The 144,179-nt window shown below is 41.3% G+C and overlaps 2 protein-coding genes across 3 annotated transcripts; one reads left to right on the top strand and one right to left on the bottom strand.

Moving 5' to 3' along the window:
* Positions 1–38,483: 38,483 nt before the first annotated feature.
* On the bottom strand, positions 38,484–70,028 carry LOC139452751 (DNA replication complex GINS protein SLD5-like). Its single transcript, XM_071234344.1, has 7 exons — positions 69,873–70,028; positions 65,335–65,481; positions 63,051–63,104; positions 62,087–62,184; positions 60,973–61,061; positions 58,837–58,927; positions 38,484–39,808 (listed from the first exon to the last, which is right to left on the bottom strand). The coding sequence occupies exons 1-7, from the start codon at positions 69,957–69,959 to the stop codon at positions 39,712–39,714; spliced, it is 663 nt and encodes a 220-aa protein (XP_071090445.1). The 5' UTR covers positions 69,960–70,028; the 3' UTR covers positions 38,484–39,711.
* Positions 70,029–70,283: 255 nt separating this feature from the next.
* On the top strand, positions 70,284–119,010 carry LOC139452141 (poly [ADP-ribose] polymerase tankyrase-1-like). 2 transcript variants are annotated; one of them, XM_071233479.1, is made up of 27 exons: positions 70,284–70,478; positions 83,056–83,280; positions 83,634–83,729; positions 84,488–84,600; positions 85,321–85,415; positions 85,901–85,967; positions 87,175–87,361; positions 87,657–87,778; positions 88,343–88,434; positions 88,979–89,057; positions 96,190–96,361; positions 97,004–97,083; positions 99,175–99,390; positions 100,595–100,693; positions 101,316–101,409; positions 102,338–102,463; positions 103,298–103,407; positions 104,021–104,143; positions 104,836–104,901; positions 105,148–105,281; positions 105,736–106,040; positions 107,440–107,531; positions 108,217–108,285; positions 109,257–109,440; positions 110,520–110,628; positions 112,113–112,269; positions 113,547–119,010. In XM_071233479.1, the coding sequence occupies exons 1-27, from the start codon at positions 70,289–70,291 to the stop codon at positions 113,610–113,612; spliced, it is 3,468 nt and encodes a 1,155-aa protein (XP_071089580.1). In that variant the 5' UTR covers positions 70,284–70,288; the 3' UTR covers positions 113,613–119,010. The 2 variants fall into 2 exon arrangements, with proteins under 2 accessions (XP_071089580.1, XP_071089579.1); XM_071233478.1 differs by having other exon boundaries at positions 99,172–99,390.
* Positions 119,011–144,179: the final 25,169 nt, after the last annotated feature.

The following is a 144,179-nucleotide window of genomic DNA, read 5'->3' as shown; positions in this document are numbered from 1 at the left end:
ATCTCACCATATTTCGCAATCCGTAGTACTTTTTAAAATACTATGTCCTCCAGTGGTCAGAATGTGCTCGGATCTGAGCAGAGATTGTGGAGTTTCAAGTTACAAAATGACATTCCATTAACAGGCTCAGTGCTGGTCCTTATGCAGAGCTCGAGAGGGCTGGGGATGACTTATCTTGAAGACATTTAATGGAGATAATATTACCAAGCAAAAGCCACTGTGTTACAAAGTAAACATATGAGTTACACGACATTAAAGCTTAAATGATTGGGGTGATGATGGTTATAACTTTGATATTGAGCGAACCGTGAAGAACCGGGATAGAATAGGTCTTCAGCAAACCATGCTTGCCGTAAAAGGCGACTGTGCTTGTCGTAAAAGGCGGGAATCGGGTGGTCAGGCTAGCTGACTTGGTTGATGCAAGTCATCGATCCCAATTGCAAGGATTGATGCTCGTGATATCAATCACTGGATTGTCTGGTCCAGACTCAATTGTTTACAGACCGCGGTCATATAGCTGGAATATTGCTGACTGCGGCGTTAAACAACAAACAAACAAACAAACAAATGATATTGCGCACACTCATTCAGGAGGGACATATATATATATATCCGTAGTTCCGAGTTTCGAGTAGGTTATTCTATGTATTACTCCCTGACATGTTAAGACCAAACGAGGAAAACAACGTATGAAATGCTAACCCTTCATTGAGACGTTCAGATGACGCAGTTTAAATTAAATCAATTTGTGACGTCATAAACAATGGATGACGTATTATAATTTTCTCAACAATGAAGCAATGTTACATCTTACGTCAGTGGCTCGTCAAACGGTATACAAACTGACAATTGTCAGAATTAAAACCAGGTCTTCACCGCTGCCTGACCCTTATGGGTGGGTGTAGAAGGATCAAGATTTTGCCAACTCGGCGTTGAATGACAAACGATAGCGGGTCAGGTGTATGAATCTGCATACTGACAGGATGGTAATACTGACCACGATGTCGGGACATGACGTAACACCGAGCTGACGTGCGCTACTCCTCAGTGTGAAGTACGTTGTAGAGCGATGTGGTGTGGTATTGTACGTTACGTTGTAGAGCGATGTGGTGTGGTATTGTACGTTACGTTGTAGAGCGATGTGGTGTGGTATTGTACGTTACGTTGTAGGTCGATGTGGTGGGTGGTATTGCACGTTACGTTGTAGGTCAATGTGGTGGGGTATTGTACGTTACGGTGTAGGTCGATGTGGTGAGTTAACGTGAGTTAAGTATTATATTTAAGCATAGATGATTTCTCCTGATCATCGTTTCAATATTCGTTACATACGATACGACTCGTATTTGTTCGCTTGATTCTTTTGCACTGGACTGATTACCTAGAAGTGAGTGGGTGAGTGAATATGGTTTCCTGCCGCTCTTAGCAATATTACAGCCAGGAACACCGCATATTCCATCTCCCAACTTGTAATAAGTCAGCGTTAGAGTACCGTAAAACTTGATTAATGCGTCTCCAAATCAATGCGACTGCTGGCCCGTGGCCAAAAATGCGACTCAATGTTATTGCGAATTCCCTCAAAACCCTAGATGAATTGTAGAGAGCACTCGCATTTTTTGCATTAATTTCACCCTCGTGTTAATTTTATGATTTACGGTATACCAGTTTCTCATAGAAGGCCTAGTGGGTAGTGATGTCTGATTACCTTCACGAACGTGATCCTACTCGTTAATAAACACCCTAGAAACACAAACTGGTCGCGAGCATTTCAAGAGACGTCGTTATTTTGCCTTTGCCTGTCTTGGGGACACGAACGCTGATTTCTCCAATGCTTCGGTATACAGTGTTGATGGCTAGTGTGATACGATTGCCCCAGGTAATATCATCTCATAAACATGGTATGTTTACCATGTTTACCTTTGAAAGCTCTCTGAAACGAACCAATGAAAAAATGTTCAATTTTAGAACTATGTGAACTCAAAATAGGACGTCATTTGAGCACCTAGGTCTTAGGGGTAGGTTGTTCATATATTTCATTATTTGCATATGATAAACATCTACATGTGCAACTATGTAGCAGTTTTATCATAGCCTCAGGTTCACGAATTATATATTTCACTTAGTCTAAACTACTGGAACATTGTGAGAGAGCAAGAATATCCTCTTTTTAGCGTTTTTTTTTCATTTCTTGTATTTAAAGACCAAACATTCAAAGGTTGTTCAGATTCATTCCATATCATCGAGATCAGTTCCTAAAACAAATAATATGAAATTATTTATGTCCAAACTTTCCAAAAAATACAGTCAATCAATAATCCATTTCGTATATTCAGTTTAAATATACGATCTCAATGGATATATATAATATATAGCACATGGATAAAAAACCCTAACAATCAGCTGTTGTGGCTTCAAGTATTTGCATGAATACTTACTTAGTAACCATTCACAAACCAACACATGGTGAATGCATATTTTGTTCACTGGGTTCTTTAGAGAGACGGGACGCCTCAAACATTATACAAGTCCGGACTGGAGTCCATGAAGATGCCATGTCGCAGTTTAACATGAATACCTCACTCAGACACCGTATACTGAACTCGAGCCGACCAGTCATTGTTTTAGCCCCTTAATTCCGAGAGCCAGACAGAGTAACAACAATTACCATCTTTTAAATTATTCTGGTATGACGCGGCCGGGGATCGAACAACCGACCTTCAGCTCTCTCGGGCAGACGCTCTACCACTAGACCACGGAGGCGGTCTTTTGTGTGTGTGTGTGTGTGTGTGTGTGTGTGTGTGTCCTCAAGAACAAGGTCTTTGTGAGAAACACAGACGGCCAATGAGACGGCTATTATATAAGCTACTCAAAAGGCATTATGCTATCATAGGTGATATCAAGTGTGGTCAAACATCGAGTTCAAGATTATTGCACTGTATGCACGTGTGTGCATGTGTGTGTGGCTGCTTGTACTCCGGTTAACGCCGGTTTGATAGTGCTAGTCCACCGATGTACTTTATCGCAGTGTATCATGAATACCCTCCTCAGACACAGTACATGTGTACTGATTCCGAGCCGACCAGGTTTTTCCCTCCCCAACTACCGAGCGCCAGGTAGGGTAACGACAAGGTCACTGACCTTCTGCTTTCTGTCAGACGCTCCACCCACTAGACCACGGGGGTCCTTATGCTTTCATACATTAACATAACCTGTTTGTGTCTGTTATAGTTAGATCTCGCGGACGGAAGCAGTGCTATACATATTTTGACTGTGCATAAACAAATTCACTCGCTCAGTTTAAACTAATATATCTCTGGTACAATTACTCAGAACGGAAATGGCGTATACACAAGTGATGTATTAGCGTTAACGACAAATGCTGTTGACATCAATGTGTGAAGAGATGCTTCCATTATTTATTTCAAGCCACGGTTGAGATATCAATCACAATCACCATCGCCATCAAGCTGGTGTCTTTTTTCAACATGGTCGATACCAGTTCATTATCCGAGACCACAATATGCCGCATATTCAGGTCATGAAAACAACACGTGCCCTATGCGCAGCATCCTTAATGGAACACACTAATGCAAGTACCACACCGATGACCTGGCGTTGACCGACATGGTCTGGGATATTTACATGTAGATAACAGTACATCATTAACTCAGGCCTCTTAACGTAGGAACAAAGGAGGAACATCTAACGGTCAAGACGTACGTGCAGTCCATCCCAGTGGACAGTTATAGGCTATTTGTATAACCACATGCATTCCATGTTGATGAGCCAAGGTGACTGACCATTTTCAGCAAGAACTTGAGAATGGTGTCGAGTGTTTTTTGTTATGAACAAAATATAAAATACATTATGCTTTTCAGGTTGGTTAGGTTGTGGCATTTCTTTGTACTGTACACGATTTTATTTCAATATCATGACATTTTCATTTATTTCAACGGGATTAAAATAAACAACACACAGCTGATTCCAGGACATTAGCAAGTCGTACTTTTTAATCTTGCATTTCCTCTTTTTGATTAGGGGCACGGTTGGCCCAGTCGTCTAAGGCGCCGCGATTTGCTGTACAGAGTTGCGTCCCTTGGGAACGCCAGAAACCTATGATTGTGGCTTCGAATCCCGGTTCGCCCCAATTATGTTTCTAGGTTTGTCAGCACCATACCCGTGCTCATGGGTTTCACCGAAGTGGTAAACGTCTTAGACCTGCATCACTTCGGGCTTTCCTCCCACATTAAGCTGACACGCCGTGATATAACTGGAAAAATTTTAAAAGCGGTGTTAAACCCAACTCACTCACTCACTCTTTTTGATTATAATCGGTCTCGCTTATCTGTCCGACACAGATGCCATTGGGCGTGAAAGTTAAAATAGTGATGGAAATATGTGAAAGGATCACTGGTGGCCCCGGCTGTTGGCGAGAGAGGTAGCCCTGCAAGTCCTGCAATGCCGGTGGCTTTTCATGGAGCTTGTAAAACATGTTACGTTCAGGATATGCTATGCAGGGGACACCGTAAATGTGTTGACGTGTGGACCGTATCATAACCAGTAAATACACAAACGATCATAAGTGGACAGACCATGTGATATTTTAGGGTGTGGTGGTTGGGATTTTATCTATTTTTTAGAAAATGCTTGTAAACTATTAAGGCTGGGACGGGTAACTCGGGTACCCGGGTCGGGTGGGTATTGACTAGGACCCGGGTACCCACAGGACTACCCGGACCCGTGGTTAGTCACGTGATATATTGTTTAATGACAAAATTATCTAGAACTCTATGGTTACACTACAAGTCACTAATGTTCACATTTTTTTCTGACTATGCACCCATTCCTTCTGATTTTTCATATGGTTGAATAAAGATATAACTTAATTCAACTTCAGTGTATGAATGACCAGATTGTTTGAATACGTATATAAATACGTTTTGCCAGGGCTATGCTAAACATGGTCCCAATCGGACATTTTGAGACATCTGTGGGTACAGTGGGTACACGGGTAGGGTCGGGTAATAGGGGGTGGGGGGTGGTATCCGGGTAGTAAATTTGGACTCGTCCCCTACCCATCACTCCGACACCACAACCACCACCACCCTACCCACCACTGCAACACCATAAGCCCCACCATACTCACTCACTTCTAACCCAATGGGGGGTCACGTAGGCTGGGGTGTCACGTAGACTGACGGTGGTGGCGGTTTTGTAACTATTGAAGTCGTGGTTCAAGATCCAACCGAAACATCCTTGTCTACAACATGCATGTCGAAGACCACAAGGTCAGAACATGGTGGTCACCCTTACAACACGTGATTGTCCATCTGTGGGTCAATTGGTCAGTTTTCCCAGCATATGTTGACCCTAGGGTCAATCCTCCCTTCAGGCTGACATGAAGGTAAGTACTTGTATGTGTTACATCCTGGCATGGTGCTTCATCTCGCAGCGTTATCAGATTAATGGCTGCTTGTCGTCACGTCATGTCCAACGGCTGTTATAACTAATAGTCCAATTGCTTACTTATATACTTGTAACAACCCGTCCAACTACCCGACCAACGACCCGTCCAACTACCCGATCAACCATCCGGACAATTACGTAAAAATATACTTGTAACACTGTCCGGGACTTAACCATCGCCACAGGCAGCCTTGGTGTTACTGTGTCATATTGTGGGGGACACAGTTACGTATTTGGTAAGGGGTTTAAACAGAGACCTGTGTCTCCTCCCAAGCGGGGGCAGTCTCAGATGACATTGATACACGCCTGGGGCGGTGGGGTAGCCTAGTGGTTGAAGCGTCGGCTCGTCACGCCGAAGACTCGGGTTCGATACCCACATGGGTACTATGTGTGAAGCCCATTTCTGGTGTCCTCCGCCGTGATATTGCTGGAATAAGCGAGCCTGACTACCCGATCCCGTTAGTCGCCTCAAACGACAAGCATGGACGCCTTTTACGGATATCATGGGTTGCTGAACACCTATTCTACCCCGGGATCATCACGGGTAGCAATGGTATTGTATCCCAATTATGTACATTGATGCTCATGATGTCATTCACTTGATTGTCGGATCCATACTCGATTATTTACAGGCCGGACTGTTGTTGACTGCGGCGTTAAACAACAAATAAACAAATCAAACATTGTGTTTGGTGGTTGGGCATTCATGTATGTAAGGACATGTTTAGTCCGTTGGAACATGAACGGTCCCGGGGATAGGTAATGAAGGGAGGGGTGGTGATGGACTAACGTCCTTGTTGTAATTGTTTTACATGTGTAATGGACCCGTGAAGATTCCGGGGTAGAATAGGTCTTCAGCAACCCATGCTTGCCGTAAAAGGCGACTAACGGGATCGGGTGGTCAGGCTCGCTGACTTGGTTGATGCATGTCATCGATCCCAATTGCGTGGATCGATGCTCATGATATTAATCACTGGATTGTCTGGTCCAGACTCGATTATTTACAGACCGCCGTGATATAGCTGGAATATTGCTGAGTGCGGCGTTAAAAAAACAACCAACCAACCAACATGTGTTATGACACGCAGAGTTAATTATGGGCACGTGACGAGACATGTTACTGAAGCAATGTCGGTATTTATAAGGTCTTACATTTTGTGATGGTTTAATCAATATTTCGGAATGATAAAAAATCACTCTGGCTACTGAAGTCATCCTCATCAATCTGGGAGCCAGGAGAACCATGGATGACCTTGGTGAGAGTAGGGCATTGTGCCAGAGTCGATGCCTCAGGCGAAATAGTCGCAAAGAAATTTATGAGATATACGCATGACAACTAGACGAAATGTCTACAAAACCACTGTAGTCTGCGTTTCATTATACCAATAAAGACGTCATGATAAAAGTTGACATGGCTGCCAAAAACAAGTTTCTGAAAAGTACCTGGGAATATTAAAATGTTGGTAGGGAAGATATGTTGATGGTGTCATAGTGTCCGCAGATATCTGCGGATATATAAAAACGGACCCGCCGTGATATTGCTGGAATATTGCTTAAAGCGGCGTAAAACCAAACTCTCTCACTCACTATTTGGACGGAGTGGCGATGGGGTAGCGTTAGCTCGTCGCAACGAATACCTGGGTTCGATTTCCGACATGGTTTATAATGTGGGAGGGCCAATCTTATTTTCCCCCTCCGTTATACAGCTGGAATGGTGCGATAAGCAGCGTAAACCATACTCGCTCACTTCAGTATCACCGGGCGGTAGCCTAGTGGTGAAGCGCTCGCTCGTCACACCGACAATCTGGGTTCGATTCTCTACAAGGATACAATGTGGGAAGTCCATTCTTGTTGTCATTCACTCACTCACTCACTCTCCCACCCTTCTTCTTTTCGTACTTCCAAATTAACATTACAGTTTCGCGATAATATATTCCAAGACTTCGTTAGAGTTTACCGCAACTTGAATGGCATTTCAGTACCATCTGGCTTGGCAAGCCGTGTCCGGATTGTAGGGATTCCGGACCAACGAGGATTCACTGTTTAAACCCTCACCTATGTTGACACTCAAGGCGGACGTGGTGTTTATGAATGGATACAGTTGTATACGTGTTTCAATGCACGTTGTCAGCATTTTGTGAGGTGGTGTTACGACCTAGTTTGCTGTCTGCAAATGTCGTTCATGCGATCGCCACCAGAGCGTTGATATTTATGCTATCGGCGACGTGACTCTCCAACCACGGGTCCTTCGTAAACTATGCTAAGTGCCTTTTAATCGCCTTGTTGACTACCGTGTCAAAAGCACCTGGGATGTCTGGTAGCATAAAGACATTACTCCTCGTTGTAATACCCAGTGGGCTGTATGTTTTTCGTATCTACATGTATCAACATTTTAGATTCTTTATTTCTACCCAAATCACTTTAATCTTCGTTAGCTGCGGAGATAGAGTATGTCGTAAGAGGCGACTAGCGGGATCGGGTGGTCAGGCTCGCTGACTTGGTTGATGCATGTCATCGTATACCAGCTGCATGGATTGATGCTTATTATATCAATCACTGGATTGTCTGGTCCAGACTCGAATATTAACTGACCGTCATATAGCTGGAATATTGCTGAATGCGGCTTTCAACAAACAAACAACATGTATGCCTGACTACCTTCAAGTAGCAATGACTGGAACAACAAACAAACAAACAAACAAACAAGAGAGAGTATATACACGTGTCCAGTTTGTTCTTCACCATCTGGTTGCGGGGCGGTGGGGTAGCCAGGTGGTTAAAGCGTTCGCTCGTCACGCCGAAGCCCCGGGTTCGATTCCCAACATTGGTACAATGTGTGAAGCCTATTGCTGGTGTCCCCCGCTGTGATATTGCTGGAACATTGCTAAAGGCCGCTTAAAACCATACTCACACACTCGCGCAGGCGATAAGCCAATAAGCCACGCCCACACACACCACCCCACCCACACCCAATGCCCTTACTGGGCAAACTATAAATTCAAATGAATGCTCTGCTCCTAAAAATGGCCCTTACGAATGTGTCATTATATATTTACTTCTACTGGGCGTTACATAATTAACTAAAGGTAAAGACGTTAAAAGATGGTACTTGTTGTTGCCCTGCCTGGAGCTGGACGTAAACAGGATGAAACAAAGACTGGTTGACTCGGAGTCAGAAAACTGTCTAAGTGGGGTTTTAATGTTGAACAGAGGTATGGTATCTCTGTGGCAAGCGTTATAAAACTGAAGTGAACTAGTACAAGCAGCCACACTCGTGCATGCACGTCGAAAAAAGAAAGATAATATTGAATTGGACATAAAACTTATTTAACTTCACCTCCATATCGCCATATTCGGGGTTGAATGTACGGCAAACTTATAACACATCTGTGGGACCTTTACTATCAAAGTGGGACATGTGGTTAACCCTGGCCGTGTGCCCAGACATGGCCGCTTTGTGAGGTATTTGAGCCTTTGAGACTAGAGGACATTGAAAGGACATCGTTCCTCGGTGTCCTGTGTAGGTAGAAAGGCGTGACGTCGCATGATACGACCGTTATGTTTACAGAGTAAGCCCATACTTCCCCCACAACAACAACCATCGTACCACTCCAACACCACAACCACCCCCACCAACCCACCCACCACTCCAACACCACCACAACCACTACCCACCACTCCATCACCACAACCACCCCCACCAACCCACCCGCAACTCCAACACCACACCCCCACCCACCACTCCAACACCACAACCACCACACCCCTACCCATCTCTCCAACACCACAACCAACCCCACCAACCCATCCACCACTCGAACACCACAACCACCCCCACCAACCCACCCACCACTCCAACATCACAACCACCACACCCCTACCCATCTCTCCAACACCACAACCACCCCCATCAACCCACCACTCCAACACCACAAACACTACACCCCTACCCACCAGTCCATTACCACTACAACCACTACCCACCACAACCACCCCCACCAACCCACCACTCCAACACCACAAACACTACACCCCTACCCATCACTCCAACACCACTACCACCCCCACCCCCCTACCCATCACTCCCAACACCACAACCACCACCCCCTACCCACAACTCCAACACCACAAACACTACACCCCTACCCATCACTCCAACACCACTACCACCCCCACCCCCCTACCCATCACCTCAACACCACAACCACCTTCCCCTACCCATCACTCCAAAATCACAACCACCCCCCCTACCCACCACTCCAACACCACAAACAGTACACCCCTACCCATCACTCCAACACCACTACCACCTCCCCCCCCCCCCCCCTACCCATAACTCCAAAATCACAACCACCACCCCCCTACCCACCACTCCAACACCACAACCACCACCCCCAACCCATCACTCCAAAATCACAACCACCAACGCTTTATCAATTTGTTTCGAGCTTTTCCTTAAATCCTGCATGACATTAGTAATTGAATTTGGAAGCCTTATAACCTCACAGGAATCAATAACAACCATATATCTTAATTAACTCTGCCCTAACAAACTTTACAATAATCTCCATCAATAGTGTTCACATTCAACGGAGGGTTAAGGTAACAGGTAGTTTCTGTGAGAGATTGAGCCATTCAGGCTACTGAATCCGACTGACGTCACACATTGATTTGACAGGTTCAAGGTGAACTCCATGCCATATATCACAGCGAATTTCCGATCCCCTGGGTTAGACACTGACATGAGACAGAAACACTGGTCCATTGTTTCCCATAACGCTCAGGTGTGCAGACGCACCCAGATCTCACCCACCAGGTAAACCATTCCAGCCTGTCTAACTTTTCTTCTAACCCGCCCTCCTTGACCTTGTGTACTTGATACTGTATGGACCTGAATGACACTGAGGCTTATATACGCAGTTACATTTAGCTCCTGATAACATTTGGATAGGCGAATCCTTGCGGTTTGAAGGACGTATGGAGTTGGCATTATTCCATATAAAAATGCTGACAAAGTAGACACAATTTATGGACGACATCTTTCGGTATAGGGCCTTATACCGTTGTCAAGCAAGCCTGAAAGATGAACATAGGCGACGTTTCGGTATAGGTCCTTATACCTTTGTCAAGCAAGGCTGATTAATGAACATAGGCGACGTTTCGGTATAGATCCTTATACCGTTGTCAAGCAAGGCTGAATAATGAACATAGGCGACGTTTCGGTATAGGTCCTTATACCGTTGTCAAGCAAGGCTGATTAATGAACATAGGCGACGTTTCGGTATAGGTCCTTATACCGTTGTCAAGCAAGCCTGAATAATGAACATAGACGACGTTTCGGTATAGATCCAATAGATCAAATGTGATGCGTTCATGAGCGTTGGTTCACACAACGTACCAGTATGTTCGTTTGTGCATCGAACCAATCTGATATCTCTTGAATAATTCCTTTTACATTAACATTTATGGTATTCGCGTTTCTTTTGTTGGTGCGTATAGTATAACAAGAACACAGACCCGTGAAGATCCGGGGTAGAATAGGTCTTCAGCAGCCAATGCTTGTCTCCCCGTGAAGATCCGGGGTAGAATAGGTCTTCAGCAGCCAATGCTTGTCTCCCCGTAAAGATCCGGGTTAGAATAGGTCTTCAGCAGCCAATGCTTGTCTCCCCGTAAAGATCCGGGGTAGAATAGGTCTTCAGCAACCCATGCTTGTCTCCCCGTGAAGATTCGGGGTAGAATAGGTCTTCAGCAACCCATGCTTGTCTCCCCGTGAAGATCCGGGGTAGAATAGGTCTTCAGCAGCCAATGCTTGTCTCCCCGTAAAGATCCGGGGTAGAATAGGTCTTCAGCAGCCAATGCTTGTCTCCCCGTAAAGATCCGGGGTAGAATAGGTCTTCAGCAACCCATGCTTGTCTCCCCGTGAAGATCCGGGTTAGAATAGGTCTTCAGCAGCCAATGCTTGTCTCCCAGTAAAGATCCGGGTTGGAATAGGTCTTCAGCAACCCATGCTTGTCTCCCCGTGAAGATCCGGGGTAGAATAGGTCTTCAGCAGCCAATGCTTGTCTCCCCGTAAAGATCCGGGGTAGAATAGGTCTTCAGCAGCCAATGCTTGTCTCCCCGTAAAGATCCGGGTTAGAATAGGTCTTCAGCAACCCATGCTTGTCTCCCCGTAAAGATCCGGGGTAGAATAGGTCTTCAGCAACCCATGCTTGTCTCCCCGTGAAGATCCGGGGTAGAATAGGTCTACAGCAACCCATGCTTGTCTCCCCGTAAAGATCCGGGGTAGAATAGGTCTTCAGCAACCCATGCTTGTCTCCCCGTGAAGATCCGGGGTAGAATAGGTCTTCAGCAACCCATGCTTGTCTCCCCGTAAAGATCCGGGGTAGAATTGGTCTTCAGCAACCCATGCTTGCCCTAAAAAGGCGACTAACGGGATCGGATGGTCAGGCTCGCTGACTTGGTTGATGCATGTCATCGTGTCCCAATTGCGTGGATCGATGCGCATGATGTCAATCACTGGATTGTCTTTTCCAGACTCGATTATTTACAGACCGCTACTATATAGCTTGAATATTGCTGAGTGCGGCGTTAAATAACAAACAAACAATAACAAGACCAGTGTGTAATCACACGGTCAAAAAAGCATAGGAATCATCAAGAGGTAGTCCAAGGGACAGCTACACGACTTGTCATAAGGAAATCAGCTTTCAATAAATTTATTTCACTTTGTAAACACTGGTGAAGATCCGGGTTACAATTGATCTCCAGCAACCCATGCTTCTAGTAGGTGACCAACGGGATCGGGTGGTGAGGCTCGCTGAGTTGGTTGATGAATGTCGTATCCCTATTGCGCAGATCGATGCTCATTATGCTTATCTGGTCCAGATACGATTATTTTACAGGCCGCTGTCATATACTAGCTCCGAACCGACCAGTTCTTGTTTTAGCCCCTTAATGCCGAGCGCCAGGCAGTATAACAATAAGTACCATCTTTTAACGTCTTTTGGTATGACGCGGCCAGGGATCGAACCACCGACCTTCCGCTCTCCGGTCGGACTCTACCAACTAGACCACGCAGAGTATTATGTATGATTAGTCTATTTGTTAAAAGCAACAAAAACCTTTCCATAAGCATAATAATAGCCGAGTCCGTTCTACAACCTAATGGATTGGTTTTTTTTTGTCATTATAGTTATGCATAGATCTAAATATGAAACAAGTGAGGCGGTTTCGCTGGTATTTTATTTCAAGGTGTGTAATCCCGTGCAAGGGGATGGCAGAATACAAGCACTGTAGAAGTGCCAGACATCTATTCTACGCGCGCCAGCCTTCCTGAATCGGGTATATGTGTATTCTTCATTTTGCTGACGTACATCCGGGTTCTTCCCGTCATGGTCTAAGAGCAAGTAAAACACAATGAAACTGCTTGAAAAAAATAAGACATAAATATACAGCCACTGACGGCTGACACAATAGATGAGGAGCACGGGTAACTCTATCTGGGTAAAGGATAGGCGCTTCGATAGGACACCCTCAAGGTCACTGACAGTACACAGTGGGATCTGAAAACAAGCTGTTGACTTAACAACGCAAAACATAATAATAAAACATTTTCTTTCAACAGGCAGTGTATATCTAGAACATCAAGTGAACGTATGAATCTTTATCTATATTTGGGTCAACTTGAAATATATCTTATACAGAAATCCTCGACAATTAGTGTTCTATTATTCTGGCGTTCTATGGTCTTAGAACATTAAATACCAGTTGTAGGAAAGTCGTACTGTGATATGGTGAGGGTGTTCTCCTCTAGGCCACCTCATTTTGCTGATATTGTGAGCGGTTCACAGTGTTCACATCAACGGTTCATTGTAGTGGCAAGGTGCCCTCATTGCTCTGGTATTGAGAACAGTTCGCAGTGTTCACATCAACGGTTCATTGTAGTGGCAGAATGCCCTAATTTTGCTTGTATTGAGCATTTTGTATTTGCATGGTATGTCGCTCGTATCAATCATTGGTTTGTCCGGTCGAGACTAATTATTTACAGGTCGTAGGGTTTTCGCCGTTTGTTTGTTTGTTGTTTAACGACACACTCAGCAATATTTCAGCTATATGACGGCGGTCTGTAAATAATCGGGTTTGGATCAGACAATCCAGTGATTGACATCATGAGCATTGGTCCACTCAAATGAGATACGATGACATGCATTAACCAAGTCAGCGAGCCTGACCACCCGATCCCGTTATTCTCCTCTTACGACAATAGTGGCTTTTTACGGCAAGCATGGGTTGCTGAAGACCTATTCTTCCCCGGATCTTCACGGGTAAGGGTGCAGCGGGGGACTCCAGAAATGGGCTCCACGCGTTGTTCACATGTAGGAAATCAAACCCTGTCATTAGGCGTAATGAGCGAACACTTTAACCACAAGGCTACCCCACCGCCCTAACCAAATCTTCAGTTCAGCGAACGTTAATAGATAAGGTAAGTATGTAAATTTATGATACACCCCACTGCACGATTATAAATAGAATCCTATGTGCATTAAATTCAGATATTTTTCACCGATTTATACAAAATTACTCATTTCAAACTTATACCACACGAGAACTGTTTGAACTGTTTGACGTTTGACATTCAAATTTAGCACACCCCCATATAAATAACAGCCCCAAACCCAGTCAATGAACCCCATTCAAGACAGCAAATACCCACGTAGTGCAACGTGATATCGAACGACCTTGACAGTGTCTACATGAAGGCCCTATATATACCATCGGGAAAATACCATCCAGCTTACCGCTTCAAGGCCGGAATAAAATACTCATGCGTAATAAAAGCTCCGTACTTGCTTGCACGAAGATGGGGGTGGGGGTGGGATGGTGGTGGGTGAGGATCAAGAGATATGGCCATCTCTCCCAACCAGAATAGACTGGAACGCTTAAATTTAATAACTATCAGACGTGTTAAATGTTTCGGATTTTTCGTTATCAGAAAGAGCCTGATATATATTCCAGAATTCGGCATACAGTTGATATACAAGTTATATACACACACACACACACACACACACACACACATACACACACACACACACACACACACACACACACACACACACACACACACACACACACACACACACACACACACACACACACATATATATATTACTCAAAAGAAGTTAAGGAACGCAGATTTTTCATAAGACTACAGCACAGGACCAGGTGACTAATTATAACAATGAAAATATATATAAAAAGTCGCCAAAAAATCATAGACCTTTGGCCTCGTCGATGATTTTTTTTGCGATTTTTTTATTTTTTTTGGTCTTAATTAGTTACATGGTCCTGTGACTATAGTCATGATAGTTAATCTGCCATGGCTGGTGGTTATTACAACACAGCCTTTGTGGGGGTTCCTTAACTTGTTTTGAGTAGTACATGTCACAGTGTCACCTTAATGTTTAGAAGGCGACTAGGTCTAAACGTTTAATAATTTTGAGTAAAGCCGTGTTTGGGGGTACTATAGATAAGATAATGTGTAGTTAATTCACGTGTCACAAAGTGTATATTAAAAATAAACCAATATATAAAATACAATATAAAAAAACACTTTCCAGCCATTACTGGGTTATGAGGCACGACAAAAATGGTTAAAATACATGTTTTATAGAATAAACATTTAAACTAAATCTTACTTTTATGAAACGCGGATTATAGTTTCCAGTTCAGTTTAGTTCCTTTTTTATAATTAAAGTACATAGCATCCCTTTTATAATATAAGACCGCCTCCATGGTCTAGTGGTAGAGCGTCCGCCCGGAGAGCGTCATACCGAAAGACGTTAAAAGATGGTACTTGTTGTTACCCTGTCTGGCGCTCGGCATTAAGGGGCTAAAACAAGGACTGGTCGGCTCGGAGTCAGTATACTGTGTGTGAGTGGGGTATTCATGTTAAACTGCGGCATGGTATCTCAGTGTGCTAGCACTATAAATCGGCATCAGTCCGGACTAGTACAAGCAGCCACACACACACATACACGTGCATGCACGTCGCTATATAAGTGCAATAATCTTGGACGCGACGTTAAACCCCATTTCACCTCACCTTTTATGATATAAGTCTCTCATAACTCGGAGGTTTGTTATCCTAAATTTGGTTGCGACGGAGGAAGTGTATACATGGTGTTTATGTATTGGACGTGAATAAATTAAATATGACCTAACACGTCATGCTCCATATGCATGTTCACAAGGCGCTGCGTCACAAAGAGGGTTGTTCCAGAATCAAGTTTGTTTCTGATTTAAGGCAACATATCCATCTGTCAACGTCTGTGGCCGAGGATAAGTGTATAAGTGCATGGCTAACAGCTCTTGGTGACTAACACACAAAGCTGGATCTGTGTGTTTAAGACCAGCCCGAGGTATGGGGGTCGAGAGACGCGACTGTGGTTCCGATGGCCTCACGCCGTATATAAGCTGACACCTTACACAGGTAATTTCAGAGGATTAATTACACAGAGGATTTCACCAGCGGCAGTTTCCTTAATGTGCCATAATAGACTGACATTGAATAAAAACTTAAAAAATATATATATATATACAGTAAACTACGGTTATAACGAACACGCTTATAACGAACTGACAGATATAACGAACTTACATTTTTGGTCCCGACTATTTGCTGTAGTTATGCTGTATATATGTTTATAACGAACTACGGTTATATCGAACTAAAATTAGTAGTCCCTTTGGGTTCGTTATAACCGTACTTTACTGTATATAAAATAGTTTCCAACCATCAGAATAAAATCAAACCACACTGGAATGATTTACTAATTGTGGACGTATTTTTAAATTTATTTTATTCTAACTTAATCGAAATATTGCCGCCTGGAGAAACATCAGCAAAATGCTTTGGTCAAAGATCTAGGAAACGTGACACTGATATACCATTAGAGTCAACATGTCGCGACAACGGTGTCTGTCATGTCAAGATGTACCTTCATTGACAATAATGCGATTGTTTATCTGACCCTTATTAATTCTCTGATTGGCCAGTTGTGCGATATGACTGACAGGTTACTACAGGATAATTGTTGGTATCTATGAGATTGCAACATCAGACATTGCTTGTTTAGATAACTTTTATGTCGGCGTCCTCCCAAAACGCAGACATCCCATAATGCAGATCTCCCATAATGCACACCGCGTAAACACCACACAAATTGTATAAACGACAAACACATTTTATTCATAAATTTAATGAGTTTTGATCATTCAAATTTTGTCAAACTTTTAGTATGTGTTTTATCAAATATATTTAATATACGTATAGACGTAGATGAATATTTGATTAATATATTATAATTTATGCTGCTGTCCGTTTTGAGTGTTTCATATGACCATATATGGCTGGATGCCAGTTTCTAAAGAAGTCTTAATGCAACTTACATAGTGTATGATATATTGTTACTGACATGGGACACTTAAATAAACTATTTCTGTCCGTCCGTCTGTCTTTCTGTAATCACAATGATAATGTCTGGTGCACAACTGATCTCTTGCCTATTACCTTTGACAATTGTAATGATATCCAGTCACAGACAAACAAACGTTTTGACAAAATAGATTACTGTACTATTAAACCCAATTTTAGTGAATGTCACCCAGTGGTTCTGGGTGTTCATTGAAAGACGAACGTCATCATCTATTCACACTGATGCAAAAAAATAGTTCAATATTCTAGACAAGATAACTTTGGTCCAGAACATCTACACGGAGTAAAGACATTTTGCAGCATAGCTATCTGACGAACGTCATCATCTATTCACGCTGATGCTAAAAATAGTTCAATATTCTAGACAAGATAACTTTGGTCCAGAAGATCTACACGGAGTAAAGACATTTTGCAGCATAGCTATCTGACGAACGTCATCATCTATTCACGCTGATGCAAAAAAATAGTTTAATATTCTAGACAAGATAACTTTGGTCCAGAAGATCTACACGGAGTAAAGACATTTTGCAACCTAGCTATCTGACGAACGTCATCATCTATTCACGCAGATGCAAAAAATAGTTTAATATTCTAGTAGACAAGATAACTTTGGCCCTGAGGATCTACACGGAGTAAAGACATTTTGCAGCAAAATAGCGCACATGTGTTATCCGGGAGGTAAAACAAATCGTAATGTCCCTTAGGTACCTTCAGAATTTAGGAATGAGAATATGGTACTTTCAGTTTAAATATTTATGTAATACAAAAGTAGAAAACAAACATGTTGTGAAAACAAAACTGGTGATACGTTTTCATAATGACTTGCTGAAGGATTTGGAACAAGGGGTACATTGACACAATCATAGCGGTAGACATGATACTGTTGACATTGATATATCGACAGTGGTAAAGTTATTAATATGTTTTCATAATTAATCTTTTCAAAGTATTAGCTTCATTGTTCTAAGGAGGTTGGTGACAGGCCTATAGCCAATCGCTATGTTGGAAACGTTGACCTAGTTTCCGTGTAACGAGATATTAGCATTTTTAGACAGCGTGAATAATTAAGGATTAAACATATTACCATTTGCAGGCCCCGTAACTCTCATAGATAACATACGAACTCAAAACCAGGGCATCGCACCCCAGGGGTTCAATATGTATTGGGAAATTAAGTCATCCCATTCCTGATGTCTTGATATTGATGGAATATTGTTTTAAAACTGTGTAAAACTATATTCACGCACACCCATGCTTCGACTGATAGGGAAAGTGTGGAATCCATTGTCGCGTTGTCGCCCTTGCAAAAACAAGCAAATTAGGTCAACTGAAGTATGACCTAAATAACATGAGGCTGACACTGGTCAACCAAAGTTATACCTTGGTCAACGCGAGTTCACCTGGGTCCTGCAGAGCTTTCAAGTCAAAAGCATCACAGGTACGATGCATCGTACGACGCATTGCATCCCAGAGTTTGCTGTCAGCGAGTAGTTTATTGACCCTGTCGCGATCGCATAGCAAGACGGCGTAAACATAATGCTGTAAATTTGCGACCAGCTTAAGTATGTAGTTGGAAGAATTTTTTTCATACGTTTAAACATGCACCTATCGCTTGTTACATGCAGCACACTATTTGTAAACACTTCTATACACGCCACAGCCAATACTTTATAACAAGTTCGATGCTATTTCTGAACAGAATTCAATTATTATCTTCGTACCAAAAATAAAAAGAATCGCAATGTTAATGGAAAATACATGCAGGCAAATCTGTAAAATGGCCAATGCGTAGTGGAGTGAGTGAGTTTGGTTTTACGCCGCTTTTGGCAATATTCCAGCAATATCACGGCGGGGGACACCAGAAATGGGCTTCACACATTGTACCCATGTCGGGAATCGAACCCGGGTCTACGGCGTGACGAGCGAAGCCTTTAACCACTAGGCTACCCGACCGCCCTTCCAGTGAGTAGTGGGTTGAGGGGCGTAAAAATAGGTCACAATATAAACAGACTGAACATTCATGACACTATCATCAACTAAGTGTGATTGATAAATGTTGTATTTTGAATAACTTCGCAGTATCGCAGTACACTAATGCATTGGGAGTACATTATTCTTTGACAAGAACAATGCTCGATGAACGCAGATAATTTCGGAAACAATTTCCGTTTTTTTAATAGCGTCCGAACAGTAACCATGACAACAATGAACACTTGCGTAATCATTCTCGTCAACAAAGTAGAAACAAGTACAAGAACAATAAGTGTAACATCAATAAACTAATCAGGTTCAACAAAACACAACTAGGTCAACAGCAACAAAGTAGGTCACAAAGGCATAATCAGCTTTCGTACATGGCCACGACCAATATCCTGTAAAAACAAAAACAGAACACGGAAAGTCTTTAAAAATAATCAACATAACCACGTGACATCTCTGGACGCACTCTTGCCGTGTTCATTCACAACTCCGGAGATCCATGCGACCTCCACGTGATCACACCGTGCAGGGACCTCGAGCTTGCACATGCTGAGGCCATCACGAGTGTGCGCATGTTTCCAAACTCCAAACAACGCCTTGGGATCAGGAGTGTTATTGTCTTCGCTCTATATTTTGTTTTCATTTACTGTTAGCTGTTCCTCACAATGGCCATGTAGTTTTAATGTATTTTTATTTAAAGTCATGTTTCTCTGATATCTCTAAGAATTTGTAATAACTGCAATTCAGCAAAAATATCAATACATTGAAAAAGACGTTTATTAAATGTAGGTTTTTACCTTGAAGACGTGGAAGGAAACTGGTGGATCGCCTGTCCATGGGTTCGAATCTCAGACCGCCCTGATTAGGGTTTTTGGTCAGTCAGCACCATACCCGTGCTCGTGGGTTATACAAAAGAGGTAAATGTAAAACTTAGTTACGTACGGTACACGCCCTAGCGGTATCACCAGGTTATGTCCCGTGACCCCTGGTCCTAAATAAAGGTGACTCGGAGACCAGCATGGGTTACTAGGGGCGTATTCTGCCCCGGAATCCCAACCAGGACAATCAGTGTATACTTGGGGCGTATTCTGCCTCAGAATCCCCACCGGAACAATCAGTGTATACTTGGGGCGTATTCTGCCCCGGAATCCCAACCAGGACAATCCGTGTATACGTGGGGCGTATTCTGCCCCGGAATCCCCACCGGAACAATCAGTGTATACTTGGGGCGTATTCTGCCCTGGGCTCCCCACCCAGAGCAATCAGTGTATACTTGGGGTGTATTCTGCTCCGGAATCCCCAACCAGGACAATCCGTGTATACGTGGGGCGTATTCTGCCCCGGAATCCCCACCGGAACAATCAGTGTATACGTGGGGCGTATTCTGCCCCGGGCTCCCCACCGACACAATCAGTGTATACTTGGAGCGTATTTTGCCCCAGAATCACCACCGCCACAATCAGTGTATACTTTGGGCGTATTCTGCCCCAGAATCACCACCGACACAATCAGTATATACTTGGGGCGTATTCTGCCCCAGAATCACCACCGACGCAATCAGTGTATACTTGGGGCGTATTCTGCCCCGGAATCACCACCGACACAATCAGTATATACTTGGGGCGTATTCTGCCCTAGAATCACCACCGATACAATCAGTGTATACTTGGGGCGTATTCTGCCCCAGAATCACCACCGACACAATCAGTATATACTTGGGGCGTTTTCTGCCCCAGAATCACAACCGACAGAATCAGTGTATACTTGGGGCGTATTCTGCCCCAGAATCACCACCGCCACAATCAGTGTATACTTGGGGCGTATTCTGCCCCAGAATCACCACCGACACAATCAGTATATACTTGGGGCGTATTCTGCTCCGGAATCACCACCGACACAATCAGTGTTTACCTGGGGCGTATTCTGCCCCAGAATCACCACTGACACAATCAGTGTATACTTGGGGCGTATTCAGCCTCAGAATCACCACCGACACAATCAGTGTAAACTTGGGGCGTACTCTGCTCCGGAATCACCATGGATACAATCAGTGTATACTTGGGGCGTATTCTGTCCCAGAATCACCACCGACACAATCAGTGTATACTTCGGGCGTATTCTGCCCCAGAATCACCACCGACACAATCAGTATATACTTGGGGTGTATTCTGCCCCAGAATCACCACCGCCACAATCAGTGTATACTTAGGGCGTATTCTGCCCCAGAATCACCACCGACACAATCAGTGTATACTTGGGGCGTATTCTGCCCCGGAATCACCACCGACACAATCAGTATATACTTGGGGCGTATTCTGCCCCAGAATCACAACCGACACGATCAGTGTATACTTGGGGCGTATTCTGCCCCAGAATGCCCACCGGAACAATCAGTGTATACTTGGGGCGTTCTCCCCGTAAACACCATCGAGAGACAATGAAACATGGGGTTCTAGAGATCTATTCTTCCCCGTTACCTTCGCGATAACTAGAGTCCATGTTGAATAGACTCTAATATATAGAACAGGGACTACATATCTGATTGTCATGTGTTTCTAGACAAACCCCAGACAGTGAGTCAACAAAAGTGGGCGATATATTCCAATATCACCCGACCTGACAAACAGCTGGGTGATATTGATCTCTGCAGCATATATATAACTGGTTACTAGCATACGTCATTCATGTGGATAACTAATGGCAACTAGCGGACACATCCTCGATTACCTACGTGTCGAAGCAGCAAATAATAATATACTCCCGGGGGAGCTGAGAATTGAAATCGGGTGCACGCTGATCCATTGACCGGGTAATATTGTCAGCGCTTTGAACTTGCAAAATATAAGTGCACGCATTATTATTTATCATTGTGTGTCAAGGTTGGAAATGATAAGAATACCTGTTGTCACTTTTGAAAATCTATTTGTCCTTTTGTTTACTCTTTGACTTTGGGGGGCGGTCGGGTAGCCTCGTGGTTAAAGTGTTCGCTCGTCACGCCGAAGAGCCGGGTTCGATTCCCGACATGGGTACAATGTGTGAAGCCCATTTCTGGAGTCCCCCGTCGTGATATTGCTGGAATATTGCTAAAAGCGGCGTAAAACCATACTCACTCACTCACCCATTGACTTTTGATGGCTAATTTTAACACTCAAGCAATATCAAGGCGGTATCGTACGCTACAAACATTTTACCTACGATGGCAACGAATCTGGGTCATCGACGTGACGGATGACGCTTTTTAATAGGCTATCCAGAGCTAATGTTTTGGAATTATAGATGAGTGAGTGAATATCGATTGATCAGCACAGACCAGCGCTTGGCCATCACAGTCGGGCGGTCCGGGCCAGACAAACCACTGACGAAAATGATTAGCACCGTCGGGGTGCGACAACACAGATTAGCTCAGTAACACATTGTACCCAACTGATCCCTATCAACTGTTAGACTGTTGACAAGCTGTAGACAGGGAGCCTCTTCCACCCCTTGGACCATGCGTATGTAAGTGGGATTTGAACCCAATCCTGAAATTAAGCGGAAAACGCTAGACTTGCCCCTTCAATGACATCTTATCGAACTTCTAACGTTGTAATCATATTGGGAATCGAACCCATGACTAATACGTCACGCCCGATCGCATTACAACCCAAATTTAGACGACAAATTCACAGCGGCGGGAAATCACAGACCGTCTATTAGCCTATTCGAATAAAATTGGAGATTGTAACGAAATAAAATAAACTTTACTCATTGCTGACATTTCAGATAACATATCAAATAAGAGTTAAAGACTTGCGATAGATTATCATACGTTAATCGAGAGTACATTGTACATCAATAATGTGTAAATCTAATATTAATATTAGATCGAATATCCATGGCAGAATGTTGGAAACACTGTCGTGTTGTGATAATATATTCCAATTTCTGAAGAGATTAGTAATGTGGTTTTGATGATATATGCATACACGATTGGTTATCAATTATCTTGTACAATCACAGCATGTACCATGTACATTAGACTCACGGAAAATACTATTTCAGCAAACCAATCACAGAGCCATTATCACAGTTTCAATGAAAGGAAAAACAAATGGCAATCGAACTTTACAGCACATCGTATCCATAAGCGGTTAACCCAAATACAAAAAGGTATTGATGTCATCATTGTAGAAGTTATGTTGATGTTTTCAGTAGTTGTATTATGTTTGTATCGCGTGTACCATCGACAGAAACGGGGGCTGCGCTTCCGCATGTGGAACCGACCTTGACACAATATTTGTTTATAATATGGCGTCCACTCACGTAAGATGTCGTGGCCACACTTTTGAAATCTCCTTTTGCGACAAAATGAAAAACAGTTAGGGCAAGTCACTCACACGGGCAGGTAGTTTGAGCAATCCACATGACTCTTAGCTATTTCATTTGAAAAAGGTAGCTGTTATTTGTCTAAACAGGCGAACATGTAGGACAACCGGAAGACAAGAAATCGCGGGACAGTTAAGACGCGAACCATTCGTGACAATTTCGTGTTATTCCGGGACAAGCCGAATAGCGGGTTACGGAAAGGGGCGAGTGGTGACGAATGGATGCGAACGTGCCCTGTCGATCACTTCGGGATTGGCTGTTCAATGTTCAGGTTTTGATCATGAACTTCCTACCCATAAACATACACTATACCACCTTAATATTAACGATCATAGCTAGCTTTCCATATCTTTGATTTGAATATTTTCTGTAAATCAGCATCATAAACAAAAACACAATCTGCACTGTCGTTTCGTCTTAAGAGCCGTGCTAAATCGCCATGACGCACAGTTGATAAACATATGCAATACTTCGTTTTCTAATGTGTACCGACCATTCCGCCATTACCGATAGTCGATAAAAATAAACAAAACGTGTGAATAAACTTGTTCGTAAAGGAGTGAACAGAAATTTATTTACGTGAATAAGTATACAGTTGTGAGAAACATGTATTCTGACCACTCTGGTCATATTATTTCTTATGAACAAGGATTTTGTCTGAAAATATTTACGTGTATGTGACATGGGTGCACGGTGTTTGATATCAAAATTCACAGTTTACAAAGGGAATTGTCTCGGGACCATATGTGGTCCCTAATTGGCACCCTTCGGGTGTGAAAAGTGAGGGACCATATATGGCCCCGTTGCACCAAGAAGGTTAAAGTGATTTGCACTGCAGAAAGTAAGGGCTCTGGTATAGCTACGCAATAATACACAATGTCGTTCAAGTTAGTATGTGTGTTTACTACAGAGAAATGTAAAACAACAAAGGGTAAAAAATAACACGAATGATTAGACTATATCTTTACGAACCAATGACTGAATTAAGTTTTTATTACGGTCTTATCGTGCCGGTAATGTCATGGTTAGTAATGCATTGTATTGGCACGCGACGCGCAGCTGAGCAATGTCAGCAAACATGAACATGCACGTGGAAAGTCTTTAAAAATGGTCAACAGCATCACGTGACAACACAGTGCTGTACTCCGGCCGCATTCTTTCACGCCGAGCCCCACGCGACTTTCACGTGACCTCGCCGTGCAGATTTCCAAACTGACACCAGGGTTCACAAATATTATGACTACGCTGTATATTGTGTGTTTGTCTACGGCTGGCTATCCCTCATATAGCTCATGTATTGTTTATTTATTGAATGTCATGGTTTTTTTTCAAATATCAGCAAGAATTATTTAGAACTGCCAACTCAAAACGTATCAATACCTTGGAAAAGACGTTTCCTAAATGTAGCTTATTACCTTGGAAGGAAACTGGTGGATCGCCTGTGCATGGGTTCGAATCTCAGAGCGCTCTGGTTAGGGTCTTTGGTCAGTCAGAAGTTCAGAACCATACCGGTGCTCTTGGGTTTCATCAAAGAGGTAAACGGCTACGATCTGTGCATTTATGGGCTTTCCGACCCGTGAAGATCCGGGAGGTCTTCAGAAACCCATTCTTGCCGTAAAATGCGACTATGCTTTTCGCAAGAGGCGACTAACCGGATCGGGTGGTCAGGCTCGCTGACTTGGTTGATGCATGTCATTGCATCCCAATTTCGTGGATCGATGCTAATGATGTCAATCACTGGATTGTCTGGACCAGATTCGATTATTTACAGACCGCCGTCATATTCCTTGAATGTTGCTGGGTGCGGCGTTAAACAACAAAGAAACAAAACAAACTACGCGCTTTCCTTACAAGAAGTGGTATAACTGAAATTATGTTCAAGCGGCGATAACTCACCCATTTAACCGTTCAAGTAGGTCTCAGCCAGAGGAGTGAATGGGTGAGTTGGGTTTTACGTCTCTTTTAACAGCATTCCAGTTATATCACGTGTTAGCTTAATGTGGGAGAAAAGCCTGAATTGAGTGATGCAGGTCTTCGCCGTTAACCTCTTTTGTGAAGCCCACGAGCATGGGTATTGTACTGACAAACCTAGAAACATAATCAAGTCGAACCGGGATACGAACCCGGAGTCATAGAGTTCTGACATGACCAAGGGACGCTACGCTGCATAGCGAATTGCGGCGCCTTAGACGACTGATATAACTGGAATACTGTTCATAGCGGCGTTAAACTCAACACACTCACTATTTTTAAAAAAAATCCTCCTTCCTGTGTGTTGGTGTTGTTTGACGCCATAGTCAGCTATAGTTCACATGCTCAGGCTATCAGTCACTGGATTGTCTTGTTCAGACTTGATTATTACAGACCGCCGTCATATAGCTGGAATATTGCTGAGTGCGGCGTTAAACAACAAACAAACAAAACAGTACTGTGGTATATAAGTTATCGAGTATGGACAGGGAAAAACCAGGTGTTGATTGCATCATAAACGGTACACGCCATAGCTACACAATAACGCCAAAAAATGTGAAACAAAAAAGTAATAAATATATAAAACGATTAAGTTTTTAACATGGACGTATCTATTAATCGTGCCAGCTCCTGGTAACCAATGCATTGTGTTACAATCTCATCTTAGTTCTCACTACCGCTAGACAAAGATCTGGGGACATCCCATTAAAGCTCTCAAGCTCGAGAGAGCTGCTTTCTCATTGGCTAATGTACACTTCTTGCTTGTCATTTCATTGGACGGTCAAAGTTTGCGAAAGGTCGTTCTGACATGACCTGCAATGGGATATCCTCAGATCTTTGTTTAGCGGTATCAATAACTAAGATCAGATTTCAATGAGATTGATTGTATTGCATCGTGATCATGATCACGTATCATCTTAAAACGTAGCCCCGTCTGAAACGGCATTTATTCAATCTTGCAACAGGGGGTTTTACTTCAAGACACTCCGGCAGCCTGGGTCGTCGGTCAAGGATGACATCAGAGGGTACCCGGATGTACCTCAATTGAGCCATCCACGAATATTTCATCGCGTAAATTGATCACAATGTTAATATAAGGCAGACGCGGCATACCTACATTGCCCATTCACGTATTTAGACCAAATAGAAAAATAAAAGGTGAGGTGAGCTTTCACGATTATTTGGGGTATGTACGTGTTTGGCTGTTTTCAATAGCCCAAATCTGTGGCAGATTATAAATCATTTCGAAAGAGCATCGACTGGTCAGGCTCAGTGACTTGGTTGGTTGTGGGTCATCGTACCCCGACACTCCGGACGTTGCTCATGATATCAACCACTAATTTGTCTGGGAAGAAATAGATTATTTACATTCGGCCATGAAATAATAATGACTGCGACGTGATCGTCACGTAAAAAACACGGGTCGATTCCCTTCATGAGTGTAGTCAGTTAACCACCTTCTGGTGTTCTACAGTAATATGGATGGAATATTATAAATGGCACCCACAAGCATATACTACTAATGAAAGAGTTATGAATCATCCGACAGATTAACTGTAGTAATATGAACTTATCCGGTGATTCTTAACTTTTAAGCAGTGTATATAAATGCACGATTGGTATGTGATAAAATTGATTAAAACGTCACGACTAGCTTGGACACTACATCTGTTAGTGGGACCTATATCGTCACAGAGGACGTGCAGTTTATTTGTTTTCACTCCAACATATTACTTCTGCATTTCTGGTGTCCCTACCGATCCAGTGTAAAAGTTATGAGATGACGCAACGTCTTGAATGAATGTTCTACAAGCGTTTGTTGCTCTGAGTAGTAATCAGGAGATAAACCTACTGTGTTTTAAATTTTGAGGTTGTCTCACTGTGAATTGATACCTCATATTTTCAGTTTGGAACCGAGCTCTTTAACCATTTTTGATGTATTCACGCGCACGGTTTTTGTGTGAAAAGGCTTAATTTTAAAGTATCACTCCAACATATAACTTCTGTCCAACAAGGAAATATAGTTGAACATTCTTTAAAACCTAATGAAAGCAGTTTCCGTCATCCTCGACCATCCAAATGATTACATATACATTTCTAGGAATATAATGAATAATACACTGGACCCTGGACCCTGGACCCTGGACCCTTGCTCCCATAAGTTCGTTTTGAGCCCGATTCGATAAGACACTTAATAAGCCGTCCAATCAAATTACACAAATGGAACACAATACATGGTTCTGTTTGAGGGTAGTTAACACGAGTTGACACGCGAGGTCGTGTGCAAGATGGTCTCATGCAGTACGTGTAGTTTGAATGTTGGCTTTTTAGAAACAGCAAAAAACTTTCGAGTGCCACTTATCTTCTGTAACAAGGCCGTACATCCTTCAATAAACGTCAGAATGTTTTTTGTAATTTTGATTCAATCATTGTGCCTTGTGCCTAACTTCTGACCAGGCATTTATTCAAGGCATGCGTTTATTCAAGGCGGGTGTTTTTTTCAAGGAGGGAGTTTGTTCAATGCAGTCGATTATTCAAGGTACGTGTTGAAATCGAGGCATACGTTTATTCAAAGCATGCTTTTATTCAAGGCAGGTGTTTAGTAAAATAAGGCGTTTATTAAAAACAGGTGTTTATTCAAGACACGTATTTACTCAAGGCATGTGTGTATTCAAGACGTGTGTTTGTTCAAGGCATGCCTTTATTCAAGGCAGACATTTACTCAAGGAACGTGGTTATTCAAGGCAGGCGTGCACTCAAGGCACGTGTATATTCAAGATAGGTATTTACTTAGGGATATACGGTATGCGATAATCTGCATTGCTGTAACCTTTGCGCTTTTTCCAAAGTCACCTTAACAATGAGCGTCCCACGTTTTATCTTGGCTGGGATTTTCATTCATGATAAAGTATTTTATCTTTTTTTTTCACTCATACAAGTGAGGAAGGTATTAAAGGATGTCATGTAAATAAGTGAGTGAGTCGTATTTAACCTCGCTTTTTGACCAGGAATTATTACAAGGTGCGCCCGCTTAATATGAAGGAGGAAAACTCGAAGTGGTTTCAGACCGTACAATCTGCACATTGGTGAAACCTACCAGCAAAGGTTTGATGCCAAGACCAACAGACCAAGGTTCATAATCGGGTTGAATCTGGGATTCGAACCCACGATCAACGATAAGCTGATCCTGGCAACTTACTGAGTATTAAGGCGGCCATAACATACCCGATCAACTGAATGTGTGTGTCGGACACTATAATAACCTTATAAAGTGACAGTGTATCACTATAACTAAAGGGGCCACGGGTGACCCAGTCGTCTAAGGCTCCGCGATTCGCTGTGCAGAGTTGCGTCCCTTGGACACGCCAGAATCCTATGATTGTGGGTTCGAATTCCGGTTCGCCCCGATTATGTTTCTATGATTGACAGCACCATACCCAACATCCCTTACACACAAGTCAAAATGAATTATTACACTTGTCTATCTCAAAATAATAAGTTCATACCACTTATGTCAAAGGAAAAACCAAGCCTTCGCCCCACCCTGCCCTCAACCACCACTCCCATCCTTGCCCCGCCGCCACACCCTACCCTCAACCACCATTCCCATCCTTGCTCCACCGCCCCACCCTACCCTCACCCACCACTCCCATCCTTGCCCCACCGCCACACCCTACCCTCAACCACCACTCCCATCCTTGCCCCACCGCCACACCCTACCCTCAACCACCACTCCCATCCTTGCCCCACCGCCCCACCCTACCCTCACCCACCACTCCCATCCTTGCCCCACCGCCACACCCTACCCTCATCCACCACTCCTATCCTTGCCCCACCGCCACACCCTACCCTCAACCACCACACCCTACCCTCAACCACCACTCCCATCAAAATTGACCGAAGCAATACCGATGTAGTATCGGCGTTCCCGTTGTGATACGGTTGTGATACCGTTGTCCTGCCGATGTAAGAGCCGATGTGCTACCGAATACCACTTTTCTGTAACCTTAGTGTTACCGATGCGCCGCCGATGTTATACCGATGTACATCGTTAACCGGAGCTATAGCGGAGTAATACCGTTGCGCTGCCGATGCACTACCGATACTATCGGCGCAAATGGGTACTACTTCGGTGGTATTCGGTAGTACTACAGTACCACATCGGTACCAGTACGGTACACATTGAGGCCACCGGGGAGCCGCCGATCCATTACTGGGCGCTACCGATGTTAACGAAGCCATACCGGAGTACTGCCGCTGTACCGCCGTTGTACTGCCGTTGTACTGCCGTTGTAGTCCCGTCCCTCCGGCAGACAAACGGCGGAATTTTTTTAGCATGTTAAAAATTTTTTACCGTCGCCTGCCGCTGCTAAATTTTTCGCCGATGTTCTGACGATGTCCTGACGATGTACTACCGTTCTCAGCGATGTGATACCGTTGCGCTGCCGTACCAGTACCGATCCCCGAAACTCCCCAAATTTGTGCTCAGGAAAAGCTCCGGCGACCAAAATCGGCTCGGTGTGACAGGCCCTTTACACTCAGCCACTACCCCCATCCACGCTTCACCGCCCCAATGTACCCTCACCCACCACTCCCGTCCTGACCCGTGACGATCGGGGGTAGAATAGGTCTTCAGCAACCCATGCTTGCCGTAAAAGGCACTATGCTTGTCGTAAGAGGCGACTAACGGGATCGGGTGGTCAGGCTCGCTGACTTGGTTGATGCATGTAATCGCATCCCAATTGCGTGGATCGATGCTAATGATGTCAATCACTGGGTTGTCTGGTCCGGACTCGATTATTTACAGACCGCCGTCATGTAGCTGGAATATTGTTTAGCGCGGCGTTAAACAACAAACACTCCGATCCATGCTCCACCGCCCCAACCCCTATCCTCACCCCCACTCCCTATTAAAATATCATTTTCCGTCGTTGTGTTAATAATTATTCATGCCACGTCTATCCAATGGTATTAAAAACCGTCTCCGATGTCGTCACCGTCGAACACCGTGCTGTTGTTGAAGCGCAGAAGCGGCATTGTTTCACACCTACAACAAATGTTATGTTTTCTGATGACATGTCTCCCTCACCCCCAGCGTACTACAAGGTCAAGGTCGACTACCTGCATGGGTGTCGTTACCTGTCTGTTGTTGGCGTGAGGCGGTGTGTGTTGCTGGCGTGATCATCCCCGGTGATATATCTATAGTGTATTTATATCACATATGAGTGCAGTTCTGTCAAACGTATTAAGTGTAACTCACAAACAAACAAACACATTAGCATCAATCACAGACGATATAAGTACAAATATGTGTCACCTGCAACATGGCAAACGCAAAGTTAGATCTCAGGTGCATTCCCTCTCATCGTGAATGTAGAATCTTGGTACACCATAATACATGGTCAAGAGCAATAAGCAGAAACATCCTCGGCAGTCCAGGGAATGCATGATCAAAACCTGCCTTGCAGGACTTTCAACTACGAAACGACATTCTTACTGGGATGGACAGAGCACACAATAACAGTGTTGCATTAAATGATCTGAGAAATAAGCACTGATTCACACACATTTTCTTCTTTTATACCTTGTTTTATATTTGATACATACCCCAAAACAAACCGTTAATGCTATTTTTTATCTAATCCCTAGTTGGTTGATAAACGCGAGAAAGTACAGCGAGGCCGATCTTCTGTTGGGGCACTTTCCAAACAAGTTAACTAAGAGTCGACCATGCAATACCTGCCATGAGTATCTGCTACCTTCACCTACTCTTCTAACACCACGCTACAATCCACGTAGGTCTACCATGGGTATTTGGCGAAGAGTGTTTGTTCATATGTGAAATCCAGACAACTTTGTGGAGATAAAACATTTATTCAATTCGCATAATCCTGGGTTCTGATGGTATAATGTGTTGTTTAACGCCTCCGTCCGCGTAATTCCATCTACAGTAAACTACGTTTATAACGAACACGCTTATAACAAACTAATGGATAAGACGAACTTTTTTTCTTTTTTGGTCTCGTCCATTTACTGTATATATGCTCATAACGAACTTCGGTTATATCTAAACTTAGTGGTCCCTTGAGTTCGTTATAACCGTAGTTTACGGCATATGGCGACTTGTAACCAAACAAAACCAGTGATTGATAGTATGAGCAACGTCTAACGCCGTCGGATTGGGATTATACAGCAGTGGTCATTATAATGGACCCAAGTCCATCATACGGTTAAGGCTGCCCTTTATGCGATGAAGGCTAGGGGATGAATGTAAATTGTTACTTGTGTGAGCTAATTTTGATGCTATTGAAAATATATTTACCAAAGACCTGTATCATGGATGTAAATTGGAATACATTTGGAAATATAATTGCCACAAATGGTGCTGAGCAAAAAAAATCATTATGCTTGTTTATTTATTCTTGTGAAAGAACATATTTGTTAAACAATTTTTAATATTATGAACTGTTTGATTGTCTTTTTTAGAAGTTGGAAAATATCAGTAAAGACGAGTTATTTTAAGGATGACAACTAGAATAGAATAAAGAAGTTACATCCATAACGTACCTTGTCTTTACTGTTTCAAAATTATGTATACTGCAACTATCATATTTTTATTTGTGTATGGGCCTGTGGCCTTCATACTGAATAAAGTATTGATTGACACCAGGCACTTGTCATAAGACTTCCTATCCGTCGGGATGGGAAATAAAGCATTTTTAAGCCCATAGAACGCTTTCCTTCCAAAGCATGGACATTCCCGGCAGAGTGAGTGAGTGAGTTGGGTTTAACGCCGCTATTAACAGTATTCCAGATATATCCCGGTGTGTCAGCTTAATGTGGGAGAAAGGCCCGAAGTGATGCAGGTCTCAGACGTTTACCACTTCGGTGAAACCCACGAGCACGGGTATGGTGCTGACAAACCTAGAAACATAATCCGGGAGAACCGGGATTCGATCCCACAATCATAGGTTTTTGGCGTGCCCAAGGGACGCAGCTCTGCACAGCGAATCGCAGCGCCTTAGACGACTGGGCCACCCGTGCCCCCATTCCCGGCAGAATTGGTTCCCAGTATCCTAGTCTTGCTGTGTGAACCAATACATGAGGATAGGGGTTAATATGTGACCTGGTTTATTCTCAAGATACACGGACAACACGGATCGTCGTGAGCTCTCACACTCTCAGCCACTGTTTGGCCAGAGACAGACTCGATTACTGCTCGATGACTTGGTTGATAGCATGTCGTCCTATCCTAGTCGCGTAGATCGATGTTCGTGATGTCAATCACTGGATTTTCTGGTTCAGACTCGATTATTTACAGACCACCGTCATATGGCTTGAATATTGCTGAGTGCGGCGTTAAACCACAAACAAACAAAATGTACATGCCGCTGTACCTTATAGCGGGAAAGTCAGTGAGAGCGTCGGTCCCCCAGGAAACTCCCGCTCTCGTTGTTCGTGTAACGCTGTGCATAGAGACGCAGGTAGGTGCATTCCTCCTATCATTCAGGGAGTGCAGCTGCATGGACATAGGTCAGTGCAGATGTTTTGACGCCAATAAAAGTGTTTGTGCAGTGGACGCGACCGTGGCGTGACTTTGACACAAGACAACACATTGTTAATGACCCCCATTGATATGCTGAGTGATAAAACATTTGATATGAAAAACCCATTTCTTTTAAAAAATCTGAATTTGTTTTTCAGAATTGGCCCCCAGTAGCCTATGTTTGTTGTCAGAGGCGACTAAATGGATAGGCTGGTCAGGCTCAGCGTCATCGAACCCCGAAGGCGTGGACCGTTGTTCGTAATATCCATCACCGGTTTGTCAGAGTCAAAGTCCCTAATATACAGACCGCCGCCATATAGTTGTCCAAATGAAGGTTTAAATAGTGAATTAGTGTTTTCGAAAAATATAAACGAATACCATTCTTTTTGATAGCAATATCTTAATCTAGACACAAACTCAGCAAGAAACGCTGGGACATTATCAATAGACGTATTCCCACACATTATCAAATTCAGTAGAACAAATTGAATGTTTAACCTGTGATACCCATTTCACTTTCCCAGACTGTGGCAGTTTTAGAAGCATATCGTAAGACTCTTTTACATATCTTGGCTCTTGTTAGGATATTATTGTTGCCTAAAACTTTACAATTCTAATAGATGACTACTAGATAACGATCACATTTACCATAAATAACATGATTTGCTGAGGATGGTCTGACATGTAGAAAACGGTCACGCGCTTCCAGATGCATAGATTCAGTTGCATTAATATCAAAATCCCAAATGTCAGATCCATAAACAACAGTATTGGACTTATCTTCGATTCAACTATTTTATCGAAAATATCACAAGGTATTGGCTTTCAACGATTTAAATACTCCGTATAAAACCTCGTTAGTTTGTCATGTAGCATTGTGTATGTATTTATTCCAAGATAACGTTTTGGAGGTTAGGTGAAATGAGTTTAACGTCGCGTCCAAGATTATTGCACTTATATAGGAATGCTTGTACTTGTCCGGACTGATGCCGATTGTATAGTTCTATAGCCAACTGAGATACCATGCCGCAGTTTAACATGGATACCCCACTCAAACACAGTATACTGACTTCGAGCCGACTAGTCCTTGTTTTAGCCCCGTAATGCCGAGCCCCAGACAGGGTAACAACAAGTACCATCTTTTAACGTCTTTTGGTATGACGCGGCCGGGGATCGAACCCCTGAGCTTCCGCTCTCCGGGTGGACGCTCTACCATTAGTCTACGGAGGTGGTCAAAGTTTTAGAAAATACTACTCCAAGATAGATATATAGATAGATAGATAGATAGATATATAGATAGATAGATAGATAGATAGCCTGGTACAATCTAACCAATTATCGCTCAAATACCCTTTTTCAAGTTCCACTCTTTTAAAATAGCAACCTTATCTTATCAAGATTACTAAACAAACGATACCGTCTCAAATCGAAATGCCTTGAGTTTTAAGTCTAAAAAACACCAAGGTTTACTAGTTTACTCCCTCGGCCGCTGTTTCTACTTTTAGACACAGCCGCCGAGACAGAAAACTCGACCCCTTCGTACTTACTGGTTCATAACTTTTGATATATGTTGTCAATCGAATTTGGTGTACTTAAAAAAAGGTAAATGGTTCAGGAACACACGAGAATAAAATGTCCATGACCTTCCTTAACTTGATGTTGCATGTGGCGTTTGTTGTGTGGCGTGTAACAGAAAATAGCTATACGTGTCCATGACATACTAAGAGAGTAGGACCCAGATTCCAGGACAAGGCAGCATAATCAGACAGCAAATAGCATACATGCAGCTAGACTTCAGTACGTCGTGCAATGTGAAGGTCGCGAGAGGAGTACGGTAAGGTGAAATGAGTTTAACGTCGCGTCCAAGAATATTGCACTTGTATAGCGACGTGCATGCACGTGTGTGTGGCTGCTTGTACTAGTCCGGACTGATGCCGATTTATAGTGCTTGCACACTGAGATACCATGCCGCAGTTTAACATGAATATCCCACTCAGACACAGTATACTGACTCCGAGCCGACCAGTCCTTGTTTTAGCCCCTTAATGCCGAGCGCCAGAAAGGGTAACAACAAGTACCATCTTTTAACGTCTTGGTATGACGCGGCCGGGGATCGAACCCCGGACCTTCCGCTCTCCGGGCGGACGCTCTACCACAAGTACCTGGATATGCACACAATCATGACAAAATATCAATTTGCATTGTACGTGTATATAATACTGCAAATATTTCGTTATTTTGACAGTCAGCATTTAAAATAGGCGGATGGCAAATCTGACAGCATGAACGTGTATTTCTCTAGATACAAATGTAGCATAAAGATCTGAACCGCTTCCATGTTATGATACAGGATCTAAGTTTCCAGAGGCAAGGCTGGGTCGAAGGGCGAATTCTATTGGCATAAATGTATTATTCTCTTCTTAACAAACAAACGTATACGATGTATCTGTTTATTATAGGGTGAGGATAATATCTGTTTTCATGTTATGGTCAAGGTTCTAACTCCTTTGGGAGTGCCAGACAGATGAACAGAAGGGCCAGTCCTGGTAGCGTATGTGCATACCTCTCATTATACTCAGCAATTGTACATATGGTTATACGTGGGGATCATAACTGTGTCCACATAGGGATGCTTCCAACCAAATATGGTTGATATCTATCTCTTAGTTCCAGAGAAGAAGTCGTTCAAAGCAATATAGCCAAATTACACCTATTTGGCCACGCCCCTCAGCCCCTTCGGGGGTCAGCCCCTCCATTTGTACAATTTTGAATCCCCACCACCTAGGGATGCTTCCAGTCAAATTTCGTTAATTTCCAATTAGTGGTTCAGAAGAAGTCATTTGAATAAATTGTTGACGTAAGGACGACGGACGGGAGGACGGACGCCACGGTATGGCATAAGCTCACCTTGGTCCTTCGGACCCGGGTGAGCTAATAATCGAGTCTGGACCAGACAATCCGATGATTGACATCATGAGCATCGATCTACGCAATTGGTATACGATGACATGTATCAACCAAGTCAGCAAGCCTGACAAGCATAGTCGCCTTTTATGGTTGCTGAAGACCTATTCTAGCCCGGATCTTCACGGGTCCTTATTACCTCTGCAGGTGGAATCGGGTTTAACGTGGTTCGGGACTGTTGCATGCGTAATAGCGACGTGCATGTGCATGTGCGTGTGCGTGCGTATGTTGTCTTTATTGTACTAGCCCACTGATATACCAAGCCGCCTTTTAACATAGATTCCCACTCAGACACAGTATACTGACTCCGTGCTGACCATTTTCAAGCACTATCTTTAACGCCTTTGGTATGATGTGTCCAGGGATCGAACCACCGACCTTCCACTCTGGGCAGACGCTTCATCCACTAGACCACTATGGAAGGCATATTTCTACAAACACATGTTGTCTTTCCGCAACCCTGACTGCTTCGATGATGAGTGAGTGAGTGAGTATGGTTTTACGCCGCTTTTAGCAATATTCCAGCAATATCACGGCGGGGGACACCAGAAATGGGCTTCACACATTGTACCCATGTCGGGAATCGAACCCGGGTCTTTAGCGTGACGAGCGAACGCTTTAACCACTAGGCTACCCGATCGCCCCTAACACTGTCGTTCCCCTTACACTGTACACTATACAACAAAGTATTACCGACATTGACAAAAACAATTATTTCATTCACACGTTATTTCCAGGTCAATTAAAGTCATATACTTACATCCTAACAGACCCGTGAAGATTCCGGGGTAGAATAGGTCTTCAGCAACCCATACTTGCCGTAAAAGGCGACTATGCTTGCTTGTCGTAAAAGGCGACTAACAGGATCGGGTGGTCAGGCTCGCTGACTTGGTTGATACATGTCATCGATCCCAATTGCGTGGATCGATGTTCATGATATTAATCACTGGATTGTCTGGTCCAGACTCGATTATTTACAGACCGCCGCCATATAGCTTGAATATTGCTGAGTGCGGCGTTAAACAACCAACCAACATCATAACATATTCATGTCGTTTGACATAATTAAAAGATAAACTAAGTTAAGAATACAGATGAGTGCTGTGGACATCATTTATGTGATATTTTATTCAGTGAGTGAGTGAGTGAATGAGTTGGGTTTGACACCGCTTTTAACAGTATTCCAGTTATATCTCGGCGTGTCAGCTTAATGTCGGAGGGAAGCCCGAAGTGATGCAGGTATCAGGCGTTTATCACATCGGTGAAACGCACGAGCACGGGTATGGTGCTGACAACCCTAGAAACATAATCCGGGCGAACCGGGATTCGAACCCACAATCATAGGTTTCTGGCGTGCCCAAGGAACGCAACTCTGCACAGGGAATTGCGGCGCCTTAGACGACTCGGCCATCCGTGCCCCCGATATTTTATTCAGCGGTTTTGACTTAACAGCGATCGTCTCGCGAGATCTTCATCCATTGTGATCGAATGAATAAGCAGAATCCAACTTGAATGACAAGTTTCGACTCTACTGTCTGTACCGTCGCCCCCTGGTGGACGGGCTGTGGTGCAAGGCCGCATGTCACTGTAAATCATATAACTGAGTTGTCATTTAGGAGACAAAGCACCAATGTTTCGAAATTCGTGCTTCTTGTTTGGATTTGGACAACGGAGTCGGATCACTCCACGTGAACATCTCTGTCATCAATACCCAACACACGCAAATCGAAATACGTGATTGTTCTTGTCTATAATTGTAAAGCGATATAATTGTGCCAAAATCTGATCGTTGTGCTTCGAATCCTCCATGCTTTCATCTGATTTTATTTATATGACAAAGGATATTCACTTCAAGGACAGCACTAAATGGGACCAAGGTTTGTATCTCGGTCAGCCAGTGTATAGTAAGGGACGACCATTTGATATTTTTAAAACCTTGTAGGTCAATTTAGTCAACTTGTGGATCCATTCAGTCAACTTGTGGATCCATTTGGTCAACTTGTAGATCCATTTGGTCAACTTTTGGACCCATTTAGTCAATTGGTAGACCCATGTCGTCAACTTGTGGATCCATTTTGTCAACTTGTGGATCTATTTAGTCAACTTGTAGATCCATTCAGTCAACTGATAGACCCATTTAGTCAACTTGTGGATCCATTTAGTCAACTTGTAGATCCATTTAGTCAACTTGTAGATCCATTTGGTCAACTTGTGGATCCATTCAGTCAACTTGTGGATCCATTTAGTCAACTTGTGGATTCATTCGGTCAATTTGTGGATCCATTCAGTCAACATTGATTCCATTCAATCAATTTGTGGATCCATTTGGTCAACTTGTGGATCCATTTTGTCAACTTGTGGATCCATTCAGTCAACTTGTGGATCCATTCAGTCAATTTGTGGATCCATTTGGTCAACTTGTAGATCCATTTAGTCAACTTGTAGATCCATTTGGTCAATTTGTGGATCCATTTTGTCAACTTGTGGATCCATTTAGTCAACTTGTGGATCCATTCTTTCCTTTTATTTAGGATTATTCACTACTTGCCACTTGGTGAGAAAGGGTAAGGTCAGTGCCTTTTTTGAAAAATCATTTTTCCCCGATCATGTTCCAATCATCATTCATAATTTTACCAACACTAACCAACTCCCAACACTAACCAACTCCCAACACTAAATGAGGTGAATATTGTTTAATTAACAAAATATGGCACTATCTATTTCAGTATGCGACAGTGGTGTGTTGTTCCAGTATTGTGACAAGATGAAGATTGATCAGGACTGAGAGAACGAGCTTCTTATGCCTTGCAGCAAACCCTGTATGTCCAGTGTAGTATATCTCCATCCTTTGAGAAGAAATACCCTGGACCCATCTGTTACTATAGCATCTTTCTGAGCTCAATTAAAATGGCATGATGCTAAAAATAGCCAACAGCGAGAGGTTATGTGTTCAGTTACTGATAAAACAGGTGCAGGTAGTGGCGTCACGTCATGTAAGAGGTGAGGTGAGGTGAGGTGAGGTTAACGTCAGGTGCAAGAGTACTGCACTTACATAGCGGCGTGCGCTGCTTGTACTAGTCCAGACTAATGACGATTTTATGGCGCAATCTTGTTGAGATACCATGCCGCAGTTTAACATGAATACCCCTCTCAGACACAGTACACTGACTCTGTGCTGACCAGACAGGGTAACAAAAAGTAACATCTTTTAATGTCTTTGTGTATTATATGGCCCGTGATCGAACTCCGGGTCTTTCGCTCTCGGGGCGGACGCTCTACCACTAAAGCACTGAGGTGGTTGACTTCACATAAGAAACAAAGTTCTGGTGCTCAATGTGTCCAGGGTATTTAATGCTGCAGAAAGGAGGTATTATACCCTAGGTAATAGAGGATGTTTTTGCCCATGTGGGTAATTGAAACCTAGTTCTGCTACTACACTATCCCACAATGAAACATCTCTCTCTGTGTGTCTCATACGTGCAAGACACCTTGCTCTGTCCCATCTGATTGAAATGTCTCATCCCATCTGAATGAAATAACTCTCAGTGTCTCATGAGTGAGACATTTCTGAAAAATCTCATCAGAATGAAAAATGTTAAATATTGTCTCATCTGAATAATATGTCACAATGTCTCATATGAATGATACGTCTCATAATGTCTTCTCTGAAAGAGATGTCTCACAGTGTCTCATCTGAATGAGACGTCTCAGTGTGTCCTGAATGAAACGTCTCACAGTGTCTCATCTGAATAAGATTTCTCACAGCATCACAGCTGAATGAGACCCCTCACAGTGTCTCCTGAATGAAATGTCTCACAGTGTCTCCTGAATAAGATGTCTCACAGTGTCTCCTGAGTGAGACCCCTCACAGTGTCTCCTGAATGAAATGTCTCACAGTGTCTCCTGAATGAGATGTCTAAGTATCTCATATGAGTGAGACGGCTCCAACGGCCACAAGGGAAGCAATGGGTTTGTATCTCATGATGTGCTGGTCGTTTTTCTGAAGGTCCACAATCTCCTCTCTGAAACAAACAACAGACACCTAAAATAAGGCATGTTGCAGTTTACGGACATCATGCAATGTTTTAGAGACAACATAAACTGAATAAACATAACATGTATTACCCTCTCTCTGCAATATGCGAGTTTTCAACCCACATGTGTACTGGGCCAATGGCTCCTCACATTTCTTGAATAAATTTCTTGAATAGACATCATACAGCAAAAACAAACAATTTTAATATTTCAAAAATAGCTACACAAAAATCAATAATAATGTTGTTTTATTACTAAATGTTTCCAAATGTAGGTATGACAAAAATATAAAAAAATTGATCAACCTTGTAATTTCAATTACAGTTCACAAAAAATTCTTTACAACAGATTAATAATTCCCAATTAAATAATATAATATTAATCATAAAAAATAAACTAAAATGGCAATTTAAGTTGTTACATGAGTAATTAAAATACAACATGTGATGGCGGGGATCACAAAAATGTCACTAAATATGCAGGAATAATATTTTAGCTATATCTAATTTTCAATGTTAGGATTTATCTCAAAGAAGCTTGAACAGCCTCGTCTCTCAACTTGCATTTCCCACGTACTTCTTCAATCTTGTTCAAGCTCAAAGTTAACAGTTGTAAGGCCTGGACAAATTTGAACACTTCCCCTAGGCAGGAACTGTGAAGCTTTTAGCCACAAGCCTACATTTCCTGATTTCCTAACAAATCAAATATTGACACCTCGCAATTGCATGACAGATTTTATGAGAAAAAGAAAAAAATAACAACAAAAAACAAAACCAATCAATTTCTATTTCATTATGGTAATGATTTCTGTAGCACTAGATTTAAAAAAATGTTTCTTGCAGACACATTCCCAGGATTCGTTATGACCCTCTCCAAATACATATTTCCGAATACATATTTCCGCAAGATACCCCACTGGTAGAGGCAAAACATACCCATCCCTAGAGCCAAGATACCCACCCCTAGAGCCAAGATACCCATCCATAGAGAGAAAAGATACCCATCCTAGACCCAAGATACTCACCCCTAGAACCAAAAGTTACCCACCCCTAGAGACAAAAGATCCCCACCTAGTGGTCAAAGGGACCCACGCCTAGATGTCAAAGGGACCAACCACTGGGGACATTGGATACCCAACCCCTGGAGACAAATGATGCCCATTCCTGGCAGCAAAAGATACCCACCCCTGGAGACAAAAGATACCCACCCCTAGAAACAAAAGATACCCACTCCTGGAGACAAAAGATACCCACCCCTAGAAACAAAAGATATCCACCCCTAGAAAAAAAAGATACCCACCTCTGGAGACAAAAGATACCCACCCCTAGAAACAAAAGATACCCACCCCTAGAAACAAAAGATACCCACCCCTAGAAACAAAAGATACCCACCTCTGGAGACAAAAGATACCCACCCCTAGAAACAAAAGATACCCACCTCTGGAGACAAAAGATACCCACCACTAGAACCAAAAGATACCAACCACCGGAGACAAAAGATACCCACCCCTAGAAACAAAAGGTACCCACCCCTGGAGACAAAAGATACCCAACCCTAGAAACAAAAGATACCCACTCTTGGAGACAAAAAGATACCCACCACTAGAAACAAAAGATACCCACTCTTGGAGACAAAAAGATACCCACCCCTGGAGACAAAAGATACCCACCCTTAGAAACAAAAGATACCCACCCCTGGAGACAAAAGATACCCACCCCTAGAAACAAAAGATACCCACCCCTGGAGATAAAAGCACTTAAACTGTAGTCCTTGCCAAACTGTCCAATAGTTTAGGCATAATATGGTCTTGTAGAAATTTGCCATATAAGGCTTTTACTATATTACTATATGTTATGATAATAAGGACTAGTGGACACAAAATGTTAGTTTCTACTGCTGCAACCTCTTGAGATAAAAGAGAACTGCCCCTAGAGACCCCTACTGTGTGAAACAAGTGTCCTGTCATATGCACTTGATAGAGAATCATACAGTTTAAAAAGAGAACTCTTATAAACCCACACAGACATTCCACACGCCAATTTCTCAATGATTTAAAAAGCATTCAACTTTTTACTTAACCACAAATATTTTTCTTTTTCAGTTGCCTGTTAAATATTTGACTTCTCAGCATCGTAACAGTCTGTCGCCAACAAAGATCACGTATGTGGTAGGAAATGTTCTCAGGTACCTGTAACATTTACCATAGCTTAAACAGGGAGCTCTTGAGAAAGAAAACTCAGGGTCACTTGTTCGTTGCCTTTCATCCCTGGCTCTGGGGAGGGGCAAGGACAGCTGGTCCACAGGTCACGGTTAATAAGCTCAAGAATAATTAACTACCATTTCCACTTGTTGGAAAAACATGATTGTTTGAAAGCACCTAATTACAAAAAGAAAAAGTTTAATTAAATGAGAGAGAGAGAGAGAGAGAGAGAGAGAGAGAGAGAGAGAGAGAGTGAGTGAGTGAGAGAGAGAGTGTGAGAGAGGGAGTGGGTGAGAGGGAGAGAGAGAGAAGAGAGAGAAGAGAGAGAGAGAGGGAGGGAGGGAAGGAGAGAGTGAGGGAGAGAGTGAGTGAGGAAGGGAGAGAGAGAGAGTGAGTGAGTGAGAGAGAGAGAGGGAGAGAGAGAGTGAGAGAGTGAGTGAGTGAGAGGGAGAGAGAGAGAAGAGAGAGAGAGACAGATATCTTGGTTGTGTTGGTTCTGACAACCTGTGATTTTCATGTCCATAGAGGTACAAAGCTTACATACATGGATTTTCACTGGCTACCTACAGACCTGCTACAATGTCATCTCGTTCATATCTCCGACTGAAGTACTTCAGCTTGCAAGGTAAACATCAAGGACAACATAATTCCCAATGACCAAGTTGCTAAACATAATAAAGTGCACAAAATACAAGGATTGGCTTGCTTGATCTGTGACTTGCGTAAACCATCATATCTATAATAGGAAAATGAATGTTCAAACAAACAAAGGGTGTGGATGCAGACATACCCTTGAATCTCACTAAACTTGACTGACAAATCTGGATCTCTTCCAATACTGAACCAAATTTACCGCCCAGAAACTTACAACTTCAACCTCATTAATCCAGACATTCTTCACTCAAAATTTTGGACTGAAATTGTAGGACAAAAACAAAAGACTAATTTATATAGTTTTAGGTTTTGGAATCTTGTGAAATGTGATGTGGGAGGAAAGCCTGAAGTGATTCTGGTCAGATGTTTACCACTTTGATGAAACGCATGAGCATGGGTATGGTGCTGACAAACCTAGAAACATAATCAGGGAGAACAGGGATTTGAACCCATGATAACGGGTTTCTTGTGGGCCCAAGGGATGCAACTCTGCACAGCAAAATGTGGCACCAGGGATGACTGGGCCACTTCTATCCCCAGGTGGAGTGAGTGAGTGAGTGAGTGAGTGAGTGAGTGAGTGAGTGAGTGAGTGGTTTTACGCCACTTTTAGCAATATTCACAGTGGGGGCACTGCAAAATGGGCTTCACACATTGTACCCATGTGGGGAATCGAAACCATCAACATGCTGACCCGACGCTTTAACCACAAGGCTACCCCACCGCCCCTGTTAGGGAGAGGAGGGGGTTGAGGTACAGAAAAAGAAGACATATGTCAACGAGGTGATACAAGTATAAACTACAAGGTTTGCTTAGGATTTACACACTTTTTTAGTTTTGGTTTGTTTCTTGTTTAACGAAACTCAGCAATATTCAAGCTATAAGAAGGCGGTCTGTAAATATTCGAGTCTGAACCAGAAAATCCTGTGTTTGACATCCTGAGCCTCAATCTGTGCAATTGGAATACGATGACCATCTTCCCCAGGCAAGAGAGTTAACTGACTTTAAAAGTTACTGGACTTGCCGAACTCACCCTTGCCAAACTAGGCCGGGATTCCTGGGCTCGATCGTAGCGCCACCAGTGGTTATTAAGAGTAATGTCCCTCTCCTATGGACCAATCAGATTCCACCTCTCGTATCACTTGCATTTGATTCAAACAAAATGGCGGCACCCTGCCAAGACGATCTGATCGATAATCAAGATCTATATTGTGATAAAACTTGGATCGCAAAGTGCATCAAATCACGTGAGCACCTTGATTAAAATCATGAAAAGATTTTGAAAATATCTGTTGACAAAGAGTTACCGGTGCACATGCTTTGCAAATCCTGCAATCAACCGAAATCAGCACGACAGTTAATGAACCGGATTTTGATTTCGCGATTTTGATAGGACTATGCATAGACTCGTCAGCCCAGCCAAAATTGTAACTCTATAATACCAGCCTTGTTCACAAGGGTGAAAACTGGACTTTTATAGTCAGTTAACTCTCTGGCCTCGGGAAGACGTACAATGACATGCATCCACCAAGTCAGTGAGCCTGATCACCCAATTCCGACTATGATAGCTAAAATATGAAAATGAATGTACAAGCATAGTTGTCTTTTACGGCAAGCATGGGGTTCTGAAGACCTATTCTAACCTGGATCTTCACGGGTCTCATATCATTTGTCAATAAAGTTCAGGACTCTTTGAACAACTGCCTCAGTGGTCTAGTGGTAGAGCGTCCGCCCGGAGAACGGAAGGTATGGGGTTTGATCGCCGGACGCGCCATACCAAAAGACATTCAAAGATGGTACTTGTTGTTACCCTGTCTGGCGCTCTGCATTAAGGGGCTAAAACAAGCACTGGTCGGTTTGGAGTCAGTATACTGTGTCTGAGTGGGGTATTCATGTTAAACTGTGGCATGGTATCTCAGTGTGCTAGCACTATAAATCGGCATCAGTCCGGACTAGTACAAGCAGCCACACACACGCGTGCATGCACGTCGCTATATAAGTGCAATAATCTTGGACACGACGTTAAACCCCATTTCACCTCACTCTTTGAACATTTGCAATCTCATTAAAATCAGAGTTCTCCCTATCACTAAACAAAGATCTGAGGACATCCCATTAGGGTCACGTCAGAACGACCTTTCATCTGACCAATCAAAGCGTCGCTTGTCTAATCATGCAACCTAAAACATTAACACGCGGTATTCCGAACGACAGTTACGACCCGTACGACTGATTCCGTCAAAACTATCATCTATCTCTTGCTTCCGTGGGATAAACATTTGAACGGTGGAGGCAGGAAGCACTGCCATACAATCTCAACCATATATTAGACAATCTTCATTTGTTCAGTTTTCAAAATTTTGATCAGAAACTCTGTCAACATATTTTTCAAGCGTAGTCTGAAATGGAAGTCGCCAGGTTAAAACGAGTGCCGTAAAGCTCGAGAAAGCTGCTTTCTAATTGGCTGATGTCGACTTCTTGTTAGTCATTTCAGTGGTTGCAAAAGGTCGTTCTCACGTGACCCGTAATGGGATGTCCTCAGATCTTTGTTCAGCGGCAGCGAGAACTCAGATCTGATTTTAATGAGATTGGAACATTTGCAACATGATCCTCATGCATTATTAGAGTAAAAAAATAATCAACCCCACAGTCATTAATAGTTGCAAAATTGAAGTCCTTTTTTCAAATTATATATGGCCTCTTAAAGCCTATATGACCTTGTTGGTATTCACAGCAAGCGTCTCAGGGCATGACAGTCACATCTGACTCATCTGTGTTTTATAGTTTTTTGAGCCCACCTAGAAGACCCAGTGTAAATTCTTGGGACGTGAGAATGCCTGTCAAGGCAGGGACTGAGTGCTCCACCACTAAAGGTGATTTATAATTGAGTGTCTCTTGACAAACTGTCTGACCTTTCATGTCACCTTGGGAAGCAAGATATCTTCTGAAGGAGGCTTGAAAGATGCTTGCTGTGTCTATGCTTGGTTGGTTGGTTGGTTTGTTGTTAAATGACGCATTCAGCAATATTCCAGCTATATGACAGCTGTCTGTAAATAATCGAATCTCGACCAGACAATCCAGTGATTTATATCATGAGAATCGATCCACGCAATTGGGATACGATGACATGCATCAACCAATTCAGCGAGCCTGACCACCCGATCCAGCTAGTCACCTCTTACGACAAGCATAGTCACCTTTTAAGACAAGCATGGTCGCTGTGTGTCTATGTAAACAACATGCTCCATCACATTGTGAGTGAGTGAGTTGGGTTTTACATCCTGACCTTTGGCGTGACACCGGCAGTACAAAAGCCATCCACATGCCATCAAGGTTAAAGTTTAAACAAGAGTCATCATGAGATGAAATATTCCCCGAAATGGTGCAATTCTGAAATGGCTACTTACACCCTACTTTTGGTACATTGCAATTGGATAATTTCAGTACAGTGAAGAAACAAATTTCAATTCTGTTCAGTAATTTTCACTATCCTAAATCATCAAAAGGCACCAGTCCACCCGTCGACTGATTTGTATAGCCAGTTTCATCTAGAAATATTCAATGGTTTATGAGTTCTGCTCTAGGAAATGGAAAATGGACTGAGGACAGACAGATGGATGGACATGTGGACAGCTATATCCCCCCCCAGTGATTCAAAACAGGAGGGACAGGAACGGTGAAAACACAGAATGAGCTCCACTGCTAACTACCCATATACAGATTACTGCACATACATAGTGACAGTTCTGTGGGTGCGTGCACTTGTACTAGCTTGGACCAATGCCAGTTTTGTTTGTTGGTATTTAATGCCGCACAGCAATATTCCAGCTTTATGACAGTGGTCTGTAAATAATCGAATCTGGACCAGACAATCCTGTGATTGATATCATGAGCTTCGATCCACGAAATTGGGATAAGATGACATGCATCAACAAAGTCAGTGAGTGAGTCTTATCTTATCTCCCCTTACATTAAAATACTAGCTTCTGATTGGCTAAGGAGTGGGCATTTCTTTTCATGTAGCCTGCTCTTGTACCCCACTGTTGAAATTAATCGTAACACACCTTGGGTAACTTGCTTATCTCGCATGAACGGATGTTTATCCCAATGCATTACTTAAAGGGAAGTAACTCAAAACGGCTGGATCAGGGCATTTTACTCAGTGAAACTTTAGAAACATATTCTGGGTCTGTATGTATGAACGTCGGGGGGATAAATTTGTTGTCAACCGATCCTTCGGGGCATATGGTGCGATGTTCCCCTTGCCTGATGGATCCGGTACATAGGCTCACACACAGGGTACATCACACCATATACCCCTCGAGATCAGTTGACAACTTATGCTATGAATGTGTTGGTTGGTTGGTTTGTTGTTTTACGCAGCACTCAGCAATATTCCAGCTGTAAACTGGAACAGACAATCCAGTGACTGATATCATGAGCATCGATCCACACAATTGGGATAAGATGACATGCATCAACAAAGTCAGTGAGCCTGACCATCCGATCCCATTAGTCGCCTCTTACAACAAGCATTGTTGCCGTTTAAGGCAAGCATAGGTTGCTGAAGGCGGATTCAAACCTGGATCTTCATGGGTTCCCTGACTGGTAGTAAAATTATTTTTTATTATCTCACCTTACATTAAAATACTAGCTTCTGATTGGCTAAGAAGCAGGCATTTCTTCTCATGTAGCCTGCTCTTGTACCCCGCTGAGAAATTAATCGTAACACACCTTGGGTAACTTGCTTATCTCCCATAAGTATCGTTGAGTTGAAATGAACCGATGTTTATCCAAATGTTGTCAACAGATCTCTCGGGGCATATGGCGCGATGTTCCCCTTGCCTGATGGATCTGGTACATAGGCTCACACACAGGGTACATCACACCATATACCCCTCGAGATCAGTTGACAACTTATGCTATGAACGGGTTGGTTGGTTGGTTTGTTGTTTTACGCCGCACTCAACAATATTCCAGCTGTATGACGGCGGTTTGCAAATAATCGAAACTGGAACTGACAATCCAGCGATTAATATCATGAGCATCGATCCACGCATTTGGGACAGATGACATGCTTCAACCAAGTCAGCTAGCCTGACCACCCGATCCTGTTGGTCGTCTCCAAAGAGAAGCATAGATATTGTGAAGAACCATCAACACCGTTGGAGTACGAGAACACGCAATCAACCAAGTCAAGAAGAATGACACCATGATCCATTTCGTTGCTTATTACGAACAGTAATTCTAACCTGGTATCCCCATTGTAAGCGTAAAAGGGCAATAATTGTGTGACCACCTGATATGGTACGATGCTTATCTCAAAATGAGAAAGGGTCTTTATAAGTTTATATATTTATCGAACAAAACATTCTGAAGAAAATTTACAATAACTTGACACAACAGTCTGATGCAGTCTGAAAATTAACATATGATGACACATCACATCACCTGAGCATACACCGAGACGATATAAAAAGATTTCCATACCATGACAGGTGACCTATTATACAAACACTGATAGGACTGTTACTTGGCCTTTGTTGTCAGAGGCTACCGACCCTTGGCCTATGATCCAGCACTCTGATCTACACATAATTTCCTGTAATGGAACTTATCTGATGTTTCAGACAATTTACATTCTGTAAAGCATAAAACCATTAATCCAGTTCCATCACAGATATCACAAGAGAAATACTCCCGGTAACAGCTGACAACTCAGACACATTGCCAAGGTCAAAGTCAGCCATGTCCATACAAGGCAAGGTCAATGTCAGGCCTGTCGGGTGAAGAAGTGCCCTTTATCCAGACCTTTGTTGAATGACAGTGTAAGCTTTATTTACACTGAACACCAAGGACAACCTTCATTATAAGTTTTATTTCAGCAAAACAGTGTTCTTCCACGGGACCGAGACATTTGGGAGAAAATGTGCAATGTAGGGACATCACTAATTTATATTTTTATATACTTCCTAAAAATTGGTGTCTGAATCAAATTGGCCAAATGCCAACTCATTGTTGGCTGAGGCTTATATTAATAGTGGTCTCAAGACCCAGTTGACAAGCATGTGGTCAGGTTGTTAGTGTCCTACATTTAGGAAAGGTTATCCCTCCTGGGTGACATACCAGGCCTACCCAGCTCCATCTATATGTAGGGATGAGAAGACCCTCAAAAGTGAGGCTTTATGGTCCTGTTCCCACTTTTTAACAGGCTGCACAAACAATGGGTTCTTAATGATACAACACATACCACTGAATACAAAGGAAATCCATCTCTATTTCGGTTTCGGGTATTTATTTCCTCTTCCGTCATCCTTCATGCCCAAATTTCAGACCTCCATTACGATTTCTTCATACAGAAAGATCCAATTAAATAGCAAATACATACAATTTCACTGAACTCTGTACAAAGCAGAAGAAACTAATAAGATCTATTTTTCCTTATTCACTTTGGGGTTTTACATAACAGATCCCCCTTACAGCCTTAGAATTTAATCTAATTTTTTTTTATTTTTAAGACTAGTCACTGGATTGTCTGGTCCAGACTCTATTATTTACAGACCACCGTCATACAGCTGGAATATTGCTGAGTGAGGCGGTAAACAACAAGGTGAGGTGAGGTGAGGTGATATTGGGCTTAACGTCGCGTCCAAGGTTATTGCGCTTATATAGCGACGTGCATGCACGTGTATGTGTGTGTGGCTGCTTGTACTAGTCCGGACTGATGCCGATTTATAGTGCTAGCACACTGAGATAACATGCCACAGTTTAACATGAATACCCCACTCAGACACAGTAAACTGACTCCGAGCCGACCAGTCCTTGTTTTAGCCCTTTAATGCCGAGCCCCAGACAGGGTAACAACAAGTACCATCTTTTAACGTCTTTTGGTAAACAACAAACAAACAAACTTTTATTCAGTTCCAATGTGGAGCAAAGCTTTATCTGGTTAAGAACAAGCATGAAATACTCACATCCCCCGCCAATATGACATGTCGGGTGTGTGCAATGCATTAGCTCCTGTGAACTATGTTCACTGGGCCTTTTCGTAAAGAAATATAGTACGTTTTTCAAGATCTGCTCCGGAAACGAGGACTACCGCCATTTTCAGTCTAAATCAAAGTCGTTGCCATGGAAACTCGAAAAATAACTTTAAAAAAAAATCCTAAACTATCAAAAGGCACCAGTTCACCACTAGATCTATCTATGTGCCAAGTTTGGTGAAGAAATATAGTACGGTTTTCAAGATCTGCTCCGGAAACGAAATGTGACAGACGGACGGACGGACGGCACCCATTCCTTTATCCCCCTTCCACTTCGTGGCGAGGGATAATAATATCCTTCAAATGCTACTAGTCTGAAGACTACTGTCATTGGATCTTTACTTGTCCTCAGCATAATTAGTAGTCTTTGGTAGCATGTGAGCGTCACATACAAGCATCAATTTTCTGATGGTGCAGAGAAACACAAATTGAGACTCAAGTAATGATACGGTATAAACCAAGTCATTGACGCAGCAAAGCGCTTTATAGTGATACACAATTTCGGAATGCATATTATTTTTTTCAAAAACATTCCTGTGGATAAATAAATTGACTAGAATATAGAAACAGAAGACGATGCAAATGTATCATTAAATGTTTCGTTTGAAATTCTTTTCAAGCATCTAAATCATCTCATATCACACAATCATATCATATCTATATCATCTTTGAATGGCATTTAGAAGTGATACACATAAGGAAGAGAATTTATGGATGTCAACTTTTGATTATGAGGAAACACAACATTTCAGAGTGTATACTTACTCCTTCATCAGGTGAATGATATATTTACAATTTACAAAACCAAGGTAATATTTGTGGCTATTTCTACCATTCCTCATAAGCCAAGGACATATGTTAAAAAACATAGCATGCACTGTAATCCATTGTATCTGCACTAAATAGTTTTTGTTTTTTTTGCTAAAACAAAATGTAAACAATTATGTTCAGTATAAACGGTCACTTCTTTTCCTTGATTTAAACCGTCGGTCGGCACACCCCTTCACATTATATAAAACCAGGAGTTGGCAGTACAAGGCACACCCTCAACAAATACACGCGACTTCCCTCGTCTTACTTTATATATCTCTCAGTGGTTTCGTATATGTGTATTTCTGGAAACACATTTCTTCCATATGAAACGTGCAGTAGTGCGACCTTCACATTGCTTGCACATGGCTGCTTCCTGTCGACCTTCACCTTGCTTTGTCTTCTAAAGAGTCACCTTCATGTACATCCCATGACCATTCACAACTTTCCTTAACACAGCTTCAGTAGGCAGGAAGTCTGTGTCTGGCCTGCTGCAACTTGCATCCATTAAATCCCTAAGCATAGCTTGGATATTGTACAAACTACAATGTACAGTTGGAACAAAAATTTGCTGAACAGGAGAACTGCATTGTGAAAACTGTGACACAACCTTGTGCGAGACATGAGGCCTCAATTTTGATACTAACAGCATGACCTCACATTTGCAAATGGTATAATTTCTCAACATTTTCATTTCATCCCTATTTCACTATTCTGTAAAATAGTTTTCAGAAAATTCACAAAACACAACATTATATTGGCTGAATATTTAATTCCACTTTGAGCTCTGTTTCAGTTATATCACTGCAAGTCAACTTTATTTGGGAGGAAAGCCTGAAGTGATGCAGATCGTAGACAATGGCCACTTTGATGAAACATATGGTGTTGCCAAACCAAGAAACATAAGCCAGACAAATCTTACATCATCAGGCTGTACCTCCTGGCTGCACTTTCATCATCTTGTCATGTTGCCAACACTTACATCATCCTGCCAATACTTACATCAGCCCGGGAAATCTGACATCATCAACACTTCAGTGATCCTGACTGCACTAACATCATCTTGGAAAAACTCACATCATCCTGGCAACACTTACATCATCCTGGCAACACTTACATCATCCTGGCAACACTTACGTCATCTTAGGAACACTTACATCATCTTGCCAACACTTACGTCATCCTGGCATCACATAAATCATCCTGGCAACAGTTACGTCATCCTGGCAACATATACGTCATCTTAGTAACACTTACATAATCTTGCAAACACATACGTCATCCTGGCATCACATACATCATCCTGGTAACACATACGTCATCCTGGCAACACATATGTCATCCTGGCAACACATACGTCATCCTGGCATGACATACCTCCTCCTTGCAAAACTTACATCATCCTAGTAACACATACGTCATCCTGGCATCACATCCGTCATCCTGGCAACACATACATCATCCTGGCAAAACATATGTCATCCTGGCAAAACATATGTCATCCTGGCAACACATATGTCATCCTGGCAACACATACGTCATCCTAGTATCACTTACATCATCCTGGCAAAACATACGTCATCCTGGCAACACATACATCATCCTGGCAACACACATGTCATCTTGGCAACACTTACGTCATCCTGGCAAAACATACGTCATCCTGGCAACACACATGTCATCCTAGTAACACATATGTCATCCTGGCAACACACATGTCATACTGGCAACACATATGTCATCCTGGCAACACTTACATCTTCCTGGCAACACATACGTCATCCTGGCACCACATACTTCATCCTGGCAACACATACGTCACCCTGGCCACATTGACTAATGGTTTTAAAATGCTTGCCCACTGATAGATATCCAACTGAGACACAGTATACAGACTCCGAGCCGAGCGCCAGGCTAACTAACAACAAGTACCATTAGTTCCAGGTACCAGGAATCGAACCTCCGACCTCCACTCCTCGAGCTAAAGCTCTTATCATATGTTCGTAGAGACGTAACTAAGATGCACTGTTATAATACGTTGTCACAACATCAATGGGAGTTAACACAATTATGTCGCATGGATGTTATGAGATCACAACATTGCCAATCAAGGGGAAGTTTGGGGTAGGAGACCACAGAATAACGTTGTAAGGACATAATGTCACAACGTTGTGACAAGGTAAATAGGAAACCACAGAATAAAGTTGTAAGGACGTAATATCACAACGTTGTGACAAGTAAAATAGGACCACAGAATAACGTTGGAAGGACTTAATATCACAACGTTGTGACAAGTAAAATAGGACCACAGAATAACGTTGCATGGACATAATATCACAACGTTGTGACAATGTTGTGACACTGTGAAATTGTTTGCTGGGCTGGCTGTGAGCCGAGCATGCAACAGATCAGGAAAGCAGTATCTCATGTGAGAGGTAGTATTTGATGATAAACTGGTATTCTTCCTCAGCAGAAAACTGATATCAGATATTGTCATTTCGCTGCAGCAACACGCAGGTAAATTAAAATCGGTGGGAATTCCGCCACATGCCATTCCATGGAAGTGTTAGATAAACACACAACAGATCCTTCGCCCAAGGTTATACAAAAGTTTTTGGCCCACTTTGTGTTTACAACTTACAAAGCCAGAGTACAGAGATATAGAATTACCCATGTGGAGCAGGGCTCCGCTGGCTAATCGGGTGCTCAGTACAGATGCAGTAGATGTTGCCGACACCAGCACTTCGAAAGATACTTACAACACTTCAGACAAATGTTGCATGAAAACCTAACACCACAGAGGGTAGAGCACAAAAATCTATCACAATGCGCCATAAATAAATATGACAGTTCTATTTTTTCAAAATAAATTTGAACATTAAGAGACGAAGAAATGTTACATATAATTGAGTGAGAATGGTTTTACGCCGCTTTTAGCAATATTCCAGCAATATCACGACAGGGGACACCAGAAATGGGCTTCACACATTGTACCCATGTTGGGAATCGAACCCGGGTGTTCGGCGTGATGAGCTAACGCTTTAACCACTAGGCTACCCGACCGCCCCTGTTACATATAAAATGTCGTGGGGTGGGTGGTAAGGGGGTGGTTAAGATATACAGTCCTAAGACCACTCTTCCCCCAGCCCCTGTAAGGCTAAAAACAATAATAGTCTTTGTTCTCAGGCACCGCCCGCATCATCATAAAGTCCACCGCAAGTTTCGTTTTATTTCCATTTAAAAAAAACCCCCAAATCCTTAAATATTCCAGGTCCAACAGTAGGCAATTACAGTTTTCCGGTATTCTACTCATCAAGGAATATATTCATGAAGAGGGGCCCTTTGCCTGCTTGATTGTTAACAATTGTTTATTTGGTTACATACTAATTTGAACAACCACCTGAGAACCCATTCTTTCAGTTTTTTAAGCCTAAAATATAACCAGACCCTGATAAGTATGGGTATAGTGACGGTCCTCTCATGATCCTACTTTCAAGGTTCAACAACATAAGCCTGTCCCCTCTATATCACAACCTGTATTAACACAATGTAATGAGTTAGTGAGTGAGTATGGTTTTACGCTGCTTTTAGCAATATTCCAGCAATATCACGGCGGGGGACCACAGAAATGGGCTTCACACATTGTACCCATGTCGGGAATCGAACCCGTGTCTTTGGTGTGACGGGCGAACGCTTTAACCACTAGGCTACCCGACCGCCCCCACAATGTAATGAGTGAGTGAGTGAGTTGGGTTTAACGCCGCTTTTAACAGTATTCCAGTTATATCACGGCGTGTCAGCTTAATGTGGGAGGAGAGCCCGAAGTGATGCAGGTCTCAGACGTTTACCACTTTGGTGAAACCCACGAGCATGGGTATGGTGTTGACAAACCCAGAAACATAATCGGGGCGAACCCGGATTCGAACCCACAATCATAGGTTTCTGGCGTGCCCAAGGGCCGCAACTCTGCACAATGAATCGAGGCGCCTTAGACGACTGGGCCACCCGTAATGTAATGAACAAACGTTAGAAATTGGCACTAGAGTCCTGTCCTTGCCAAACTGCCCAATAGTTATGGGCTGGTAGAAATTGGCCATTTTGGGGGCTTTTCTTTTTGTTATCTTTATAAAGACTAGAGAACTAAAATGTTAGTTTCTACTGCTGTAAACACAACCTGTTATGACACAATGTAATAAACACATCCTGTTTCAAACCAATGTATTAAACACAACATGTAATAAACAACCTATTTTAACATGATGTAACAAACACAACCAATGATAACACAAAGTAATAAGAACAACCTGTTTTAACTCAATGTAATAAACGCAGCCTCTTTTAACACGATGTAATAACACAACCTGTCTAACTCTTTCAACACCGTAGGCCGGTAAAGAAGCCTTGAGTCCACAGACACTGTAGGCCGGTAGACCAACCAAGCCCTAGTCACATCAAATGGTATATAATTTTATGAACCTACCTGTCATATCACTCATTTATTAAATCTATCACATTTCACAATGTCTGAAATACGTATTCCATTCCATTTCAATTTATCAATTTTTATAGATAGATTAAAAAATTATTCACTATTTCCCGCAATGTTACTGAAAATAAAGTTCTAGGACACACACTTCGAAAACGGGTCCACATCAAACATGTCAAAGAGCAAAATAAAGCCGTTTCAAGGAAATCTTTAAATATAGTATACAAAGTAATAAATAAAATCAACAAAATTTATCTTAAAGTTGTCAAACTTACAGCTAAGTTATTATTTCTATCTTTTCGTGCGATAGTGTGTAATGTAAGTCAAATGACATCTTGGCTTTCGTCGCCTCGATTTCTCGGCTCAGACATGATGTTTAATGCAAAAATATATGCATGAAAATCTTTGTCACAGCTCATAACCTAGTATGATACATCCACAAAGCTCCATATTTTTAATATAGATTGCAATTTCCTGCTTAAAACGTTCAGAATAACACAATTTAACAAAAAACTTTCGTCAAAATCTGAAATTCATCATACACGAGGACAGTACCATAGCTGTAGTTTGATTGGCTGGCTTAGGTCACGTGCTCAAATTTGCCAATCACGAACCTTGTAACAGATTTTGGAAAGTAAGCGTCATTAGAAACCAATGTTTATCCTACAAAATTGCATGATACAGCTACGAAAAGACTCTAGGCGATGTTACAAGCGTGTTGATGAAAACACAAGCTTTCTACCAATGTGTCATATGTCAGTCTTCGACAAACGTGTTATTCATACAAAACTTCGAAAAAGGAGTATTTTTCATCATGTTACTGAATGGACAGCAGCTGTTATCAGGAATTGGGTGATGACAGATACTTTTTACTATGCTTTTTAACATAAAAGTATTAAACGATGAAAATAAAGAAGAAAGAGGTAAGTGGAATTTATGAAATCTTATATTTGCCGAAAAACGTTAATTTTTCGCTTCCTTGGTCCTTAATCTGGACGTTATGAATGTGTGAGCTTCTATTTGTTTATTTACAACAAACTTTATTAAGTTGTAAATGCATTATTTAAATAATGTGATAAACATAACTTTCATATTTATAATGAATGAGTGAGGTTTTATGCCGCTTTCAGCAATATTCAGCAATATCACAACAGGAGACACCACAAATGGGCGTCACACCTTGTACCCATGTCAGGACTCGAACCCGGGTCTTCGGCGTGACGAGTGAACGCTTTAACCACTAGGCCCTTCATATTTATAAACCATAGGATCAGACCTTTCAAATGGTGTATAACATGTAGTAGCAAAGATGTTTTACAAGCAGATATTTTCTTTGATAGATGTTGGCTTCATCTATCACACAGACTCTGGAACACGGTGTCACAACAGTAAACGCTTCTGGTTGAGTGGTGTTGAAAGAGTTAACACAATGTAATAAAGAGAAGGTAATAAACACAACCTGTCTTCCACACAATGTTGACATAGTAGTTTTCATTTCACAGAGAAGCCAGGAGATCAAGAAGTTACAATTTGTGACGTTCAGACATCTATGGCACTGCAGGTCTTAAGGTCCAAGGGAGACAACTGGGAAAACCCGAAATACCTTGTGCAGGCAAACCATCTGCTTTAAAGAACTGACATCCCTGAACTCACTGTTCATCTGTGCTTAATGTTATCTCTTCACAGATGTTCAAGTTATAACCTTGTACTCCTCCCTTGTGTGGCACGTATTCTACCATGCATTGATAAATGATTGGTTAAAAAGAGGTTTCCTTTTTGCTACGGAAACTCTTTCAAATATATTAAACCTTTTCACAAAAAAATGGCTGCTGATCGATCAGCCCCCTATGTGAACTGAAATACATGTCTATATTTCCTCTATTACACGCTGGGTCTCTGATACCAGCCAGGTATCTCATACACACTGAGTCAATGGCTCTCGTGAAATTAATAGATGGCATACAACGTGGTGTTTTTGGCGACAATGTGATGTTTTAGGCCTTACCCTGACTGCTTTGATGATGAGATTACAAGACTTTATGGAGGCATAACTTTTGCATACAAATGAAATGAAACAGGGAGACAAGCATGGGGTACTGGGGATTTGTTCTGCCGGAATCCACATGGGGAGACAAGCATGGGGTACTGGGGACTTGTTCTGCCGGAATCCACATGGGGAGACAAGCATGGGGAACTGGGGACCTGTTCTGCCGGAATCCACATGGGGAGATAAGCATGGGGTACTGGGGACTTGTTCTGCCCGAATCCACATGGGAGACAAGCATGGGGTACTGGGGACCTGTTCTGCCGGAATCCACATGGGGAGACAAGCATGGGGTACTGGGGACCTGTTATGCTGGAATCCACATGGGCAGACAAGCATGGGGTACAGGGGACCTGTTATGCTGGAATCCACATGGGCAAACAAGCATGAGGTACTGGGGACCTGTTCTGCTGGAATCCACATGGGCAAACAAGCATGGGGTACAGGGGACCTGTTCTGCCCGAATCCACATGGGGAGACAAGCATGGGGTACTGGGGACCTGTTCTGCCGAATCCACATGGGGAGACAAGCATGGGGTACTGGGGACCTGTTCTGCCGAATCCACATGGGGAGACAAGCATGGGGTACTGGGGACTTGTTCTGCCGGAATCCACATGGGGAGACAAGCATGGGGTACTGGGGACCTGTTCTGCCCGAATCCACATGGGGAGACAAGCATGGGGTACTGGGGACCTGTTCTGCCCGAATCCACATGGGGAGACAAGCATGAGGTACTGGGGACCTGTTCTGCTGGAATCCACATGGGGAGACAAGCATGGTGTACTGGGGACCTGTTCTGCCGGAATCCACATGGGGAGATAAGCATGGGGTACTGGGGACCTGTTCTGCCCGAATCCACATGGGGAGACAAGCATGGGGTACTGGGGACCTGTTCTGCCCGAATCCACATGGGGAGACAAGCATGGGGTACTGGGGACCTGTTCTGCTGGAATCCACATGGGGAGATAAGCATGGGGTACTGGGGACCTGTTCTGCCCGAATCCACATGGGGAGACAAGCATGAGGTACTGGGGACCTGTTCTGCCCGAATCCACATGGGGAGACAAGCATGGGGTACTGGGGACCTGTTCTGCCCGAATCCACATGGGCAGACAAGCATGGGGTACTGGGGACCTGTTCTGCCCGAATCCACATGGGGAGACAAGCATGAGGTACTGGGGACCTGTTCTGCCCGAATCCACATGGGGAGACAAGCATGGTGTACTGGGGACCTGTTCTGCCGGAATCCACATGGGGAGATAAGCATGGGGTACTGGGGACCTGTTCTGCCCGAATCCACATGGGGAGACAAGCATGAGGTACTGGGGACCTGTTCTGCCCGAATCCACATGGGGAGACAAGCATGGGGTACTGGGGACCTGTTCTGCCCGAATCCACATGGGCAGACAAGCATGGGGTACTGGGGACCTGTTCTGCCCGAATCCACATGGGGAGACAAGCATGAGGTACTGGGGACCTGTTCTGCCCGAATCCACATGGGGAGACAAGCATGGGGTACTGGGGACCTGTTCTGCCGGAATCCACATGGGGAGACAAGCATGGTGTACTGGGGACTTGTTCTGCTGGAATCCACATGGGGAGACAAGCATGAGGTACTGGAGACCTGTTCTGCCCGAATCCACATGGGGAGACAAGCATGAGGTTCTGGGGGCCTGTTCTGCCCGAATGGGGCTGTGTTTATCCTGTCTGGAATCGGCACCGGGAGACAGTCAAAGGGTCCTGGGGGCAGGCACTGAGTATGTGGGAGCAGTCAACTCACCCCGTGTCCAGTGTTTCCTCCTCCACTAGCACACCATCAGTATTCTCATTCACGCGCAGGAACACGTAGCTGTCAAGGTTCGGCTGTATAACTGGAAAACATCACACAGAACGGTCATAATTAAAACCACAAAGCTCGCAGGTACACCTAAAATACTTACCAAAACAGAACCATCCCCTTCACCGACAGTTCCTCAAAGTCCTAAAACACCCTTGTACTTCTTGACACTAACTTTAATCAAGGCAACTTCCTGTATGACAATAGGTGAGATGAAATGGGGTTTAACGTTGCGTCAAACATTACTGCACTTGTATACCGATGTGCATGCATGTGTGTGTGTCAGTGTGTATGTGTCAGTGTGTGTGCGTCTGCTTGTACTTTTCTGAACTAATGCAGCCCACTGGTTGGTTGGTTTGTTGTTTAACGCCGCACTCAGCAATATTCCAGCTATTATGACAGCAATCTGTAAATAATCAAGTCTGGACCAGACAATCCAGTGATTAATATCATGAGCATCAATCCACGCAATTGGGATCGATGACATGCATCAACCAAGTCATCGAGCTGACCAACAGATCCTGTAATTCGCCCCCTTACGACAAGCATAGGCACCTTTTATGGCAAGCATGGGTTGCTGAAGACCTATTCTACCCCGGATCATCACGGGTCGCTAGTCCACTGAGATACCATGCTGTAGCTTAACGTGAATACCCCACTCAGACACAGTATACTGACTCCGAGCTGACCAGTCCTTGTTTTATCCCCTTAATGCTGAGCGCATTATAAATGTAAAGTCCTAATGTTTACAATAAAAGTATGAACAGTGTGTGTGGCCATAGACTGTACATCAATACTCCAATTATAATGCTGCGTGTTGATTTGCTGCCATCATCTTGCTTCTGATATAAACTGTAAGTAACATCAAGTTATACTGAGAAAAACACGGACACTAGTAAAGCAGCCATGCACGTATACCAACATTGCAATACAAGTGCAATAATCTTGGACAAGACTTTAAACCCCCATACATTTGTAACGGTAAAAGGGAGGTAATTCAATTGACTGTATACATGAGTTACCTCCCTTCTCATAAAGATTGGAGCACAAATGACCAATTACTTCTATGAAAATCGCAGAAAGAATGTAAAAAACAGGTAATCCCCCCGCCTTATCTCTTCCACTGAAAAGCTCTTTCCTGATTTTCAGCCTTTTCCTGTCAGTCCATTGGACAGCAGTTCAAATGTGACCAGATTTAAGATGTTATAAGGGAATACAATATGTTTGTGGTGTAAGCTTAGTTCCCCTTACACTAACTAGGCACTTGATTTGTTTGTTTATAGTATAGTTATCCCCACACAAAGCGGGAGGAATGGGTGCTGTCTGTCCATCCTTCCGTCTGTCGTCCATCATGTTTCGTTTCCAGAGCATTACTCGGGAACTGTTTAATATCTTATTACGAAACTTGACATATGTGCTTTTTGGTCTTTCGAAATATATTTTTATGGTGTTTCCATGGCAACAAACTGGACTTAGACTCAAATATGTGTAGCATTAATTTCCAGAGCATAACCTGGAAACCATTTCGGATGTTATTATGAAACTTTGCATATTTATCAAACACATGCTAAAACCGGTTTTCTGGGCTACAAGTTAGACTTAACCTAAATACAGCTTTCAATACCAGAGCGTAACTTTAAAACCAGACAGGTTGTAGTGTTCATTTCTGGACCATATATCCATATTTTTTTCATATATTATCCATGGACCTACAGATCCATATTAACAGAAGCTGGCATGCTATTTTGGATTTTCTGTATAAAGATCAATGCAGGGATGTCCGAGAACCGTTACCATAATTACCTAACTGAGATGTATAACGCTTGATAAGGAACTTGTACAAACAAGATTTGAACAGTACTTTAGTCATATCATGGCGTATAAAACCCACAAGTAAGGGTATAATGCTGACAACCCTAGAAACGTAATCGGGGTGATTCTAAGTCCTAACCAATTATGACAAGTTCCTGGCACGTCTAAGAGAGACAACTCTGCAACTGGGGTGCATGAAACGACTGGGCCACCTGGTTGGGATCTCTTCTTACCCAGAATCCACATGGGGACCACCTGACTACTTACTTGATTGCGCAGGAGTTAGTGTTTGTAGGTTGGCCGGCATGTGTCTCAGGGATAAAGTCTTGAAATGTGTCTCCATTCCTTGCTGAAACCTGAAATATAATGGCAACTGTTTGATGAGAATGAACTCTTGAAGTGTACCACTGTCTCATCAGTATTGTATGAGAAACAATCTCATTAAAATCAGATCTAAGTTGTCACTGCCGCTAAACAAAGATCTCAGGACATACCATTGCAGGTCAGGTCAGAACGACCTTTCGCGAATTTTGACCGACCACTGAAACGACTAACATCAGCCAATTAGAAAGCAGCTTTCTCGAGCTTTACGGCACTCGTTTCAACCTGGCGACTTCCATTTCAGACTACGCTTGAAAAATATGTTGATACCGCTCGTGATTATTATTTTGAAAACTGAACAAACAAACATTCCGGAATGTCTAATATATGGTTGTGATTGTATGGCAGTGCTGTGCAACATCTCCTCTGTTCAAATGTTTATCCCACGGAAGTGAGAGATAGACGATAATTTTCAATTGTCGTTCGGAATACCCCGTGTTAATATTTTTGAGGGTGCATGATTAGAAAACACATTCCGACTGTCACTTTCATGATCTGGTAAGCCACGTTTTGATTAGTCCAATGAAAGGTCGTTCTGACGTGACCTGTAATGGGATGTCCACAGATTTTTATAGCAAGAACTCAGATCTGATTTTAATGAGTGAGTGAGTAAGTGAGTTGGGTTTAACGCCGCTTTTAACTGTATTCCAGTTATATCACGGCGTGTCAGCTTAATGTGGGAGGAAAGCCCGTAATGATGCAGGTCTCAGACGTCTACCACTTCAGTGAAACCCACGAGCACGGGTACGGTGCTGACAAACCCAGAAACTTAATTGGGGCGAACCGGGATTCGAACCCACAATCATAGGTTTCTGGCGTGCCGAAAGGATGCAACTATGCACAAAAGACGACTGGGCCACCCATGCCCCCTGATTTTAATGAGATTGCATGAGGAGTAGATAGGGTGTAAGTACCTTGATGCAGGAAACAGGTGTAGTTGACACAGTTTATTATGAAAACATGCTACTCAACACTTTGTAAGAACCAAAATTTTACCTACTCTTTTGCAAAAGTGTATTCGCCAGGCGACATCAAGGCCATGTCATCATCCTTCCTCTGGGCTTCAGCTTGCAGGACGTAGGCGGAGTATTTCTCAATCTGCAACATCAGCAACAACACTGAACACAACATGACAAGTGGCTGGTGGATTTTCAAAAGAAACAGAATATTTTACACAAATACCATCGGTTGGTTTGTTGTTTAACGCTGCACTCAGCAATATTCGAGCTATATGACGGCAAGTGGTCTGTAAATAATCGCGTCTGGACCAGACAATCCTGGACCAGCTAATAATATCATGAGCATCGATCCACGCAATTGGGATCGATGACATGCATCAACTAAGTCAGCGAGCCTGACCACCCGATCCCGTTAGTCGCCTCTTACGACAAGCATAGTCGTCTTTAATGGCAAGCATGGGTTGCTGAAGATCATTCTAACCCGGATCTTCACGGGTCAAACACATATACCAAATTTCCTAAATATATATTTCAATATGGCTGCTATGGCAAAATTGGATTCAAACTCCTGAACAAATTGGGGTGTCATCATTGGTGGGAAAGTGAGATTTCCAGGTGCATTGGTTTCCGAGGAGATGATGTGTAAGGTAATGCAGTTTGAGAGAAAATATAAGAATGGCCAAAGATTAAATATAGCAACAAAAAACAAACAAAAACAATCATAAAAAACGGAACACATGTGTTCACATGTACCAAATTTCACAACATTTTGAACAAAAATGGCTGAGTAATGGCGTATGGTCAAAATGCAAAGGTCAAGGTCAAAATTTAATATAAATACCAAGCCAATACTCACTACACATGTACCAAATTTCATTACAATTTGAAAATAAAATGGCTGAGAAAGTGGCCATAAATAGCTTTTTTCAATACGACTGCTGTGGGATGGTAAGGATGTGAACTATAGTCCTGTCTCCTCACTCCCCTAACCCTTAAAATAGTTACCTTTTCTAATCTTAATCTCAAGTAGCTGCTGAGTACATAGCGGATTCTGTCAATCTGAAAGATGGAAAAAAAATGGACGATGAAAACATGAAGAAAATTCTTAACAAGTACTGACCAATGTTTAATGTACAATGAGCATGTGAGTAAGCTGGTTTTCTGCTGTCTTTAGCAATATTCCAGCACTATCATGGTTTGGGCACACCAGAAATAGGCTTCACACATTGTACCCATTTTGGGAATCAAAACCAACCTTCGGTGTGACGAGTTAACACTTTAACCACTAGGCTATCCCACCCACCTTATGTGCAATGATCACCATGAAGATCCGGTTTGCTTGCCGAAAGAGGCAACTAGTGAGTGAGTGAGTTGGGTTTAACGCCGTTTTTAACAGTATTACAGTTATATCACCACTTGTCAGCTTAATGTGGGAGGAAAGCCCAAAGTGATGCAAGTATCAGACATTTACCTCTTCGGTGAAACCCATGAGCACGGGTATGGTGCTGACAAACCTAGAAACATAATCAGGGCGAGAGGCAACTAACAGGATCAGTGAGTGGGTTTGGTTGGGTGAGTGACGTTTATCGTCACTTTCATCAGTATTCCAGTTATATTACGGCACATCAGCTTGATAAAGGAGGAATTCCCGAGGTGATGCAGGACTTAACCGTTTACCACTATCGTGAAACCCACAAGTACGGATATGGCGCAGACAAACCTAGAAACATAATCAGGGTGAAATGGGACTACAATCATAGGATTCTGGCGTGCCCTAGGGATGCAACTCAGTGAAATGTGATGCCTTTGTTGACTGGGTCACCCATGCCCTCTGACATGGAGGCAAAATGAGTTCATGGTAATAGTCACGCAATATTTTTCATTTAACAGTCAAAAACAAGGCATCCTTTACATGGAAGCATCAAGATTATCATACACGTCTGCATCTTCCCGAGGCAAGAGAGTTAACTGACTTTAAAAGTCCAGTTTCCACCCTTGCCGAACTAGGCTGGTATTATGGAGTTAGATTTTGGCTGGACTAACGAGTCTATGCATAGTCCAATCGAAATCCAACGAAATCGAAATCCGGTTTGTGAACTGTCATGCAGATTTAAGGTCGATTGCAGGATTTGCAAAGCATGTGCACCACCAACTCGTCAACAGATATTTTCCAAATCTGTTCATGTTTTTAATCAAGGTGCTCACGTGATTTGATGCACTTCGAGATGTAAGACCCGTTTTATCACAATATAGACCTTGATTATCGATCAGATCGTCTTGACTGGGTGCTGCCATTTTGTTTGAAGCAAATGCAAGTGATACGAGAGGTGGATTTTGATTGGTCCATTGGAGAGGCAAAGAAGGTACATAACTCGTAATAGCCACTGGTGGCCCTACGCTTAAGCCCAGGAATTCCAGCCTAGTTCGTCAAGGGTGGAAACTGGAATTTTAGAGTCAGTTAACTCCCTTGCCTCGGGAAGATGACATGTCTGTGTGATGCACACACTCCATAAGTATATCAGTACCCAAAACATCACTGTGCTGGAATATTAGAGAAAAAAACTAGAGGGATGTGTATAATCGATTTTAGAACACCCATGAAGATCCAGGTAGGGAATAGGTCTTCAGCAACACATGCTTGAAGTAAAAGGCTACTATGCTTGTTGTAAGAGGCGACTAACGGGATCGGGTGGTCAAGCTCGCTGACTTGGTTGATGCATGCCATTGTAGCCCAATTGCGTAGATCGATGCTCATGATGTCAATCACCGGATTGTCTGGTCTGGACTTGATTATTTACAGATTGACGTCATATAGCTGTAATATTGCTGAGTGCGGCGTTAAGCAACAAACAAACAAATAAAAGAACTAAACAGTAACTGCTGACAGACAGATGCTACTGATGTAAGGGAGACAACTGTCATTCAGGAAGTTGTTATGACAGCACATAAATCGTATCAGTGAGGTTGACAGTTGTAGGTATGGGATGTTAGTTTGATTGAGATGTTTGTTGTGTTTTAGGAATGATTGTATTTGTGGAAATGTTCATTTGACAGTTTGATATCTTTGAGGAAACCAGATTAACTGTACAAGCTTCTTTTCTCTTCCTTCACTACTTTCAGTTGCTGACTAGTTCTTAATGCTGAACTAAACAGACAGACAATTTAAACATCTTTGTCTCATTCAAGCAGAACGAGCTACAAACTTTAGAGGACCAGTTAGATAAGGTTAACATCTGTCATCTGGACAAGACGATTTTCTAAGGCTGTACATCGACATGTGACTTCTCACCTCCATTCTATGAATGCTGACTTTAAAATCTCCCCTCTTGGCTGATCGGATGTTCTCCTCCATGGCTGTGATCTGCTCCAGCATACAATCCACAAGGTCGGTCTTTGCCTCCAAGAGGTCAGGGGAGAATTTCTCATCTAACCATGCCTGAAAATATATTATATCAGAGTTGAGAGCCAACCACACCTGAAATATATTATGCCACTGTTCAGTGAGTGAGTGAGTGAGTGAGTGAGTGAGTATTGTTTTTAGACAGCTTTTAGCAATATTCCACCAATATCATTGTACCCATGTCAGGATTCAAACCCGGGTCTTAGGCATGGCGAGCGAACGCTTTAACACTAGGCAACCCGACCGCCACATACCACTGTTCAGAACCATGCCTGAAAATATATACAGCATACCATGTCAGAGTTTAGAGCACTACCTGAATATACAGCATACCATGTCAGAGTTTAGAGCACTACCTGAATATACAGCATACCATGTCAGAGTTTAGAGCACTACCTGAATATACAGCATACCATGTCAGAGTTTAGAGCACAACCTGAATATACAGCATACCATGTCAGAGTTTAGAGCACAACCTGAATATACAGCATACCATGTCAGAGTTTAGAGCACGACCTGAATATACAGCATACCATGTCAGAGTTTAGAGCACAACCTGAATATACAGCATACCATGTCAGAGTTTAGAGCACTACCTGAATATACAGCATACCACGTCAGAGTTTAGAGCACGACCTGAATATACAGCATACCATGTCAGAGTTTAGGGCACTACCTGAATATACAGCATACCATGACAAGAGTCAAGACCCAACGCATACCAGAAAATATATATGTCACATCTTTGAGGAACTCATGAATAGATATCATGTTCCAATAATTGATGAAATTATAATTTTTTTTATTAATTCTGTCTCGGTTTTCCAAGCAACTTGCACTTTAAGGTTAATTTTGTTTAAAGTAAGTAACTTTACTCTTAGCCCTTGGATCGTCACGATATGGCTGAAATATTGCCGATGTGACGTAAAGCATTAACTCACTCACTCACTTAGCCCTTGGATCCCCTTTCAACTTATGCCCTTTACGATAATTAGGGTGGGGCACCTCTTGCCAATCAAGCACCTGTTTACCATAATCAGGGTTAGGCATCCCTTTAAGACCCTTTGGGTTTTTTGTCCAGTAGGGTATGGAATATGTCTTTAAACAAATTAATTTGATTCAACTTCAAACAAATGGCTACTGTGCATGCACATAAAGGTATTGACCAATCAGGTGCTGATTAGGGCTGGGACAGGTAATTCGGGTACTCGGGCCGGATGGGTACTGTGAAGGACCCCGATACCCACAGGACTACCCCGACCCGTGGTTAGTCATATGATATATTGTTTAATGACAAAAATGATTTAGAACTATTTGGTTACACTACAAGTAACTAATGTTCGCAATTCTTTTTGACTATTCACCCATTCCTTCTGACTTTTATATGTTTGAATAACGATAAAACTTCAGTCATCTTCCGTTTATGCATGACCAGATCGTTTTATTCGTGTATCTAAATACATTTTGTCCAGGGCTACGGCCAAACTATTCCCAATCGGACATTTTGTACCTTTCTCTTGAGACCTACAGGGGAAACCCGGGTAGGGTCGGGTCTTAGGGGATGGGTACCAGGGTAGTAAATTTGGACTAGTCCAAACCCTTGTGCTGATCACTTCATAAACGGGCACTAATGGCAGAAAACTCACTTTGTGATCCTGCGTGTACAATGTTTATGTTTATTACAAACTGTTAATCTCTGAGCTGTTCTGGTGTTCACAATCAGCCTATCAAAACATCTGTGGCCATGCTCGGCTATCTAAAGTGACAATAAACAATTTAAGGCAAGTGATTAACTGGATTAAGTACTGATACATTGTCCTCAATTTACGCTCTTAGTAACAATAGCAGAGCTCTAGTTAAGCTTTTGGTTATTTGGGTATTTACCCAGGGGTTTGATTTTGATTGGGTATCCATCATTTTTAGAAGGTATTCAAAAACATTTTACCCCCTGTTTCTTAACATTTGGGTATTTTAACTTAAAACCTGATTTGTAACAATCCCTGTAAATCATTCAAAAATATGTGACTAGTAGTATACTTGTCTGCGTCTGCTTGCAGCCCCCTTTCTGGGAAGCCCTTTTTGTTTGCAAAACCTAGCAAGAAAGAATGACACTTTCTACAACATACTTTTCAATTGGCATCTATCAGTAGGTTTGTCATAGAAGCTTTTCCGAATGTAACTGTTGTTAAGTGAATTTGGCGATCGGCTGATACACAATCATTTTATCTAACAGTTGTAATATACGCAATCGTTTATTTAATTGTAATAAAATACACATTAATTTTATTTCAATAGGGTACTTTTTGTAGGGTTTTTGTTGCGTATTTGATACACTAGGTTTTGATTTGTCTACATATTTCAGTTAATGTATTTATGCAAATACGCAGCTTATTTAGAGTTCTGAATAGTAAACCTGTGATTAGGCTATAGCTTTTGAAGTGGCTGTATTCTGTCTATAAAACACGACTGGAGAGTGGAATTTCAGTATTGAAAAGATTACGATGACAAACACACTTCGCAAGAGTAAATCTCCATAATTATACATGTAGTTTATTTTATTTGTGTTAGGTTTTTGTTTAACGCCGTACTCAGCAATATTCCAGCTAGATGAAGGCAGTCTGTAAATAATCAAGTCTGTATCAGAGAATCCAGTCATTGATATCATGAGCATTGATCCATGCAATTGGGAGATCAACTAAGTCAGCTACTGAACACCCGATCCCTTTAGTCACCTCTTACGACAAGCATAGACGCCTTTTTGCGGCAAGCATTGGATGCTGACTCGATCCGGTTAGTTGCCTCTTATGACAATCATGGGTTGCTGAATACCTACCGTATTTTCTTGAGTATAGTGCGCACTTTTTTTCCAAAAAACACAGCTGTGTAGAAGGGGGTGCGCATTATACACGAATTATGAGTTTGGATGTTTTTTTCCCCCATGGAAAGACATTACCGTGAGCACGAAACACCGGAAATACCGTGTCAACAAATCCATACTGAAGTACGCAAAATAATTATGTAATTACACTGTCTGTCTATAAAAAGTGTTCTTTGTATTTCTGGACTTATGTTTGTAACTTACTTTTTCAATTTTATTCAAAATTCCTTATTATATTGTTTTTATTAATTTCGGTGAAATCGTGTGTGAAGCGATCGGAAGATCGCACAACTCACCGTTATCAACAGCAACCACGGTCAGAATACCGCTATTGACGCCTTGAAACGAACTTTAGTTGACAGAGAATGGATACATATATCATAAATGACATACTTTGACTCGTTAAAAGTCATATTTGTTTTTGATTGACGATTCTATGTCAAAATGAAATTCTCGCGCTCACGTGATCCCGTGCGCGTGAGCCTTGACGGTGACTGGTCAGACATGTTCCATGTAAAAAAAAATACCCGGGAATAGCGATCAGCTGCTTCGCTTAGGGTTATTATTATTTTAAATATGTTTAGTTAAGGCTGCATTTAATTAAGAAAATAATGGAATATATTATTCCTGATAAATAAAATAGTTTCAGATACAATTGTTGCCGATCCTTGCATTAAAAATCCTATAAAGTTATATCATTGGGTGTGTCTTGACCGAATCACCGGTCGATTCCAAGAAAACGTGTGTACAGCTGATTGCTGTTTCCGGCTTAGTTTACGAGAAAATACACAAGGTAATCTTAATCCCTAGATATAAAACAATGCCTAGCAGAACAATCAATACTATTTAAACGGTAAATAACCATGTCTGGTGATTTTTTTAACTCAAATTTCGAATTTGTACTGACGGAAGTTTCTCAGCACCCGTTCGTTTGCCGGACTTCGCTGAAAGGGTACGGTGTAAATTTTTTCTGCGCATAATATTCAAATTTCTTTTTTTCCAAAATATTGAACCCGCTAGAGGGGGGTGCGCATTATACATGGGCGGCACTATACTCAAGAAAATACGGTATTCTAACCTGGATCTTCCTGGGTATGGTTATTTGTGATAGCGCAGTGGTTCTGTGGTGACATGTGGGCTAATTAGTTGTAGCAGCATGTCTACATAATTATGCAAAACTATGTTGGTTTTCTCTGTTTATTTGATGTTTAACACAGCAGTCGGCAATATTCAAACTATATGACGGCGGTCAGTAAATAATCGAGTCTGGACCAGAAAATCCAGTGATTGACATCATGAGCATCGATCAACGCAATTTGGAGATGATGACGTGCATTAACCAAGTCAGCGAGCCTGACCACCCGATCCCGTGAGTTGCCTCTTACGACAAGCAGGGATTGCTGAATACCTATTCTACCCCGGATCTTCACAGGTATGGGAGATGTTAGGGAACAACACTAACAAACGGGTAGGAGGATTTCCTGACACACGTCAACTCTTACTGCTGATCGGAATCAGGACAAATATCAAATGTATTCAAGTTTGATACCTCTTCTAATTTCTGAAGTACTTCAGCTGCTGTCATTGTTTCAACCTCTTCATCTTCCTCCAGAGACAGCGCATCTAGTTCCGACATGTTTGAGTAATATTAATATGAAGTATAAACAGTGCCGACTTTGGATAATGTAAACAACTTCACGCCAAATTTCCCGCCATGTGAGCTTCGTGATGACGATGTACCTTTCAATGATTTGTGAAAATTATTTAACAAATTTATATCCCCTAATTAATACCTTTTGACAACTAATGTACTATATGGGATGTATATAATTATCCCAGAATAATAATTATCCAAAAAATAAGCTTGTCACAAACGATCACTTTATTTTGTAATTTCGCAGAAAATTCAAAATTAGTCTCGCGCAATCTCGTTGAGCGAACGAGATGTTAGCAACTTAGTCCAAAATGGCGACTGGCCGTCGTCCTATTCTCCCAAATGAGCCCTCTTCTCCTTCTTCAAATGACGTTGGAAGAGAATTATTTGAAGCATGTAGGAATGGTGATTTAAGCAAAGTTAAGAAATTAGTCAATTCTCACAACGTTAACTCCAAGGATACCGCAGGGAGGAAATCTACACCTCTTCATTTCGCTGCTGGTAAGGAAGTGTTCGGGCCTCTGGCCTAGTGGTGTTTTCAGTTTTGATCAAATTTGAGTGTTAGTCCATTTTTCCTACACGATATTGTTACTGCACTTTTCTTACACATTTTTGTGTATCACACTTTATGAATTTCGCTTTCCTACTTGCAGTAGACCTGAACTTAAAATGTCTGTTGTATGCTAACATCCACAGCTGGTTGAAGAAAGATCAATTAGTCATGATTTGCTGACAAGGCTCAAAGTTCGTCAAGGGTTTTCCAAGCCAAAATAAGTGCTTATCCTGCAAACGCTGAACGTATGTTAAAATATGGAGACTTTTCCAAGCTGAATTAGTTTCCGTCCAGTTTGCTTATGCTTTAGCCCGCGATCAGCTGATGGCTGCATATCGTCATGTTGGTTATTGTTGTGTAAACAATGAAACTAGTCATCCCGTTCGCTCATGTGTCAAAGTGTGTGAAACACAGTTGTTTTCCCTATGTTCTTTGGGTCATTTGAGTGGAGATGCTGAAGCAAAAGCAGAGGTGGATACCATTGACTCCATCAGCTAAATCCAACTGGTCAGTTTGAAGGATAAGGATATACACTCAAAAGCAATTTCAAATTAGCTGTGTACTCAATGTAATATGACTAGTGTTTAGGAGATTAAGTCACAACTTTTCCCTACTCGCCAACTAGTTGTCATGCCTAATTCTAGTAAAATTGACAAGTGATAATTCTATGACATGTAATGCCTTTTCTTTTGTTGGGAATCAATCAAGAAATGTTTTTTTATATGCAATGTATGATTTATGTTCAATCAATGGGTGATTATGAACGCATTCTGCTACTTTAGCCACCTAGTTTGAAGCCTTAGTCTAGTAAGATTCGGTTTGTTCAAAATAGCTGTATGATAACATTAAAGTCTACTGAAATTGAAGTTCGGGCTTGTGGACTCCTTTTGGCATAGACTATGATTGGGTATGAAAAGAGATAAGAAGCATTTGTTTCCTCAACATTCTTATATTTTTCACAATACTGACCATGGAGACATTTCATAAGCATCTGAATTTGAAGTCATCGGTTTGCATGGTTTGTCCACCAAGTTTCATAGCTTTTGCTAGCTGAGCAATATTAGTCATCTTGTCCACCTTATAACCTTCATGATATTTGTGAAGACAAGTCATGATCTAACTTCTGTTAACATGTTTTTGTTCTTTATTAGACTGACATATACCTATGGTAGTCTCTGAAATGAACATATCTTTCAGAAGACAGTTGATAAATTATCTGGACTCTCTTCCTTCAGACACTTCAGCAGTTTCAGTAATCTAGACTTGATGACTATTTAAGACTTGCAAGGGCTGTTTTGGGTATATTTCTTTCAGGGTCTGTATGACATACTATTTCTGCATCCACTGTGGTTTAAACCATTGACCACAGAACACAGAAAAGAGACCATTGTTATTGTAAACATGGTAAAGATAAGATTCTTATTGTTCAGTTGCACTACAGTATCATTTTTTGGAATTATAAAGTAGGAATTATGAAGTAGCAATTAGTCAGAGCGTAAATAAAATTGATTCCAACTTCAAGGCCAAAGCAAGAATTGACTTTGTTTTGGGAGGTACATTTTCTGTTAGTGTTACATCATTATTGACCTGTCTGCACATAATCTAAGCTAATAAAACATCCATTATATAATGAACAGTACTAACAAATTAAGATCAGTGATTACAGATTTCAAATATGACAGACCATGACAACTTGGTAGTTTACCTCATTTTGCATAAGGGAAATATATCTCTGTTCTTGCATGAAGCCTGAGCCACCAGGTCAATGGGCATGGTAACTCTTTCTTTTCCAGTGCAAGTAAAAATGTTTTTCATTTATCATGATTGCACTACTAATTGTGGTTCTGCATGTAATTTTCTTCATTGTCCTTTTGTTTAATGCCGCGCTTAGCAATATTCTAGCTATATGACAGCGGTCTGTAAATAATCTAGTCCGGACCAGACAATGTAAAGAAGACCAAAGAACACAATACATAATATACATATTAGTTAATACTAAGCCTATGATTATGAACTTGTTCAGTTGTTTGATTTCATTGTTTACATTTCCAACTTTCTTGTTAAAAATGTTCTGCAGAAAAAGGGGCAGTCAGGTAGCCTAGTGGTTAAATCGTTAGCTCGTCACGCTGAAGACCCGGGTTCGATTCCAGACATGGATACAATGTGTGAAGCCCATTTCTGGTGTCCCCTGCCGTGCTATTACTGGAATATTGCTAAAAGCGGCGTTAAACCATACTCACTCACTCACTCTTCAGAAATATCTTGTACCCAACTTGAAATTGTATAATCATCATGAATAAGAGCCTGAAATATCAGCCAAATTTCTGAAGTCTTTGTAAAGAAATCGATCCATGGTACATCATGTACATAATAAGTTTGTTTTGTTCACAATGATCATGATGATAAATCGTTTAATTGGACATTGGGCTCTATTAATCCAACTGATGAGTAGCATAAGAGACATTTTCAACTTTTTACTTTCATAAAAATTCTCAACACTAACAGCCTGACATAATGATGTTCATTGATCATCCGTAGATTGCTTCTGATCATGCTGATGCTTCTAAGTCTGAATAATGTCTGCTTTGTATATATTTATATTAGCATTATAAGTATACATCGTCAGATCAAATTGATGGATTGCTGTGTGTCAGGCCAGTGACATGCTGAAAGTTCAGATCCAGTTGCCATGGTTTCTTAGGCATTTGATTGATTATGTAATCTGTACTGTGCTTGGTTGGGTGTCTGCTGTTATGTTTATCTGTTCAATGAGCAGCTTAGAATGTCACACACCAGAGTCTTGAAGTGACATATTTTGAGTCAACATTTGTAAATCGTAAGTGATACGTCTAAGAATAACCAGACTTTGTCAGATAAATTTCAAATAGTATCAAAAAGGAAACTAATAAAATAATAAGCATGTAAATGAAATGCCTATTTATGACGGGTCACATGTCACCAGCTGGTTGCTTGTTTGCAAATGCAATTTGCACCACAACATTGAACATTCTTATTTATGATTAGATATCTTATTTACACTGTCAGCAGGGATAGAAATGAATGTATGAAGTACAAGCCCTAATTGTAATAACTTAGAGGAACATCCCCAAAATGTTCAAAATTCTACCAGCCCTTAGGACTATCTTTAACATTAGCGAAACTGGCTTGGGCTAGTGCTGATTTCTATACCCATATAGTCAGTGCATGATGTCAAACTGACTACTATTATTATAACATGTCATGATTTGAAAGGAGCATACCTAAATGTTTACATTATTACAAAGACTGATAGGTATTTCATGGATTCTAAAAACTGATTATTTGAAATGGTTGATTATTGATAGTTATTCGATCATGATGAAGAGAATTTATGGATGTCAACTTCTTTATTATGAGGAACACAATGTTTTAGAGTATAAACTTTTTCATCCATCATTCACCTGATGATGGATTAAGCATATACTCCGAAACGTTGTGTTCATTCAATCATGATGTTGGTGGTTTGAAATCAGTTTATGTTTGTACATGTTGATAATCAGAGCTCCAGATAAGCTTTTGGTGTTGTTGGTATTTTACCATGCATTTTTAAATCATTGGGTATCAGTAATTCTATCTGGGTATTCAAATTTCTGTTACCCACTAGTTTTTACACATGTGGGTATTTAAGTTAAATATTTAAAAACACTATTCATCTAGTCTCTGCAAACTGGTGTCGTGTGGGTTCGAGAGCTTTGTAGGACTCAAAAATACCACGATACTTCCACAAGAAAGTGTGATGGCAAATGATCATGATCTGACTGTCATCGTGGAGTTTGGCAAGGTTGACGGAATGCCTGTTTATAATTTCAAAATAAGTTGCTGATTTGCTAATCGAATACGCAGGGTTACTTCACAATATTTTGATGATACGCACAAGTTTTATATTTGTAGCGTATCTGTAATGTTCGTTGCGCAGCTGATACGCTTGGATTTTATTTTACTGCGTAATTCTGCATTTCTGATGCGTATTTCACGCAGATGCGCAGCTTATCTGGAGCTCTGATAATAATTACCTTGTCAACATTAAAGATGCGTCAGGGAAGTTATAAGGTGAAATATTCTGATTATGATCATGATGCAATAATGATAACGAACAATAACATATTGAACTTTATTACTCTACTCAAGTTACTGGTGATGCCAGTTCCATGTAAAACACAAAGTATCATTTCCTAATCTTTGTTTGTTTATGTCAGAGTGTATTTTCCTTTGAGATAGGGCACAGCTGATATGTGTTTATCCAGGCTATTTGCTATTGAGGGACAGGACCACCTAGACAAGCATGTGTGCCAGAAGTCACTCATCTGTTGTCTCTGTCTGTCAACTGTCAACCTTCACCCTCCTCATTCACTGTCACAACCCCTCCCCTGGGTCAGACTGGAGGGGGTCAGGTCATTAGGTCAACCTTTGACATCAGGTCAACAGCTACGATATCCACCCTTGGATCATCTGGCCCACAGGCCATAAGGCTGGAGATGTTGCACTTTGCCTTTGGTTAAAGACAATCACACAGTCTAGACTTCATTATGCTTTCTTAGATTCATATGAGCCAAATAAGTTGGGTTTCTGAGCCAATTTAGTTGGGTTTCTTATGATAACCATTGATGCATGCTGAACAGGTATCTCAGGAGCCTTTCTTTACTTTTAAGTAGAGAACATTATTTGTTCAGCATTGTGGTTCCTTTAACACATGTCTGTTATTATTTGATACATGAGCAGCGTTAGAAATTGGCGCTAGTCCTATAGTCCTTGCCAAACTGCCCAATGGTAAAGGTATCATAAGGACTAGTAGAAATTTGCCTTTTTCAAGTGTTTTACTATACATGCTATATGTTATCATTATAAGCAAGTACTAGTGAATGAAAACGCTTAGTTTCTAACGCTGATGAGTGTTTAACATATCAAACTGCCTTTGAAATTCATGCTTGCCTGAGACTACTAACTTGTGCTGAGGTCAAGAGAAAACCTGTTGGTAGTTCTCATTGACAAGTAACATTTGGGGGGGGGGTGGGGGGCTTCTTGTTTTTAACCAGTTCTCCATGTTCTAATTTTGCTGTAAATTGGAACTGAATAAAACTGACATAACATGTAAACATAGCAAACATGTCTCACTCCTGCAGGACTAGTGACAATACTAACTCTGAAGATATTACACTTGTCCTGGACTAGTCTTCAAATAATGTTTAAAAAACAAATATTTGAGGCTGTTAAATGAAACAACTGAAAGGCCTATTTGTAAATATATATATATCCAACCTATTGTATTCGATGTAATAAGCGCCCCGCTCTAATAAGCGCCCACGGCTATATATTTGCTAATATATTGGCAAGTGAACAATCCCAATTAGCCCCCCTTCCGATTTATCAATGTACACAAGACACACTCGTGTGTTATATGCACCCTTAATTATGGGCAATTAAATTCTGGAAAAATGTATCTGTCGTAAATAAACAGTTCAGACTGTCAGCATAAACCACGAAATTTATCTTTCAACTCCACCAAGGTAATATTCTGATAAGAGCCCCCTATTTCTAATTTTGAGAGCGCCCTGGGCGCTTATTACGTCGAATACGGTATTCTTATTTTGCTTTGAAAAGTCTTTGTTCATGCAAGTACACGAAGATTGTGTTAGGGAGTGTTATTTGTGTTATCTCTGATATCAGTCTGGTGATATCTATAATCAGCATAGAAATGATTACTGATTTCAAATGGTTTTTTTCATCTATGCCAACTGCTGTAACTTATCAACAATTTTAGCGGAATGAGACATGGATCTTACTGACCCTTCAAATAACAAGTCTGTTGTTTTTCTTTCCCTATGCAAAGTAGAGAGAAAACACAACTTATTATTTTCTTCAATACTTTAATATGGTTATCAAAATTGTATTTAATAACGTGACATGTATACATGATTACAGATTTAAGTTATCTGACATTGTTTGATAGTTAGTCAATCAAGTTATCGGATAATTGAATATGAACAAAAATAAGTCGTTTATGTACAGGTTTGTTTAACAATTGTTAAAATAATTGTTAAAAACTAACGAAAGTGTGGGTCCAGGAGACCCCCAATAATAATAATAAATGATAATTTACTTAACATGCCTGAGAGCCGGGAGCATATTCTTTCTCTGCATCAAATCTCAACATTTGTGTGACACACCACACCACACCACACCACACCACACCACACCACACCACACCACACCACACCCACAACCACAACCACAACCACGCACACACACTTGCATGCTTGCCGTGAAAGGCGACTATGCTTGTCGTAAGAGGTGACTAACAGGATCGCTGACTTGGTTGATGTATGTCATCGATCCCAATTGGATGGGACCCGTGAAGATTCCGGGGTAGAATAGGTCTTCAGCAACCCATACATGCCGTAAAAGGCGACTAACGCGATCGGGTGGTCAGGCTCGCTGACTTGGTTGATGCATGTCATCGATCCCAATTGCGTGGATCGATGCTCATGCTGTTAATCACTGGATTGTCTTGTCCAGACTCGATTATTTACAGACCGCCGTCATATAGCTTGAATATTGCTGAGTGCGGCGTTAAACAACAAACCAACCAACCAACCAACCAATTGGATGGATCGATGCTCGTGATGTCAATCACTGGATTGTCTTGTCCAGACTAAAAAATTCACAGACCACTGTCATATAGTCAGAATATTGCTGAGAGCGGCATTAAACAACAACAAAGCAATCAAACTAATAATGTATATTACATATTTTCTTCAAATGAACATAGCTACCATGGCTACAGGCAAGAGAATGCAACATTAATTTTTTATTTGTTATCTGTAATAACACTCATACCTATTATCATGATTGACATGGTAAGTCTGAAACATTTGTAAGTTAATATTTCATGAACGGGAAATATATGCCGTTCTGATGAATAATTTAGAAATATTTGTAAGTACACATGTTCTTGTGTCTAGACTATGTAAACTGCTGACAAAGCACATCCAGTTACTGGAGAGAGTGGGTTACAGCTGCTGACTTAAAAAACTGACATTGCATGGCAACGGTAATGTTTCTAATATGATTTTATATATTTATGGTACAGTAATATTAGAGCTATATGACGTCAATCTGTAAATAATCTTATCTGGATTGGACTAGACAATCCAGTGATTGATATCATGCACATCGACGTACGCAGTTTGGATATGATGACATGTTTCAACCATGTCAGCGAGCCTGACCACCTGATCTCGTTAGTCGCATGGCTCGCTGAAGGTTTTAAATATGAGACAGCTCTGAAGGAAATGTATGAATGCATACTTTTGTTGGTGCAGACCTTCTCTCATCGTGATTATTCAGGGCACCTTGTAGCTACATGGTAATGCACCAGTGCATCCTATTACTGAAAAATGCAACTAATATTCATCAGGGCTGTTACGATTCACTCACGTATTCGATGAATCGAACCGTATTGAAATCGTTATTCGTGGCCACTAGATTCAAATATTTATGAATATGCAGTCATGTGCATTTACATACCCTGTACCTAAAAATACCTATAAAAACATATTATATGCATAGATGTCTTCAAAAGACAACACTCTCATAATATTTAATTTGACAGTATTGTGGTCACAGGTAATTGTCACATTTGTGCAGATACTATTTCCTGGATAAGTGCAGTATATAAATGTATAATATATTAATGATTAACCAACCATATCATAAATATTATGTTATTGTTTCACTGATTACAACAAATAATACATCAACTGCTGACTTGTTATTGTATTCATGAATTGCTATTCGTATTCATTACCCTATATTCGTGATACGAATCGTATTCGTCTCATAGTGTGTTCGTTGTAGCCCTAATATTCATGTCTACATGCACCAAGTGCATGTTAAAATTGTTTTGATTTTTATCTGTCTAATCTGTACTTGTCCACACATCAATCTTTGAACACACTCAGTATCTCTAAGCTCTCTTGACCACATTCCATCACCAATCCCTGTGTTATGTGTAATTCATGACACCTGACACTGGCACAGTCATCAGGGATCTGAGATTTAGACTAGTTTATGCATCTGTGTTTCTACTTTTATAAATTTATGGGACCAGGGTGCAAGCTGGTTTTGTCTGTTGCAACTAGGTTTTCATGTCAACATGCACCTGGTGCAAGTTCTATAAAGTTCTCTAAATTGAGCCCAGTTATTTACATGCAGGGGTTGGATGATACACCAACTCGGAGATCCGATACGTATCACGATACCTTACTCATGATGATCCGATATGTGCCACGATATATGCATGTGCGAAAGCCATCTTTTTCATAGACAGGATGGCCAAATGCCTGGCACACAGACGATTTGCAGTTGATAGTTTCAAGTATGGCACAACAAATGAAAATATTTATGTTTTCACTATTAACTTGCACTACTGATAAATGTTTAGTGGAACAGTTATTCAAGGAAACATTTCAAGGTCAGAAACAATATTTTTTACTTAGTGTGCAACTGTAATCGAAACTTGTATCGAGAAGTAAAAAATTGCAATCAACCGATGCATCGGTGTGTTGTCCCACCACTATTTACATGGGATAGTGTTGATTTTTTTCATTTTTTCAAAACAGATTTTTTTACCAATCAATTTGATGTTAATTTAGGAGATAAAAATACTGTGTTTTCAAAGAAGAGCCATGTAACCTGCAATTGTAACCACGCTTAAACTTGTTCCTGTGGATATCACACCAAAGATGCTTCTATTGACTTTAGTGATACTAGGATTGTAAATTAATATACTGTATCACCATATCATTACACCACTAGGTGGTAGAAATTGGCACTAGTTGTGTAGTCCTTGCCAAACTGCCCAATAGTTAAGGTATCACCAGGACAAGTAGAAATTTGCCATTTTTAAGGGTTTTGCTGTATGTTATCATTATAAGGACTAGTGGACAAAAATTGTTAGTTTCTACCACTGCACTACTATAAATATAAGCTTCCGCTGTGTTGCGGATGTAGAATTTGGGAGTTTATTGTGATTTAATAAACCCTGATTGGCAGGTCAGAATTGAGTAATTTACAAATTGTTTGTTCCCTGGTTTGGTTTAACGTATTTACTTTCACAAAAGTGTGAAAATGGATTGGTAAACAAGCGAAGCGCTTATGTTAATACGGCTCCATTACACATAGGACATATTACAATAAATACATCAATGAAGGTTAGATGTAACAAATAAATTGTACATTGTGTAAGGGTCTCTGCCCCCGTTAGGATTTCTGGTAACATGTTCCAAAGTTGTGTTGTAGCTGGTATATATGAATCTGCATAGTTTTATCCCTTAAGTCATAATTTGTGTTTTCCGAAACTGTATTAGGAATAAGCCTACAAAGATATTGCGGGGATAATTGGTTATTCATTTTGTAAAACATGTTTTTAACATTAACCAGTTTTAAATTGTGTCTTCTGTCTTTTAATGACCTACAATTTGTTTCATTGTAAATCTTCTGATGACTCGTACCCCGGACAGCGACACATATGGTTCTAAGAGCATCTAAGAGTAATTTTCCCAATGAGTTAGCTTGTTCATTAGTACGGTTGTCCCAAATAGGACAACAATAATCAAAAATTGGTAAAATAAATGATTTGTACATAGTTTCTAAGTTATTTCAGGATAGACGATATTTATAACTCCTTAAAACAGTTAACCAGAGGACAACATTTCCTTCCAATATCATCAATGTGCATTTTCCATGTACAATTACTTTGTAAAGTCATACCAAGGTGCTTATGACTTTGTACATCTTTGATTTCTGTACCATTCATATATAAGTCAGGTTTGCGACTAGGGTTTACTTTACGGATTAATTTCTTGTGCTCATTTAGTCAGTCAAATTTTGGATTCCCTTTGTTTTCCTCTCTTCTTAATCTAATTTTAAATAAGATATAGGTATGGTACTAATACTTGTGTAGGAATGTGTTCCTGATTCAGAATTTGTTAGCAATCCTTTTGATAAAACTTGTTATACACTGAAATATTTGTGATGCAAACGGTTATTTTAATTATTCATTAGTTCAAATTCATTGCACTTTGCTATCAAGCATAGATCACTGATCTCAGATGACCCCAATAAATTGTCCATGTCAACAGGTCATGCTGTCAGTCATAAATAACAATTATGAGTACAGCCGAGCTTTGACAGTTGACCAGTAGTGACCAGGACTAGTGGTCAGTTTAGTAGTATTGACCACCTGCCAGGGGTGTCAACAGTCTCTGGGGATTACACACAATCTCTCGCTCTGCTCTGATGAGATTTCAATAGATAATTCTTTTGACATGTGTTGAATGGCCTCCAGATGGTGAAAGGGCTATCAGGGTCACACTCTCATTGGCTGAAACAGGAAGCTGCTTACAGCTGATTGGCTGGTCTCATTATGACACCTGCCAGTCAATAGCCTCAAGTGAAGTTGATGGGGTGTTTAGAGGTAATCACATAGCCAGAGCTTGGACTAGCCCATCCACACCCTTACTGTTCAAACAATTTTGATTGAGACTTTGTGTCTGAAGTGTCACCTCATTAAGTGCAAAATGTCTGGACAACACATTGAAACCAAGAGCCTGATTGCATCTGAATGAATGCAGCACTACCTGTAAATGCCACTTGAATTACATAAAAACATGTGTTCAGGTAATCCTATCACTCTCCTTAGCCTCATCTGTCATCTCCTTATGTGGAAGTTTTGACACTTTATTGTGGATGAATAAAACATACTGAATCTGTCCATGCACACCACAATTGTCAAAGGCCGACAGGCTACAGGTGGATACTGGAGTTGCATGGCCATACTATTCATTAGTTCATGTATATGTAATGGCACTTCAAGTTATGATGTCTGAATGTAGAAAAACAAGACGAAGACTTCACACATCATCACAACATTGTGAACGTCGTAAGATTTACACAGGTATTTTCAATCTGCGTTATTTACCTTACCATAATCATTAATCATGTTAATCAACATGATCAGTGATATACATTGAATTGTTTGATAAGCAATACTTCTGGTTGATGGATGACAAATTATAGTTAATTTATGGATAACAACTTCTTTATCTATCATGCTTACCGGAAAAGCGAGTTTTTGGTATAAGGATCTATATCGAAATGTCGCCTTTACCATGTTTACAATAAATAAAGTAGTTGTTGTCAATAAATTATCTATACTTTATGATATAAACATTAGATGTTTGTGTACCACGCATATGAACATTTCAAGTTTTTCTGAGAAATATCTTAATCATCATGTTCATGTTCACACCACTGCTGAGTCTGTGAAACAGTCTCTTACAACACACATTGTGCTGTTGTACAGTAGCTGTTACAGAATATGAACATGGGCTGCGGTTAAGGTCAAATACTCAAGCATGCTATTTTGAATATATTAACAGTCTATCTATCTGTATCTATATTATCAAGAACTGCCTGTATGTGATGCGCAGAAATCAAATATCAGATGCTTTAGAAAAATAAAACATAGATAATGGAACCATGTTTCAAATTATTGTTGAAGATATGATTACGTTGCTGACTTCTAGTATTGCACACCAGCCATGTCTGACACATTCAACAACTGTTTCTACTTTGTAATGGTAATTTGAACACATTTATAAGTGCTAAATGCTTCTTGGAATTGTTATGAATCGCTGCATGTACTAGTGCGGTGTATATTCTTGACTGCTCAGTTATATATTTTCTTTGTAGGGCTGGAGTACAGTTTTTTAACAATCCTGGATAAAATATTCATGCGCATAATGTGTGAAAGAATAACTTTAATACATTATCCACAAGTAGTTAGTTCCTGTTGGTATTAGATTACATATTGATGATTGCGGTCAAGCTGACACACATGAATAGTTACCATCATGGCGTGTTCACCTTTAATCATTGACAAGCTGCAGTGGGGTCAAAGGGCACATCCAAGCGTGGACTGAATGAATAGTTTTACAGTAAAGTTCACTTTTATTTCTAACTGTTTTTTTCTGAATGTCTGAAAGACGTAATCAAAGAAGTTGTCTAATCAACCGGGAAATTATTTGTAATGTCGCTAAGCATGCTAAGAATCATGCAAAAGTGTAAATAATCTGTGTTTTGGTCATTGTTGGTAAATTTTTTCGAAAGGCATTGAGAAGTTGGTGTACTAAGTATGGATGAGATATCACTTGCTTGATAATGGTGTTAGAACCACCGAAACATCGTTCCTAATTGTACTGACCAAGTTATTCAACTATATATCTGATCATTACTAAGATCTGTTTCATCTAAGTTATGATATTTTTGCATGGGCGCAGTGGGGTAGCGTAGTGGTTAATACGCGTGCTTATCATGCTAAATACCTAGGTTTTATGCCCACAATGACCTGGGTATAATGGCGTCCTCTGTCATGTCATAGTCTTAAGTACTGTGCAGAATCACCAACACACTTGTCCTCTGTTGCAGGCTTTGGGAGGAAGGACGTTGTAGAGCACCTACTGGACTGTGGTGCTAATGTTCACGCCAAGGACGATGGGGGACTCATCCCGTTGCACAACGCCTGCTCTTTCGGCCATGCGGAAGTGGTGCAGCTGCTGCTGAGACAGGGGGCGGACCCCAACGCCCGAGACAACTGGAACTACACTCCACTCCATGAAGCAGCCATTAAGGGAAAGCTGGATGTCTGTATTGGTGAGACAGGATTGATATTTCTGTTGTGTCATGCTGACAAAATTTCGATTTCGAAGTATTCTCTCACAGAATGGATGCTGATTACATATGATCAGTGGTTATTTAAACTTTACTCTTTTTTCGTAACTTTACTCTTTACATTTTGAAATAGGAAATAGTTTTATTTCATTCTAGGTATGGGGTGGTGGAGTAGACCATTTGTTGTGTTCCCCGTTGCAATCACAGTGGAATGGTGCTAAATATTTCTACATCTCTTGCTAATTCTAAAATGTCTAATAGATCCTGGGAATGAATATTTGTGATTTGTGATTAAAGTTTGTAACCATGGTGACATGTTGATTCTTTTCTCCCAGTTCTACTACAGCATGGGGCTGACCCAAATATCAGAAACACTGATGGGAAAACAGCTCTCGACCTCTCTGACCCAACAGCAAAGGCCGTTCTTACAGGTATTTGTATAGTTGTATAGTTGTACATTTCTAACGATTTAATCATCAAATCAGATGTGGTTTTTTTAAGAAAATGATTACTTGATTTCATGTTTGGGTAAACATGCAGAAATCAACATTTCCTAGAAATTTAAAAATTTTAAAATTTAATTATATTTAATGTATTTGTATAATTTTACATAAGACATTATTCGTCCTGGTAACATGTTATCCTGGTAAAAAGACCACAGCTGTAAATTCTCAGTATTGTGAAATCCTGTTAGTAGCACAATCGTGTGAATGAACAATTTGCAGGATTAACAAATACTTGGTGTAATGCTTGAAACTAATGTCTTATTCTTTAACATACCTACAAAGATGTAACTCCTCCCCTTTTGATAAGGATGTTATTCTTTCCATGATACACAACTGATTCTCACAATATATCAGGCAGCATTAGAAAATGGCACTAGTCCTGTAGTCCTTGCCAAACTGCCCAATGGTAAAGGACTAGTAGACATTTGCCCTTTTTAAGGGTTTTGCCTTATGTTATCATCATAAGAACAAGTGACTGAAAACTGTTAGTTTCTAACCCTGTCAAGTGTATATTTAAATAGGATGACACATCTGATTATCCCTGTCAAAAGTTGAGTATAATACGTGAAGAGTCATGCCTAGAGTAACAGGGCTTCACTGCATCCAACATAGTGTGAGCAGTGAAGCACTAGGTGTTGATGGAAAGCCTTCAGCCAACCACTGATCATTGTCTATTTCTCCAGGGGAGTACAAGAAAGACGAGCTCCTGGAGGCAGCACGGAGCGGTAACGAGGAGAAGCTCATGTCACTATTAACCCCTCTCAATGTCAACTGTCACGCCAGTGATGGCAGGAAGGTAGGTCACTGGGGATACAATCAAAGTGGTTGTGTAGTTCAGGGAGTCTACAGTTTCACGTTAGTCAAATTAAAGTGAAACAGTCATTCCGCAAAGTAATCAGATACAGCTTTTGTCAGTGCAATCAACACTTAGGAACAAGAGGGGGCACGGGTGGCCCACTCATCTAAGGCGCTGCGATTCGCGAGTTGCGTCCCTTGGGCATGCCAGAAACCTATGATTGTGGGTTCGAATCCCGGTTCGCCCCGATTATGTTTCTAGGTTTGTCAGCACCATACCCAAACTTGTGGGTTTCACCGAATAGGTAATCATCTGAGACCTGCATCTCTTCGGGCTTTCCTCCCACATTAAGCTGACACGCCGTGATATAACTGGAATAATGTTAAAAGCGGCATTAAACCAAACTCACCCACTCACCCACTTATGAACAAGAAGTAAGTAAGAGATGTACCAGTATAGCAGAAAAGACTACAAATGAAGTACAGGAAACTACGGTCATAATAAACTGTCATAAAGAGACCACTTATTTTAGTTCATTATAACCATAGTTTGTTATATGCATAAATATTATACAGCATATACATGCAAATGGTCGGGACCAAAAAGAAACAGATTAAGTCAGTCATTTCGTTATAAGTATGTTCGTTATTAACATAGTTTTCTGTAGATGTTTACTGAGAATATTTTGAGTGCAGCTCATTGTGACCGTTTTGTCCACAGTCCACTCCACTCCATCTCGCAGCAGGCTACAACCGAACCAGGATCGTGCAGCTGCTTCTACAGCATGGAGCTGATGTCCACGCCAAAGACAAGGGGTAGGTTTCACAAATACAGTTTTGACAACTCATCCTTGTTGCATTCTCGGGTGGTGTTCATCCCCTTAGTTTACTTCGTAAACTTGGATGGTGAGATGGCCCATTCAGATGTCATCACCTTGGTTTGATTATGGTCGTGTGTACAGTGTGTGAGGCCCATTCTTGGTGCCCCATTGTTGGAATTTTGCTAAACGCCATCTTACACATTCTGAAGAAGTAGAAGCAACTGGTTCTTTGGCAATGTTTTTAATAACTTTGTGCATCTATTCTTTGGGTTTTTTTAGGTGAAGACATGGTTCTACGACATGTCTGGCGTCAGATGTTTCATCTCAGAAAAACTACATGATTTTATGTTTCTGTGCTCTATGAGTTGTTTGTAATTTGTTTATCAGCCAAGTCTTATCCTGCTGAGAGTGTGCTGACATGTAAGATCAGGACAATTATTTGTTGAGGGTTGAGTAACCTGATTGAATTCTGCATTTCAGTGGCCTTGTCCCCTTGCACAATGCCTGCTCCTATGGACATTTTGAGGTCACAGAGATGCTGTTGAAGGTCAGTGTGATTGCTATTGCTTGAGAGGATTCTGAATCCTCTATACCCCCAGGGCTCGCATTTTGGTACACCTACACTAGCCCCTGGATCCATTCCCGTTGTTCTTGAGATCCTAAGTTACCTGCCCTTGATTGTCATTAACCAAGTTGATTTGTTATGCTACTAAGTCTAATGGTCCAATCAAGTTACAAACTAGCCTCAACATGACGGCCAGTCCCACTGAGTACGATATGGTTTGCAAGAAATTCAACATTGGAAAACTGACTAACACGCAAAAGAAAGCCTTCAGTGATCTTCTGGATGGAAAGAATGTCCACCTCCCTTACCCATTTCCTTATTCCTTATCTGGACATCTGATTGGTCGGTAAGATGTTAATGAAAATTGAGGGCGGTAATTTGGGATCGAGAGAACCAGATCTAGTGTGTGGTGTAGGTTTACTGAAATGTGAGCCCTGGAGGTGGAGAGAATGAGAACACTGGTCCAAATATTGCATCCCATTGCTGCCTCAGGATATGCTCATCTCGGGTTTGCATCTCGTCTTGTCAGCAGCACTGCTTGTGAGTTTTGGTGACAGAAGTCTGTGACCTGCATGACCTTGTTCCCATAGCTGACACACTGTGAGGAGGCACGGGTGGCCCAGTCGTCTAAGGTGCCGCAATTCGCTGTGGAGAGTTGTGTCCCTTGGGCATACTAGAAAACTATGATTGTGGGTTCGAATCCCGGTTCACCCTGATTATGTTTCTAGGTTTGTTAGCACCATACCTGTGCTCATGGGTTTCACCAAAGTGGTAAACGTCTCAAGACCTGCATCACTTCAGGCTTTCCTCCCATATTAAGCTGACACGCCGTGATATAACTGGAATGTTAAAAGCGACGCTAAACCAAACTCACTCACTCACTCACTCACTCACTGACACATTGTGATAGAACTGAAATACTGTTCTAATCAGTGTAAGACCTAACAGTCACCATCATGTCTTGAATAAAAGAGAGTTAATAATTTTTTTCAATTCCAATGGCTTTGCTTTGATTTTGTTATAGGTGATCACTTTTGTTTTCACCTCATTCAGATGATTGTATACCTTGACGATGATAACAAGGAAAAAAAGAATTGTTGCTTGAAATCCTTGTACACTTGTAGTAGTCTAATCATTGTCAAATGTTAGATTTGAACTCCTATTGAAACAACTCAATGTGTGGTTGCAGGCTGGTGCCAGTGTTAATGCCATGGACCTGTGGCAGTTCACTCCGCTTCACGAGGCAGCGTCCAAGTCCCGTGTAGAAGTGTGCTCGCTGCTCTTGTCTCACGGAGCAGATCCAACACTCGTCAACTGTCATTCCAAGAGTGCATTGGATGTTGCTCCCACCCGGGAACTCCAGGAGAGGCTACAGTGTAAGTAATGAAGGAAGGAGTTCTGTTACGATGGCCATGGTGTTGTCAGTTGCCTGCCATTTTAGGTGTATTTGATCCAAAGCTAATGTCTCCATAAGCTGCCTATTTATTCCAAAGATTTCCATTACTGTAAAATTTGACACGTCTTTGAATAATTACATATGTCAGTTTGGTATGAGTATGGCCGATGTTTGCTGTAACACACTGTTATGAGTTATGAATTATGAATTATAATGAATTATGACAAGGGTTATATGTTATGGGTTTATGTTTTCAATACCTTTCTCTGTTACAGTTGAATACAAGGGCCACTCATTACTGGAGGGGGCAAGACAGTCGGATCTGGCCAGGGTGAAGAAATATTTGACAATGGATGTTGTCAACTTCAAGCATCCTTACACAGGGGATTCAGCTCTGGTAGGTAGTCTGGAGTTGTAGTAATGGTATGAGTGCTGAGAGTTGGTTTCCTCCCTCACCTGATGCAAGGTCAGTTGGCCCCACTTAAGTAATTGAACAATTTAGAGCATTATGATCAGTGTTAATTAATCCCCTAATGTGAGAGATATAGTTGTCGCATTGTTTGTCTGTTCATCCGTAATTATTTCATTTCCGGGGGACAACTCAACTCAAAAACCAACATAACTTGGCAGATATATCAAACAGATCCTGAAGTGGTGCCTTTTGCTATTTGGTGCCTTTTGCAGATTTTTTGCATGTTTATTTTTCTTGATTTCCATGGAAACAATTTGGACTTTGTTTCAACAAGTTTGACTTTGACTCTGTTCTTAGTGGTGTGTTTGTCCAGACCATATCTCTAAAACTGGTGGGTATCCTTTCATGAAACTTTTTTTCATTTCAAGGCAACAAGTTTGACTTTGACTGTTCATATTGGTGTCCGCCGGAATTCATGAAATGCTGCTGCTGACATTTATGTGGCTGTTATTGGTTGTGTGATTTGAGAATTCTCATGTTGTGTTTCAGCACTGCGCGGCGGCCTCACCCTTCCCGAAGAGGAAGCAGGTGGTGGAGCAGCTCATTAGGAAGGGAGCTAACCTCAACGATAAAAACAAAGAGTGAGTCTGGCCAATTATCTTGTGTTTGACTACAATTCCCAGAGACATTGAACGATGTAGGAGGGATCGTTTTCTCTTTGTCTTTTATCTTCTATTGAATTATGATATTCCAAAAATTAAATATGATTTTGAACCCAATCTTTTGAAGCACATGCTATTGCATGTAACTAGTTACATAAGAATCAATGCTTGTCGTAAGAGGCTACTAACGGGATCGGGTGGTCAGACTCGCTGACTCTGTTTGATGCATGTCATTGTACTCAATTGCGTGGATGATGTCAATCACTGGAGTGTCTGGTCCACACTCAATTATTTACACACAGACCTCATATTGCTGGAATATTGCTGTGTGCGGCGACAATAAACAAACAAACAAACAAACATATGTATCATCCTTGTGACAGATAGTCCCATAGCACTAATTAATGAAAAATTCTATTTGAGGACCAATCGTGTTTTATGTAGAACCTTACCATATTTCCTGTATAATACCCCGTAACCTGCCTACAAGGGTCACCTAGGTAACATACTGTTTCCTCCACAGCTACTTGACACCACTACATATTGCTGGAGATAAGGCCCACTATGATGTGATGGATGTCCTACTCAAGCATGGAGCCAAGGTAGGTCATTGCAGCATTAGGAGTTAGGAGAACATGATCAGATGTAGGGTAATGGGTCCTGCCATGTCGATGCTGCCATGCTGAAACCTGACTAATTCCTAGTTACTGTAAATCTCATGGCTGAAACATTACTAGAACTAGTAGAAGTCACTTTAGTCTGTGTCCCAGGCTTTGAAGAATAGAGTAAAAAATGTATCCAACTCAGTTCTTGAGTCATTTGGTAAGTCTAGATTCCTCAGCTCTGGGTATTGTTCTGGGCTCCAGTTGGATTCTATTTTGTGTTTTGTAGGTATGTATTTTGAAGAAACTTTTATTTTTTGGACTTACCTTTAGTCCACACCACAGTGCACATGTGAAATATTTTAATCCTTTTCCACATTTATGTTTTGATAATTACCCAGTACCATAACCATGTGAGGAATTGGGTCTTGGTGACTTGGTTGATTGTGTGTCGTGTGTTGATCCTGAAGGCTTGGATCATTGCATTAAGCTACTGGATTTGTTGGTCCAGACTCCATTAATTTTTTACTTATCCTGCATTACTCCTTAATGCATTCACTGCTTACTTACGACAACTAGAAGGACAGCCTGCGAAGGTCCTGGGTGAAGAAATAAAGTTGTTGTTCTCAAGTCCCAATAAGTGGCCTTCCGTCGCTGTCCTGTGACCTTGATGACACCTAAGGTCATCTTCACATCACTGCTTGTCGCAGCACAGCTAGGACGTGTCCCAGCGGAGCTCTCCTTTTGGATTAATTATAGACCTTCAGTTTGTCTACAATCTTAAAAATTGATCTGCGATGGGTGATGTATTCTTTTCATATTACTTTCACCATGTTGTGTAGTTTTATGTGAATTAATTAGGCGTGTAAAGACTCTTGTCTTTTTTCCCGCCAAAATATTGTTGTTCGCCGCCATTTTGAATTGTGTTACAATCGTTTGCCTGCCAAGGTAGTCATATTGTTTACAATTCTCAGCTACGTATGTATAACATATTCTTATGTTCTTAAATACTACTAGCTTTGGCGTAACAGTGAGTTGCGTATACTCAAATTATTGTATACTTTTTCAACTCGTTAAAAATATGGTTGCCGAATCTACGGCATTCTTCCAGTCCCGCTTTATCAACAATTCTTTTATTGCGTACCTATGTTTATGCAATTAAATAGGTTTTTGTTGGTCTTTTTGGTTTACATTGAGTTGCGTATATGAACTATTGTATACTCTTGCAACTTGTAGTTTTGCCGATAGATTATTGTTCAATTCTATGGCATTATTCCAGTACCGCTTCATCAACAATGGCGTAATTGTGTAACTTATGATTGAGCGTGGTACTAATTGTCGTGGGAAAAATCTTACAAGATTATCATCCACGTTGTTTGGTCTGTACGCAGATGTGCTCTCCAAACCCTAAATGAAAATATAAATACCCTTGGTTTACATTTAGTTGCGCATACAAAAAGATTGTATACCTTTGCAACTCATAATTTTGCCGATAGATTAGAGTTCAAATTCTTCGGCACTCTTCCAGTATTGTCTCATCAACAAGGGTTTAATTGTGTAACATACCTTTGAGCATTGTACTAATTGTCGTGGAAAAAACCTTACAAAGATTATCATCCACGTTGGTTGGTTTGCGAGCAGATGTGCTCTCCAATCTCTAAATGTAAATAGCCTTGGTTTACATTGAATTGCGTATATAAAAATATTGTATACCCTTGGAATTCGTATTTTTGCCGATAGATTACTGTTCAATTCTACGGCATTCTTCCAGTACCATTTCTTCAATGGTTTAATTGCGTAACTTATGTTTGCCTGGTGTACATATTGTCGTGGAATATTCGCCCAAAGCTCTTTATCCACGGTCCTAGGCATGCATGTAGATGTGCTCGCCCAAATTCAAAATGTAATTTTTGTGTAAATCTCTAATCCAACGAGTTTACTATATAAAAGCAGATTACTCACAATCATATTTTGCAGTTATTCCGTCGTGAGACGAGAGGAATGTCACTATCGCAGAATAGCGAATGACATGGTTCGGTCATTACCACCCAACCGTTATTATCAGCAGGTATTATGACGCCTGTGACTGCAGAAGTACACCATCCACCGAAATCAACAATACCGGAGGATTTTGTGAGTATCGTAACTGCTCTTATTTTTTCAGCCGCCGGACACTTCCAGATACATGTATGTTAATCTGTGAGGTCGGCGACAGCACCAGCGTATCAAGATGCTATGATGGGGGTAGATTAGACGCAAGCCTTGATCCAGTCAATACTTTTGAGCTTTGTGTCTGATTTATCTGCGCCGAGCGCAGCACTTGACTACAACCCAAGCACTTCTATTACGCAAGCGACGCACGATCAGCTTAGCGCTGTTCCAACATATCCAGCATAGACATGCGCCGAGCGCAGCGTCTGACTGCTACCCAAGCGTTCCTATCACGCAAGCGACGCACGATCAGCTTAGCACTGTTCCAACATATCCAGCATAGACCTGCGCCGAGCGCAGCGTCTGACTGCTACCCAATGCGCTCCTATTACGCAAACGTCGCACGATCAGCTTAGCGCTGTTCCAACATTCCAGACCTGCGCTGAGCGCAGCGTCTGCGTACCAATCAAGGTCTCTACAATGACGTTAGCCCAAGGCTTACAGTGTACTCGGTTACGTAACCGGCACATGATCAGCTTAGCACATGTACCCGATTGGGAAGCAAACCATCTCGTGTCAGTAACGCCCTCCCCTGATAACAGGGTAAATAAGAGGGACACCACGAGGTCATTGGAGGAAGACTTCTCCAAAACTCACTTTTGCTCCGTCATTTAAGCGACCAATATCGTCAATGTTTGCAGTGGATCAGAATCTATTAGAGGATAACCCTATCTGAATAGATCACTTTCAAACTATCGTGTTTTTCCTACAGCGTCAGTTTGACCACAGGAAAATTCATCTTGAGACCGTTCTGACGGAGATTACCGTTACACCCAAGACTTTATAGCGTTTCCAACTGAGATGCTGGTTTCAAGGGCAGTCTATTACGTCAACCTTGGTCATCTACTCCCCTGTTCAACGAACAGATCGCAGACACGCACGTCAAGTTCCCAAAAAGCTTGGAAAGTCCAAGCGGGCTGGCAAGTCAGGGAATTATAAGCCTTGACGCGCGTTTCTCAGGGAAGACCAGCATTCCCTTACTGAGAAGGGAGTGGCAGAGACAAGTCTCAAGGACGATTTCGTACTTATCGCACTATATCATGGTGTCCGTATACGGGTAGAGATAACCCCACCGTTGACCACAGTTTGATTGGGAAAATCCAACATTGATATACTGTTGGTAAGAAGAGCTGTAGAGTGGGTTCACAACCCAGTTTTTACACCGGGGTTTTATCCTCACACCTACCTGGTACTCATGAAGGACCCAGACAAGATGAGAATGATCCACAATCTCTGTGTTCAACGAACGTTTGACTCTTGATCAGTCTCGACTATCCATCCCAACCGTAGACTTTTCAGGTCCAGTTCATTGAGGTTCACTACCAATGGTAGTATTTCCCATTTGACATGTCAGTGACACTTATGGCTATTTACAGGAGTAATGAAGCCAATAACTATCTACACGTGACGAACACTTGGTTCGAGTCGTAGATGGAGGGCGATCTACTGTATCATCAACACATGTCAATAACTGGGATAGACAATCAACGAGACGAAGTCGGGAGTATTCTCCTTCCTATTGACTTCAGTTCATAGGAGACCTGTTCAAGACAGACCAGGATATCCTATCTGTACCGAGGGACAGATGGCACAAGTTTCTACTTCTTTTGTCATCTACTCTACACCAACCACACACACTTCGCCAGTGGCAAGTGTTGCTAGGGTTAATCACCTCGGCACAGGAGTTAACTAGCATGGGCCGCTTACAACTGCGACCAATTCAATTTTTTCCTGAACCCTTACATCAGGAGTCAGGATCCACTCAAGACCATCACTCTACCGACTAAGCTAGAGCCTTGCCTCAATTTGTGGCGTTGAATGTCTGCGGAGTCTCTTTATTCGGGTTTTCCCCCGAATACACACCTGTTTGTGGACGGCCCCTTTCAGGGGTGGGGTCTTCACTTACAAGACCAGATAAACTCAGGGCTATGGCCCGGCGCTCAATGGAAGTGGCACACAAACAACTTGGAGTTGGAAGCTTTAATTCTGGCTATATCACATTGGCAGAATCAACTACAGTTAGCCCGACTCGCAATATCCACAGACAACAGCACTGTGGTGTGGTGCCTGTGCAATCGGGGAACAACACACTCCCACTCTTTACTTCTAAGGACATTCAGATTTGTTCCATCTAGTGGATCGGCTGTGACTAAAGTTCATAGTTCAGCACATCCCCGGATGTAGAAACAGACTGGCCGATACTTTATCACGTCCAGACAGGGTGGCTCCCACCGAGTGGAAATTTCTCACAGAAGCATTCCAGTTACTGCTTCAGGAATTCAGGCAACCAAACATTGACTTGTTTATTACTTGCCTAGGCCACCAACTCATGACGTATATCTCCCCGTTGCCGGATCCGCAGACTTGGGCGGTGGACGAGTTCAGTATCACTTGGGAAGGGCAAAAAAAAAAACTAACACTTTTCTGCCACCACTTTTACTTCCCAAGGTGATACAGGGGATCAAGGAGACAAGGTATCTCGATCTCTCCTTTGGTCGCACCCAGGTAACCGGCGAGAGGGTAGTTCGTCAAGCTCGGAAAAATCTAAAACGATTCACTACCCCTCTCACAGTGGTCCAACCTACTCATCCACCCTCAACAGAAAATTGCCTCACCCAACGTCTGCACGCATGGTTCGTCTTTAAAAGGCGTTTTAAGTGCGAAGGGTTATTTCGACACGGGCAGCAAAGCTATAGCTTTAATTCATCGTTACTCTCCCAGAGACGACGATGACAAGTGGGGATCACTTGAGACTTTTTACAGGGAAGAAAAGAATCAAGACCCTACGATTGCGTCACAATTCCTAGAGGAATACCTCCTACATTGCGTACCCAAAAACACTTGGAAGGTAGCACCATTACTACGTAATTGGTTGCAATTATCTTAGTGTTGGCCGTTTCCGGAAAATCACAATGTGATTAAGGTCACGGAACTACAGGCCATATTATGCTCATTCAGGCTTGAGGATCAGAAGGCCAAGTCCCAGCCACCTGATTGGGACTTGAACGTGGTACTTCGAGGTTTGCGAGGGCCCCCTTCGAGCCCCTCATTGCATCCTCATTTCATCCTCATTTTCAAGCTCCTTCCCATCGCGTGACACCTTCGTTACACTCTCGGTATAGTATAGAGAGCTCCGCGAACGGGCTATCGCTGTGAGGAGCTTGGACATCACCAAGGAAACAATGGTTTCTCTTGGCATTAGCAATGGCGGTACGGGTGAGCGAACTACATGTGATCGACTCAACCCGGATCCGTTTTGAGCATGGGACGCACGGAACGGGACATCTAGGGTTATGCTGGGATTTTATTGCTAAAATCTACTACCGGGCCAACCCGACCGTTCCTTCACCATCCCACCGATATCGACTAGTGTGGGAATCGTACATGGTGAAGTTCTCCTGGGCTCGGTGCGAGCAGTTCGAGTTTTCATTCGACGCTCCAAGACTAGGAGTGCGACGAGGAGTTCGAGGAAGCGGTCATTGATACCCGTATTTACTTTGTCAACGACCGAAGTTAGTCGCATAATTGCAAACACCATATCTCTATGGTTACGTGCAGTAATCCTTCAGACATACGAGATCGCCAAACGGAACTCGCCGAGAGCGAATTACCCTCAAGATCTCAAGGTGTCAGCCTTACCAGGACTCAACACGGCACTTGTGGTTTTGGAACAATCACGGAAGGATATTTCTGGAGATTCGACACATATTTTCGTTAGTCATAACCTTCGCGTTGGGGCTCTCGGGGATGTCGAAAACGTTTGAAGTTTGGCCCTCTGGTTGTTATCCTGTAGGTTGCCAACCCCTGACGCAAGTAATGAACTCGCCCTATACAGAGCCAGTCAACTTCCATGTGCAGTCACTCAGTCGTCGCCAGTGGAAGAATATTAGACAATCTTGTTTGTCAGCGACGGCTCGATGACGTAGTAAGTAAAGAATTAGCTGAATAGCTATTATTTTCTTTATTACTATGCGTGTATATATAGGGAATTTCTCTTTAATTCCTATGTTCAATCTTTTTGATTTTTGAACAACCCTACCGTAATGGCGTTTTGTTTCCTTTCTGAACTTTTCCGCTTCACGGTTTATCGACCAACTGGTGTCGTATTGTAGGGTGTGAATTATTGAGGTTTCTGTATTCTGAAGGTTTACCCACCTCCAAACCGTCCGATACAGATGCATTAAGGAGTAATGCAGGATAAGTAAAAAATTTAGTAAAATCTAAATATTTTTTACATTTGTATACTTATCCTGCATTACTACGCTTAAGGCCCACCCGTCGTAAGACTTGCCTCCCCACTTTGACTTCAGAAACCTCAAAAGTATGTTTTTCTAAGAGCTTGGGCGACAGGCAGTGATGTGAAGATGACCTTAGGTGTCATCAAGGTCACAGGACAGCGACGGAAGGCCACTTATTGGGACTTGAGAACAACAACTTTATTTCTTCACCCAGGACCTTCGCAGGCTGTCCTTCTAGTTGTCGTAAGTAAGCAGTGAATGCATTAAGGAGTAATGCAGGATAAGTATACAAATGTAAAAAATATTTAGATTTTACTAATTTCCATCATTTACAGACTGTCGCCCTATGGCTGGAATATTGCTGACATAGAGGAATATTATCTTTAATGGTGTAGGGGCCGTTGGGTAGACTAGTGGTTAAAGCGTTAGCTCGTCACGCCGAAGACCTGGGTTCCATTCCCGTTTTTGGTACAATGTCTCAAGCACATTTCTGGTGTCCTCCGCTGTGATATTGGTGGATTATTGCTAAAAGCGGCGTAAAACCATACTCACACACTCAGTCACTTAAATGGTGTTTAATGTTTTCATCACCAGGTGTGAAGTATTTTGTGTATAGGGACTATGGTTATTGGTGATCATGACGTCAGGTGAGTTAGAGATATAGGTATATTTGGCTGTTTCAGGTGAATGCATTAGACGGCCATGGCCAGACAGCGCTGCACAGGGTGGGGCAACAGGGTAACATGCAGGCGTGTAGACTGCTGATGTCGTACGGCATCGACCCAAGTATAGTGTCACTCCAGGGCTACACGGCCGCCCAGCTAGCCACAGAAAATATCCAGAGGCTACTGATAGGTAAGTGATATCCTACACCAGTCTGTGCCCACTGTTTTCTTTCCTGTACTTAGCTTTTGGTATCATGTTCTGAAGTTTGTGTATTATTTTTTGTTACAGTATGTTCTGAAATTACCTGCGACAGTACATAGTGATATTACCTGTGACTGTACATGGCGATATTACCTGTGACACAGAAATTACCTGTGGCAGTACATACAGATTTTAACTGTGACAGTACATTGCGTCACCAGTGACAGTACATACAGAAATTACCCGTGACAGTACATGGCGATATTACATGTGACAGTACATACAGAAATTACCTGTGACAGTACATAGTGATATTACCCATGACAGTACATACAGAAATTACCTGTGACAGTACATAGTGATATTACCCGTGACAGTACATGGTGATATTACCTGTGACAGCACATACAGAAATTACCTGTGACAGTTCATAGTGATATTACCCGTGACAGTACATACAGAAATTACCTGTGACTATGCATCGCGATATTACCTGTGACAGTAAATATAGAAATTACCTGTGACAGTAAATACTGAAATTACCATGATTACATGTAGACGTTACAGAAAATGTTTCTATGCATATCTGTGACATGGAGAAGTCATCTGTGGCCATACTTGTGTTTACAGAGGACCCCCCAGTCGGAGGGACGGACATCGACTACCAGTTACTGGAGGCAGCCAAGGCAGGGGATATGGAGATGGTTAAGGTGGGCCAGTCACCATTTTGTATTTTTCCAATTCTTATGACCAGATTTTTTGTGAACATGCCTGATTTGGAATTATTTTCAAACATCAAGGTTTGTGAAGGCTTGAAAAAGCCTTGAATTTTAAGGTCCTTGAAAAGCCTTGATTTTTAGTGTTAACCTTGAAAAGCCTTGAATTTTTACAAAATTATATATACAGTAAACTATGTTTATAACAAACACGCTTATAATGAACTGACAGATAAAATAAACTTATTTTATAGTTCTGACCATTTGTTGTATATATGCTGTATGTATGCTTGTAACAAACTACCGTTATTACGAACTAAAATTAGTGGTCCTCTCAAGGTCGTTATAGCCGTTAACTGTACTTGTTTTTGGATGTATCAAAATGTATAGCGTAATATAATTTTTTTTTTGTGTTGTTGTTCAAACTAGTATGTAACCAAATTAACAGTTGTGTAACCAAATAAACAGAAAGAGTACAATCAACCTGGGAAAGGGCCTAGGGATCCCTACATAAATGTATTCCTTGATGTGTAAAGTATTGGAGTACAGTATTTGACTACCATTGGAATATTTATGGATTTTAGGGATTGTTTTCTAAATGGAAATAAAAATTAAATGTGTGTTGAACATTATGATGATGGGGGCAGTTCCTAAGAACCAAGCCTATTATTATTTTTTAAAGGGGAAGTGTACACGCAAAAATCACTTTCTTTTTTTTCTAAACAAAACGCAATTTTAGAATTAGTTAGTATCTGTGTTTGAAAATATACACTCATTTTTTTTCACAGTGAAAGTAGGAAGCTCACAATAGTGTGAAAGTGATATGCCGTTATGAGGCCTTCGTTTTACGAGCGAAATAGGCCTGAGTTATCCCCCTTAGATTATGACGTAATTGGTGCCAATTCAACTGGGTCCCTGTCTATTCTCAACGCAAAAGATATCAAGGACCAGTTTGCGGTAAAACAACATGGTCTACGACACACTCCGGCGCAGTGGTGACTCAGCATAACACAATTCTGGCTGGCATCTGAGATGCTAGAATCACAAAACTGTACCTACACCACGTGAAGCGGCTCTAACAAAGCATGATGACGTCATAATGTTTATCAATTGGCACCAATGACGTCATATTGCAAGGGGCATAAGCCATGGTGTTTTTGTTATGGAAATAGAACACTTGGTAAATGTGAAAAATATAAATAGTTTTAGTGCAATAAATATGTTAATTAAATATGATGTTTTTATATTTTTGTCTATGATACTTCTATGTTAACACTTTTAATGTGGAAAAAGTACAAGAAAAAATGGTTCATTTCCGTGTGAACTTGCCCTTTAACCTAATGCATGTCAGTGTATCTGCAGGCAATGTGTTTAGGGTGGACTGGTCTCCATACATGCCTATTCATTAGTGTGAAATTAATAAATAATTACGGTTACTAGTGGTTAGGTTGAAACAATACACCAAAGTTTCCCTGCAATATGTATCACCACACTTTAAGATACAGTACGTATCAAGATGCTCTGGAGTAAAATTATATCATTTGATAACAAAGAACAAAAGCTGATATTTTTTCCCCCTTTCAGATGTCGAATGCTCTAGTAATTGAAACCCTATAGATTATATTGAATAAGGGATTCGCTTTGAGCTAGAAAGTCGATCAAAGAATATGAACCTTCTGATGTGGAAATAATCAAAACATTTTGTGAATTGATACATGTAAATAATAAATGATGGGTATTATATGATTGAGTTAGATATCCCACCATCATGAAATCGGTTCAACTTAAACTAGTTCTATTAATATGTTGACTATTCTTGAGGAGTGAGCTGCTGTAATTAATGAACACCCTGAGGAATACCAGGATGACATAATGATGGGGGCGGTATGATAGCTTAGTGGTGTTAACTTGTCATGTGAAAGATCCAGAATTCATTCTGCACAATGGTCAGTGGTGTAAGAGATTTTTGGTTTCCCAAAGGCTATCTTCATTATTCTTGAATATTGCTAAGACCAGGCTAAAACGAAACATAAAGATTACAGGCATTTTTGATCGCTTCATCAGCTTTGCATTTTCTTCTAGAAGCTTGTGGCCACGAACCCTCACGCCGTGAACTGTCGTGATGTTGACGGGCGCCACTCGACGCCGCTGCACTTCGCTGCAGGCTACAACCGCGTCAGCGTCGTGGAGTACCTGCTGCAGCAAGGAGCTGATGTACACGCCAAGGACAAGGGAGGACTTGTGCCTCTACACAATGCATGCTCCTATGGCCACTTTGAAGTCACAGAGTTACTCATAAAGGTCTGTTCCTTAGCATGTGATAATATGGGGGTGGCATGGCTGACCCAGATGTCAGTTGTCATCCATAGGATACGGCAAATGCCAATGACTGCCGATTCGAGTCACAGGTTCACCCTGATTATATTTCTAGGTTTTACAGCACCATACTCATGCTTTGTGGGTTTCAATAAAGTGGTTAAGACCTGCATCACTTCAGGCTGAACTCCCACATCAAGCTTACTGATATTGTCATATAGGGGCGGTCGGGTAGCCTAGTGGTTAAAGCGTTGCTTGTCACGTTGAAGACCCAGGTTCGATTCCCGACGTGGGTACAATGTGTGCAGCCCATTTCTGGTGTCCCCCACCCTGATATTGCTGGAATATTGCTAAAAGCGGCGTAAAACCATACTCATTCACTCATTTCGTCATTTCGTCATTTCGTCATATACCTGAAATACTGTTCAAAGTGCCATTTTACCCAAATTTCACTCAATCACATAACCAATCAGCCTTGTTATATAAAAAGTGACTTCTGGGATATGCCTAATGGTACTCCTCATCGTCAATAAGACAAGATTTATGGAAGAACCCCGCACTTATCTCAAACTGTGAAAAAGTAATTCACAGTAGTCCCAAGGGCAAGGCAACATGGCCTTGCTGAGAGAACTCTGACAATGATTTTGAAAGAAAAACGAATTCACATCAGTAATATGTTTGAGACATGCAATATTCCAGATCATGTATAACCTTTCAATGTTTGAATTTTATTTCTTACTGATAACGATTATTTTTGTAGATAGTATCTTACAGTATAGTATAGCTCATAAGAACCAAAAGTTTGAGCTAAGAAAAAGTTTATTTGTATGTAAGGCCACCAGCTGAATGGGCTCAAATATACAGGGTTAGAAACTAACAGTTTTCGTCCACTAATCCTTATAATGATAACATATAGCAAAACCCTTAAAAAGGACAAATTTCTACTAGTCCTTATGATACCTTTACCATTGGGCACTTTGGCAAGGACTATAGGAGGAGTGCCAATTTCTAACGCTGATATAGGCAAAAAAGGTATCAAGGAAAGAGAAATCTTCTGTTATTGATATTCTTAGAAATAATAGTAATGCCAGGTTTATTTTTAGTCAGACCTGTAATGTTTGGTTTTTCTAAAATCTGTCAATCAATAATCACTTGACATGTAGTTTCATGTCTGTTCTTCCTTTTGCAGCATGGAGCGTGTGTAAATGTTGCAGACCTGTGGAAGTTTACGCCATTACATGAAGCTGCTTCTAAAGGCAAATTTGAAATCTGCAAGTTGCTTTTGAAGGTAAGAAATGTTTGGCTTTGACTGAGGCTTTGACCTGCTCTCTTCAAGTTATCTTGTTTATGAATAATAGGATGTTGCCACAACTCTGGTCCCATGTTGTTATGGCTAAAACTGCCCACATTATCATAGGTTCATTGCACGTTTCGTTTTTGTTTCCATTTTTAATATTTTTTGTGCATTGTGAGTATATTGAATTTTATATTTTTTTGAAAATGGAAATAAAAACAAAACATGCAGACTTTATGATGATATGAGTGGTGCCTGAGAACCAAGACTATTATTTTTTTAGCCTATTATGGTTATGAAATTTAAGGAGCACACAAATGAAATCCTTGTCATAGTTTTTCAAAGAGTAAGTTTCTACATCAGCATTACATCAAGGTTTAAAAATGTATTGCCAACAAATACTACTCAAAATAAGTTTAAACACCCTTTCTTTCATATGACTATAGTTATGGCTTGAGAGATTACCTATAGTCTGAAAGAAATGGATGTTTTTCTTTTGAGTAGTATATATTTTACTTTGGATGTTTTGATGCCAACTCTGGGCAACACTAAAGTGGACCTGGTTACACCTACTAGTTCAAGGAGAATGGGTTTACAGTTACTTCTTATTATTCAGCATGGGGCTGACCCAAACAAGAAGAATCGAGACGGACATACTCCACTGGACCTTGTGAAGGAAGGTGACCAGGATGTGGCAGATCTTCTCCGAGGTAAACACTTGTCACGTCTTGTTTGTTTGTTGATTAACACTGCGGGACCACGGGTGGCCCAGTCGTTTAAGGCTAAACCATTTGCAGTTTTGTCCCTTGGCATGCCAGAAACCTGTGATTGTGGGTTTGAATCGCGGTTCGCCACAATTAGATTCTAGGTTTGTAAGCACCATACCTGTGCTCGTGGGTTTTACCGAAGTGGTAAAGGTCTGAGATCTCCATCACTTCGGGCTTTCCTCCTACATTAAGCTGACATGCCGTGATATAACTGGAATGTTAAAAGCATCGTTAAACTCAGTCACTAACTCATTAATTAACGCAGCACTCAGCAATATTACGACAGTTTTATCACGACAGTCCATAAATAATCAAGTGATTGACATCATCAGCATCAATCTATGCATTTGGGATATTGACATGCATCAGCCAAATCAGCAAACCTGACCCCCCAATCCCGCTAGTTGTCTCTTACCAGTTCTAAACCGTATCTTCACGAGTTTGTCATAGCGTGACTCCTCTGTATGTAATGCCATTGGGAGTTTTCCTCACAATAAGTCTTAAAGTACTGTCTTACTTTCATATTGAGTGGTTTGGTATTCACGAAAACAGAGCAGCAGTGGACTAACTTATGAAATGCAACAAATACCAGAATGAATAAAAAACCCATCAGATACCTTGTAGTGAAACAATACTGCAGTCGTGATATAACATGAATTCTATAAACATTTGTCGAGAGAAAGGCCATGTGCAGCATGCAAGCAACTGAAGTCATGACATGTGAGATGGAACACCCTTTCATCACCCAATGGCCGAGTGACGTACAAATTAATGATATGTGAGGTTACTATGAGATAACAAGATACCTACAATACTATAGACAACAGAGGCAGTAGTTTGATGTGAGAACACAATGTGTTACTTTGTTCAGGTGATGCTGCATTGCTGGAAGCTGCTAAGAAAGGAAACCTTGCCAGAGTACAGAAACTTGCATCCCAGGAAAACATCAACTGTCGGGACACACAGGGCAGAAATTCTACACCCCTACATCTCGCAGGTATGATTACTCATTGCCTTTGTTGTATTGCTAACATGAGTAGGGCTTAACTTTTGGGATTTAATCATCAATTCTTATTTCTGACGAATAGGGATCTTGCCAACACTATAATCTGTTCACACTACATACCTGCCAACACTACAATCAGACAACGCTACAATCTACACAACATCCTGCAAACACTACGAACTGCTAACCCTACAACCTGCCAACCCTACAAACTGACAACACAACATCCTGCCAACACTGCAATCTGCTAACCCTACAACCTGCCAAACACTACAAACTGACAACACAACATCCTGCCAACACTGCAATCTGCTAACCCTACAACCAGCCAACACTACAATCCACACTACAATGTGCCAACACTACAAACAACAGCTAACCTCACAACCAGCAAACACTACAACCTGCACCACAATGTGCCAACACTACAACCTGCTAACCCTACAACCAGCCAACACTACAACCTGCCAACACTACAACCTGCCAACACTACAACCAGCCAACACTACAATCGGCTAACACTACAACCAGCCAACACTACAACCAGCCAACACTACAACCAGCCAACACTACAACCTGCAAACACTACAACCAGCCAACACTACAACCTGCCAACACTACAACCAGCCAACACTACAACCTGCCAACACTACAACCAGCCAACACTACAACCTGCCAACACTACAAACGGCTAACACTACAATCGGCCAACACTACAACCAGCCAACACTACAACCTGCCAACACTACAACCTGCCAACACTACAAACGGCTAACACTACAACCTGCCAACACTACAAACGGCTAACACTACAATCTTTTCCAGCTGGCTACAACAATGTGGAAGTAGCAGAGTTCCTACTGGAGAATGGAGCTGATGTGAACGCCCAGGACAAAGGTGGACTCATACCCCTCCACAATGCCTCTTCGTATGGGGTAAGTTGTCAACTCTTGTTTTCATAAGGCTTCCCAAGAAGAAAATTTAGTCATGGTTCTGAGCATTGAAAGTTTTTATCTCTGCCTTGGCATTTTAAGACTCCCCAATATGAAAATTTTAATACCCTTGAAGAGTATTGTTCTGATCTGAAGGAAACACTCAGCATCATCTGTTCTCAATTTTAGACTATCATGTTTCATTTTTGTTATGGTTGTATTTGTGGTAAACAAGACCAAACAAAGGGAGCTGAGAATGAAAATCCACTCCTCCATTGAACAAGGCAATAACGTGGAGTGGAATTTGCTGCATTTTAATGGCAACTGTTAAAAATGTTCCTTACTTTTGAGATATTCCTTACTCACCTTCCCAGCCCCACACAACTTATGTGTGAACATCCCTTTAGATATTCTATCCAAGCCTTTAACTGGTTTTCTTTTACTCTGTTTCATCTATGATGGATGTGCTGTTATTTATGAACCACATGAGCTGTTATTTGTTAACTGAAACTCAAATAATTTAAATTGTTTTATTGGATGGAAAACTTGCAGACCTGTTATCTCCAGCTCCCCTGTGCATGGTGTATTAATGTTGACCTGTTTGTCTTTGTTTCAGCATGTAGAAATAGCTGCTCTACTAATCAAATTCAACACCTGTGTTAATGCTCAAGACAGATGGGGTTTTACACCTCTCCACGAAGCAGCTCAGAAAGGAAGGACACAGCTCTGTTCCCTTTTGGTAGGTTTCGTTTGTCTCTCTGCATATAGTCTTATTGTCAGATAAAAATGATATTCCCCATGTTGGTAACATAAAACAAAATGTTACCATGTTGGTAACATAAAACAAAATGTTTTCCCATAGACTTCAATGGGGACGTTATATTCTGTTTAGAACAACTTGGCATTCAACAGCCATTAGATGTACTTGTATGCACAGCCTGGCCTCAATGCTGCAATAATTACACAAATTTGAACTAGCTTAGCCTTTATAGTATAGGGAGCCTAGTATAGGGAGGTACCCACACCAACCCCAATTCCACACCAATTTTACCCTGCTTTATTTAAAAATAATAAAATCTTGCAGCTGCCAGATTTATAAAAGCGGCTGGCTGAACAACTGATTCTGATTTGGTGTAGGAGAGAACCAGTACCCTTGGTGCGTGGTGGAAAATGGACCAAGGGGAGATAATTTCTATTGTTAGTTTTACAGTTACTTCCCCTTCCTTATTGCTTGTCCACAGGTTGAAGTGTGTGAATAATGTTGTTTTATAATGTTTTGTGATGCAGTTTACACTATTGCTCTGGTTATTTAGGTGTTATGTACTTAGTATTATCTGTATGTGCATTAATTTGATACGTGTTGGAATAAGTAGTTCTAATTTTCATGGAATATGACTTATGGTCTTGACAAGTTAACCTGTCACATTCCAGCTTGCCCATGGAGCGGATCCCACTATGAAGAACCAGGAGGGCCAGTCACCTCTGGATCTTGCAACGGTAAGCTGACTAAAAAAACACCCCTAAAAAAGGAAGCATGTTCTGAAGATGATGTGGATCGTTGCTGAAAATATCAGCCACTTGATTGTCTGGTTCAGATTTGAATATTTTCAAGCTACCGTCATATAGCTGGTATATTGCTGAGTGTGGCGTTAAACAACAAACAAACAAGCAATCCAAACAAATCTCAATCTTGACTTTGTTGATTTCAAATAAGTAAAGGAAATTCAAATATTTTTGTTCCAGGCGGATGATGTGCGAGCACTCCTCCAGGATGCCATGCCACCAGTGCAGATGCCCCCCAGTGTCCCCAAGGCGCAGGCCGGGGGAGGCAGCAGCAGTGGCGGCAACCTCACCAGTAGCAGTTCTTCATCTAGCAAGTAAGTCTCTTGATGTGTTCTACACCATGTAATGCTCCAGCACGTAAGTGTCATGATAATAATCACGCGTCCAGGTAGCCTAGTGGATGAAGCATTTGCTCATCACGTCAGGTTCGACTCCTGACATGGGTACAATATGTGAAGCCCATTTCTGGTGTCTCCTGGCGTGATATTGCTGGAATATAACTAAAAGCGATGTGAAACCACACTCACTCGCTCGCACATAAGCCCGGCCAATCCCACCCAGCCCAGCCCCGCCCCAGCCCACGCAAACAAAGTATAAGGGATTAACATAGTCATTACAGAAAACCAGTTCATGTTACTGATGGTTAAATTTTAGTTTCAGCTCTTTCAATATTTCGATGCCAAACGTTTACTCGTTGTTGATATCTTTTCATAATAATTCATGTTCACCACCAAAGCGAGTCTTAAAGAACTGTTCTCTTTCTTTCAGCAGTCTTCTCAACAGCAGCTCGGATGGGTTTGTTGGTGCCGTGGGAGGGAGTCCGCAGGTCGGTGATGGATGTAACATGGAGAGGTCTATCGGAGAAGGCGAGAGAAGCATTGAAGCTGTTAGTGTCATGGCATTCCTTGGATCAATCGGGCTTGAGCAGCTCAGAGATATTTTTGAAAAGGAACAAATTACAATGGACATTTTGGTTGAAATGGGACACGAAGAGTTGAAAGACATTGGCATTAATGCTTATGGTCACAGGCACAAAATACTTAAAGGCGTGGAGAAGCTCATCTCTACCAAAGGTATGTACTAGTGCACCGAGTATTGTGTTATGCGGTGAGGCTTGTACAGTTCAACATAGACAAGGGAGCAAGACACTGCAGACCAAGAAACAATTGATGAATTGAGAAAAATGGAATAAAAATTCAGAATTCCCACTGGTAATTTTGTGCCCCAATTTTTTTACTGCTAAAAAGAAATAGCCCTTGTTTCATTCAGTAGAAAGGGGTGTTGGATTGGCGTAGTGGTTAAGCAAGGGATTATTATGCTGAAGACCCTTTGCAGGGATGGAAATTAACCGAGAACATCCACTAGGATGAATAGTGATAACATATAGCAATACCTTAAAACATGTTGGAACTTTTGCTGGCCCTTGATACCTGTAAAATCTTCCTTGTGAGTTTTGAAAGGTTACCAAAGCTGTTTATCGGTTGGTGAGAAATCAGTCATTAACTGTGACATCACAGTACTCTGAACACAATGCATCTGAATTGGAGTCTGTCGGCTGAGAATGGAAATAAGCAAAACAAACCGTCATCTGTGACCTGACCTGGTTGTATGCCATTGTACCTCATGGAGAGATGCTTACTCCATCAATCACTGGTTTGGATTTTCTTTGTGGAACCATTCACTACACGGATATAGTTGATAAAGACGTGTCTTGATGGGGTCAGTGATTGACCACATTCACAATAAGACAGGTAATATAAGGTGTAGATGTGACAGTTATATCCCACCCTAGTATACAGCATGGTTCTGTTCTGCAGAGGGTGGTCAGGTAGCCTTGTGGTTAAAGCGTTTGCTCGTCCTGCAGAAGACCCGGGTTCAATTCCTGACAAGGGTACAATGTGTGAAGCCCAATGGTGTCCCCCACTGTGATATTGTTGGAATATTGCTAAAACCGGTGTAAAACCATACTCGCTCACTCACTCACTGTTCTGCAGGATGTATACAAGGTGTATATTAGGAGGGGTAGAGAGTTATATCCCACCATGGTATACAGCATAGTTCTGTTGTTCTGCAGGATGTAAACAAGGTGTATATTAGGAGGGGTAGAGAGTTATATCCCACCATGGTATACAGCATAGTTCTGTTGTTCTGCAGGATGTATACAAGGTGTATATTAGGAGGGGTAGAGAGTTTTTCCCACCATGGTATACATCATAGTTCTGTTGTTCTGCAGGATGTAAACAAGGTGTATATTAGGAGGGGTAGAGAGTTATATCCCACCATGGTATACAGCATGGTTCTGTTGTTCTGCAGGATGTATACAAGGTGTATATTAGGAGGGGTAGAGAGTTATATCCCACCATGGTATACAGCATGGCTCTGTTGTTCTGCAGGATGTATACAAGGTGTATATAAGGAGGGGTAGAGAGTTTTTCCCACCATGGTATACAGCATGGTTCTGTCGTTCTGCAGGTGCGGCTGTTGTATCGGGTGTGTCCAGCTCGGGGACGGTCCTCATTGACCTTACACCTGATGATCCAGAGTACATCTCTGTGGAGGAACAGGTAAGTTCACTATAATAGATACGTCAATTGCTGGCTTGTTTTGGATGCTGACCCGTGAAGATACGGGGTCTTCAGCAACCCATGCTTGCAGTAAAAGATGACTATGCCTGTTGTAAGAGTTGACTAACAGGTTCAGGTGGTCAGGCTTGCTGACTTGGTTGATGCATGTCATTGTATCCTAATAGCGTAGATCAATGTTCATGATGTCAATCACTGGATAGTCTGGCATTTGATTTGAACTAGTGGCATTGGTAGACTGTTCTTGTCTTCTGTATTGTGAGGTATTTGTTACCATGGCCCTCAATACTGACCTGAATTATAGAAGTTACAAATGTTTATGTACTGAGAATAGACTGTTGTAGCCAATGTATACTACTCAAAACAAGTTAAAGATCACCCATAATATTTGAATGCTGTGTGTTGTAATACCCACCAGCCGTGACAAATTAACTATAGTTATGTAAAGAAATCAGGTGTTCTGTAACTTCTTTTGAGTAGTATATGTAAAATCTATATAAAACTCCCAGATCCGTGCAAGGCACACTTGCTGGAGTGAGTCGCAGTCCTAAAACATTTGTTGACATTAAGTTGATTAACTACGACTTGTGATAGTTGGCCCATCAATTGCTGATTTTGTCTTGTTTAAACATGTCGTGTTACTTATCCCTGTCAACTTCCTTCTCAGATGCAGAGCACTATTCGAGACCATAAGGACAGCGTTGGAGGCATCTTTAATAAATATAATATTCTGAAGGTAATTTTATCATACTGTTAAATAATAGAGACTTGACAGATGCCTGACAGATGGTCTCAGGACTGTTAATTTGTAAGTTTAGTTCATCCTGGCAACCAAGACGATTGATCACCATCTGCCACCACTGTTAAATGAGATCACTTGTACACACATGCTTTCTGGGGGAAGCATACCTAATGCTGTCATGCAAGACTTTGTGGGGTATATGGGAATCAAACACATCAGCTTTTGCCTACCACAAACATGTTTATTAACTTCTTTGTGTAGTAGAAGTTAACTTTAAAGACCCGATCGAATCATCTTCCCGAGGCAAGGGAGTTAACTGACTATATAAGTCCAGTTTCCACCCTTGCCGAACAAGGCCGGAATTCTGGATTTATTTTTCGGCTGGACTTAAAGTCTATACATAGTCCAATAAAAATTGTGTAACGAACTGGACTACTTGGTTTGTAAACAACATAGATTTCAATATGATGATTTTGGTCGACTGCAGGATTTGCAAAGCGTGTGTACAGCCAACTGGGCATTGAGATATTTTTTACAAATCCGTTTATGGTTTTAATAAAGATGCTCATGTGATTTGGTGCACTTCTCAGGTTTTTTTGGTATTATTGATGAGATCATCTTGACTGGGTGCTGCCATTTTGTTTGAAGCAAATACAAATGATATGAGAGATGGAATCTGATTGGTCTATAGGAGTGACATAGTAGGGACATACTTGGTAATCGCCACTGGTGGCGCTAAAATCCAGCCTGGCAATTCCAGCCTAGTTCAGCAAGGGTAGAAACTGGACTTTAACACCCTTGTATCAGGAAGATGGGATGGAATATGTAGGCCTGAGAAAAACAACTGGATTTAGATTAACATTTGTTTCACATTATTGGACCTTTGTAGCTAAGTATAAAGTGTTTTTTGGATGGATTTTGATATTCTTTTAAGCAGAATTAATGAAATTTGCTTGACTTCCCAGATCCAAAAAGTTCGGAACAAGCGACTGTGGGAGAGGTACTGTCATCGTCGCAAGGAGGTCGGGGAAGAGAACCACGGACACCCCAATGAGAGGCTGCTGTTTCATGGCTCGCCTTTCACAAACTCCATTGTGCACAAGGGTTTCGATGAACGACATGCTTACATCGGGGGCATGTTTGGTGCTGGTAAGTTCACGTCATTGGAATGGAAGTTTCTTTTATTTATGGATTTCTATGGATAATTTCTTCAGGTGCCTTTGAGACCGCCTCCGTGGTCTAGTGGTAGAGCATCTGCCTGGAGAGTGGAAGGTCCGGGGTTCGATCCCCGGCTGCGTCATACCAAAAGACGTTAAAATATGGTACTTGTTACCCTGTCTGGCATTCGGCATAAAGGGGCTAAAACAAGGACTAGTTGTAGTCAGTATACTGTGTCTAAGTGGGGTATTCACGTTAAACTGCGGCAGTGAGTCGGCGCTATAAATCGGCATCAGTCCGACTAGTACAAGCAGCCACACACACATACACACACATGGATGCACGTCACTATATTAGTGCAATAAACGCGACGTTAAACCCAATTTCACCTCATTTCAGGTGCCTTTGAAGCATGTTTGGTTATCTGATGTCATTGGAACAGAAGTTCATTCATTTAGTTTTAGATTTGTATGTGCATTTGAATGGATACCGCTGCAGTATTGGTTCCCATAATCCCTTGCTTTTTTTAAATGGTTGTAAGGGCAGCCTCCTGGGGGATTCTGGGTTAGAATGGGTAATAAATGGGTTTCGTGACTGCAACCTCAAACTCATTTATCTTAGGACTAGTCCAGAGGACCAGTGGAAACCTAATTACATTGGCCCTCACAGTTTGTAGCTAGTCCCACTGGAACAAGACAAATGTTTACAATGTTTGCATGTTCTGTCAGTTCTATTCAGTACCGATTTGTAACGAATTTGAAGCATTGAGAACAAGTTCACAATTATGGCCCTCAAATGGTACTAGTCAGTGAGAATCTTGTCCTCAGCACAATTTAGTAGTCTCGGGCTAGCAGACTAGCGTGAATTTACAAGGCTGTGTCTGATGCTTCAATATTCCACATATTAATTGACCTTAGGATAAAAATATGATTCTATGACAATTTCATTTAGATAACATTGTTACAAAACAAATTTTAGTCGATATTTATGTGAAGTGACAGAATGATTTGAATATGTGAAAAACGGAAAGCAAGTTACAGGGTTGTATTTTTACTGTTTGTATGTTTCAGGGATATATTTTGCTGAAAATTCCTCCAAGAGCAACCAGTATGTGTATGGTATCGGTGGCGGCACTGGGTGCCCTGTACATAAAGATAGATCCTGTTATATATGTAATAGGTAAGTAATGCGTCCACAAATAGTCCATGTTCCACGTTTGTCAGCAACATACTTGTACTCGTGAGTTTCACCAAAGAGGTAAACGTCTGAGACCTGCACCACTTCAGGCTTTCCTCCCACATCAAGCAGACTCCCTGTGATATAACTGTAATAATGTTCAAAGTGGCATGAAATCCAACTCACTCACTAACTGTATCTGTCAACTGCATAGTTTCCATGTTCCTTTAGTTTTGTTTGTTTGTTTGTTTGTTGTTTAACGCGGCACTCAGCAATTTTCATACTATATTACGGCAGTCTGTAAATAATTGAGTCTGGACCAGACAATCCAGTAATTGACATGAGCATTGATCCTCGCAATTGGGATTGCACTAGTCCCTCTTATGACAAGTATAGTCGCCTTTTACATTTCTTATGTGATGACAAAGATGAATATAAACAACAAAATCAATCAGCATGTGATAATTACCACATGATTAACAATTGACATAGGATTGGATGGTAACACTGTGTGATTGTGCTGATTTCAATTCATTGTACCTTGTACATTATTGTTGCTCATACTATCCACCACTGGTTTGCCGGTCCTAGAACTGATCAGTTACAGGCTGCTGTAATATTGCTGGCTGCAGTGTAAATAGTAATTTTCTGTTTATCATTTTTCTGAAAAAATGAGACACATTCATTACTTTCATGTGGACCCGTGAAGATCCGGGGTAGAATAGGTCCACAGCAACCCATTCTTGCTGTAAAAGGCGACTAGGCTTGTCGTAGAAGACGACTAACAGGATCGGGTGGTCAGGCTTGCTCACTTTGTTGAAGCATCCCAAATGCGTGGATCGATGCTCATGATATCAATCACTGGATTGTCTGGTCCAGACTCGATTATTTACAGCTGGAATATTGCTGAGTGCGGCATAAAACAACAAACCAACCCGACCAACATTATTTTCGTGCAACATTTGAAGTATGTATTGGCATTCACAGTCTGTCCTCCACCCTGTGAATGTTATCCATAGTTCATGAGGCAGTGGTATTTGACAGTACAGTGAGTTATTTATATTTCCGTGTTATAATAATATTCAACTCCGTTTTTGATGGGGTTATTTTTATCTTTCCATTGATACACAAAACTGTGTATATTTAAGGAGAATGGCATAGCTGATTATCCCTATCAAGTGTTGAGTACTATATTACTAAGTCAATACACAAACTTATTTCCACCATGGGAAGTGGTTGACAGTACCCTGTGCTTGTCTTTTAAGACACCGTGTGAAGATGGGATGATCAAGCTTGGTGACTTAACTGATGTATTTGATAATGAGTCGTTATTCACTTTCTGTTCCTGGTTTGCCTCGCATGACTTGGATTATTTCTTTATTTTGAGTAATTTGTCACAAACTAAATATTTGCCAATGTGCTACAAGATATTCAGAGATGATCAGTTGAATTATTTTTATAACACAAGTTTGATTGTTTTGTTGCAGGCAGTTATTGTTATGTCGAGTGACGCTAGGCAAGTCTTTCCTCCAGTTCAGTGCGATGAAGATGGCACATGCCCCCCCAGGCCACCATTCTGTGATAGGTCGACCGAGTACAGGCGGACTCTCGTTCGCGGAGTATGTGGTATACAGAGGGGAACAGGTAAGCTTCTGGAGATATGGTGATAGGGCCAGGAGATATAAGATGGGGAGATGGGAAATAGGGCCAGGAGATACGAGCTGTGTAGGTAGAACCAGGAGATATGAGCCAAGGCCAGGAGATATGAGATAGGACCAGGAGATGTAAGATGGGGAGATGGGAAATAGGGCAAGGAGATATGAGCTATGGAGATGTAATTTGGGAGATAGGAGATATGGAGATTGGGCCAGGAGATACGAGCTGTGGAAATAGGGCCAGGAGATACGAGCTGTGTAGGTAGGACCAGGAGATATGAGCCAAGGCCAGGAGATATGAGATAGGACCAGGAGATGTAAGATGGGGAGATGGGAAATAGGGCAAGGAGATATGAGCTATGGAGATGTAATTTGGGAGATAGGAGATATGGAGATTGGGCCAGGAGATACGAGCTGTGGAGATATGGCCAGGAGATACGAGCTGTGGAGATAGGGCCAGGAGATACGAGCTGTGGAGATACGAGCTGTGGAGATAGGGCCAGGAGATACGAGCTGTGTAGATAGGACCAGGAAATGTGAGATAGGACCAGGAGCTAGAGCTAGGACCAGGAGATATGAGATAGGACTGGGAGATATGAGCTTTGGAGATAGGATCCGGAGATATGAGCTGGTGCTTAGAGATACGAGATGGGGAGATATGAGACAGGACCAGGATATATGAGATGGACCACAAGATATGGAGATAGGGCCAAGAGTTATGAGCTATGGAGATAAGGCCGGGAGATATGAGATGGGGCCTGGAGATATGAGATGGGGAGATTTGAGATAGGACCAGGAGATTTGCAGATGTGGCCTACAGATATGGAGTCATAACGAATATAAATCTTCAAATGAAATATTATGAATTTTTTAGTGATTTAATAGATGATAAGAATTGATTCAAAAAAAGGTTGAAGAATAATGTTTCTTGGTACAATGTTTTAAGTTTGAACTCACTCAAGGATTTATCAAGGTTTGCCAACTAAGTACCCTTGGCAGGGAAATCAGAAAACAATCCTTTTTTTTCAAAATTGTTACTTTATACATTTTGAAGATATTTGAACATTGCATTCAACATGTTAGTGTAAAACTAAATTAACAGTTGGAACTCGGAATGTTTTATACCAATTTGGGATATGTTTTAACATTGGCTGCAGACTTGGGGCTGAATATCAGCCTCTGAGCAGATCTAGATAAATCCCTGAATGGATGACCACGAACAAGATATTTCACGACTGTATCTCATTCCTTCTCTTCTCCTTCCAGGCATACCCTGAGTATCTCATCTCATTTCAAATAGTCAAGCCAGAGCCTGAAACCAAGAAGTCATGATGGCCCAGCAAGACACCTGCTGTTGTATAAATTGTACATAGGACATTGTTATTATTGTACCCCACTGAAAGGTGGAGATTGTGTGATTGCCTGACTGTGACCGTGGATGAGTTACCTCCCTTTATATGATACATGTGTTATGCATAGTGAGTTCACGGTCGGCATTCTGTTGGAACTTTGTCCAAATGCATTTCAGATTTTGAAACACGGAAAATTGGTGTATGTGGATGCTTTTTATGTTATCTTGTGGATATTTGTTTTAATATTAGTTCAAGTCCGAGTTAAAGGATATGAAAGTCCAGCGTAATTGTCTGTGCTTCTTGAACAAAATGTGTTTGACCGTTGTTCATGTGGATATCTTTTGTGAAGGAGATGGTCATCATGAAGTATATCTGTACTTCATAAAAATTCTTCATATGTTCTGACACTTCTCATGTTAATTGATTGGAAAAAAACACCTAACATCCGTTTTCCCCCATACATTTCTGTACATTTGGAGACGAGGCTATGAAGGAATGAATATATGTGAAGAAAAGCTCAAGATATTCCTCTCCGTCAGTGAAAGAAAAGAATTGCGACAAGATGCTTGAGATTTTTCTCTGTCAGTGAAGGAATATATGATTGTGATGAGATGCGTGGACCTGTCTCAGAAAGAACATATAAACCTGATGGAATACTTGAGAGTCCTCGCCATCAGTGAAGGAAGAGTATGACTGTGATGAGATTCCGCTGCATCATTTGTGATAGTGCTGTTATAAGTTGGGCATTATGCTTTGTAAACAGACAAGTCCTGCTCAAGTCTACAAGATTTAACGTAAGGAGTAATCAGACGCTAAGAAGTCACTGTGTTTCATTACATGTCGCGGAGATCATGTAAAGGGTGGCCACTCAGGATCATAGAAACTGTAAAATGAGACGAGACAGATTTCTGACAACTCTGGATATGTGTTGACCAGTCTCAGGGTACAGCCTAGTCAGCCTTGGCCTGTTCCTTCCAATGTTATCTGGACTGGCCGTGTCTTGTTGATTTGGAGGCTATTCTTCCTGTTGCATCCAATATAATGTCTTTCTAAAATACTTTTCTTTCTCTCCTCAACAAAACCATGCCATCTCACACCCAATACACACTACACACCCACATCCCACTGTACTTTATCCTGTAATGAATACCCTTTTTGAGTTGCATCATGGGCTGACGTCATGACGCTGTTCAAATTACATCTATTCTGATAAACAAGAACCAGTTCTTTCCAAGGTATTCTGTGATGTTCGCTAACAGGAAAGGTGCCGACTGTACTTTATCCTCAATGAAGTACACTTTCCGAGTTAGTCATTATATGCGGACATTATGATGCCATTCAAATGGCCTCCCCTGTAATCTAACGTATCCTGTCATTACTGTCAATCAAGATCAGTCTCAGCAAGACGGTCAGTTTTACATAGGTTGTCAGAAATCTGTTGTGAGAGAACTTGTGTGCGAAGACTGAGGAGTGGTTTTATATGTGTTGTCTTGTGGATCAATTCTTGCTGGTGAATCTCCTATCTTTCTTCTGTATGTTCTCTCCTTGCTTTTCTCTCTGTCTTGGTAGTATGTCATCCGTTCATTCCAAATTGGTTACAGCCATAGCTTACATGACGTGCCATTAAAAAGCTTTGTGAAATTCATGCTGTTAGTATTGTGATTTCAAGAACTGCTTCAGAGTCAAGCATTTCAATATTTTCACTCTTTTTACAGATCGTAAGAGATGTAAGGAATCAATTACTGCTTTAATAAACATTTTTATATGAAGATTTTGTTTTTGTAACTTGATATTTAGCGCTAGTATAGGTGACAATGCCAAAACACTGACATTATTTTGATCAGGCCAGTGATAGAAAACTGAAATTGCCCTAATTGCATTACATTGTGTCTGTTCAGGTAAAGATTTATATCATTTTTGTCAAATATTTCAACATTTGCTGATCATTTGTTTGTTTACTTCCATAAGAGTGTAAATGTTGATTAAATACAAGTAATTAATAGCTCCAGTGAATTGGACTTATATTCCGTAAATTGTGTTGTTTTAGATGGATTGCTGTGAAACAGCCAGGGTAATTGGCACAAAGCCGTCTTACTGCTACGACTATCTTATGTTACTGCTTTCATAGCACCAAAATAGCTTTGGATCTTAGCACTTTGGACACATTAACCCCCATTCCTAATTGTTTTCCTCCCACATTAAGCCGTCACGCTGTGATAAAACTGGAATAATGTTCAAAGCTGTGTAAGGGGCGGTCGGGTAGCCTAGTGGTTAAAGTGTACGCTCGTCACGCCAAAGATCCGGGTTTGATTCCTGACATGGGTACAATGTGTGAAGCCCATTTCTGGTTTCCCCTGCTGTGATATTGCTGGAATATTGCTTAAAGCGGCATAAAACCATACTCACTCACTCTAAGCAGTGTTAAACCCCAGCTCACTCACTTAACATTGCCATGATAATGCTAAGTTTGAAAGCTTTCAAGCTCCATTCCACAAATCTCTGATTTTAGTAAATGTCTCTTGGGTATGGGAAATAAATTCATGTGCAATGAATGTTATGACTCCCGTAATTTAAGGCTGGAGCCTTGGACTCCTACAAAGAGAACTTAGTTCTAAGACAAATCAAACTCCTATTCACTCAAATTATTTCAGTACTGACACTAAAATCACTTTGTATGACATGGTGATCGTAATTCCCATCTTTTTAATTCAGTCATTGTGCTAAGATTGTTTTGTGCAATTGGGCCCTGGTCCTGTCCCACAAAGAGGTCTAGTGCTACAACGATTGTCAGTCTAACTCTAAACAGACTTACGATCATCGTAGTGCTAAGATGGGTTTATGTATGAATGATGGCCCTGGCCTACAAGGAAGTCTAAGCATGCTTAGTGCTACGATTGTCACCTTACTGTAAGATTAACTTACAATCATCGTAGCACTAAGATGAGTTGGCTCAAGTGGGCCCTAGCCTTGACCTACAAAGAGGTATTAGCATTATGACCATTGTCCACCCCTACTCAAACATAGACAGTCATTGTAGCGCTAAGATTGTTTAGTGCAAGTGGACCCTGGACTTCAATCTGCAACTATGATGTTTGTGACACCAGCCATGTTAACAGTTGAAAACTGCCTGAATGATGAACTGTGTGTCAATTTACGATGCAGTTACTTTGAATCCTGACAGCTACAAACAGCCTGCCGAATGGTGACTGCTTGTTACCCATGGCTAACTATAAATACTCAGCCTGTTCTCTTGTAAGAAGACCTGATGTGGTGGCATTGAGGTATTCATTTTTGAGATTCCACAGAGTTATTAAACCCATCTGTATTGTTTTTTTATGTGGTTCCATAGCAACAAAAGCTTCTAATTTGAAACTGATCAGTAACATGCGTACATGGGCATTTTAGCATTTCCTCGTTTTGAGGGATTGAGAAGTTAATGACAACCTTATACATGGAACAAAGCCAAGTGTTTCAACACTGCCATTTTGTGGTCAGTACCTCAATTCATTGAAATGATACTTAATCATTTGATGAAAATCAAGAATTTTAACAAAAGAAATAAATGAATGAATACTGGATTCAACTGATTATTTCATCATCAGATACCGGGACCAGCAATTTGATATTTGGTGGGTAGGTAGGGGCGATGAACAATTTTAAGATGCAGGGTTTGATTCAAAACATGCTAAAACTTTTTTCCGTTTCCTTTTTGTTGCAATTTTGTTTTTAAAAAATCAAAATTATAAGTCAACCTTAAAAAAATATTAATTATTTCACCTCTTGCAATTTGCGACTTGATAATAAATATCTGTAAGGCAAATATTGGTATGACCTAATTTATTAGTTCTATGATATCACAGTATATATTTCCATCGAACATCCATTAAGGGGTGTGAAATGTACAGCATCACTGGCCAACTGATGATGGAATGACGAGGAAATCCATGAATATCAATGTGTCTCTGTACAATGCTTCTGTTGTATGTCTGTTTGTGTATGTTATGTACAAGGAACGGTACTGATTGCACTACCCTCAGTTGTCAATTATGTTATATAGCTGTCAAATGCTTATTTGTAGTGGCTGCAGCAATAGCTCCACTTTGCTCATTTCTCTGTATGACTAGCTTCGCTGGATAAACACTGTTGAAATGAACACAATTGTGTTCCATTAGGTCTAGTCACTTCAAGTGCAAAATCGGATAGGGTAATGTTTGTTAATAACTTGGGACGTTTTCTCTAGACTCGTTAATTTCTCTATTTGATCATTACTCAATATTGCAATTGTTCCTTTGTGAAAATGTCAAAGGCTAGGTATGGTCAATAATGCTGTAAAATTGCATTTGACAAATACGGTATACAGATATTGCTTTAGAGAATGATGGAAAGAATGAAACTTTAGATGATTGATTTGTTTATGGTGCAGGATCCATCAACTCTTTGATTGTCATCAACTCATTTCATTGTCAATACGGGGCGGTCAGGTAGCCTCGTGGTTAAAGCGTTCACTCGTCACGCCGAAGACCCGGGTTCGATTCCCGACATGGGTACAATGTGTGAAGCCCATTTATGGTGTCCCCCGCTGTGATATTGCTGGAATATTGCTAAAAGCGGCATAAAACTAAAACCATACTTACTCACTCACTCACTCATTGTCAATACCTTTGTATGGTACTGGCCCAAATGATAATAATGTAGAGAACTTTGTTGAAATTGATGAGTCTGGAGTAGGATAAAATTCTTTCAGGAAACCATGTTCTGATTAAAGGGACAACATTTTGAAACTATGTTCAAAATCCTATATTTGGCATACGACAGTGGTGGACACCAATAATAATATTGTTTTTATTTCACAATTATTTACCAGAAATTTCCATGGTAATTTTCAAATGCCAACCAATAAAAAAGGCCACTTACTGATTTATATTGGACCTAATGGTTAATAATGCACATTTTTGAAACTTTTTCCCCCATCAATTCCAAGTGTGAGGTAGATTGTTAAGAGAGATAAATATGTCTTTTTACACCCAGAACTTGAACGTTGTAAATGAAATATCGAAATAATTGCTGTAACTGGCCTATCGTTGTGGTACAAAATAAAATATCTTAAATAAAAATTGTTACCAGCATAGGGTTGTGCCACAACATCTTTAATATGTGCTGTTACTAGCAGACACTTGACTGGTGTCTCTTCCTGTTTGTTGCACTGATCAGCTGTTAACCTTTTAAATGTGTGTACAACTGATGTTCTCTCTCATGCTTCTTTGAAGCTAGTCACTCAGTGAACTGAAGCTATACCAATTGTTGCTTGTCAATCATTGTTTGGTGAAAATTATATAAAACAACAAAGGGGGTGCACAATAAAATGTGTTTGTGTTTAATATCCGTTTGAGTATTTTTTTGGCTCTGTGGATTTAATGACCCCAGGATCAGTGTGGTGTGAAGCAAAGGTAATTAATCTTGGACAGGTGGGGTGTACAGGTGGCCCAGTTGCCTAAAATGCTGCAATTTGCTTCCCTTTGACACACCAGAAACCTTTGATCGTGGGTTGTGATCATAGTTTGGCCAGATTATGTTTCTTGGTTTGTCAGCATCATACCCATGCTCACATGTTTCACCAAATAAATGTCGGAGACATGCAACACTTCGGACTTTCCTCCCTCATAAAGATGACATGCCCTGATATAACAGGAATACTGTTCAAATGGTCTTTAGAACCAACACTCATTCACTCACTCTAGGACAGGGGTAAAATGCTCTCTTATTATGATCCACTGATCCTCCACGATACACAGCCATAATCCTTGGTTTCATCAAAGAGGCAACTTCTATATCTTGTATCAGTTTGGTCTTTCCTCTCAAAATTGAGTTTGCACGCATTGATATAACTGAAATTCTGTTCAAAGGAGAGTTGAACCCAACTTACTCACTGCTGGAATAGCTCAGCAGATGTCAGGTTTGCTTCACAGATCTGAGTTTGATTCCCCCAAATGGTAGTATGTGAAGCTATTTTGATTTCAATTGACATGTATCACAATACTGACCACAATATACAACACATCACGATACTGACAACAAAATACAACTCACCTCACAATACTGACCATGAGATACATTTATTATCTGCCTGGGGTAACGAGTCTATGCATTGTCCAATCAAATCGCGTTACGAACACGACATCTGGCTTGTAAACAACACGGACTTCAACGTGCAGATTTTGGTCAACTGCAGGATTTGCAAAGTGCGTGTACCGTCAACAAGGCGTCGACAGATATTTTGCAAATCTTTTCATGTTTTTAATCAAGGTGCTCAGGTGATTTGATGCACTGCTTCGGGGTCAGACCCGTTTTTATTTTAATGTAGATCTTGATTATCGATGAGATCATCTGGCCTCAGACCACAGACCCCCCTAAATTTTACCATGAACCGGAAGGAAAATAGGAGAATATAGTACCCTGTTTAAATGGGCTGTTCAGCCTGTGGCAATTTTTTTGGAGTGACTTGTGATAGCTTAAATGAAAGATAAGACATTGTAGTTTGCTGTCAATTCTTTGTTAGCCCCAATCTGTGAAGGTATTGATTCCAGCTTCCCATGATTTGACCCCAAGTTGAAGGCCGTTGTGTGTGTTTCGGCTCGAAACTTCCGGTGAGCATTGTTGACAGTGGTTACTGCGAAAGCGAGATGGTGAATGCTGGCCGAAACTTTGCATGTTAAGTGACAAGTGGCAGGTTGGTCAGCATGCAACAGGAGAACAGCCTACGACTGATAATAATTATGGTGGGCTGTCATGTCACTGTAGATAGCAAAGAAGGAAATTAATTGTGGTCTGAGGCCATCTTGACGGGGCGCCGCCATTTTGTTTGGAGCAAATGCAAGTAATTAGTCAATGGGAGGGACATGAAAGGGACATAACTCGTAATCGCCACTGGTGGCGCTACGATCGAGCCTGGAAACTGGACTTTTATAGTCAGTTAACTCCCTTGCCTCGGGAAGCTGAAATACTTATACAGTTTACAACACACGTCACAAAACTGAGCACAGCACGTCATAATGTATATCTGTTTGTTTCGTTGTTTTCTTGTCCAAATGTGTTTTTGATGGACCCTTTCGTTTACCCATAACTCTCGCGAATGTAGTGCTTTTTTCATGGCCTCCCTGACCATCAATACCTACCAAAACTTCGCAAACCTCCCCTTAAATACGCGACACCACTCAACAAATTCTGTCCTACCTATACGCCTATCTCTCTCTTTCTATATATGTATATTATGTAGGGTTGCGGTTTGTTACGGCTTTAAATGCACACAGTCTGACGTCTATTATTAACAACGCTCGGCTGCAGACAAAAGAAATCATTCATCGGATATTTATGGAAATAGCATAATTTGCTGAATAAATACAATTATCGAGACACCTTTTATGTTGAAACATGATATATATAGTCATTCATTAATCTCTAACGCCTGCGACACCACACCGTCTGCGCTAACCTTGCCACATGCAATCCCAGCATTATTTCACTGGCCCAGAAACTTAAACAGTTGCTATGTCTGAGTGTTTGTTTGCTCTTTAACGCCACACTCAGCAATGTTCCAGCTATATGACGGCGGTCTGTAAATAATCGTGTCTGGACCAGACAACATAGTGATTGACATCATGAGCATCAATCTACACAACTAGGAATCGATGACATGCATAAACCAAGTCAAGAGCCAGACCAACCGATCCCGTTAGTCGCCTGTTTCGCTGACTGAGTGAGTGAGTGAGGGTTTACGCCGCTTTTAGCAATATTCCAGCAATATCACAGCGGGGGACACCAGAAATGGGCTTCACACATTGTACCCATGTCGGGAATCGAACCCGGGTCTTCGGCGTGACGAGCGAACGCTTTAACCACTAGGCTACCCGACCGCCCCCCTTTCGTTAAGTGAGTGAATAAGTTGGAGTTAACGCCGCTTCGTACAGCATTTCAGTTGTATCACGGCATTGGAGAATGTCTGACATGCTTTAAACCAGGAGTACATGCTGCAGACACACAAAGGGTCATAGTCGGGGACAAGTTGGGATTCGAACCCACAGATCCTGGCACGATTAAAGGGGGCAATGAGCTGTCGTCACACGTCCATATATGGTTTGGTTTAACCCGCTTTGCATAGTATTTCAGTTATATCATGGCCAGTCAGCTGTTAGGGGAATAATCGGGGAGAACATGTGACTGAAACCAACGACACGCGGGACCTGGTACGCCTAAGGGACGCAACTCTGCACAACGACATTCCGTTTCTTTAGACCAGTGGGTCACTTGTTCCCTACAATAAACAAATGACTGAATTTGTGAGAGAATCGTGTTTTATGACGTCAGAAATATTACAGTTAAGTCATTACCGCTTGTAATTTTATTGTGTTCAAATCTCAGACCTTAGCGTGACAGTAAGCATGCAGACCACACACACACGTGCCCTCTACACAAACTTCGGCATCATAGTAGGCATGTAGACCACCCACACACGTGCCCTCTACACAAACTTCGGCATGATAGTAGGCATGCAGACCACCCACACACGTGCCCTCAACACAAATTTCGACATGATAGTAGGCATGCTGACCACCCACACACGTGCCCTCAACACAAATTTCGACATGATAGTAGGCATGCAGACCACCCACACACGTGCCCTCTACACAAACTTCGACATGATAGTAGGCATGCTGACCACCCACACACGTGCCCTCTACACAAACTTCGACATGATAGTAGGCATGCAGACCACCAACACACGTGCCCTCTACGCCAGACTTTGGCGTGACAGTAAGCATGCAGACCACACACACACGTGCCCTCTACACAAACTTCGACATGATAGTAGGCATGCAGACCACCCACACACGTGCCCTCTACGCCAGACTTTGGCGTGACAGTAAGCATGAAGACCACCCACACACGTGCCCTCTACACAAACTTCGACATGATAGTAGGCATGCAGACCACACACACACGTGCCCTCAACACAAATTTCGACATGATAGTAGGCATGCAGACCACCCACACACGTGCCCTCTACACAAACTTCGACATGATAGTAGGCATGCTGACCACCCACACACGTGCCCTCTACACAAACTTCGACATGATAGTAGGCATGCAGACCACCAACACACGTGCCCTCTACGTCAGACTTTGGCGTGACAGTAAGCATGCAGACCACACACACACGTGCCCTCTACACAAACTTCGGCATGATAGTAGGCATGCAGACCACCCACACACGTGCCCTCAACACAAATTTCGACATGATAGTAGGCATGCAGACCACCCACACACGTGCCCTCTACACAAACTTCGACATGATAGTAGGCATGCTGACCACCCACACACGTGCCCTCAACACAAACTTCGACATGATAGTAGGCATGCAGACCACCCACACACGTGCCCTCTACGCCAGACTTTGGCGTGACAGTAAGCATGCAGACCACCCACACACGTGCCCTCTACACAAACTTCGGCATGATAGTAGGCATGCAGACCACCCACACACGTGCCCTCTACGCCAGATTTTGGCGTGACAGTAAGCATGCAGACCACCCACACATGTGCCCTCTACACAAACTTCGGCATGATAGTAAGCATGCAGACCACACACACACGTGCCCTCTACGCCAGACTTTGGCGTGACAGTAAGCATGCAGACCACCCACACACGTGCCCTCTACACAAACTTCGGCATGATAGTAAGCATGCAGGCCACCCACACACGTGCCCTCTACACAAACTTCGGCGTGACAGTAAGCATGCAGACCACACACACACGTGCCCTCTACACAAACTTCGACATGATAGTAGGCATGCAGACCACCCACACACGTGCCCTCTACGCCAGACTTTGGCGTGACAGTAAGCATGCAGACCACCCACACACGTGCCCTCTACACAAACTTCGGCATGATAGTAAGCATGCAGACCACCCACACACGTGCCCTCTACCCCAGACTTTGGCGTGACAGTAAGCATGCAGACCACCCACACATGTGCCCTCTACACAAACTTCGGCATGATAGTAAGCATGTAAACCACCCACACACGTGCCCTCTACACAAACTTCGGCATGATAGTAGGCATGCAGACCACCCACACACGTGCCCTCAACACAAATTTCGACATGATAGTAGGCATGCTGACCACCCACACACGTGCCCTCAACACAAACTTCGACATGATAGTAGGCATGCAGACCACCCACACACGTGCCCTCTACACAAACTTCGACATGATAGTAGGCATGCAGACCACCCACACACGTGCCCTCTACACAAACTTCGACATGATAGTAGGCATGCAGACCACCCACACACGTGCCCTCAACACAAACTTCGACATGAAAGTAGGCATGCAGACCACCCACACACGTGCTATGTCCTTCATTGTCATTATTTTTACCACCGTCACCAATAAAAAATAACCCAGAAGAACATTAAGGGGGCAGCTCATTTATCATGGAGTGGTGGCAGTGGTTATGATAATTTTTGCATGACATTCCCGCCTTGTCGTAAGCCTGGTTAATGCATGTCATCGTATCCTATTTGCGTAGATCGATGGTTATGATGTCAATCACTGGGTTGTCTGGTCCAGACTCGATTATTTACAGCTGGGATATTACTGAGTGCGGCGTTAAATAACAAACAAACAAACGAAACAAACAAAACATAATTTTCTATGATATATATATTTTTAAAATTAACAACCCCAGTACTGTGTCATCTTTTTCATGATACCCCGCCTTAAATCTCAACTCCACCCCCACCCCTCCAGCCCCTTCCCCAACCAATGCCCAGTCCCTAACCTGAATAAGTGCCTGATCATTTTTAATAATACAGAAGCCTGTTCATAGTTCCCAGGTGGTCTGTGAAAGAAACACACGAACAGTTCATTATCCTTAATTAATCCACTTCAGTTAACATCACCCTTTTCAGCAGTATCACATTAACGGCCACGTCTTATTGCTAATTCTTCTGTAAGCAATTTCCTTATGGTATGCCCTCTTTTACAACCATGAAATACAATAACACGAGAAGCACTTTTTTGCACTGAGACGCGGCTTGCATTATTAAAGATTACGATTCACTTGCAGGTGCTTGTTTGAATCTTGTAAAGTGCCTTGTAACCAGATGTCTCCTTGTCACCACCACATCCGCTCATGTGCAGGGCAGGCATTGTTTCTAGGAACAACCATCAAGATATCCCATGATACATCTTTTTTATTCATCTGAATGTGGTTTTTTTTTCAGAGCTAAAGGATACGGTTTGTATGTTTGAAGAACATTTACTCTCAGAGGTAATTTTTAAAGTATATACACTCTCCTGAACTTCCCAGAAGCCATCACTGCTAATGCGTCCACACGTTCTAAGATGGTGAATGGGGTTTTGCAAAGAAATTAACATGGATTTCATTTCTTGTGAAAGAAACCTTGCCAAAATTAAGGCATTAAGCCATCACAGCAGCGTAATCCAAACAGTTAGAAATGGCTCGATCTAAATATTTATCCCTGGCGTCTTGATTCTAAAAAAAATAATACTACTTTTTATTTCTTGCTTTGAATCCACCGACTGCAAATTTAACAAATTTTGCATACAATTAAAAATTTAAAAGCATTCTTTTTTATTTCCTTTTGAGTCTCTTCAACCTTGTTCAGTAGTAAAAACAACCCGATCGATATTATAAGAGAAGCTTCCATGTTACTTTTCAATGAAAGACACACTACAAGCAGCTCGTTTTCTTTCATTTCGTTTTATTTTCACATCACCGACATTACTTGTAAAAGATCAGTTAAAAACACACACGTTTTTCCAATTGCATTTTTCTTTTTCCACCATCGACGCTGTTTCGAAAAAAAATATATCCATAAACTAAGAAATGGAAAAGAAGTACCAACATACATATTCACCATCAATCCTCCCACAACCAACGGTACCCCCAACATCTACAGTCAGTTGACACACCTTAACGGATGCTTCTTCGAAGAGAACACGTGACAGCAGCAGACGACACTGACAAGAGCAGCAGACGACCAATTTCTGGACGATGACCATTAACGGCTGAACATGGGGCATTGAAACGTGAGTGTTTTCCCTAACTGTTGCTAAAGTACGTAATCACATCCCAGGGCTTTTGTCGACCAGAAGGGGGTTGAAATCGATTTATGATGAGTAATGCTTACCTACCATTAGAATCGGAACGTGTCAAATGTCTTCAACTATGTGTGTAAAAGAGGTGCCTACTACCCAAATTATATTAACCCCCGAAGCCTTATGATACAGAACATTAAGTGACAAGAAGTGAACTGTGAGGTGAGGTGAAATGGGGTTTAAGGTCGCGTTCAATATTGTTTCTATAAATGCAAAATATCTTGAACCCGACGTTAAACCCCAATTGTACAGCAACGTTCACGTGTGTGCGCGTGCGTGAGTGCGTGCGTGCGTGCGTGTGCGTGTGGCTGCTTGTACTAGTCAGTACCTGTACTACTTATGTCGATGATACAGTGTCTGCCCAGTGAGATGCCATACGGCAGTTTAACATGGATACCCCACGCAGACACAGTATACTGACTCAGAGCCATCAAATCCTTGTTTTAGCCACTTATTAATGCCAGGCAGGGTAACAACAAGTACCACCCTTTAACGTCTTTCGGTATGACGAGGCCGAGGATCGAACTCCCGACCTACCGCTCCCCGGGCAGACCTTCGATGCACTGCACCGCCGAGACGATCAGAAATAAATGGCGGCGATTTCTGAAGTATCGTTTGTAAAGCAATATGTAGTGAAACATGCTACAAAATCTGCCCTAATACAAAGTCGAATACACAACACCCGACCCACGTAGGTCCGGGTTAGAAAAGATCTTCAGCAACACATGCTTGTAAGAAGCGACTAAAGGGATCGGTCGTCAGGCTCGCTGACTTGGTTTCTGCATTGGCGTAGATGGATGTCAATCACAAACAGTTTCTCCAATGGCTTAAAATAACAGATACCTTGATATGTTCAATTACCTTTTTTACTACGCTAAGGTTGTTTGGTTGTTTTACGCCGCACTCAGCGTTATTCCAGCTATATGACGGCGGTCTGTAATTAATCGAGTCTGGACCAGACAATCCAGTGATTGATATTATGAGCATCGATCTACGCATTTGGGATCGATGACATGCTTCAACCAAGTCAGCGAGCCTGACAACCCGATCCCGTTAGTCGCCTCTTACGACAAGCATAGTCGCCTTTTACGTCAGGCATGGGTTGCTGAAGACCTATTCTATCCCGGATCTTCACGGGTCTAAGTAACTTGATATTGCTAATCATAAGCGTAAGAAGAGCTCCATGTTAAATGTCAGAGGTGTAGCTTTACATGTTTCCATCAAACGTTGGTTGGTTGGTTTGTTGTTTAACGCCGCACTCAGCAATATTCCAGCTATATGACGGCGGTCTTTAAATAATCGAGTCTGGACCAGACAATCCAGTGATTGACAGCATGAGCATCGATCCACGCAATTGGGATGGATGACATAAATCAACCAGTTCCTGCTGATAATGTACATACGCTGCACACGCTACTAAATATAGCCGCTCGCAGTCGACGGACTGCCGATCCTTCCCCGGATTGTAACCACGTGATCACACCTTAATGATGATGTTTATCGGTAACAAAATGGACATTCCTTGAAAAGTGCACTTTGTAATTTTTATCATTACTGTATATAATATTCCTTGTTCCCGGAATCGTTTGTTTCCGTATTTAAGTATTAACACACATGCATCTATCTTCGTTAATTAATCATCGCGATATTTCGAGATTCTATTTCAACCGGTGAGGACCATAGTGCCCAAGTGTAATTGTTTAATATTGACATTTGACAAAAACAAGGGCTGGTCAAAAAGTTCTAAGCCTTACAAACAAAAACAACAATTATAAAGTGTTGTTGTTTTTTCAACATAATCTGCTTGCTTTTCAATACACTTCTCATATCGATAATGACGCTTTTCAATTCCAGTCAGGAAGAAGCTTTCTGAAGCCACCCTGAAAGGTCAGCAAAGGTAATACGTCTATCTGCATGACAAGATGAGTTTTTCTATCCCCTTGATTGAATCTTCATTGATGGAAGTTGAGGGACGCCCAGTCCTATCGTCATCATCAAGGCTTGTTCTCCCAGCCTTAAACATTCCTGGACGCGACGTTAAACCCAATTTCACCCCACCTCACCGTAAACATAGCTGCCCAACGTTTAACAGTGGAATAGCTAGGGCACTTATCCCCATACACTTGTGACATGGAGACATGATTTTCTTGAGGAGTACTTTTCGCTAAAGTAAAAAACATGATCACTGCTCGGTACTCGTTCTTTTCCATTTATGTTTCCGTTTGTACCCGTATCATGTTCAACTGGCTGTCACTAATATACAAACGGCCTCAACAAACCAAATACTACATTGTACTACATTGACTAGTTCACTTTGTTATGGCCCATAGTTGAAAGTTAGTCAGGCTTAGAACGTTTTGACTAACCCTCGTATAATGGCTTGTTTTAGCCTTATGAGTATTAACACACATGCAGCTATCTTCATTAATCAAGGGGCGGTCGGGTAGCCTAGTGGTTAAAGCGTTCGCTCGTCACGCCGAAAACCCGGGTTCGATTCCCGACATGGGTACAATGTTTGAAGCCCATTTCTGGTGTCCCCCGCTGTGATATTGCTGGAATATTGCTAAAACCGGCGTAAAACCATACTCACTCACTCACTTCATTAATTAATCATCGCAATATTTCGTGATTCTATTTCAACCGATGAGGACTATAGTACCCAAGCGTAATTGTTAAATATTGACATTTGACATAATATAACGTAGGGGGACTTTCAGTGTTACGTTTAAGGTCACCTGTTACTTTGGTTCTTCCAGCCTTTATGTGTCTATCGATGGTTTCCTTTAGGGCATAGATCTGTCATACATTTTTCAGTTTTATCAATCACGTTAATGCCTGTGAATGAAAGGAATGTTCGCCTATCTGCTATCTGCGAAAAGGGTGTTAGCCTTCCACATTTCTGTCTGTTATTCAATTTAATCAACACGAAACATGTCAGGCATTCTCAGTTTTAGCCTTTTAATTTTCTGTGATTGAGGGACGAGAAACGATCATTTTGGGGTTAACAGCTTGATCAAATCTTTCTTAAAATCCGATAAGCTCCTCCTCAGAGAAGACTAGTATTTGAGCGTGTGTTTACCACCGCCTAAACACAAGTTATATCACGGCGTGTCCGCTTCCGTGGAGAGGAAAGGTTGAAACGCAGGTTTTAGACACTTTGATGTAACGCACGAACGCGGGTGTGATGCTGACAAACGAATTATCCCAATCAAAGACAATCTGGTGTTCCAACGATCATAGGATCATAGGATAATGGCACACCTAAGGGAAGCAACTCTTCACAGCTACATGGCGGCGTGGACAACTGGTCCACTTGTTGCCCCATGACGAGTGAAACACCACCTTGGGTAATATTACAACTATTTCACAACATCTTGTAAGTAATCGAGTTTGGGCCAGATGTTTGGAAAACATTTTTTTTATTTAGTACCATGAAAAATAGCGGTAGATTTTCTTACACTATTATTTAGCCAGTATAACGTACAATACGTAGTCGAGAGAAAAAAATGTCTAAACGTAAAGTTTAAGCTGTTGCGCTTAATTCAAAGTATATATTTTGAGGATCTAAAAGCGCTAACAAAGAGGCGGTCGGCAAGCCCTGGAAGCTGATTGGGTATTACAACCCGCTGAGTACAGAATCTACCTGATCGTTACTTTAGTTGTGTGGAGACCTCAGTTGTCTCTTTTGAGTGAGTGAGTGAGGCTTTACGCCGCTTTTAGCAATATACCAGCAATATCACGGCGAGGGACACCACAAATGGGCTTCACACATTGTACCCATGCCGGGAATTGAACCCGGGTCTTCGGAGTGAGGAGCGAACGCTTTAACCACTAGGCTACCCGACCGCCCCTGTATATTTATAATACCGGTATGTATTCCATGTATGTCAAGACTATGGCTATTGGGGGGCGTGTCAAATAACTAGCTTTAATGTGAATTATATAATTTTAACATTGTTAGATTTTTTCCTTTTCATCAAGGCTCCTCCTTCGCTGTATTATCGTTTCAGAATTTGAAATTGATAGACAAGACAAAAGTGAAACTAAATGCGCCGCTTTCGATGTTTTGAATACGAGAGAGTGAGTGAATATGGTTTTACGCCGCTTTTAGCAATATTCTAGCAATATCGTTTGTATCAGTGTTTTGTAAATATACAACCCGGGAAAACCATGCGTCGAACCAAATATAAACATTTCACACATCAGTGACCCAAATTGTATCTGATGCTATTTCCTATTTTGTATGAACATTTGATTATATTTTATACGATAATGTGTTCGAAAGATAACATTTTCATATTTGACGCATCAGTGAGCAAAATTAAGTGCTCAAATTCCCTATTGTGAATTTTGATTGTAACAATTGACATGCCTTTGTACCACCACTCTCTGATAGTGATTAAAAAACACCGGCTCCTGATGTCGTCGGATCCGTACACCGGACTTCCTGTTACAGAGAGTTCTTATTATTATGGAAGGTCTGTTGTCGCTATAATCCACAGTTAATGATATCTTTATCATTGTACTTTAAGTTCCCATTTGATAGAACTGGTTTGGAGTCCATTGAAATGTTCATGTTAGTATATTTGAGTATAGTTTTACTCTCTTAGACTAGTCATGTTTTGGTAGCCTGCCACCAATTGGGACCACAATTTTAAAATCATTATGGATGCTGTCGAAGCATGTGCCAAAAATGGGCCACGAGAGAAGAGGAATCTGTTGAATGGTTTTCAAAGTGGGTTACGTCAGTGCGTGATGTTGTCATTGGAAGAATGCACAAACTAAAGGAGAGGAAACAGAATAGGATTAAACCCCTTTTTTCAAGCTCCCTGTAATCCAAAGTCTGGCAGCCCTACATGAAAGGTGTGTAGTTGTTCCCATGGACAAGGCCTCAAATAACATAACCTTAATATATAAGCACAACTATTTTAATTGTTTGATCAAAGAACTTGGTACATATGACATCAAATAATACCACATATTAGGCCAGCATGTTAACTGAAGACGGAATCTGTCCAAACCACGCATCAATACTATCAAATTTTGACTTGACTCTAAAACCTGAAGACATGTCCATTCCTCTTTTGTGCTGGATTCCAAAGCTGCATACAATCCGTATAAAGAGAGATATATTGCTTGGTCCAGCAAATGTATTACAAAATCCTTGTCTCAAAGATTAACCATAATATTACAATCAAGGAAGGACCAAAGTATATGAGACAAGTGAAATTAATACCATGTGGATTCTCCAAAAACTTTTTTTTTTGCAATTTCAACTTCAACTATGCAACATGACAAACTTAAGGAAAAAACTTCATGCCTTGATCCACGGGGCTTTGGCTACAGAAGGTGGTGACTACAGACAAAGTTACATATATATATATATATTCAGAGGTTCGGGACAATTTGTAAAAACAATGAAAGCAAATGTCATCTGAAGTGTACAGAGAAAACGTGAAATGCTGATAACATCCATGTAAACGTTGGGGTAAGACATTTGGGCAAGAAGTAGTCATCACCATGGTTACCAATTGTGCCCCCCTTCTTGCTGATCTGTTTCTTCAGGTATGTGAATCGAAATTTCTGTTTCGGATTGGCAAAGTCAAAACAAGGTAATTTGGCCAAGAAGTTTAACTTCAAGTATATCGATGATCTGATATCGTTCTATAAACCATCAAATAGTCAAATCCCGTCCACTGATTTACCCAACAAAACCGGAAATAAAGGAGACCAGTGAGACCGTCTCATTTATTTCTTATTAAGATTGAGAGTGGCAAAACACTCTCCACAAGACTGCATGGCAAGAGGGATGACTTCAACTTTCCAATAGTCAACTTTCCCTTTTTGTCGAGCAATATTCCTGCAGTTCCATCCCTTGGTTTCTACATTTAACAAATTTGAGGTACAATCGAGAATGCTTTTTCTACCACGTGTGAGTGAGTTGGGTGGGTGAGTTGGAGGTTTTCCAGTTATATCACGGCGTGTCAGCTTAATGTGGGAGGAAAGCCCTAAGTGATGCAGGTCTCAGACGTTTACCACTTCGGTGAAACCCACGAATACGGGTATGGTGCTGACAAACCTTGAAACATAATCGGGGCGAACCGGGATTCGAACCCACAATCATAGGTTTCTGGTATGCCCAAGGGGCGCAACTCTTCACAGCGAATCGCGGCGCCTTAGACGACTGGGCCACCCGTGCCCCTTCTACCACGATGTCAAAGAGCATCATACGACTCTTGCTCAGAAGTTGATTGATTCAGGTTTCAACATTGGTAGGACATTTCCAAATTTGACGCATCATGCCAATCCCTATTTTGACTTGTACCATATGTTCCCGTGTGTTTTGCAGGTGAACAGTTAATTTGCCTTTGCATGTGTTTGTGACGGGTGCCGCCGATGGGCCGGGATACGGTCACCTTTTCGTGAACAACTGGTATCATCACTATTTGATTGTGATTCCTAAACACGTGCTCCTGGCATAGTCAGAATCGTACAATCAATAGTAGAGATTTCTTATGGCTATGGAAAGGGCTCTTCACTTATATACTGAACAGCATTGAAAAGGCACCACCATGAAAATGGATGTATTTGTATCCGGGCTTAAGTCATATGAAAATATATAAGTGAATGAGTAATATACGACGTTGTGGGCGAAGCATGGAGAAGAACAGCTCGTCAAAACACATTACTAAATTTTTGCTGCCAATGGCGGACATACCAGATATTGACTTTTCATTTTAACCCTATGTGTCTTCCTTACACTGATGACGTAAATGTAATTACTGTGTTGTATTCCTGTTTCCTTTGTCGTCTTTCCTAATAATCCGTTTATGTCTGTTCTAATTAAAATCGATCATTGCTCAAGTTGTTTTTGTAATATTTCAAGATTTATTGCTGGTGCGTTTTCAATGCTGTTCAGTATATTATAACACATACCTACATTAATTTGCATATTTAATCAATCTATGAAATGGTTTTTGAAAAGGTAAGTCATTAATAATAAAATAACTAAGACACCGGAGAGATGATGTATGTATGACCAATTGTAATAAGCCGCCTTTTGGGCTAGATGATTTCTCGAATTTTGAAGACCCTGTATATTTTGACATTCGTAGCGTTGAACAGTTTCTTACATGACCTTTTCCTTATGGGCTCGCATTACTCCTCCCTCCTTTCGTATTACGAACCTAAGAAGATAGTCATTCGTATCTGAGAGATGGAGCTTTTGATACTCTGCAGCAGTGTTTAAAAAGTCGGCCAGAATGAATCCACTCATTTCTTCATTCTTTGATATCTTTTTATGTCGCTACTCTATTTCGCCCCTCTCTTATGTCATTGCACGTTTTCTTATGTAACGTGTTTGGAAATTTGCCTCGTGTGTCTATCTGTGAGTTTTGTCAGTTTCCTTGATCATGCATAAAACGTATGGAATACCCGAATAAGAAAAAAATGAGCAAAACGTTTCCTTTGAAACCAAATATGAATTGACTTCAGATAGCTGCAAAAGTATTTGTGAAGCCTGAATTAATGACAAGACTGTGTTGTACAGTCAGCGTTATGTTGCAAATACTTTAGGAACTAATCTCATGTCTACATTATTACATGAATGCAAGGTTTATCTTAAGTACCTGCTTTAACAATGCTGTATCAAGCTATCCCAGAAGAGATATCAAAGGAACTCTCTGACATAAAACGGGTCTCCCTAGTTATCTAGAACCAATACAGTTCACCAGTACGAATGTATGAATAAGATCAGTCAGACTGCCACGCAGTGATTCCTTTGATGACAATCGTTTCTGGTCAACCTTTATTAATCTTAACTGAGCTACACGAACAAGGCCACACGAAGTACGGCGTTCGCTTCCCTCTCTGCATACCAATGTTCTATTATGGCCTTGTGTTACGACGTAAGATAATTTGTCAACATCCAGTTGCCTTTATGCCACTGGTTCGCGAGGTATGTGGACCTCTGCTAGCATCGTGACTTTCGATTCCAACAGGAGATTGGGGAAGCTGAATGGCAATCATCGTATGCTATGTAAAATTGACCAAAATGAATGGCGAAGTGGTAGTGGCAATGGTATGTGGCGGTCTCTTCGTTTATTCCCCGAACAACATCCTGATATGAGAAGAGGTTACAGAGTGTGTACTTCAAGCCTGTATTCTATTGGTCAAACATATTTACTTATGATCAAATATTTACACGTTATCAAACATATTTATATTGAGCAAACATAAATACATTCGATTAGACATAAAGTCATGATCAAGTATATTAATGCTGTTATATAGCAGTGTAATTTCCTGTAAAGATTATTGTAACTGTTTTACATTATTTCTGTTGAGATTCAGTAGAAGTTCTTTGCATTATATTTGGACAATGGATAGCTGTCAGGAATTTACTACTATTTATTGTTAGCAGTGCCGAGGAAGTTATTATATTTATATGCTCGAATTATCTGTAAACTTCCGGAATAGTATGGATGGATGTCAAGCTTTATAGAAACATGTGGAATATTCTGTGATGTTCAAGTGACACTGAACTGGTCTGGCACTGTGTAGAATGTGTTGGAAGCTGGCTAGACTATATAAGTGGAGCGACCGCGTCCCTGTCTCTTCTCACATGTCATCTGACAATACATCAAGACCAACTTTCGTGTGAGGATCACTTTTCACCCTGGTGTCCAGCCTAGGCATATCTCGGAAGCTTGACCACAGTTGGGCCGAGGTTATTATAATTGTCATTGTCATTTTCACTGCTCTCACATTTCACACTGCCATTAAATATTGTACTACCACTCTTTTGTGTACTGTCATTGTAATTCCTGTGCAGTATTTTGTATTGATTTGTAAACATAGTTACAGTAAACTACGGTTATAACGAACTCGAAGGGACCACTAACTTTAGTTTGTTATAACCGTAGTTCGTTATAAGCATATATACAGCATAACTATAGCAAATAGTCGGTACAAAAAAATCAGTTCGTTATATCCGTCAGTTCGTTATAAGCGTGTTCGTTATATACGTACTTTACTATAATTTTGTAATACATTTCTTCATTGTATACCATTTATTTATTGTTTGTTTGTTTCACACTAAATTCCTTTTGGTACAGATTTCTGGGTTAACATTGGTTTAATTTGGGAATCGAGACGTAACAGTGCATTCTTACACAAGCATGATGTTTATCAGACATATGAATTCATGGTCAGGCATATGCACACATGTACCTATCATCTATCAAACATACTACAGGTTAGTTATATATTCTCTTGGTCACATTTCTATACTGAAGATAAAGGCAATGAAGACGATCTATACATAGTTACCCAATACCGATATACTTGTTATGCCTAAAATGGTATATATAAAACACAAACGTCGATGGCTATCTTCATTAAATTCCATACTACTACATATAACCCGTGAAGATCAAGGTTAGAATTGATCTTTAGCAACCGATGCTTGTCGTAGGAGGCGAGTGATGTTTTAAGTTGTAGTAGCAGGATCACGAGGGGTACATGGAGAGTAATGCGTCCCGCGTTACGTTTTATACCACAAGCCGGACAAATTTATCTTACCGACATGTTTTAATATGATATTGTAATAGAATTAACACATATTCAAAATTGACAGAAAACAGCTGTTCGATTGAGCTGAAATTAACGTGCAGCTTTTTGCTTTGAAGCTGGGTATAAGGGATTTATTCTATCTCTCAGAAATCCACATGAAGCCTGTATTGCTCGTGGCGGGGTATAAGAGATTTATTCCCCTGCTGAGAAATGTATTCTCTCCACCCCAAGGCGAGTTTCACAGTAGTTTATCAAGATCACGTGGACCAATCAGATCTCATCATTCTGACATGGATGTCTGACATTTATATTCACTAGAAAAGTGTGTCTTTAATTTCCATTTTCCACTATCCTTTACAAGCAAAACTAAATGTCCGTTGTTGCGAATACAAATGGGTTCCGAGAATCAATGCGTCACCTTTGAAACGGTGTTCCCCATACGCATTAAGCGGAACATATTTTCAATTACACATCAATTGTTATGGATCTGTTTTCGACGATTTGTAACCACATGTCTGAGTAAAGGTTCGTGTTCACGTCAGGTATCCGTTGCCATCAGCCATTAATAGTGTGACAGATTTTGGCAGTTCTGTACTTATGCTAAGTATAGAATTGAAGTATTGTTAAGAGCTCAAATATAATGATTTGCAGACTCTGGTATGTATTCAGTCTGAATGTATAATCCTAAACTTCAGTTGGCCATAAAGCATGTTTTGTTTTGTTTGTTTGTTGATTAACGCCGCTCTCCAGCTATTTGACGGCTGTCTGTAACTAATCGAGTCTGGACCAGACAATCCAGTGATTGACATCATGATCCACGCAAATGGGATAAGTTGACACACATCAACCAGAACGCCTGAGCACATGATCCCGTTAGTGTTGCAGACTCCCCAATATCTTGAGGTACAATAGAGTATGCTGAATGTGACACGTTTAGGAGAATTCCAAATGTAAAGCATCAGTGTCACAAATGACAAATGAAATATTTCCTATTGTGAAATATTTCCGTGTTTGTTCAGGTGCATGTCTTTGGGACGAGTGCCACCGGCGGGGCAGGATACTATCATCTGTTCGCGAACACCTGGTATCATCACCATTTGATAGTGATTCATTAACACATCCAGTCGTACAATTGATCCTGATTTCAGCAAATATTTCGTATAATTCTGTTATGATTATGTTCCCGAGTTTATTCAGGTCAACAGTTGACTTGCCTTTGCATGTGTTTGTGAGGGATGTTACCGGTGAGAATACTCTCACCTTTTGGCGAACACCTGGTATCATCACTTTTTGATAGTGATTCATAAATACATGCTTGTGACATAGTGGGAATCGCACTATGGACTGTGATTTTAGTACAGATGTCTTGATTTCTTTCATGTACAGAATACATCCCACCATTCCAAAACGTAATTGTTGAAATGCTACTTTGTTCAGAAAGAAACCATAGGTTTTATTTGTCTGTTGTTTAACGCCGCACTCAGCGATATTCCAGCTATATGACGGCGATCTGTAAATAATCGAGTCTGGACCAGACAATCCAGTGATTGATATCATGAGCATCGATCCATGCAATTGGGATACGATGACATGCATCAACCAAGTCAGCGAGCCTGACTACCCGAACCCGTTTGTCGCCTCTTACGACAGGTCTACTCGCCTTTTACGTCAAGCATGGGTTGCTGAAGACCTATTCTACCCCGGATCTTCATGGGTCAGAAATCATAGGAGCATTATATTGCACTCCTTTTGGTTACACGTATCACACTAACACTAAGAAGGTTATATAATTCAGATAAGTTATCTATTGCCTTTAACTGTAAAAACTGAACACATCAGAGCAATCACCCGACGAAGGAGCAAAAAGTAGTTTTCAAACGTTGTGAAAAAGACTAAAAGAAGTTGCTATCCATAAAAAGTGCCATGTTTTCATTTCAGAGCTGTAGCTCCCCTTACTGCAACCGTAATGAATTATTATTTTTATCCCACAACTGTTCAGCTTCACAATTGCATATCACTGGCATTATAAGTGATACACAGTCAGAAAACAGTGGAGCACATCCTGCCCCATTGGTAGCAGCAGTCGTTCGAGAAGGTCGGCCTCACGTAGAAGTAATTTGTGAATGACAATATCCTCAATGATTGGAAAGCCTCTGTGCCTACTATACAGTTTTACATTACTGTCAGGCAAAGATTTCTTCCTTTTGGCTTTAGAATACGAGTATTTCCGTGAATGATTCTTTGAATCGATTAAATTGCATCCGAATAAAGTCAAAATATCCGCCTATGAAATTCAATTGATAACCTTGTAAATATAAAGCGTCAGAGAATAACCGCTTATCCGACGAAACAGATTCCATTGCGCATAAAAGGCAAATATTAGACATATATGCATGAAACACAGAAACTCAAGGATGACACCAGGTGTTCGCGATTATTATGTAAAATAAGTTTATAGCAATCCACAAGCCCGGGTATGGTGCTGGCGAACAGTGAATCATAATGGGGAAAATGTGGCACCGGAACGGTGTATCTGCGCACGGATAAGGATCACGGATATGTTACGTAAGGGCCAACTTAACGGATCGGGTGGTCCGGCTTGGTGACTTGGTTGCTTTGCATCTCATTGTACCCGGACAAAAGGGGACGTTGCTCATGATATCTATCACTGGTTTGCCCGGTCCAGCCTCCATTTTTACAGGTCGGCGTGATAGCGCTGGAACATTGCTTACTGCGGCGTGAAACAACAAACAAACAAACAGCTGATAAATCAGAATACTTGCCAATGGTGTTCAAGATATTTGCATCAACTTACTTTAGTGGTTTCTTCTGTTTGTTTCGGGACGGTGGGGTAGCCTAGTGGTAGGAGCGTTCGCTCGTCAAACCGAAGAACCAGGTTCGATTCCATACATACATACATACACTGTGTGAAGCCCATCTCTGGTGTCCCCCGTCGTGATATTGCTGGAATATTGCTAAAAGCGGCGTAAAACCAGACTCAATCACTCTTTTTGTTTGGCCTGAATTGTTCATGTGAAACATATTCGAATGAACTTTTATTTGGTGGGATATTTTTTGCACACAGACGCTCTGGGGTATAAAGCTTTTCCGACTTGACTGGGCCATTACACTGTCTGATATATGGGCCGTAACCTATATTTATGTAATGAACAATCCTTGTATATGTGGCTTGATGGCCATTTTTATTGTCGCCATCTTCCAAATCATCAATAAATCATGAACTATTAACAAAACCACTTTAGCATTTTTTTCTTCTTATCTATTTCTTTATATTACTTGATGTCGTTTTATATATTTTTTAGTTATTGCCAAAGTATTAAACACGCCTTTTTTCAATTTATCGATAAATAGTCAATACTTTCGCGTCAGAAATAACTTAAGGAAATAGAGTATGAAATGTGGCATGCTACTCTTTTTTACCTTTTAATAAAAGTTGAATGTATTCTGTTGATGCCTGATATCTAATGTCACAATACGGATATATCCTGTGTAGTGTATGATTCATAACATTAGTTAACGAAATTATGTTAATAGGTTTTATTCATGCATGATAATTACGTTTTAAGTCAGATTTTTCATGCACGACACATGACATAGCTATGACTATGAATGAATGAATGAATGAATGAATGAATTTCCAAAATCACAAATAGATCATCTACAATACTAGGAGGTGAGGTGAAATGGGGTTTAACGTCGCGTCCAAGATTACTGCGCTTATACAGCGACGTGCGTGTGTGTGGCTGCTTGTTCTAGTCCGGACTGATACTGGTTTATAGTGCCAGATATAGTGAGATACCATGCCGCAGTTTAACATGAACACCCCACTCCACCCCATATGACTCCGAGTCGACCAGTCTTTTTTTTACCCCTTAATGCCAAGCGCCAGACAGGGTAACCATAAGTACCATCGTTTAACGTCTATTGGTATGACGCGGCCGGGGATCAAACCCCGGACCTCCCGCTCTCCGGGCGGACGCTCTACCACTAGACCACGGAGGCGGTCTACAATACTAGAAGACTCAATGTTGACATTAGTAGACATAATGATATAAACATCAGATGAAGATTTAGCATCAGAAGTTTGGAACTGTCATTCTAGTCAACCCCAGGCGTGACTATTGGTGTCGCGAGCACCAGGTGTCATCATTGATGTTCAGTGATCCATTTATATATATTCCATCGCTATTTTGCCTTATTAGCCCAAAGTGATCTGTTTAGGCGGCTAATCGAGGCTTATCACTCTCTGTCATTGGCGCATTATATTTTTGATAACTTCCTCATAATTCGTATTTGTACAATATTGTTTATGTATTCTGACTCTTAATTTGGATCAATTTGATCATTTCATTGTACATACAACTTCGTATGTTTTTTTTACAAATATTCTATATATGAAAACACATATAGTCCATCCATTTGTGGATGAGTACAATCTTTGTAAACCGAAATAATGAAAACTCCATGGATTTTGGAAATAAAAAGACGTCAAATAACATTGAGTGAAATTAAAATTTATTTAATTAGCCACCTTCTCATAATACCCGACTTTGTAATGGACTGGTTTATCTCGAGTTTTCATGATGATAATTTCAAGTACAGAACATCGTGGAATCCTTCGTAAAAAGTGTTAATCTATATATTGAAATAATAACAAACATCTGGCGTGTGAAAAGAAAACGAGAAGAATGCAAAAATATCCCGACCTTAAACCTAATCCGTGATAAACACATCACATAAAAGCTATTCCACACGAACACCATAACGCCATGTTTTATCGGATCTTTCCAGTTCGCAAAGATCAATTGTTGGATGTCTTCGTTTGTGTTAATCTTCGGGTAGCGTTCGGTGCCAGAAGAATGTGCTGAGTTATGTTCCCGAAACGAGGGCTGTGTTCAGAAAACAGATGAAATGACTGCAAGATATCAATATCTAAAACGGAGCATCCCTACTTCATTCGCAGCTGACTTTGTGGCTCATTTAACAAGGCAAAGGTGACAGACATTCAATTACTAGAAAAACGCCCTTCTGAAATCGACAATCATGAAATAGAATGATTTACACCCATTTACGTTCATCCATCGAAACTTTTTTGTATTGCATACTTAAGTTCACGGGCCGGGACTGTACGAGAATGCTGCAAACTAATGGAATCATAAAACACCCAAGGAGACTGGAAGTCGGGCAATGGAAGTTCTATGTCCAAAGTTCGCGAATTGTTAATATCGAACAAAGGATGTTTCCACAGATTTCATGTCATTAGGATTCAGGCAATCAATGTCGTGCACATCTAATCGATGTAATGAAGCATCTGTGTTCATGTGATACATGCAGTGCTCCCGAATATGAAGAATCGTATTCAAGTGTTGCCATATTGGATATTGGGCTTTTTGTTCTGAAACCGAAGGAATGAGTGAGTATGGATTAACGCCGCTTTTAGCAATTTTCCAGCATTATCACGGCGGGGGACAGCAGAAATGGGGTTCACACATTGTAACCATGCGGGGAATCGAACTCGGGTCTTCGGCGTGACGAGCGAACGCTTTAACCACTAGGCTACCCTACCGCCCCCTTAACCGAAGGAAGATCTCACAGATATAATAACCTTCACATAGACTGAGGGAGTGAGTGAATGAGTGAGAGTTTTTTTAAAGCCACTTTGGACAGATTTCCAGTCGTATCACGGCATGCCATCTTGACGGGGGTGGGAAGCCAGGAGTGATAAAGGTTTTAACACTTTGGCGAAATCAACGAGCACGGGATTATTTATTGTTGTTATTTAATCATTGTTGAGATTCCCTTTTAACCATCTTCGTCTCACAATGTTTTTGTTGTATGTAAGTGATAGAAATTCCATGTTTTCTTTAAATAAACTGTCCAAAAATCATGTTCTAAAAGGTAACTAAATACCCAGGCTCGCGTTGATGAGGTCTTATCTCAGTCTTGAGATGGCTGTACTTTAACATTACGTGGATGTTGTCTCATCTATTTCCTTTTTGCGAACACCTGGTGTCATCACTGATTTTCAGCGATCCATTCACATAATTGTCACTGCTCCTTTGCCTCTTACGTCAAATGGAATCAGTTTTTGTGGATAATCGAGACTGGTTATTTTCTGACGCTGACGTTGTGTATTTTTTATCCCTGTTCAACAAATGAAATGCAAAACAAAGTTCTGTTCTTTAACAAATGGGCGTGTAACAAATGAGAGACACCCTCTGCAAGGTGACTAACGGTATCCCTGTTTTGTCAATACGTGTGCAAGAAAGCCTTGTGTGAAACCGGCTCCATTGGAAGCGCTCGTACAATCTCCAACACCATCACCAACTGAAAGGAACGCCGAACAGCACGGATATTGCGCTGACAAGAAATCGGGATAAAATATGTCTGGGGTTAATAAGATGATGGTGCGACCCCAAAATTTCAAAGTTAGATCTAACTTTGTCACTGTTCACAGACTGACCATTAGCATCAATACACAACGTGTGGCGACCAGACACATTTTATTTCGATTCAATTTGTCTCTGTACAATCGTCATATTAAGTTGATCAGATTTTAAATGGTATTAATTTTACGTATACATAAACGACGCCGATCACACGATGTAATAATAGAAACAGCCAGTGGCACTTAAAATTGATTTACTAAATGACGGCGATTTTTAATCAACTAAGAGGCAAGTTAACTAAAATACATAATAATAACACATTAATAGTGAGTGAGTGAGTGAGTGAGTGCATATGGTTTTACGCAATATTTATTTAGCAATATTCCAGCAATATCATGGCGGGGGACACCAGAAATGGGCTTCACACAATGTACCCACATCGGGAATCGAACCCGGGTCTTCGGCGTGATGAGCGAACGCTTTAACCACTAGGCTACCCGACCGACCCTAACATATTAATAACAAAACATAAACATTTGTTAAGTTTTTGACACAGTTAAACTGTATACACTCCTAAAAAATTAAATGGTTAAATTCAAATCCTTAATTTAAAAGAATGGTCTTGCCCTTGACACCGAGGTTGGACTTCAGGTTTCAGGTACGTGAGCACTCTCACGTTTTAAAAATTGCAAATGTCTCCCATGAAAATTAAACTCCATTACTAAAGAGACGAAATGAGTTTAGAGTTATGTACTTCTAAATAATCACTCTGTGGTCAGTCAGAATAAGATCGCAGATTTTGTTTTTGTTTTGAGTATATGCCATGTTAGATATTGAACACTTAACCTACATTTGTAAATCAGTGAGTGCGTTGAGTTTAACGGCGCATTGAAGAGTATTCTCGTTTTATCAGGGTGTGTCAGCTCAATGTGGGAGGAAAGCCTTAAGTGATGACGATCTTAGACGTTTGCCACTTTGTTAAAACTCACGAGCACGGGTATGGTGCTGACAAACCTAGGAACATAACCATCGATCTTAGGTTCCTGGCGTACCCAAGGGACGCAACTCTGCACAACGAATTACGGCGCCTTAGACGACTGGGCCCCGTGTATGTCCTTTGCATATATGCAAAATTATCAGTTTGTAATAATTTGAAGTCGCTATCATCATTAAGATGTACTACACACCATATATATTATTTGTACACTACCTTACATAATTCAGAATGTCAGGGCTGGAGAAGTAAGTTAAATAATTTTAAGGCTTCAAATAAATGAAAACTCTTAAAAACTTCACTATCTTTACTCATAAAACAATGCGGTTGCTGCTTGTTCCAAATGACCTATGTTCATGTATTGTGTATTGTACATTTCTACTATGTCAGATTGTATACACTGTAACGTAGATTCTTCATTATCATTACTATTATTTGCAGGCGTTCCTAACGGTAATCGTCCATGAAAACGGCTGTCCGGAATAATGGGTGCCCGGGATAGCGTATGTCCGCAATAACAGGGTCCGGAATAACGAGGTCTCACCATATCAATAAAGGAAGCGGCAATATATATTTTTACTGTTAAAAGAAATAATCTATTTAATACAGACTTCTAAGGGTAATGTGCAAATGGGTGTTTAATGAAATTTGCTTGGACCGTCAAATAACCCAAGCATAGTCTCCATGTTCATGCAACTGTTTGTTTCAGAAATGTTCAAGCAAATATCAGGTTGATAGTAACTGTACATTGGTCATAAATATATCTCATATTCTCGAGACTAATGTTCTTATTGACCTTTGTGTGTAAATCTGCTGGCTGTAATTCAACATTTGCACTATATTTGTTTGTTTTTTTACAAACACACGTAGCACAGATTCGCCCTCAGTTCACGATTACTTTTTTTTTTTTTTTTTAACCTAACGGTCTGATAGCCTAACGCTTGAAGCGTTCGCTCGTCACGTCGACTACCTAGGTTCGATTCCCACATGGGTACAATGCGTGAAGACAATATCTGGTGTCCCCAGATGTGAAATGGCTGGAATAATCCTAAAAGCGGCGTAAACCCCCGCTCACTCACTCACTCTACATCTCTTTGACCCCAAATGGGCAATAGGCGACAGAATCGTCACACCAAAACCATTTCTATGAAAAAAGAGCAGATGTGAGAACGTCTCCATTTCTCATGAAAATGTTAACTGCATATTTTCTAGCGTTAGGGTACGACAACAAGCATTTTTAAAAAAATGATTGACAACAAAATCTCGATATTTACGAATCACAGTTAATATTTCTCACCGTAGAAATACCACTATCGAACTTAAAAAATAACATGTGAAAGATACTGAGGTCTTTGTTTTAGACCCTTGATGCCGAGCACCAGATAGG

This window comes from Haliotis cracherodii, unplaced genomic scaffold (genome assembly GCF_022045235.1).
Source record: "Haliotis cracherodii isolate W230 unplaced genomic scaffold, xgHalCrac1.p SCAF_9, whole genome shotgun sequence".
In the NCBI taxonomy this organism is placed as follows: Eukaryota; Metazoa; Mollusca; class Gastropoda; order Lepetellida; family Haliotidae; genus Haliotis; species Haliotis cracherodii.
Note: the sequence above shows the minus strand (reverse complement) of the source record. Positions and strands in the feature narration are given on the sequence as shown.

Excerpts from the sequence above, each read along its gene's own strand:
- LOC139452751 (XM_071234344.1), bottom strand. The coding sequence starts at position 69,959 with ATGTCGGAACTAGATGCGCTGTCTCTGGAGGAAGATGAAGAGGTTGAA. Across the intron at positions 65,482-69,872 it reads TACTTCAGAAATTAGAAGAG|GCATGGTTAGATGAGAAATT; the intron begins GTATCAAACTTG and ends ATATATTTTCAG. Across the intron at positions 62,185-63,050 it reads TGAGATTAAGATTAGAAAAG|ATTGAGAAATACTCCGCCTA; the intron begins GTAACTATTTTA and ends CTGATGTTGCAG.
- LOC139452141 (XM_071233478.1), top strand. The coding sequence starts at position 70,289 with ATGGCGACTGGCCGTCGTCCTATTCTCCCAAATGAGCCCTCTTCTCCT. Across the intron at positions 99,391-100,594 it reads TCACAGAGTTACTCATAAAG|CATGGAGCGTGTGTAAATGT; the intron begins GTCTGTTCCTTA and ends TTCCTTTTGCAG. Across the intron at positions 109,441-110,519 it reads CGGGGGCATGTTTGGTGCTG|GGATATATTTTGCTGAAAAT; the intron begins GTAAGTTCACGT and ends TGTATGTTTCAG.